The following is a 133003-nucleotide window of genomic DNA, read 5'->3' as shown; positions in this document are numbered from 1 at the left end:
TGAGTTAGGGAGGAATCGTGTCTCACATGGATGTCGGAGTCACAGTACCACATGGGACTATTTCTGAAGGTGGTTAAGTTTATGCACCAGTCCTTGCTCACAGCTGTGCTTATTGTTATTTATTATTTGTATTGCAGTAGTACTTAGGTGCCCCAATCTCAGACCAGGACTCCATTGTACTAGGCACTGTATACACACAAGCAAAAGGATGGTTCCAAGTCACAGGCTAGCTCTAATCCTCTTTATCAGAAACACTGACTGAGCTTGCGCACACAACAATTCACACTAGTGGCTTTTTCAGAATACATCAAAATGGGTGTCTGAAGATAAGAATAGCATTGGGCCCAATGACTGCATTACAGGCAGTTAATTACATAGTCTGATTCTGTTCCTGAGGTTATAAGAGCACAAGAGCTACTTCTGCTTTGCTTTCAGGTTGTATAGAGGGGTTTGTACCTTCAGGAGCACAACAGTGCAATAGAAATGTGAAAATGGTGACTATTTGATACTCAGAATTACGCAATGTAGCTTGCAGTGTATGTAAATTGCACAGTCCCTTCCTCAAAGATCTAACTGCATTCATGATGCAGCAGAGTGGGTGGAGCTTAGGAAAGGATTCAAAGGAGGGATGAAATGGTCAGACTGATGGGCTAAGAAGATGGTCTTTGCATCTGCTTTGTATTTTATAGGAGGGTGGGGTGATGAAGATGTCAGAGAAAGAAGCTGCAGATGTTAAGATGGGAAATAGCAACAATCAGCACAAGTGCATTTGCTGTCAGGGGAGATAAATATTTTGATCTTATAGTGGTAGATGTCTTTCTGCTGGAGTGATTCAATGAAGCATGCTGTGGCCCAAAGGTTATGGCAGTTGTCCTGGGACAAAACACATTGCATATGTTTAATAATTAATGTTAGAGTAATCCAAGAAGTACAGCAGTTTTTGTCTTGAAAATGTGTTGCAGTGGCCCAAATGGTGGTTTTTGTGTTTTACCACTCCACTAAGTATGGGGGTTTTGTTTGTTTTTTGAAACTCCAAATATTAACTGCTGCCCCAGGACACTACAAATCTTCAAAAGTAATAAAATACTTCTTTTTTTTAATAGAAATCTAAGAGTCTGTGACTGCTCAGATCTATAGTTTAGCTTGTCATGTGGTAGCAAAATTAAATCTGTTTATGCACCTAAGCAGAAATTAAAGAACCCAGCAAAAAGAGGCTCATTTCCCAGCCCTTCCTTTGTGTAACTTGTGAATAAGGGATTTCACTTTAGGAAGAACAAGCTTGTGTTTTAGACAATGGACTCAGAGGGTCTGGGTTCGATTCCTGGTGTTGCAACATACTGTATGATCTGGGGTCAATCAATCTCTCTGTACCACAGTTTATCTATAAAATTGAGATACCACCCTACTTCTCATGGGGGTTATGAGCATAACTTAATTGTTTGTGAGACACTCAGATACTATGGTGGCGTAGGCCATAAAAACATCAGTATAGTATCCAGAACAGATTGTGCTATTACCACTCACATATCAGCTAGTGTCAGTGAAGCTCAAAAGTAAAATTCATTCATTATTTTTCTCTGATTTCCCCCAATGTCCTAGAAAAATCATTTTGTTAGTTAATAGCTCTATTTTCCATCTCAAACAACCCTAACCAGCTAAGTGGTAGCTTGACTTCCTGCTCTTGATATCTAATAGTCAGTCTCTATAAACAGCTGCCATATTTTCATCACCAAAGCGCCTGAATTTCAATGATGAGGTGAAGCCATTCCTATTTTAGCACATGCCCATGCTCATCATTTTCTAATACTCACCTTTTGGGTTGAAATGTTCTGTGTTCTTATACTGTGCCTGTCACCATAGTATCTGAGTGCCATGCTCTGCCTAGGGCCCAAAGGGAGGCTTTTTTAGTAGAAAGTTCTTCTGGGTGGATTAAAAAATTAGTCCTCCAAATCCCTGTGCATGCTCTCTGGCATGCAGCTACTATTGGGCTGGTGCAACTATGGATGAAGTTTGAAACTCAGCATGGCAATGGTCCCTCCTGAAGGCTAGAGAGCACTTAATTTAACAAAGAGATGACCATTTAGAAAATCACAGGCCGAGCATGTTCAGTAGAAAACACTTAATTGTGCTGCATGTGTGTGGCTCCTGGAAAGCACAACTGTTGGTCAAGGAACTAGCTCCAGAATTTCTTTTCTTTAAAATAAACCAAGGGACTTAAATGCACAAAGTTGTGTCAATGCAACATTAAGGTTGCCCAGGGATAATCCCTAAAAACGGGAAGTGTAAACGTGGGCATGTTCCGTTGATAACATTTGTTGAGTAGAAGTAACTTGTCTTCTATGTGGGTATGCCCTGTGCACCAGAGCCTGAGAACTTTGCCTAGCCGTACCTGGAGGAGTGGCACTCACTCCCTGCAGCCATAGCCCCTCCCCTAGCCATACAGAGGTAGCACCGCCCTGGCCCCTTCAGTCCCTTCTCACCATCCATGGCCAGAGACAGAGTTCTGTGTGAAGTCTTCACCTCATGCTATGAGGCACTTGTCTCAGCGAGAGACACAGCAGTGCTCCATCTGCAAGTCATTCACCAAGAGGACTCAGGTGACAGGAGACTTGAGGTAGAAGCAGCACCTTCTAGAGCAGGCCACGAGGTTCGCTTCAGCATCGAGGCCCTCATCTGATCACCAGTCACCTTTGGATCTGGCAGGTGATGCTGCTCTGCACTCAGGCTCTGGTGTCCCCAGAAGAAAAACTCTCCTCTGCTATGATGAGGAGGAGGTCCCATTCCAGGGCCTGGGGATACTCCTCTACTAGGAGGAGTGTTGACCAGCACCGTACTGCCTCTGGCCTGCGGGATGGAGCAAGTCCATCCAACTGCACCCCGCTACTACACTGAGAGCAGCGAGGGCCCATACTGTCAACTTCGGTTCTGGCCATGGGTCTTCAATTGAGTCCAGTACTGACAATATGGACATTAGTGCTGACCGTCTCCATGGTGACAACATACCAGGCAGCACCAGACCTGCTTTGCCTTAGTCCCAGACTCTCCGCTTGTTCAGGAGTTCTCCAGTGCTATGGCTCCTACTAGCTTGTCCTCTGTTGTGTCTCTGGCACCTTCTGGCTGTGTCACAGAGCCTTCAGCTCCATTAGCATCGCAGCTTGCACAGCGTATGCCGCAGGTTATAGAATTGAGGGTGGGCCTAGCACTGAAGGTCCCCTCGATGCTGGTGCATCCTTCAGGGACCATCATTGTCTTGGCAGCAGATCCTACTATCCCATTCGCTACTAGACTTGGTACCAATGCCTGTCTTGGAATTGGGTGGGAGTGTGTCTCATTCAGTGCTACTGGTGTCAATTCTCCACTTCTCTTCAGTACTGATGCCACCTCCTTATTGGGCTTCAGATGAGCCTGATCAGTTGTTTACCCCATTGGGGCAGGCTCTCCCACTGTCACCACAGAACTTCTGTGATTCCTTGAGATTCAGGTTGGGGTCCTCATCCTCATCAGATGGGGACCAGAGATCACCCTCGGCTCATAATCAGTACCAAGATGGGCATCCGTCCCACAGCTGGGACAGGAGCTCTTGGCCTAGTATCTACTGGCCACCAATGCCTTATCCCGTATGCCCAGTGGCCTCCCTGGAATCCCTGCGATGCTCCTTAGTTCCTGATGTCCCACTCCTCGACCCGCTCCAGAGCAAAATTGCTAGTTCCAACAGTGGCTCCCATTCCCAGACTCTCTCTACTGCAAGAGACCACTGAGTCCATTCCCCTGGGACCTATGGGACTCTTCTGACTGGATGCTGTGGTACAAGAACAGGATCTATTGTTGGTACAGTAAACCACGTCCTTGTCCTCCCCGTGCCTGAGGACTTTAAGATGTATCAGGACCTCCTGGAGTATATGGCTGCTACCTTGGGTATTGAGGTGTAATTCCTCCAAGAGAATACACATAAGCTGCTGAATATTCTCCAACCGTCCTCTCCAGAGGAGTAGCCCCTGATAAATGAGGCTGTCCTGGAGCCTGAAAAGGCCCTCTGGAATATCCCACCTTCGTTGCCCCCTATGGAGAAGTGTTCAGAGAAACGGTACTTCATTCCCATGCAAGGATTTGATGTTTTCCACTCCCACCCAGCCCCTAACTCTCCAGTGGTGACTGCAGGAAATGACAGGACTCATCAGAGAGTATAAATCCACACCAAAAAACTGAGCATCCAAGATAATGGACATGATGGGGAGGAAGATTTATACTTCCTCTTGCCTGCAGATATTCATCATGAACCAGCAGGCACTGCTCGCTAAATATGACTTTGCTAATTGGGTGGCCATGTGTAAATTTGCATACAGGCTGCCAGACCCCGCCAGAGAAGGGTTTAATGTGTTCATTCCAGAAGGCTGTTTTGTGGCCAAGACCTTGTTGCAGGCAGCTCTAGACATAGCAGATGCCTCAGCCATGATTATGGCATTGGCTGCAATCATGAGGATGACCTCATGGTTGCAGAATTTGAGCACTGTGCCTGATGAGCAGCAGACCATTGAGGACATGCTGTTGGATGGCTGGGTTTTATTTTCAGAAAAGACTGATCAAAACGTGTCCTCATTTAAAGACTCCTGAGCTACTTTACATGTTTTGAGAGTATATGCTCTCACTGTAAAGAGATGCCACTATGGCAGTCAGCAGCCACAGCAGCAATACCACTTGTAGTGGGTTTTTTGGACAATGCTCCCTTCCTGTGCAGCAGTGGGATAACTCCAGAAAGAGTCACAGATCCTAAAAGAGAAGGTCCTCTGGTTCTGGATTTAACTAGCTGCCCTCCTGCCCCCGGCACCTAGCAAGCACCCATTCTGACTTGTGTGTTCAGGACAGCAATCCAGTGGTAACCTCTCCTTCTCAGTCCCCCGTTTGGGGGCAGGCTGACCTGCTTTTACAGTTTTTGGGACTCGATTTCAACAGACGACTGGATCCTAAGCATAGTCAGATCAGGTTATGCCATACAGTTTTCCCTCCCCGTTCTCCTACCCTATCCCTCTTCAGGGATCCTTGAACAGGTTCAGTCTTACATGGCTCTGGGGGCTGTAGAGGAGGTCCCTTTGCAGCATTTGAGGCAGGGGTTCTACTCCTAGTATTTCCTGGTCCCCAAGCCCAAGGGAGAGATGAGATCTATTCTTGACTCCATGATCTCAACAAATACATCAGATATGTGAGATTCAATATGGTCACCCTAGCTACTATCCTCTTCATCTTGAATTGCAATGACTGGTTTGCTGCAGGATGCATATTTCCATGTAGCAATCCTCCTAAGCCACAAAGATTCCTCAGGTTTGTCTTGGCGGGCCAGTATTGCCAGTACATCATGCTGCCTTTCAGCCTGTCTTCTAGTCCCTGGGTTTTTACTAATTATATGATTGCGATAACTGCATACATCACAAAAAAGGGAATTCATATCTTCCTGTATCTGGACGACTGGTTACTGAGTGGCAAAGCCAGAGAGGAAGTCCTCTCTCGTGTTCACCTCACACTATGCTTATTTGATCATCTAGGTCTCATCTGAAACAGCAGGAAGTCAATGTTGGTTCCAACTCAAAGAACTGAGTTCACTGGGGCCTGGATATGCTCTACAAGTTTGAGAGCATTTCTACCCACTGAGCAATTCCAGGTGATCTACCACCTATATCTGGAGCTGCAGTCTCGACACTCAACCACAGTCCAAGTATGCCTGAGGTTGTTAGGCCACATGGGCACGTATCCATAGGTAATTCAATATGCCAGCCTGCAACTCCATCCTCTTCAGATGTGGCTGAATTTGGTCTGTCGTCCAAATTGATATCCTTTGGACACGCTGGTCTGACTTCCCCTACTGATTCTGGGCTCCTTATGGTGGAGGGCAATTCAGGATGGTATGTTCCAGGTCATCTCTTTCGCATGGCCTCCCTTAACCAGGACTATAGTCACTGATGCATCCTTAATAGGTTGGGGAGCACAGGATAACTTCCTGTGTCATGACAGCATACGAAGTAGCCAGGTTACGCCTCCTCAAGAGATATGAGCTCATTCCATAAGAACTCCAGGAATTGTCAACGGCATTTCTAAATGATATTCCTATATTGGAGAGACACGGTGGGTGAGGTAATATCTTTTATTGGACCAACTTCTCTTGGTGAGAGAGACAAGCTGTCAAGCTTACACAGAACTCTTCTTCAGGTCTGGGAAACTAAGACCTGAAGAAGAACTCTCTGTAAGCTCAGAAGCTTCTCTCTCTCACCAACAGAAGTTGGTCCAATGAAAAACATTACCTCACCCACATGGCTACAGCAACACTGCATACACTCCTATATTGGACATTTGCAGGGCAACAACTTGGTCTTCTGTGAATATTTTTGCAAACCACTCTACCGGTTTGGCTGAATCCAGATCAAATGCAAATTTCGGAAAGGCAGTCTTTAAACAGAATCCGAGACACCTCCCATAAGTACGGCTTGCAAGTCACCCACATGGAATACATGACTGCATCTACTTGAAGAAGAAGAAGAAACAGTTAACAACCTGTAATTGTTGTTGTTCAAGATGTGATGCAGACATGTATTCCACTACCCACCCTCCATCCCCTCTGCATTGGAGTCTGCACCTCTGACATTCGGGGCGAAGGAAAGGAGGGGTCAGGGCAGAGCATTCCTTATACAGGTCAGGGTTGCAGGACATGAGCATCACCCCTACGGATACCGCTAGACAAAGTTCTCTGGCTCCAGTGTGCAGAGTGCACACACTGATGTGGAATATACATCAGCATCTTCTCTCAAAGAACAAGCATTACAGGTAGGTAACTAGTTTTAAGCTTGGCTGCATTGTCCCTTTGGATTGTTCCCTTCAATGATGCCAGAACCGGGGAGACTCGGGGGTCATGGGTCCCCCACTTTTTAACATGGGCATAGTTTGGGAGGACAGGGGGTGGCAATGACCCCCCCAACTGCAAGCCTGGGTCGGCACCACTCCATACCCTGAAAGATATGCCTATGTTAAAAAGTGTGGGGTATGTGTATCCAAAATGTAATGGATGTGCTACGGGGCCCAGCTGGGGGTATAATAGGAACATTAACTCTTCAGGGTTAAAAGCTGAGATTTTAATAGAACAGCTTTAATTGTACTATCATTTTTAATAAGTATATAGCTGGGAATTGAATAAATGGTTGTGCGGGTTGCAGACAGTGTACCAGTAGCCTGAGGAACAATTTCTTACATGAATTGCCCAATTAGCTTAGAAACAAAAACTATATTTTAAAATAAAATGCTTTATTTGGCCAAAATTTTGCAATTGTCATAACCCAAGAAGATTAAATTAAATGGTAATGGCTGGATCCAGGAGCTTACTGAGATGCTATGAAAAGATGGCATAGCTCTCAGAAAGGATGCAGTTTAAGGTCACAATCGTGCAAACACACGAGCTTAGCTTTAAGCAATGACTTCAGTAGGACTACTAGTGCTTAAAGTTAAGATGGGGACCTAAATGGGGACCTACCTGTCTGGTTGGTTGTGTAGATAGTAAACTATCCAGGGCTTGGTGCTGTGTGTGTCTATGCTTGAACGTTTTCCCAAACAAGCATGGCTTTCCTTTAAATAAACAAGTAAAGACTGAAGTTCTTTTCAGAATGTGAAACGCTGTGATACCAGTTCACCTCCCAGTGCCCTACTTGCCCCAGACCTGCACTGTGCTGTTTCTTAGAGCTGTATCCAGTCCCTTTGCTTTAGCTGATGCTAAAATGAGCATGTCTGCATGCGTGCAGTCTGTTCCAGTCACATGATGGAAGAGGAATGCACTTCCCTTTTGATTATTTTTTTTGACCCAGATCTCTTCCAAATATGGTATCAGCTTAAACAAGTTTGTCATCTTAAACTCAGGCTTTTGCAGAAGAAATTCTGGCTTCCAGAAATGGGGGGGGAGGGGGGGGAAACCTTGTGCCCAGAACTCTTTCTAAAAATATAAAGACTAAAGTGACACAGTTGGACTCAAATGTGGCCCAAAATGCACATTTTTTTTAAAAAAATAAGTGTTTGCAAAACCTTAGACAAATAGATTTGAATTATTTTCTTTTTTAACTCCAGTGGAAACTATTGTTTTTAAACAAAGGGCCATTGCCCTGCAGTGATTGCAACTCAAACATTGCTTCGCTGAGAATTCTCATCTGAAACAGGCTTTAGTTGGGGTTGGTCCTGCTTTGAGCAGGGGGTTAGTGTAGATGGCCTCCTGAGGTCCCTTCCAACCCTCATCTTCTATGATTCTTCCCACGTTGCCACATGTGGTCCTAACTTCACGTGTAAGGAGAGAATGTCGCAAAGCTATTTTGGGACATGGGTTGGGGAGGGAAACATAAGGAATAAGCTTCCCCCAAACCCTCCTCTTACAAATTGAAATCCCCTCCCATGTTTGTCACTGATACTACGAACTGCATTGGGCAGAGATACCATATTGCAGGTACAGGCAGAACTGGATTCTTTTGGTTGGTGGGGAAAAGGATAGCATTTTACCTCCCATTTCCATACAGACAATTACTTTTATTAGTTTGCATAGTGCCTGCTGCTTTGGAAACAGAAAAAGAAGGTCCCTGCCCCAAGTATTTTACAATGTAAGTAAAGCCTAGACTGCAGATCTTGGAGGGTGTTTTCAGAAAATCAAATATCAGACACAAATTATCTTGTGTTTGTTTTGGGTTTTTCATTAACATAAAGTGCAAACTAGAAACCCAGATATTAGTGCTACCAGACTAATATTTATGCAGTATGGGCAGCAGGGTTGCCTTACTGATCACCTGGAATTAATTTGCCCCCAGCACAATACAGATCAGTCACACAGCATAGTATAGCCACAAATCCATTTCCATCTTGAAGGTCAAATGTTTAGATCTTGCTCAGTAAGTCTCTCAGTGATAGCTTTAACAATAGTCTGATTTAGGTTTCCTTCTTTACAGAGATGGTGCCTCTCAGGAAAGAATTAAACCCAGTATTGCAGAAAGTCACATAAATAATTAAACTAAATCAAGGATGAGAGTGGTTTTTAATTTAAGAAAAAAAATCTGTATGCCTCATGCTACTTCCTAATACTGGAGGTTAGGTATTCCACAAACCTTGGGTAACAAAGACAAGGAGGCAACTATTCCACCTCTGTCATTCCTTTGGATAAAACCTTGTTCTGTCTGAATTTAGAGGGCAACATGGGTCATAATATTGGCAAGATAATGTCTCACATTTGTATAGCAACCTTCATCCCAAAGGACCACAATATATTTTAGAAATGATATACTTCTGGGGTGAACCACATTAGCCAGCACACTACACAACACCAAAGGAGGGAAACATTTGGACAAGCATTGTTGGAAACTTATATAAAATTCCACAGGATCTTTAATGTCTAAGTAGACCTAATGAACCCTTTGTTTTTTCAGGTTTCATTTGAATCACACAGTGCATCTGTTAGTACTCAGTTTCAGGTAGATAGGATTCAGTCCTTTTGAGGTTTTATTATAATTTAAATCCAGGACCTTTAACCTGAATCAGTCGATGCATTGGACAATGCAGCATGTAGGCAGCATAGCCTCTGACCTTATTGCTGCCGCATCCATTAGCAGTTCACACTTTAAAGGGGCTGAGATGAGTGGGTAGAGTCTGGTTTATGAACAGCCTACCTGCTGGGAAGAGACATGGAGGGAACTGCACTTTCAGGCTTCACAGGATGTGACCATCAGAAGATATACAGTAGATTAAAATTTAATAGTTAATTTGCTGGTGGTGCTGCAAGTCTACATTGGCTCACGGTGCATATACCCAGCCACTTACGCATTATACATGTCAAAGCAATGGCTGCCTTCTCTGTTGCAAGTCTGCAGGGAAAGGGGAAAACAACAACAATCTTCCAATAAATTAATTTTAATACAGTCTTAGACCTTGATTTTTGCTCTCCTGGCTTGCAATGGGAGCATTATTGGACCTTTGAAAGAGAACATACCAAACTCTTCAACATCCCTTTTAAAGGCAGCAATGAAAACATTGCTTGGGAATAAAAGACAGCTTTTTCTATTGTTTAACCATTTACATTCCAGAAAGAAAATATTATTTTTATAGAGGATTGTGTTTTAAGATAAAATAGATCAGTAATTTAACTTATCTTTAACAGACAGGCAATTAATGGTTGAGAACAGTGTTGTCAATTTCTGCATAGATCAAAATACTAAAGACAGGAAAGGAAGGACGGTCCAGTGCTAGTTGAAAGTTGGGAGATGCTGTTTCGATTCTCTGGTCTGCCACAGATTTCCTGTGTGACCTTGGGCAAGTTACTTAGTCACTCTGTGCCTCAGTTCCCCAGCTGTAAAATGGGATAAATAGTACTTCCCTACCTCCCAGGGCTCTTACGAGAATAAATTAATTTTAGAATATTGCAAGGCACTCAGATACTATGAGGGCCACATATGTATCTAAAATAGATACTGTACAAACACTGGACTGGAAATACAGCATTAGAAACACTAGTTATCAGCTTCAGTAAGTTGCTTCAAGCACTGGCCAATACCAGAACCTTCAGAGGCGCTTTTTGGGGAAACTCACCATGTACTTGGTCAGCTGTCAGCAATGCTTTATCTCCATACATATGTTTCTGTATTTAACGAGTTAGGAAAATAAAACACTTAGGATTTATCTAGCAATTTTAATCTCCCAACTGTTTTACCACACTAGCTAATTAATCTTCACAACACTCCTACTGAGGGAGCCAAATATTCTCACTAATTAATAGAATAGGAAATTGAGACAGAGTAGTTCAGTGACTTGCCTTAGGCCACAGAGAAAGTCACTATCAGAGCTGGGAATAATACTCTGTGGTTCCTGGCCGCACCTCTCTTTTTAAATTAAAATCCTTTTTAATATTGGAATGTCCAGGCAAAAGTAATGTCACAGGTAAATTCTAGTTTGGTGACTCTTTTTCAGCTTCCAGTTTAAATTACACTAAGGCTTTCTCTACACTACAAAATTAAATTGACCTAAATTAGGTTGATGTACAGCCACCACAGTAATTACTGCAGTGGTTCACGTTGACACTACACCCCCTTGTCGATGGTGTGCATTCTCACCAGGAGCGCTTCCACCAACCTAACTGTGTGGGGCACTGACAACTGGAGCCCATCCCACCCTAGGGCTGACAGCTAGAGCTGTCAGCTCTGAATGGGGCTGTGGCAGAGGGGCTCTAGCTACAAGCCCTGTGCAGGGTTGACAGCCAACAGGTGATGTAAGAAACCAAATGTCTACACAGACATTGCACTGCCTTAACTACATCTACCTAAGCGCTACAACTCTCATGCAGATTGAGTTCTTAGGTCAGTGTAGAGGATGACTTACATTGGCGGGAGCAATGTTGTAGTGTAGACACTTACAGAGTTAGATCGACGTAAGCTGTCGTACGTCGACCTGAGAGTGTAGACCAAGCCTAGAAAACATGATGTGGACTCCAGTCAGGCCAGTATGTTGGCATCTTGACAGGAGACAATCCTGCCTTATTTCCCTGTGCAATGCCAAATGTTCAGTTCTTTTAAATCACTTTTCTTTAATTCATCATTGTTCACAAAACTTGGCTATATGCAAAATGCCACGGCTCTGATTTGGGATTCCTCAACCCTCGAGGCCAGGAACAGAGCACAGCCTCTGTGAGAGTCTGATCTCGCCAGGACAATCCTTTCCGGGGCAGTTTACCTTGGTAAAACCAAGTGAGAGAAAGTGAGAGAAGAAAAGAGATTAGAAAATGACTTAGGAAGTCAGTCAGAATAGGAACCCCACAAAATCGCATCCCAACTCTCCTCCCTGAACCTCCCCCCGCCCAGCACCTACTCTCCCATTGACCCCCAGCTCCTCCGTCCATCCACACCCCCACTGAATCTCTCTCTCTCTCTCTCTCTCTTCCCCCCCCACATCTACCTCCCCACTAGGTCCTCCCCCTGTCTCCAGTACTTCCCCCTCTAGCTACTATCCCAGGAACCCTGCCCCCCCCCAGGCCAACGCCCGCTCCTTCCCTCCCTCAGTCGGCCACCAGGCTCTCTCGCCCCCGCCGCTGCTCCGGTCGGGAGCGCGCCCCGCTCCCCGCGCATGCGCAGGCCGCAGCCCCTCCCCGCCCGCTGCCTGCAGCCGCCCGCCCGGCCCTGCCCGGTGACGGTCGCTGTGTACTGGGGAGAGTGAGGGAGGGAGGGAGCCGCGCGGAGCCGGCCTGTCGGGGTCTCTCCGACACCCCGAGCCGAGGTGTGGAGGCGTCGCGCTCTGGGTAGCCCCGCGGGTAGGTCCCGATCGGGCCCCAGAAGCAAGCGGCGGGCGGGCAAGATGGAGACTCTACCCGTGGGGGGATGGGAGCCCCTTCCCCGGGCCCGTCGGCAGCGCCTCCTTCGCAGCCGGGGCCGGAACGGGGCCCCCCCATCTCCTCCTTGCGTTCTGGGGGAGGGGAGGCGGAGCAGGGCCCCCCAGCTCTTCCCTCAGTGCCGGTGGGGGGAGGGAGGGAGCAGGGCCCCCCATCTCTTCCCTCAGTGCCGGCGGGGGGAGGGAGGGAGCAGGGCCCCCCATCTCCTCCGTGATTAGGGCCCCCATCTCCTCCCTCAATGCCGGCGGGGAGAGGGGGGGAAGGGAGCAGGGCCCCCCCATCTCTTCCCTCAGCGCTCAGCAGCGACATGGTTCATTCCACCCTCCCACATTTCCTTCCCCTGGGAGGTAGGGGCAGTGCCAGGCCTGGGCGAACCGCTCCCCCAGCTACTTTCTCCGTTCTCTGGGGGCGAAGTGACCGAGCTGGGAACCTCTCTAAACTCGTCCCTCTGTCAGTGCCCCTGCTGGGGCGGGGATAGAACTGGCCCGGCCACCTCGCCTCTCCTTCTACCAGTGCCCAGGGAGGCGGCAGCTGGGCAACCCTCAGCTCTCTCGGAGCTTGGGCTGTTAAACGCTGCACAATCAACCTCACCTGCAAATAGTGCAAGGAGGAGCATCCCAACTCAGATGCCCACAGGGTGGGAGCATCTGTGCAACCTGTTCCCCCTCTTGCTGTTGCCCCCTTCCCTGGCTTCTAAGCACAGGGAGAGCTGAGCAGCATGTTGTTTTAATACAGAGTCTTTGTAGTGCCATGAAGTGTTTATTCTCTTTAGTTCATACTCTTTTTTAATGCATATTTTAATACCTTCCATTTAATGCATAGTTCCATTAGTGCATGGAATTTTAATGCATATAAATAGTGCATATTTATTTTTTACTACATATTTATGAGGTCATATTGTCTAATATACATAAATAGTGCATATTTTCATTATCACATAATTTGAGTGTATCTAAATTGTCTGATAATTTCCTTTTGTGCATGTTTATTAGGTACATATTATTGTAATGCATGTAAATAATGCACATTTTCATTAGTGCATATAAATAGAACCAATTTATTTCTCTTAGTGTGTACTTATAACACTTTCAGTGCAGTTAACTAGTGAATATTTAAGTCCTGTTTGTTTATTTTGCAGAAGTGGCAAGAAGTTGCATTTTGAATGTGACCCTAGATTAGTTTAAAATGATTAGAAAAATAAATGAATATGTTACAACTGGTTCCTCAGCATGCAAGGGTTATTATTTATTTATTTATTTATTATTTTTTTATTTTCTTCAGATGGGTGTGTGTGTGTGTTTCTGTGTAAGGATCCAAAGTGTCCATTGAATTGTTAATCCGTTAAGTGTTAAATTGTCCGTCAAGTGGAGTTTAAACCTTTTTGTATCTAACACATGCTACTCTAGATAAATTACTACTTGGCTTGGCAATGCAAGGCCACTGCAACCTTTAATCCTAATGCATAGTGCTTGAGTGAGTAGCTCCATTACAGTCAGCGAGGCTTCTTTTGTAAGTGCCATTCAGCATAAGTAAGGGTAGCAGGAGCTGGCCCTGTGTCATTAAACCAAGGGTCACAATTCTGATGTATCTGTGGTAGCTTGTTTTGGTTCCGGAACCCCTGAACCATTTCATAGTTCACTTCTTAGTATAGAGAGAGTCTAATGGACAGCTTCTTTCCCATTCACAGTCATCCACACAACCTCTTCTCTCATTCATGGTCTCGTGACATCCTTTTGGTGTCTATAACAATTGTCTACATAGAAAGGTAATACTAGGAAATTATTTAATATTTTTTTTAGTTTTTTAAAATATAATTTAGCAAGTGCAAAATGAAAAGCCATACTATGTAACCAGTGTACTCTCTATGGGTCACCAAGAAATGGTTTTAGAAGTAAACTGTACTCTGCATGTATGCTTAGGTGTCATGATGGTGTGTGTTGTAGAAATGTTGATAGGTAGGACTTCAAAAACTACATGCAAAGTTTGCTGATTTTGGAGATTGGGATTTACTGGTAGATCATGCATAATGTAGATATTAAATCCCAGAGAGAGAGAGAGAGAGAGAGAGGGAGAAGTATTAAATGTATTTAGGAAGTTTCAACAAGCAAATCCTTGCCATGTAAATATCAGAAACAAACAAAAATTGTTACAACAGTTAGCTTTTCTTTAAAGAGCCATTAATACAGGAATTTAGTCATCAGATCTTTCTATTTAATAAGGTGTTACCATACGGGTGGGGGGAGAGGATCATTAGAAGATTTATAATATGTTGCTTTTGGAGATTTTATTAAATTGAATGAAAACTCTATATACACATATTTAGCAGACTAGATATATCTATCAAATTTAATATTAAAAAAATTGGGCAGGTGTGCTGTTTTTTTTGCAGGTGAATGTACTTTTATTGAATAAAAGGTAACCAAATATTTAATTATCTATTTGTCTTCTGTCCATTTTGCCAGCTACGTAATTGAGAGAGACCTAAAATTAAATATATTATTAAAGATATTAAAATTAACTAGAATACTCAAGTTAGGTTAATTTTTTTTTATAAACTTTATTTTTAAAGCTTTATTTACAAGTTGCAAAAGTAAGCACACAGTGTTAAAAAGCAAACAAGGTTTTAATTTCACAAGAGTTAATTAGTACAGACTGAGTTGATAAATATTAACTTATTTTTACGTATTTGTATTGCTCTTTTTAGTGAATATAGTTCATTTTATGGATGCTGTGCCCCTGGTGTATCTCTCATTGTCTCTATCCTTTGGTGGAAGCAGTAAAAACAATATAATAAGTGTGTTACGTCTATTGGAAGTTTGAAGGTAAAATGCGTGCTGCTCCTCCAGTAAAAATCTGCGGTACATTTGGGAGCCTGCATTCCACAACAGTGTAGCTTCAGACTCCGCACCGTACCAGTACTGTCCACACTATGGCCTTGTATATGCTAGACTTTACAAACACTCTGTGTGATTCTTTCACTGTTGCAGCTTCACTAGTGGTAGTGACTATTGAGAGTACTCATGCAAACAGAACATTGGTGACTGCTGACATTTTTATTATCACATCGTTCAGACTTGTTCTAATTAAGATTAGATGATAAGATTATATAATACTGGTGTCAAGGCTGCACTAGCTCTGTCGTTGTGATAGGCACCAGTGGAACTGGTAATTCAGTAGCAGGAGATTTCAGAAAATAAGGTTAGTTATGTTTAAACATTATTTCTAGCAAGGACACTACAACCATTTTCCAAACGTGCCATCTTTGTCAACACAAATTCAACCTTGATGTTCACAGTGTTAAGAACCATAATGTGGATGGGCTGCCTGTTGTCATAATTTTTAACTGTGTCAGGTAATCCTGTTTAGAACAGGTCTGAGCCCTGGTCTACACTTACCTGGAGATTCGGCGGCAGTCAACGTGAGTTACGCAAACTACGCAGAGTAGCTTGCGTAACTCACGTCGACTGCTCTGCTTCCCTTCTGCGCACTGTCTACACTGCGCTCGCTGTTCCCGTCGACGCAGCGTTACGCTACTTGATCGATTGAGCGGGTCTACACTGACCGCTCAATCGATCCAGGAAGATCGATCTGATGGCGGCGAATTTGCCACCCTCAGTATAGACATGGCCTTATTAACATGGTTAAAAACACCAGCTGTGAGTCAACACTATGACTTCCAATATTGTTACCGCTGGTGGAGCTAAATTAGTATTAACCTTAGGGGGAAATCTCCCCACTGTAGACAGGAAGCAGCTTTGTTCCCCACCTCCTGTGTTGGAAATAGTTGTCCCGTTAATGTAGATAAGGTGAGCCATGTTCAATACACATTGTAAGAAATAACTACCAACTGATTATTAGTGGTGATTCATGCTTTCTGCCTCTGGTGTTGAACATATTTTGGCATGTCCACAAAAGCAGCCAAATCAATGGTTAAGGAGGGAGCAGAGGGCAAGATGTTTGACAGCTGTTATCAAACACTGCATAAGTGCAGACATAACCTAAAGGGTTTGTCTGTAACATGGTTTGGCTAGCATTGTTCTTTTATAAAAAAAAAAAAAAGCCTCTCTGTCTTGATTGAACCGAGAAACTGATTTAAACATAGATGGTATTAGCACAGTTTCAGTCATCGTGTGAGATGAGCCATAGTGGTGAAAGAGAAGCTCCAGTAGCTCTAAGCTTAAAGCATCAGGTTATATTAACACAAAAACTATGTTTAAGGATTGTTAAGGTTTCATCAGGATGCACCCCCTCCATCCAAAACCTCTTGGCGTCTCCTTGGAGTGTCTAGCCCCTGTTCTATTGGACACTCACAGTATTCACAGATTTGCTGCTTCCAAAGAAGCAGTACTCCCCATGTAACAGAATTATATCTCTGTTCATGGCTCCTCTTATCACACAGTACTTAGATACATTTATAGTGGAAATAAGTAACATTTTATTTAACGAAGTATAGATATTCAAGTGATGGAAAGTATAAGTATTGGGAAAAAATGGTTATGTATAAAATAAAATCATATCAAGCAGGGATCCTTGTAAAACTCTTTGCACCCTCGTGTCCTCTGCCACTTGGCACTAAGAGGTTCTTGGGTCGCAGTTGATAACACTCCATAAGGCTTTCACTTCCTTCTTCTGCAGATACCAAAAAGCAATATGTACCCCAACTTTATCAAACTTGCATTCTAATGCAAAATCTAAGTGGCATCCTCAAATTTTTAAACAATCAATCTGTAAGCACCTGGCGGATAATAGGGTGATAAGGAATGGCCAGCATGGATTTGTCAAGAACAAATCATACCAAACCACCTAATTTCCTTTGACAGGGTTACTGGTCTAGTGGATGGGGGTAACGTATCTTTTTTAGTAAGGCTAATTCATTTCTTGATTTTAGTAAGGCTTTTGACACAGTCCCACATGACATTCTCGTGTCCCTAGCAAACTAGAGAAGTGTGATATAAATGAAATTACTATAAGGTGGGTGCACAACTTATCGAAAGACCATAATCAAAGATAGTTATCAGTTGTTTGCTGTCATGCTTTGAGGGTGTATCTAGTGAGGTTCCTCAAGAGTCAGTCCTGCGTGAGGTACTATTCAATGTTTTAATTAATTACTTGGATAATGGAACTGAGAGTATGCTTATAAAATTTGCAGAGAACACCAAGTTGGAAGGAGTTGCATGCACTTTGAAGGACAGGATTATAATTCAAAATGACCTTGACAAATTGAAGAATTGCTATGAATTCAACAAGATAAAATTCAGTAAAGACAAATGCAAAGTATGTCACATAGGAAGAAAAAAATCAAATGCATAACTACAAAATGGGGAATAACTGGCTAGGTGGTAGTACTGCTGAAAAAGATCTGGGAAGTATAGTGGATCACAAATTGAATATTAATCAGTAATCTGATGCATCTGTAAAAAAGGCTAATATCATTCTGTGGTATATTAACAGGAGTATTGTATGTAAGATAGAGGAGGTAATTGTCTCCCTCTACTCGGCACTGGTGAGGCATCAGCTGGAGTACTGCGTCCAATTCTGGATGCCACACTTTAGTAAAGATGTGGATAAATGGGAGAGAATCCAGAGGACAGCACAAAAATTATTTAAGGTTTAGAAAACCTGACCTATGATGAAAGATTTAAAAAACTGGGCATGTATAGTCTTGAGAAAAGAAGACTTGGGAGACATGATAGTATTCAGATATGTTAAGGATTGTTATAAAGAGAAGTGATCAGTTGTTCTCCATGTCCACTGATGGTAGGACAAGAAGTAGTGGGCTTAATCTGCAGCAGGGGGAAATTTGGATTAGCTATTAGGAGAATTTTCCTAACTAAAAGGATAGCTAAGCTCAGGAATAAGCTTCCAAGGAAAGTTGTGACATCTCCATCACTGGAAGTTTTTAAAAATGGATTGGACAAACACCTGTTAGGGATGGTCTAGGAGTTTTCCTTGGTCCTCCCACAGTGGAGTGGACTGGACATGATGATTTCTTGAGATCCCTTCCAGCCCTACATTTCTATGATTTTATGCTTTGTATTAACAGATCAGCACATCTGATTGTCATACATTCAGTGTTTTGGGGAAGTTAATCTGGTTTAACATTACTGAAGTTGCCATTAAGGGTTTTTTTTATCCTGGTGACAAACCAGCTGTATTTTGTAGGCTGGGACCTGCTAATGTCCTCATGATTCATAGGTGTCACCATCAGATATGCCTTGCAAGTTCTAGGGAAGAAGGTTCTACTCCTTGCCTCCTGTGTAGCACTGGTAAAGTTCCCATGCCCTGCTATAAAGGAGAGACCTAGGCCACCCACCCCTCTTTTCCGAAATCCTCTGGCCTGTTGTCTTCTTCCTTCTGCCACATCAATACCTATTAAAAAAAACCCAACAACAACAAGAAAATTACCACAAGACCCTTTTGTTTACAACTGGGTACAGTTTTTTTGACACCCCCCTTTGTCACCAACTAAAATCAAGAAAACCTTTCTGGTCTCGTGCCACAGCCCTTCTTGTGGAAGACAGGGCGTTTGCAGAAGATGGTCTGGGCAGTTGCTGAAGTACCAAACAAAAATCTAATCGGCTACTCAATTGTGCAAGTGCCATGCTTCTCCTCCCCATGGTGCACATGGACAGCTCTAAACCGTATCCGCACCTGACATGGAAGATGCACATATTTCCTTCATAGAGGGAAAGTGAGAAAATTGCCAAATTGTAACTGTGGCATGATGCAAACTGTCAGACGGATCATGGACGATTGCCCAATCCATGCTCATCCTGGAGGTGTCGCAGCCATTCACATGGCTACTACCTTTGCTCTGGACTGGATAAGAGACCTTAAGAGCCAGCTGAAGTCACACCATTGCTTTTACTGTTCTATCACCATACAAAAGAAGAAGTTTAAGTGACACCAATACAAACCCTTAAAAGCAGGGGAAATGAGTAGCTAAAGTAATCTATTTTCACTACCATAATACGCATCTCCTTAACTGTTCTTGTGGCTTGTTTATACACAGAAGTTGCACTTTCAGTTGAACAGGAGTTTTAAAAACTTTATTTTGTAAAAATCTTTTTAAAATGGCACAAATACAAAGAAAGAATGTGAACTTTAATATTACTTGAATTTTTATAGTATGATGAAAAATTGATTGATACAGAGAGAATAAGCATTCCAGAAACATCCCTGTTAGCTGTTTTTAACTGGATTGTCTCACCTTTTTTCAGAACCCCGCCCTTTGGCGAGAACTCTGAAACATTCTGTGATCTATGCTTTGCTCCTCTTGTGTCAATTCTGACAACATCAATTATACACAGGTAACATTTGTCTCTAGAGAATTTTATCACTTGTGAGAAGTGCAAATATTAAAGATGAAATATTGTTCGCTTAATATGCAAAGATGAAGTTGCAGCATTTTACAATGTTAGTGGTATATATTCACTGGTGAGAACTCCCTGCTGTAGTTCTGGAATGGCTGGGGAGTTGGATGTCGGAAACCATGGCAGGATTCTCTGTTGTTCTCCGTGTAGACAGGGAATAGTAGCACCTGAATAGGAGTAAAGTGTTTGGTAGGAATTTGGAGTGGTGGTCGTTGATATTTGCCTGATAATGCTCTCTCTGATTGCCTCTCTTGTGCATCATTCTGTCTGTTCTGTCTGATTCCTTGGGTGACATTGCTCTTGCTCATCTGAACCCAGCTTTCTCTGTGACAGGGCCATTGATGCAGACAGGAGAGCTCTGAGCTCCTCCTTAAGGGTAGAACCTATGTGCCAATGTTTAAATCAGACATTGAAGGAAATAATGTTGATTATTCTGATGAATGTTCTCAGATGTTATAGCAATATATAATTGTAAGCATGGTGCACTTACTTGCTGTTTGTTATAACCAGTTTGATGTTACAATAATACAACTCAGTGACACAAAAGGAATATTTGCAGAACCCTCATGCATGCATTAAGTGTCATGAGAAGTCTCAGGCAATTCTACAACGTAAACTATATTGAAAAGTCCAAAGAAAAGTGAGATGTTGCCTTGTTAAAATCAGAAGATTTTTGACTGCTTATTACAGACACTACTTACCTCTGTTATTACCACACCAAAAAATCATCCCCTTCCCGACCTGTCTTACATTTTTTGTCCTTTTCTAAACACAGGATTACTAGATATTCTAACTTTGAAACTGAAATTGTAATGCAATCTTAACTATGGTTTCATGACTGCTCCACCATATGTTGCCCAAAAAATTATAGCGCACAGAGAATCTCTGCTATAACAACTATTTAATATATGGATATGCTGAACTACATTATTACTGCATCTAAATTTCAATACTGCCTATGTAAAATCATGTGCACATATTTACACGGGCACTGCATATGCACTGTGATAGGGTTTATACACCCATGCACCTGAGAAGTAAGGAAAGGGTTAATACAGGCATTAGGAAGCAGGAAGTGCCCCAGCTGGAGCTGATTAGTACTGCTATGAAAGCTGTGCCCTCTGAAGGGGGAGAGAGGAGGCGGGGAGAGATGTTGGCCCTAGGAAGAGACTCAGCTTTTGTATTGTTCTGAACTCTTTCTGCCAGTAAATAGACCTGCAAGCAACTGTGTGATACCATTTAAGTTTGGCTACACTAAGCTATTTATTATATTTCTCTTTTTCCTATATTTAACATAAAGGACTACTGACCTAGTATACAGTGGAGATATTTACCATGCTGAGAACTGGGTGGTCTCTTTGGCATGCTTGTAAGGCACTTCATGGCCACGTACATGTATTCCAAATAGTTTGTGTATTCCAGATAATGTTTGGATTAGATTTGCCTCCAGCAGGGTTAAACGCTGTTTTAGGGGATGTCTACACTACCATTTATGTCAGTATAACTTATGTCGCTCAGAAGTGTGAAAAAAGAGCTTCTCCTGCTGACATAGCTACCGACACTTGTTGAGGGTGATTTAATTTTGTCGATGGGAGAGCTTTCTACTGTCGGCATAGAGCAGTTGCATGAGAGATCTTACAAGTGGCACAGCTGCACCTGTACAGCTGTGCTGCTGTAAACGCTCTAGTGTTAAATAGCTTAATAGGCCTTAATCTGAATAGTTTCTGCCTTTATAAATTTAGTGCTAAAATGCTTCAAATTGTCCTGCTATTGTCCTAGAGCGCACAGGTGACTTTTTCAAATCTCTCAGGCTTCACTGCTCTTGGGATTTGTGATGGAATCTGCATGCTAGGAATCTAGAAGGCATTAAAATAGAAAAGGGGTAGAATAGTGCTAGGGTGGAAGTGAGGCAAAAGTAAAGATTCAAAATACAAGTAAGCTTGGCTAATGTAAATACACTGAATAGTTTGTGCTTAAATCAGTGATGTCCAATAGATTCAATTCGAAATAGGTCAATTTTCAGTTGTAGACATGGCCTTAAAGGGGTGGTACCATCTGGGCAACAGACAACCCATTTGGAACATCATACACAGGTGCATACCTTTTTGTACATGAATTGGGATTAGAGTGCACTGAAGTGATGTGCAAACAAAAGGATTGATACACTTTTGGAGATTTTACCGTATGATGCTATTCAGAGGGTGTCACTGTGATACTACTTGAGTCTGTTGGTTTGATTTATTTTTTTAGAACAGTAGTTAAAAAAAAGCAAATCTCTTGAAACATAAGGGTCACTCCTTTTAATGTGTGAATTATTAACATGATATGTAAGAAGTTGTTACAGTCCATCATAAAGGTACAGGATGCTAAAACCCCTTAATTTGCAGATTATTGACATAACTGGCCACAATTGCTTTGCAGTATGGATGGAGATTTGTGCAAAAAAGTATGAATCCATAAGACATGTTTTTCTTTAGTCTCCTTATACCTTTAAAAACCAAAAAATCAATTGTTAAAAGTTAACCATTGTCACTCTGGCTGAAGCCCTGCATGTTATGTTTTTGCCTGGATCAAATGTTTGTGGCTGTTTTATAAACTGCTGAAAAATGGGATTTATCATGGAAAAAAAATTCATTTATTTAACAATTACTTTTTTGTGATGTTCAGCCAGATACATAGCTGTTCAGATACTGCTCAGAATTTTTTTTCAGCTCTTTTTCAGTTGCATTTTGAACGTATTAAATATGACGATTGTTAAAACATGTTAAAATTAAATGCAGTATACAATAAATAAGAACATAAGAATGGCCATACTGGGTCCATCTAGCCCAGTATCCTGTCTTCTGACAGTGGCCAATGCCAAGGGCTTCAGAGGGAATGAATAGAACAGGTAATCATCAAGTGATCCACCCCGCTGGCCATTTCCGGCCCCTGGCAAACAGCAATACCTGCCTGCCCTGGCTTATAGCCATTGATGGACTGAATGAATAGCCAGTGGTGCACAGATACAAGGCCTTAGGTTGTGTGACCACACAGGTATTTTTCACTTTGATTTCTAGGTTTAGATCTCTGGATGGTAGGTGCTAGGTAAATTTTTTGAGACCTATTGATATCACATAATCTGTCATCACAAATTACACTCTTAAATCCACAATGAGACTGAAGTTTGCATTACTGGTGCCCATTCTGTACCTGCTGTGTTAGTAAATACAGAGGTTTTGGTGTTGCTAAATGCTATATATATGTGTGTGTGTGTGTATATATATGTATGTTAATATGGGTATTGGAATGTGTTTGTCTGGTAGTGTTGGGGAGATTAAAAAAACTGTTCTGTTCCAGTCACAGGTTAAGCCTCAGTTGGGGCACAGTGCATTCATTTTGGGATATCATGTTTTAAAAAAGATGAGTTAAACTGAAGAAAGGTCAGATGAAAACAGCACACACAATAAAAGTTTTGGAAAAATAAGACTGTGAAGCATGTTCAGTCTAGAGAATGAGGAGATATGCTTACTGTCTACATATACCTAAAGGGATGTATTAAAAATGATAGGAATCAATTATCCTCATCAGTCATCAAGGACAGAACAAGAAGTGATGGGCTACAGCAGAGAATATTTTAGGAAAAACTCTTCTCATCAGTACATGCACAGTTTAGCAATGGGAGAAACTGCCAAAGATTATTATGGAATTGGCATGTCTTGAGATGGTTAGAGCTAGACTTGGCATTCATCTAAAAATATCACTAGGCACTCATCTAGAACCTTGTCTATACAGGGAAATTAGGGGGAAAAAAATGTCCTACTGTCAAAGTCAATGCTACTCTGTAATATTACAGGGGTCTGTGCTAATGGAGTCCTATGCAGGATCTGAACTTCTGGTCATACTATAATTTCAAAACAATCCACTGGAATCTCATAAACAAAATGTGCCAGATCATCAGCTATGGCTTAGAAACTACACAACATAGTCTGTGTGCTAATATGACTGTTGCACTCCACTGATACTGTGACTGCTATGTGCTGGTGTGCTTCCCAGGCCTATGTTAAAACAGCTTAAAGGGTACGCTGGCTGCCAACAGCCCCAAAGGGCTTAAGCTGCAGCTAGCTGATCGTCAGTGAAGCCTAAAGGTGTTCCAGCCATGTCCCTTATGTCAGCAGTTGGGGCAGAGACAGATAATGGTATAGGAGCTGTTACTTCGGCTCTTCTACAGTAAGTTTATCCTCTCTTGGCTGATTATTCCAGCTCTTATCTTATCAGATTTTGCTAGTGTGATGCAAAGCAGATCTGGTCCTATGTCTTTGGGTAAGAAAATGTTATTTCACATATTTGCAGACTTGTTTTGAACTAGAATGTTTAAAAAGAGTTTTCCATGATCATGAACAGCTCTTTAATGGTTATGGAGAATATTTTCCCTTTGCTGCACACAGATAACTCTCATTAATGTCAGTGCAAGTTCCATGCATCTTACAATAATGTATCTGAGGTCTGGTAACAAATTACAAATTTTAAAATTCAAGTCACTATTTTAAGATGTTAAAATCAATGTATCGACACACAAGTTTCAAGAAAGACGTGGTTGGCAGGGTGACTTTTGTACACTTGTCTCTGGGAGTTTTGTGAGCCTTCCCGTATCGTGTGCTTTGTTTGTTTCAGTTCTTAATTTGTGTGTGTGAATTTGGTGTTTTTTGGAAGTGACACAGGCCTGATCTACACTGGCGACTTAGGTCGAATTAAACTCCCTTAATTCGATTTAATTACACCCTCGTCTACACTGGCACCACTGTTAATTCGAATTAAGGTGCCTGTGAAATCGACTTAATAAGACCACCTCTGCAAGTGCCGTAGCACCTAATTCGAATTTGTTAAATCGATTTACTGTCAGTATAGATGCAACGGGACTTAAATCAAATTAATTGACCTCCAGAATGTATCCCACAATGCCCGATTTTGACCGCTCTGGACAGTCGCGCTGTGCTGCTCTGTGGTCACACTAGCAGGAAAAGTCCCCTCCCCTCAAGTCCCGGGAAGATTTGAATTTTAATTTCCTGTGTTTGCCTCCAGCATGGAGAAAGCTTTGCCACTGTTCTCCGCATGGCTACTGCAAAGTCCAAACATGCTCCAGCATGGAGTCGACCAGAGGTCTTAGACCTCATTGGGCTGTGGGGCGAGGAGTCCGTTCTGGCTCAGCTCAGAGAATTTATGGGAAGATATCAAAGGGCATGCTGGAGAAGGGACACCAGAGGGACGCTCAGCAGTGCTGAGTGAAGATCAAGGAGCTGCGCCAGTCGTATCAGAAAGCCAGGGAAGCTAACAGCTGTTCTGGCTCCTCTCCCAAAACATATAGGTTCTATGATGAGGTGCATGCAATTCTCGGTGGCGATCCCACCACGGTGTCTCCCTGCAGCATCGATAGCTCCGCTAGTTCACAGTCCGTGATCAATGAGGAAGACTCCGTGGACGAGGAGGAAGCTGTGGAGAGCAGGCTGCAGAAGAGCGGGGTGTCCATTCTCCCAGAAAGTCAGGACTTATTCCTGACCCCCGAGCAGTCCACCAACACACAGGACAGCACAAATGATCCCGGGGAAGGCACATCTGGTGAGTTTTCTTTCTTATTAATATTTCTATCCTTGTACATCGGGTGGGGGCAGGGGAGCATGGAGGGGGATCTCAGGCGTTTCATTGACTGTACTGGGTAGTAACCCAGGTATCAGTTTATTTATGTGATGAGAAATGTTACAATTATTATCAGTTGATATTACAGGGAAAATTTAATGTTTGTAATCTGTTATCCCTCGCCTTGAAAAACTTTTCAGGGGAGGGTTGCCTTGTTCCTCCCTCCATGGTAGGATTCTTCTCTGCAACCAAGGTAGCCAGCATCATGGCTTCATGTGTTTTAAGCATAGTCCCCCCACACACCCTCCATCGCTGTCCACAGTCGCTCTCTGTAAGGGTTTGAAATACAAGCAGAGATTCCCGCCCCCTTCCCCCTCACACACACACCATCCGCAGTTCCTCTCTGCAGTGGTTTGAAATACAAGCAGAGAGAGGAAATCATTTGCTACATTGTATAATGGGATCATTATCTAAATTATAACATTTGTATCATGTTCTTCACTATGCTAAATGTGGCTACCTTGTTATTTTTCCTTCATTCTGTAGACACCTGGGCAGTGGACCAACCCTTAAGAAATGCTGCGGACAGACTGTCTCAGATTAGAAAAAGGAAAAAAAAAAAAAAAAAAAAAGTAGAGATGACATGTTTTTGGAGCTCATGAATGCCTCAGCAGCTGCAGAGAAAGAGCAAAGAGCGAGGTGGCTGACTTTGTCCCAGAACATGGACAGGGTCACGGAGAGTCACATACAAATGCAGGAGCATGATCGCAGTACCATGCAGGAGATGCTGCGACTCCTGTGGGACCACTCAGACATGCTCCGGTGTTTTGTGGAGCTTCAGGAGGAGCAGAGGCAGGACAGTCCTGCTGCAGCCCCTCCATAATGCTCCACAACCGAGGGCTATGCCGCCCTCCCCCTCCCCTACCCTCAATAGGTCTCAGAGAAGATTGTCCAGGATGCAGTACGTGCTCTTCTCCACCCCGGTGGAGGCGAGTAGAAAGCTGTGGCGGCCATGCTGACTGCTGGCCAGCAAGCTACCACCCTACCCCTGGAGACAGTGAATGAACCCTCCCCGCCCCTTCCCCCATGACTTGAATGTTAAAAAATAAAGTTTTGCATCATTCCAAAATGTTTCTTTATTAAAACATATCTTGTTCAGGAGGAATTTTCGGGCACAGATATCGAAGGGAGGTGTGGGGGGGGATCATCAAAGGCAAACAACATACAGGAACAGAAATCACTCCTGCAACTCATTGCAGAACCTGATTTTCAAAGCTTCTCTAATGCAAAGCGCTCCGCGGTTAGCTCTCAGCATAGTGTTGGCATCTGGCTGCTCCTAACTGGCGGCCAGTCTTTCTGTCTCCACAGCCCAACCCTGGGGGAACCTTTCCCCCTTTGCTTCACACACATTATGAAAAACACAGCAAGCAGATATCACAGAAGGGAGGTTCTTCTCACTCATGTCCAGCCTAGTGAGGACACTCCTCCATCTACCCTTTAAATGCCCAAAGGCACCTTCTACAACCATTCTGCAACTGCTTAACCTCTTATTAAAACACTCCTTGTCACTGTCAAGGTGACCAGTGTACGGCTTTATTAGCCAAGGGAGCAAGGGGTAAGCAGGATCCCCCAGGATCACTATGGGCATTTCCACACCCCCGATGTGAATTTTTTGGTCAGGGAAGAAAGTGCCCACCTGCATCTTAGAGAACAGCCCCAAGTTATGAAATACACGAGTGTCATGCGCCTTCCCAGACCACCCCACACTGATGTCTGTGAAACGACCCCTGTGATCCACAAGCCCCTGCAAGACCATTGAAAAGTACCCCTTGCGGTTTATGTACTTGGTCGCTAGATGTGCAGGCGCTAAGATGGGGATGTGCATCCCATCAATGGCCTCCTCCCCGCAGTTTGGGAAGCCCATCGAGGCAAACCCCTTCACTATGTCCTGCACATTTCCCAAAGTCACTATCCTTCATAGCAGAAGTCTATTTATGGCACTGCACACTTGGTGCACGGCTATGCCCACTGTAGATTTACCGACTCCAAATTGATTCCCAACCGAGCGGTAACAGTCGGGGGTTGCCAGCTTCCAGAGAGTGATGGCCACTCTCTTCTCCACCGTCATAGCTTGTCTCAAGCGAGTGTTCATGCGCTTCAGGGATGGTGCCAGCTCAGAGCACAGTTCGAGGAAAGTTGCCTTTCGCATCCGAAAGTCTTGCAGCCACCGATCATCATCCCACAGCTGCATAATGATGTGGTTCCAGCAGTCTGTGCTTATTTCTCTGCACCAGAACTTGCGCTCCACGAACTGCAGGTGACACGTTACAGCTTGCAGCAATCTTGAATTGTTGTGCTCAATGGCGTGTAGCAGGGCAGCCTCAATGGCGTCGGTGTTGTATCTGCTTCGCCTTCTTGCTCTGTTTCTAAAGTATTCCATGATAAGTCGCGATGTATTTGTCACGCTCACAATTAGAGTGCAAAGTTGAGCTGGCTCCATGTCTCTGCAGCAATGGCGATCGCGGGGAGTGAAAAAACGGCGTGAAAATCCTTCTCCTGTTTGTTTGGGGGGGGAGGGGCGGACAAGGTGGGGGAAGCAGCGTTGCATCCTGGGACGAAGACACTCGTCCCAAAAGCCACCGTGGCTAGTTGCACTGTGGGATAGCTACCCACATTGCACTGCTTTCTAATTCGAATTAAGGCTGGCCAGTGTGAGCACAAGAGACAAGCGCAAACAACATAGTGTGTATTCTCTGCTGCGATTTCTAAAAATCACCTGCTGAAAGTCGAATTAAACAAAGTCGACTTCCTGCGGAAGTGTAGACATAGCCTAATAGCTGTGCCAAACATAGTGAGGACTTGTGCTGTGCAAGCTTTATTTATTTCTCAAGTGCCGATATTTTTCTTGATGCTGTGAAAGGTAGCTTAAGGTGTACTTGAATGGAATAATTCGAGTGCTTGTTCATGTCGATTCCATTGTAGGTGCATGTGCGCCCCCATGCACAGTTACCGGAATTTTTTTCCCCTTAGCAGTATCCTTAGGGACGGCTTCGGTGCCCTCTGGAGCCCTGTGCACATGCTGTGGTACATATGGCACCACTGGCCCTATGCCCCCTCAGTTCCTTCTTTCCACCACTGACGGTTACTGGAACCCGGTTCTTTGCTTGCTACTGCTCTTAGCGTTTAGTGTTAAGTGTTCTTAAGTAGTCGTTGATTGAGTAGTTAGTGTGTTTTGTTAGTGAACAGTTGTAAATAGTTTAGTAGTTTAGGTTTAGTCCCCTTAGGAATCTCTGCCCGGCAACGGCCTGATCTCCAGGCTTTAAACCCTGTAAGTCTTGTGGCAAGCCCTTCCCGCTTAGTGACCCACACAACAGTTGCCTGAAGTATTTGGGGGAGTTGCACAGGAAAGAGAAGTGCCGGATCTGTAAGGCATTCAGACCAACGACTCGGAGTAGGAAATCTGTCTGAAGGCCTTACTGATGAAGGCTGCCTTAAAGCCAGCCTCGGAGCCATCTTGCTCCCTCTTGGTGCTGAGCACCGCATTGGTGCAGAGTGCCCCTCTGGCACTGGAACCTCCACGGCACCAATCTTCTGCTTTGCTGTCGAAGAAGAAGCAGAAGAAACAATGCTCAGAGAGGGGTTGCTCCAATGCATCTAAGAAGACCAAGGACGTGGGGTTGAGCACGGGACCATTACAGATCCAGCAGACCAAGCAGACTCTGCAGGAGTCTTCTCTGAGGGAGCCTCCTCTGACTCTGGGGGTGGAAGAGGGCCTCTGCAGCTTGTGATGCCGTTGACGCCAGGGGCATTTCAAGCAGTGAAAGACTTGGTGGCCCTGCCCTTGCCTCCGCCTGTGCCTTGTTTGGAGCAGATGAAAAGGAAGGCACCTGTGTCGAAGGGGAAGCCCCCGATGGGACCCCCCCTGATGGCTGCACCACTCTCCGTAGAGCCCACATGACTCTCCATGAGCCTGGTTGCCAAGGAGAAGGTCTCTACCTCCGGGCACCGATCCCCGAGGGTGCGTTCCCTGTTACTGGGAAGATCTCTGGAGGCATGCTTCACATGCTTCAGAGAAGGAACGGAGGTGGCATGCTGGATGTGCAGAGCCCTGGCATTTTACATCGAGAGGACAAAACGGTTCCATAAGTCCATGCAGCTGTTCATGGTAGTAGCCGACAGGATGAAGGGCTTACATGTCTCTTCCTAGCGGATCTCCTCTTGGATAACCTCCTGCATTAGGTTCTGCTACGAGCAGGCGAAGGTTCCTCCTCTGCAAAGTGTCACAGCTCATTCGACTAGAACGCAGGCCTCTTCTGCGGCATTCCTGACACAAGTGCCTATTCAGGACATATGCAAAGCCGCTTAGGGTCATCAGTGCACACCTTTACGTCACACTATGCCATGGTTCAGCAGGCAAGGGACGACGCCAGCTTCGGCAGAGCGGTGCTGCAGACAGCTCATCTGTGAACTCCGAACCTGCCTCCAAGGTACTGCTTGTGAGTTACCTACAATGGAATTGACATGAGCAAGCACTTGAAGAAGAAAAGATGGTTATACCTTGTAACTGTTGTTCTTCCAGATGTGTGGCTTATGTCCATTCCATGACCCGCCCTCCCGTCCCCGCTGTCGGAGTTGACAGCAAGAAGGAACTGAGTGGGTGTAGGGCTGGGGGCACCTTATGTACTGTGGCATGTTCACAGGACTCCAGGGGTCACTGAAGCTGGACCTATGGATACTGCTAAGGGGAAAAAAATTCTGTTAACCGTGTATGGGGGCGTGCATGCGCCTACAACGAAATATACATAAGTAACACATCTCGAAGAACAACAGTTACAAGGTGAGTCACTGTCTTTTACTTGTAGGTGTTAGCCTGATTTTCTGAGATGCTGAGCATCCACTGCTTCCAGTGACTTCTGGTTGTGAAGAAAACCTTTGAAGTGTGATCCAACTCTGTTTGAAAGGGAACCAATTTAAATCATGACTCAGAGATGTGAGCTGACCATATTCATTTTAGCAGGGTGTTAGCTCCAGCTAATACGTGTTGAATAAATTTATGCTCCACCATCCTTCAAACCCCCTGGATGAACTGAGAGTGAGCTTTTTCCTCTATTGCTTTCGCCTTGCTGTCCCAGACTATGCTACCTTCTTTGATAGTGGTAATGGAGAGGGAGAAGGGAGAGAGTGTCTCTGCTACTCCATTTGCTGACAGCCTTTGTTTTGGGGTAGTTCTTTCTAGTGAATAGCTGCTGTTTGTATCTTTCCTAATCTGCAGCAGAAATAAATTGGATTCTTTTCAGATTTTATGTTTTTCACAAAGTTCTGGATAACAGCAATGAAACTGCTTGTTAATTACACACTACAGCAGTAATGGAAAACTTAGCTGCAATAGCAGAGGGATTGGGAGCCATCTGCTGAATTGGGAAGATAACACTGTATTGCTTCACATTTGATAGGTTATTGATGCAACCAAGTGGCTAGAATTTTTCCCCCCAAACGAAAGCTTAGATATATCCGGGAAGCTTCCAAATCACTGTGAGTGAGAGGATGTTTCAAGAACAGATCATATACATTTTATTGTTGATTTCTTTAATGCACTTCTTGCATCATTTTGTGTGTTTGAAAGGTATTTTTTTAAATGTCATGCTACCTTTGATTCTTTTAATCTGTTGATAGACATCTTGTTTAGTAAGTGGTCTGCATTCAAGCCAGTTCAGGCTAATTTTAGAGAACCTATATAGCTTTTGGAAAAAAGAATGTTTCTGTTGAATGGTGTCATGTTGTATATTTATACATATTTATCTTTTATTTTTGATAGAAAAATGATGCATCCTGTTGCCAGCAGTAATACAGCTTTCTGTGGGACTGGCAAGAGTTCTTGTCTTGACGAAGACAATGTGAGATCCACTGATCAGTTTGACTTATATTCTACACAGCAAAGCAAATATAGCCACACAGTCAGCCACAAACCAATTGCATGCCAGAGACAAGACGCGTTAAATGAAACACACTTGCAGGCCACAAGTGGCAGGAATATAGAGACAAAAGATGAACTAAAGAAAAAGAAAAACCTCAACCGATCTGGTAAACGTGGAAGGCCATCGGGGACCACAAAATCAGCGGGGTACCGAACCAGCACAGGTCGACCTCTTGGGACCACCAAAGCAGCTGGATTTAAAACAAGTCCAGGCAGACCCTTGGGTACAACTAAAGCTGCAGGATACAAAGTCAGCCCAGGCAGACCTCCAGGTAGCATTAAAGCTCTATCACGGCTTGCAAATCTAAGTTATACTTGTGGCAGTGCAGCTTTTCCCTATCCTATGGTGCATAATAGAGGAGTACATGCTGCTGATGAAACCAGTAGCAAAGTCAAACAACTCAGTGAGTGAAAGAAAGGAATTAGATAGCATTTCCTCATTACTCCTTTTAAAACTGAGTCTTGGCATGTTTCTCACATTGTTATGTAATATTTCCATAAATTTGGCTTTCCAAATTTTATTTTTTGTTCATATGATGCCATATGTCCAAGTGCAATCCACTAATTTTTAATGTAACATAAAAGGGCATAGGTATGGCTTTGTGGTTTTTTTTACATAGATTTGTAAGTAAACTCTTAAATTATGCCCTTGTGTGTTTCCTTAAAGTATCATGAGCTTCATGATTACTGTCTGACAAATTTAATTGTGTGATTATGCACCAAGCAATTGAAATAAGCAGGAAAACACTATCTGGCTGTTGGTTATGAAGTAAGCCTAGGCCATAATAAAGATCTTGTTCAGAAGAATTTATAACTGATGAAACAAAACAAAACAAACAATTCAGGACTATTTTACCAATAAGAACTCTGTGATAGTTTTGCAATGCCTCTGGGTTTTTTTATAGGTGGGAATAGAGAGCAAACTAAATTTTCCACTTTTGCTGGAGCTTATACAGACCTCAAATGTTCATAGATGTTTTGAAACTTTAAAACTATTTTTTTTAAAGTTCTAGTTTCAGGCAGTTTTTATTTGCCATATTGTAGTATTGTCAGTTTTCACTGATGTTCCAAAAATATTTTTTGAAAATATGTAATAATACTTAGGATTTATGCAGCGCTTTATATCTTAAAAGCGCCTTACAAAACATGAGCTAATTTGCCTTTATGTGATGGCAGATCTTCTAGTTATGCTACCTACAGAATTCTGCTGTATACTTTTAAAAATGCCTGAGAGTGCATATACCAAATTGCAAATAATTCATTAAAAAAAACCTGATATATTTTATAAACAACTACGAAATAAGTACTGTTCATTGTAGTAACAAATTTAATAGACAGTAATTAAACAGTATGTTCTTAAATCTGTAAATAACTACATAAGCTGCTTTTTGCCTTCACAGTATGTGATTAGGTGACAGCAGTTAAGTTTTAAAGTACTAATTTGTATATTTATAGATTAAATTTTTTTAAATAAACACTGTTGCCAACCTTTCAGATTTAGTTTTTCCAGATATTCCAGGAATACAGTTATCCCATTGTTTAATATTTATACTACTGTATATTTAAGTTATGGAAGCTTATATATCTACCAAAGGACAACATTTTCATGATTCATAATAGCAAACTGTATAGCTGGTTCAAACAGGATGCAGTTTACTGAATTGCTAGACCCCAGATAGAAAACAGTTTATAGAAATTCATCTATGCATGCAAGTTGAAAAAGTATGTTCTTGGTTAATTATAAATACTTTTTTCTGACTCAAACTGAGACCTTTCATACATTTAACAGAGTTCCATTTTCAACTGGGTGTGTTTGGTTTAAAAGTGTGTGCGTGCATGCGTGCGTGTGCATATAAATGCACACACCTACCTATACTTGGAAAATAACATTCCTCAATATTGCATATTGTTATATTTATTCTAAATATCTCTTGCTGGAGTTAAAGCTTTTAATTCTGGAAGAAAGTTTACATAAAAAATTGTTTAAAATATAGTTTAAGATTATACAGAATTTGTAGCTTCAAATATTGGTGAGGGTTATATAATGTTTGCAGATTTTTGGGAACAGAAATCTTTCAGGTTAATTAGAGCTTTTGTTTAAAATGAACAGTACCAGTACTTTTGTTGTAAGATAAATTCTGGCTTGCTGTCATTTTGATGAGAACTCTGATTTCAATAACGACAACTTAAGAAACAGATGTCATGTTTCATACCTTTCTTATCAGGAAAAAAGCAGCAAGCCTTCAGGTGTTCCAGTGATGCCTAACACATAATGAGCTGGACCTTATGCTGTACTTTACAATAGGTGTGTTGAATTGTGTTTGGGGGACTATGTATGCACTGGCAACTAAGACAATGAACCTCAACAATACTGGATGTCTCCTTAGTCAATGTGTAAACTAATGGCAGCTAAACTGCTACTAAAATATAGTTTCTCCATCCTGAAGCTATAAAGTCAAGTTACACTTTCTGTTCCTCAACAACCTGAAAAATATGAAACTCTTAGTAATTTTTCTCAGAATGGTGTAACTTCTGATACAAACAAAATGCTAACATGAGCTAATTCACCCTCAGGATATGTGTGTTATTGGCCGTTTTATCAGATGATTTTTCAACAAAAGGCTGCTTTAAGCCCTTTACTGAACTCTTCCTGGAAAGCAGTCGTCTTCAGCTGAATGTAATAACTACAGGAGTGTCACGCCTCGCTGGCAAGGAACACATTGCATGTCACCAATGTACCTTCGAGTAATGCCACTTCTTACCTCCTGTTTAACCTGTTCACCCCGTTTCATTTCTCACTTGTGCATCTACTCAATGGTGCTGTGCCGTGTGTCAGGAGATAATGCAGATGTATTATTGTTCTACTAGAATAATGAATTTTGTATTCAAGTATGCTGATGAAATAATGAAATCATCTAAACAATTTATGTTCGTTACAGTGTTTATTAATATCAAATGAAATATAATCCCAGTAAAAAGGATGAACATTGTAAATTGTGAAAGGATGAACTAAAGTAGAAAAATGTGTTCACAGCATCTGTAAAGGGCCACTCGGCACCCTGGAATTGGCAATGAGACCAGAAAGTGCACTGCTGGGCACTTCCTCATTCTGGTTTATTTTATACATAAATGCAGTTTACTGGTGCCATGCTGTGGGGAAAGAGAGAGAAGTCAAAGTGAAATTGAATGGAATCTTCAAATGTTTTTGCTTTGCCTATTATATATAACCTACAGAATATATTGTGCTTTTTTTGTAACACTGTCTGTTGTCATGACAAACACCGAAACAGCATGTTAATGCCTATACTTTGATATTATCAATAGGAAACCTGGCCCTTTCCAACGTAGTATAAAAACATTATTTGTAAGATAAATTACTAATTTTATATTATGTACCATAATTCTGCTTTTCATAAGTTAGGGTTACTGTTATGTATTAACCCTGTTCAGAAAAGTGACCTACATATCAAATTTGTGTTTTTAATGATTTTTTTAAATAACACATTTCTAATGTCTTATTTATACATAAATGAAACCTAAGTAATAGGGAGCTAACTCAAGCCGCTGTTTAAAATACATACAGTAACTGCTATTCAATTTCCAACTAAATTTATATAAACTTTAGAACCCAATAATTTTGCTACTATTTTTGAAGTCTTGCATTGGACATTTTCAAAATGCTAGCAGCACGTGTCAGGGGAAAAAATCTGATATCAGAAAGGGGGTAACTTTTAATACTAAAATGGCATTTTTAAATATCCACTGCTAGCTCTGTCATTAAAACAAAATTCTTTATACACTGTATTTGCTCTTAATTAATCAAACAAAACTTCATATATCAAGACCCATTAAACATCTTTGCTCTGAAATAATACACTTTCATTTTGTCTAAAAGATTTCTTTAGATTCAGTCAGAACAAAACTTAACCTAGTCAGTGAAGAGTGACACATTTGGGGAAAGAATTACCTTTATCTGCAGTACATAAACTAATTGAGATCAGAACTTTTTTTCCGTTTTTGAAGAGCTTTAAAAGACAAAGTAATTCAAGGTTATTTGTCTGAAGGTTTCATTAGTTGTGACTGCTGTTCTTTGTACTATGTGTACAGTAAAGTGTAATGCTATTCCTACAGAAAATTAAAAATACAAAGCAGTTGATCATGATCATAAAAATGTTGAGATGCAAACTTCATTTCTGATCATAAAAGAAGTTTGTTCCTTTTATTATTATGATACATATATTTTAACATTGCTTAAATATGTTTTTAATCTCTAGTAGACATTAGAGCCTTTTCCTAGCGATTGTTTTTCCCATGTAGGTAAATCTATGTTTTGAAATCTTTGAAAAGTATAATGGTATGATAAATTGTTAGGAAGTTTTTGCTTATCACGTAATAATTTGGACCACTTTGATTCCTTAATCTTTCACAGTTTGCTTTTCCCACAGGTTATTTTGGAGGAGACAATTACCCATTAAATAACAAATATCAGCACCCTGTCCTCTGCTGTAAAAAGCCTGTTTAGATACTGTTTGTTTTTATGTCCATGCACTTGAACTACTCATGTGCAGTTGTATATGGGAATGGAGTAGTGTACATGATCTGTATTTACATCACCATATGGATGTATATTTATTAATAAAGTCAATACATTAAAACCAAATACTTTATTCTTGTTTTACACCATTCTGAAACTTGGTTTTTCTCTTTCTAAAGAAGATGGAGTGACAGCGTTGTGAGCTACTTTTCAATAAGGTCTTATATTAATTAGTCTCTTGTGCAAATGTAGGGATGCTACTTTTCTTTCTGCTTTACTTTATTCATGTTTTAAAGTGACCTAAATTTGATACTGCACATGTTATGCCATTTATTGTATGGATTCTACTTTAAATTCATTCTAATTATCCTTTTGTCCCTTATTATATATTTTCAGCTCTTTGAAAAAAGAGAGAGGGGAAAGACCTCTAACTACATCAGATTTCTTTCCCATCTCCTCATCCCAAAGTGCAGGGATGCTACCATATGGCTTAATTTTTTCCCTCTGTAGGGGATTTGCCAAACTGATGTTTATATTTGTTAGTGATAAATTGTCAAGTATGTGATTTATCAGTGTTCTTTATATGCAAATGCCAGAAGATTTGTGGCCTAATTAAAAATGCTATTTGTATTGCAAGATACAGAAAATACAGAAATATAAAATGTGGCCAAGGTAGTTTTCATAACTGTTAAATTGTCCTTATGCTGATGCTTAAATATGACAGTGATTATTAGATTTGTTTATACTATTGTTATAACAACACTATGCAAACTTCTCTTGTACTTTTTGTTTTTCCCTTTCTCCACTCTCCCTTTCTCCACTCAACAAACATGTGAATGACAGTTTGTTATTGTAGGGTTGCTAATGAATTTGGCTGCATATAACAGTTTGTTTTTTGTGTGATGCTTATTAGTTTTGGATTTCTAAAACTAGATTTAAAACTCTCACAAAACCCCAAAACCATAGCACTGAAATATTTGCCTATTGTTTTAAACAAATAATACATTACATTGTCTTTATAGATACAAAGAAAGGGGAAGGAATAGTAAGTGGTGCATTTACCAACTTTCATAGACTTTAAATTGCATTGAAAAATTCATTTGAAAGTCAAATATAAGGCAGAAGACAATTAAATATTTGTAGCCAGGTGAAACCTGTTAGTCTCATGAATGGCTATAAAATTAGAGAGACAAAGCCATCTTTTATCAGTGTAAGATGGAGTATTCCGACCTTCTACCCGTCATTAATATGGCAGTTTTTGTAAGAGTGGTGTGTTCATTCCTGTGTCCTGGGTACATTCCACTGTGGGTAATTACATTGTTAGGGAAACCCTCTAGAAAAATATTAAAAACCTGTGTTGCTCCTATGGTTTCAGTAATTATGGGGTAAGAAGGACTATACTTACCCAAACGGCAGCACTTTGGGAAGAGGGGAGTGTAGGCAGTCTGAATACTCTGCAATAAGTACACTAATAAATACACTGCAATAAGACTGCTAAATGTGGATAGGGATGGATCATTTTAGAAACAATAGCTTGTTATTCTGCAAAGGAGTATAGTGACTCTTACTCAGAAAAGCCATCCAGTGCCAGTTCTGATTGACTTAAACTGGTCTAAGTGCCCTTGTTTTCAAGGCAACTGGATATATTTAGAACACAGAGAGTCAGACTCCAGGCAGTCTACCATATCTTATTGTATAGATAAGTTCTCAGATGTAATTCTTAGGGGAAAATGGGTTACTCTGTTAGTTTTCCATCAGACCTTAAGTATAGAATACAAAGTCATTCATAAATTATACGACAATACTGGCTTTTTAGCTGTGCTGGGAGCTACTTTATTACTGACATGGCTATTGTAGTCTCTCTGCCACATAATGAATTGAACAATAAGAACTGCAAAGCAATCTGCTCCCTCAATATGCAGGCAGTATATTATGCCAGGTGCAGAATTGCTGATGACAGAACCACATTATGATTTATTCATGCTGAAAGACTCCAGGATTGTCAGTTTTTTGACACTGCTCACAGCAATGTTGGGATGGCTGTTAAGCAAGTAGGGCATCTTGGGAGAGTTTTCTATGTGGTGACTATCCTTTTGTTTTAAGAAAGGCATCATTTCCTTACTTGGGGAGATACCAAACTTTTCATTGGGGCAGGGCTATTTTTATGCTTTTGTGCAGTATGTAGCTCATTGAACCCCTGATGCCTGACATGGACCACTAGGTAGTACTATAATACAAATAATTAAAGAAAGTTTATGGAAATCATAAATGTTAAGCATGGTGAGATGGTGGCTAGTCAGAGCAGCCTTTCATTTGAGACCAAAATTAAAAGTGTTCCAAAATCTAGTATTAAAGCTGTATTGTTAGAAATAAACACTTGGCTGGCTTGCTTTGTTGCTTTGCTTGCTATTTTTACTAGGATCTCTGCCTGTGGTTGAATATTGTTTTACTTTTGAGAGACTGGCATGGTCTAAGCAAATAGGACTGGCAGCCAGGCCTAAATTTGGCTTTGGCCCAAATTCTCTTCCTGGTCTTGGGACAACTCCGCCTAATTTTCCCATCTATAGAAGTGAAGTAAAATTTCTTGCCTACCTTGTAGGGATGCTGGAAGGACTAATTAATTATTTTAAGGCACTTGGAAGATGAAAAGAATTGTAGAGCTGCTAAGTGTTATGTCAAAACAGTTAGAATGACCTGAGTCAGATACTTATGGTATATGCTGTTTACCTTGCGTACCACAAAAGCCTGTTCTAATTATTGAATAAAACTTTATCACGGTGAAAATGAGTTTTCTTATTTAGTCCTTTGTGATATGCATAGTAAACAATGTGTAGGCTGGTGTTCTCTGTTTCAAGTATTTTCTATTTTAATATAAAGTTTAGATAATTACACACAAATCGACATTAAAACAACAGTATTAAAACTGTAAAGTCAAGCACTCATAAATTAGGAAGTGCCAGATTTAAGAGTGCCTATGTAATAAGACTGTCATCATGCATATGCATGAGGGGCCGAATTAAAGTTGCACGCAATTTTAATTGTGGCATTTCCTAACTTTTGAGTGCTTGACTTTGCAACCCTAATATGGTTATTTTAATGTAGATTTGTATGTGTGTAATTTTCTAAGTTTTTTTAAAGAGCAAACTGGAAGGAAAAAAACAAACAAACCGAAAACAAATTTCATTACTTGACAATGTATTGGCAGGATTGGAACTAGAGCTGGTCGGAAACACAAGTTTCCTTTCCATGGAAATTGAGATTTCAAAATTTCATTTCATCCTGATTCAGGACTAAAAGTTGAAATCTGAAAGTTGAATTTTTTGCAAAATGTTGTGAAATATTTCATTTTGACCTTACTTTTTTTACTATTACATTGTAATAAATTAAATTATAATAAATCCAATCCCAGTTCTCCTCCATTTCTTTATCAGAGCTGTCTCCTTTTTCCCCCCGCCCAACTGATTCTCAGTCTGTCTCCTCCTCATCCAATCTGTTGTCCTTCCCTGCTTCCAGTCAGTTTCCTTTTCCAGGCAGCCCAGATCTCCCCAGTACCAATTGCCCCCACCCCCTCGCAACCTGCAGTCTCAGTCTTTCTGCTATTCCTTGTCCCAATCTAGTCTTCTCCGCACCCCCCATGGTTCTTGTTCCTTTTGCATTCAAATCAGTCACCTTCCTTTTTCTTGCTTCCCAAGCCAAGCAAAGATGAGGTGGTGGGTTGAGAGCATAGGAGAGGCAGTCTCCCTACTGGGTGAGCAGCAATGCCAGGCAAGGAGGGAGGGAACACCACCTGCACCTCGACTCACCTCTGAGCTACCTAGCCTGTCTGGTGTGGGGGGTGGAAGCGCAACCAAAAATTGTAACTCAAGCTGAGCCCTCCCCACCCTTTGAGTTACAATTTTTGGTTGCACCTTACCTCCAACCCAGACAGGCTGGGTGGCCCACAGATGAGGCGGGGGTGGAAGTTACATTCCCTCCCTGAGCCCTGATGCATGGGGCTGGCCTGAGCTACTTGGTGTCGTTGCTCAGCTCCCCTGAAAGTTCTTAGGCATCCCTCCCAGGGGACATGCCCCCCAGTTTGAAAACCTCTAGAAGCTGTTGCTAAATAAAAGGCAGAAACCTGGGGGGCATATGACTCCATGTGCCCCCCCCCCCCCCCCCCCCACACACACACATATCGCCACTGTCTATCTCAGATGGGGGTACGTGGTAGACTACATTATTTGGAAAGGGATATGCAGCCTAAAAAGTTAGAAAACCTCTGCTATCGAGCATATGCAAACTGGTTTGTTAAAGCTTGTAACTTGAACAGATTTCGGCAGATTTCCACAGGGAACTGCAAAAGGCTTATCCTTGCACTAAGGCTACCTCACGGACAAATTTCAAGTACCTGCTCCAAAGCATGAGGGTGCCAAAGCTTTTCAAAGAAAAGGTTGCCAGAATTCTTTAACATGAGCAAGACCATGTAGTTTTTCCTAGCCTTGTTCTTGGAAATGGTTGAACAATTTGGCTGAAATGTAATAATAATAACCAATTTACAAACTTTTTAGTTCAAGTGGTTAAAGCGTGGCAGAGTTACAAGCAATTGAAAACAGGGTCTTATGATTGGAATTGTTAGGCAACTTTAATAATAGTCTTCCCTAAAATATATGCAGAGACTGGGACAATACATTTATTCTGACTTGTGTAGGATATATGCTGAGTACCTACAACTCTTGGGAATATTTTGTTTGGTTCACAAAACAGATTATTATCCCATTCTCTTACGTAATGTGTGTACATTCACACATATGCACAACTCCTCTGCCTTCTGTTGTGATGGAAAAGGATCCCATTGGGATGAAAATAACAACATTTCAGCAACACATCTAAATTGTTACTTTGAGTGGTAGTAATATAAACAACTGGGGTTAGAGATGTGATACCAAGCAAAGCAGTGGTTATTGGAAGAATCTGGTCCCTGAGGGTTGAGAGGTCAGAGCTGGAATCCACATTGAACCAGGTATGAGGACAGAAATAGCTGTCAGGCTGGAAATCACACTTTCCTTATCCAAAATTCACCAAGGTGATAAAGAATAAGTAAGAAATATGGTTTCCTGAATAATCTACTCCAGGTTGGATTCTTTACATGCGTCTCTCTTTCAGGAAGGATTAAAGGATGGGAAGAGGAAAAATTCCCAAATTCAGAGACTACCTGTGTTAAACAAAACTAGGTAAGAGATGGTTGGTAAAATGTCTGATAGCTATAGGAGTAGATAAAGACAAGGTGTCATTTCTATTTAATAAAACCACACACAATCTTTTGCTTGCTTTGATATGATGAACATAGTACATTTTCATAATCTGTATTCCTTTTCCTTATTTTTGCATGTAGTCTTGTTAAAAATTAATAAACTTGTTTCTTTTTCCCACCTTGTGTATGCTGCTGATAATTTTAAGGAACAGTGGATATAGTAGGGAAGGAAGGTGACTGCAACAAAATATTACTTTGTCATTGGAGGACTCAGGTAGCTAATCCTTAGATTTCAGCTTTACATTCAACCCAAAACTCTCTGGCAAGAATACTACCTCTCTTCCCCCTCACCACCCCAAAAAAGGAAAATTACCAAATTTCTCTTTGCTGTTTGTGGGTCTGCTAATGGAGCAGTGCCATGCTCAATTTGCAGCATGTGCTTGTCTATGCCTCCTTTATAGATTTGTTATAAAGCAGGCTGTAGCTAGCTGGCTCACTGTCCTTGTACTACCTGTGGCTGGCTTGGTGTGCTTGAATCGTTCACTCTGTCTGAGCAAATAAGTCTGTGCTAGTGCTTCACTGAAGCCAGCATTTTAGCTTTGGAAGGACAAGTCCCACCAGGGCTTGAGTTCCCATAGTTCAAGGGGGAGGCTTGATATGCTGGGAAGTTGGTAAATGATATTTTCTGCTACTTGTACTCATCACTGTTGGGAGTCAAGCACTGTGATATTGTGCTATAATGAAATACATTTTAAAAATAAACTACATGTTGTGTGTTCATGTACTGTATAAGCTTCCATACAATCAAAACATCCTGTCATAGTCACAGGGCCATCCTTCTCTCATTGCAGAAATGTGTACCTGATCCAATTTGTCAATAGTAAAACCCCTGTTGATTTCTATGGCAGCATCAGCTGACCTACTCTTGGTAAGTTTTTTTTAGCACTCTCATTAGTGTAGCATTTGTTCTGGAACACGGTCATAAACAACTGTCAGTGGAATTCATCCTAATTGTGTGTAAAGATTGCACAAATAAACTAATGGAACTGCCTTGTTTGTATGCTTGTGTGGAAGTTAGTGGAGGGATTTTGGCCTGGATCAAAAGGCATACAACAGAGAAGTTTTCAATAAGAAATGGATTTAACAATTATTTTTGTGTGTATATTGCTATGACGATAGAATGGCCTAGTGCTAAGTCAGAACACAGGACTAGCATGTAGGAACTGAATTTTAGTCCTTTTTTTGCCAATTTTGGCAAATTGTTTAATATCTGGTAGCTTTTCTATCTATAAAATGGGGATAAGATTATCTACATCGGGAATTTAGTGAGGATTTAGTTTAATGTTTGAAGACTAAAATTATTATGGATGATAACTCAAACATGTTAATCAGGTTGTCTCCTCTGTAAAGACTGTACTGCTTCCTTTTGTTTCTGCCATGAAGTCATAGTCCTGTATTTATTCTATCAGCCTCTGGTGATGGAAATGCATCTTACAAATAGTATATATGTGGAGTAGTCAATGTATTTTTTGACAGCTGTGCTTGTAGGCAAATATAAGGTATTAGCCCTCTTTAGAAAACAATTACCAAAAAGCCCATAGAGTTATTTACTGACGATGTGAAATAGACTAAATTAAACCATCCCTGAGTTATTTTGTCACATCCCCCACCCCTAGGTTAGGTGAAAATTCAAGCTAAACAGTGGCTTTGTATTTTTAACTAACTAGTCACCTAACCTGGCTCATAAGAGAAGGATGCTTACACTAGTGCAAAATGCCTGAGTAGCAGACTTCCCGCGTTGTGTACCCTGAGGGCGCCTCTTGCTGTGGGCTGGGGCAAGTCATTTAATCGGTCTGGGCCTCTCTTTCTCCATCTGCACGATGGCAGTAACTCGCCCCGCCCTACAGGGGCGCCTGTGCTGTGAGGCTTGCTCATGTCACGCTTGCAAAGTGGGCTGATGACAAGCACGCGCCTTGATCCCCTGCTAAACGTGCAGCAGCACCAACCGCTCCCCGCCGGCCCAGCGCCGCCCGCGCACCCCGCGGCCGTCGGCGAGCTCGGCTCCCTGGAACCAGGGGGCTGCAGCTCGAGCAGTTGGAAGGCGGGGGCAGTCTGCCATCTGCCGGCGGGAATCGTGCTGAGGGGAGGCGCTGGAGCTGGCAAAGGGTCGAGGCCGGGACTGCAGGCGCAGGGGGGGTAGGCAGCAGGGAGCCTGTGTGACCCGCCAGCCTCTGCCCCGAAGCTCCGAGCCGGGCTCAGCCCCCTTCGCTCTGGTAACTGTGGGACGCGGGCGGCGTTGTAGCGGCCCGCTGTGTGGGACCAGCTGCATCTGCCCCCCAAGCCCGTAGGACTCGGCGAACTATGTCTGGGGCCGGCCCCGCACCGGCAGCAGTGGGAGACCCAAAGACCGTTGTGGTGCGGCTGGGAGGTGGGGCCATAAGTAGGCGATAGGTCGGGGCCGCCCCTCCTGGCCCGTCATGCCGCGGAGGGGAGAGGGGGGGCGGACAGGCTGCGCCGGGAGCGCACAGCGCCCCTCCTGGAGGGAGGCCGCCGTTGGGTGACTGGTGTCTCGGTTGAAGCCCAGTGCAGACATATGGCTCCTTCCTCCTTTTCTCGCACCCAAGATGGCGGTCGAAGCCGTGCTGCCCAGACCCAAGATGGCGACTTCAGATCCGGGTCTGCGGCTTGTACCCCGGTAGCGGAAGCGATTTAGGACCCGGCCGGAAGCGGTGGTTGTCCGTGGAGACGCTGCTCAGCTGATTTTTGTCTCCCGGTCGTGCGAGGATGCGGCTTCTCTCCTCCCCCAGGTCGGGGCTCCAGCGGCTGCTCTGGCTGACCTGGCTGAGCGGGAGCCTCCTCGCAGGTGAGGGGGAGGGGTCACCTGGCGCGCCGGCCCGAGGTAATCAGGGTGATCCGCCCGCTCTGCGCCCTCTTCTTCCCCTTCGCAGAAGCGATTCAACCGGAGCGGCCCGAGGAGCTGTCTACTAGCTTCCGGGGCCGCGCCGCCGCCCGATGGGGGGTGCGTCCGTTTGTCCGCCCGCCATTCCTGATGCTGCCTCGGGTTTTAGGTCTGTCGGTGCTGGTACTAGCCGTCCCCCGCTGCTCTGTGCCGAGGAGGGGCCTTAGGCTGGCTCCCTTCTTGCCTACTCCTCTAAGCTGCCCCAGGTCCCCTTTGAGTCAGGGCCGGGGAGAGGCTGTTCACCTTCCGGCTGTAGGAGATCGTCTGCGGGCGGCTCTCCCCTGCTGTCAGGCAGGGCCCCCTAAATGTCAAAAGTAACAGAACCGTGACGAGCCCGAGACAGTGGCCGCAGTCGTTGTCAATGTGTTCTCCTCGTGACCCTCACTGAGCAGTTACAAAATAAACCTAGCCTGAAAGAAGCTGAAGCTCCAGCTGAATGCAGGTGCTAAATGTTGTTACTTTTACAGGAGCAGGAGCAGAGGAGAATGCTGCCTCACCGTCTGAAACTGCTCTTCCTCTTGGCACGGAAGGGGGTTCTGCCCATGGAAGCAGTGGACAGCCTCGGGAGCCAGTGCAGTACAGGACTGCAGAAATTGCTGATGCGATGCTGGGTAGTGTGATTTCTGCTGATCAGTCTGTGGTGCTTTCAGTAATTCCAGGAGAAGCAAAGGACAGACACATGTCTGAATTTGGTGTTGGCACCTGTGATGCAACAGCAGAAGATGCTGAATGTAGCATGGGGACTAGCCTTGCTTCTCACTTAACACAGCCTGTTACACATGTTCAAGAACCAGTAGGGGACTCTACTGTAGTGCTAGAGACTGTACATCCTTCACCAGCTGAGGAGTCTAATAGCACAGACAGCATGAAAACTCCCAAAGTGAACTGTGAGGAAAGAAATATTACCGGGATCAGAAACTTCATGCTACTAATCCTAAATGTTTCACAAGTAAGTAGGAAATCATTCTGTATGCTACTTTGTGTTTATCTTGATACCTGAGTTGGTGTTATACAAATAGTTTTTACCCAAATGCTACATGTATAATCCTTCCAGTATTTGCCCTAAGGAGGTTTGTGGCACAAAAAGGATAACTTAAAACAAATGTTTTGTGTGCTGGGCGGGGAGGGGGGAGAGTTAGCATTTAGGGCAATGCACTTTCGTATTGTTTTGAAATACTGAAATAGCAAGATATTCAATTCTACTATGTGTTACCATGCCTATGTTGGTCTCTCTGTACCCATCGTGACTTGTGCCAGCTTCCCTGCAGCACTTGTTTTCCTTAGATCAGTTTCCTTCCCTCAGGAATGTTTTCCAGCACTTGTTCCCACTAAAAGTACCTAATTCTAACTTAGGTGGTTTTACTTAAAAACAGGTGTCTTAGAACAGAGGGTTGAAAATTAAAAAAAGTTAAACATAAACAGATTTTGGATAAATACTATTATGAATTACAGCATAACTGAGACAACACCTTAAAAGTCCTTCAACTGACCCATGGCTTAAAAAGCTACTTGTCTCATCAAGGCATACTTGTTCCCAGGAGGTTACAGCAATTGTCTCTCCCCTTTGTTAGTGCCCAACTTTGTCTTAAAGACTAGTTTAAGTATTTGAGATATTGCATCACCAGACCAAATATATAGTTTACTATATCTATATAATATACTATATAGTCTAATATATCTACTATAGGGTAGTAGAATCAGTTTAAGTCTGGTTCATATAACAGAACTTTCCTTCTCTTCCCCCAAATACTGGGGAGATAAAGGGAGTCTGAAAGGATCATGGATTTGGGCACAGTTTATTTGAATAAATTTAGCTTATCAGGTCCTTGCTTGTTTGCTTCCAACCCATCCCTTCCTATGATTCCCCAGCTTGATCAGCTTTCTGGCTTATGACTAAGTATCTTCTTTTTCATGTCCTTGTTCATCTCCCACTTTCTCTTCTGGCTCCTTCACTTGCCGTGTTTAGGAACAGCTCCACTTCTTCATTAACCCTCAAATTAACTGCTTGGCCTTGTTAAGGTTTGGAATTCCCTTCCTAGAGAAGAAATGAAGTGGTGGATCCTCTACCTTTCTGCTAAGGCTCCTTCAGAGCTGTCAGCCCCACTTCCTGACGAACAGGATTCAGCTTGTATATCACACACTTGCAGCCAAGGAGTAGGGCCTGTGAGGGAAGGGAGGGAGGAAAGTAAAAAAGGGCATTTTTTTTTTTTTACAGTAATAATCCCCAAATTATTACTTGTCTATCAAGAAGATTCTTACATTTGAAAAATGTAGTTATGGTTAAAACCTGTCTAACCACATTTTATTTGTTGTGCTTGCTGTTGAAATACTGCTAAAAACTGACTTCTGACTGAAATGCCAACTCAGATTTGCTTATGATGGTACTACAGTGTTTTCCTGAAATTAACCTGTTACCAGAGTATTATGCAAAGATAGGTAACAGAACCCTTTAAAACATTTAATTGGCCCTTTTAAAATCAGCATGTTTTCTTTCACAGGACCTGATGGAGTTTTTAAACCCAAATGGCAGTGACTGTACCCTAGTCTTGTTTTATACACCCTGGTGTCGCTTCTCTGCCAATCTGGCCCCTCATTTTAATTCTTTGCCTCGAGCATTTCCAACTCTTCACTTCCTGGCACTGGATGCATCTCAGCATAGCAGGTAACTTGCAATTAATACACTTCATCTTATAAAGCTTCATGTGCTACTATATTAGCACTTTGTTTCTGATTCTGACAAGTCTTATGCTTTTAAAATGTATTGATGGAGTAATATGTACTTCCTGAGTAAACTAGAGTTCTCTGTCCCTCTGATTCCTTTACTTCCTTTAACTTTTCTCTGAGCAATTTTCTCCTCACTCTTATTTTAATAATGAATTTAATATTTTCTTAAATGTTCAACTGAACATCTTGCTCTACAAGATGAGGGATTAATACCACTAACTAGAATTTGACCTAGTGTCGATTGATGTCAGGCTCTGCTAATTAATTTAAATCTTGACATGCAAATTCATGTCTGGGTTTCTTTTGAGCAGAGACTGTAAAACGTGCCACATCCTGTTCTCGGGCTGCCTCACAATGCATCCTCAAAGGACAGGGATAAGATCCTTGTGTCCTAAGTCAGGATTGAAACACTGGTCTACACAATGAAAGTTAATGTACTGACCCACTGCAGAATTTTGTATTGCCTAAATTCACTAGTGAAACACTCCCTAATGCCATAAGAAAATAGTTGTGCCCTTGTTCTTGAGTTAAATTAAGTATTACCTTAGTAAAGATGACTTTTCCTTCTTATATTGTGACTTCCTCATTTGTTTCAATGGATTTACCTTAATATCTTATCTACTTACTTCCTTCAGTTTATCAACCAGATTTGGAACTGTGGCCGTTCCTAATATTCTTCTCTTCCAAGGAGCCAAACCCATGGCCAGATTTAATCATACAGACCGAACCCTGGAGATGCTGAAAGCTTTCATTTTTAATCAAACTGGTATGTAGGCTAAACTTGATAAAGAGCTATCAAGATCAGGGTCAGGTATGGTCTCAAATTGACCTCTCCCTTTTTTTAAGAGGGTATATTAGGGCCTCCTAGAGCCTTCTTGCTGCCAGGAAGAAAGCCTTAGGAAGTTCCGATTCAACCACCATAGCAGGGAGTGGAATTTCAGAACAAGGTAGTAGCAAACAGCCTGGCTATCTAGAGCTGTTTTGGTAGAGGGCCTTTTAGGTTGGCTGGAGAGTATAAGTAGGAGGATCAAGCACTTCTCCTCTCCCAGAGTTCTGAACTAATTGCTGCTAATGCTGGACCAATATTAGCACTACCCTTATCACCCACATTTCAGGAGGAGAAGGGATCAGACTCCTATGTCCCATCGCTGTAGGACAGGCAACAGATGGGGTGCATGGCAGCTTCAGTTCTTATGTTGATGGGGAGATAGGAGGAGCACAGAGAGCCCTGGATTGTTTTCCTGTTTCTGGGACCTAGCTGTCCAGGCTCTGATCTCCATGGGCTGAGTCTACCCAGCTCCCTTCTCTCTTCCTAGCACATAATTATCCTTCTGAGAGTGGAAGAAAACATCCATTAAACTGTCACAGTTTAGTGCAAGAGATTGTGAAATCGTTACTAAAGCAGGATGTAGACTGTTTTGCCTTTACTAGTATTGTAGATTCCTTGACTAGAACTTTTACCAAAGACTACATTGGGAAAGAGAAGAATACAACTTTTCTAATGACACAGTACTAAGGAAATATGTATTAAGATATTTTGATAGTTTTTCATTTTCAAACTGACTTTTAGCATAGGCCACTGAAAACAGATCTATGCTAATCTACTGTCTAAAACTCGTGTGGGCAGCTGCCTGAAGTTTAGTAAAATCCATGGGAATATATGAACCAGAGTTGTGTTAAATCCTGTAGCAAAAACTGCTTAATTTGGAGATGAGAATACAGTTCTCACAATGCATTAATCATCCATCGATTTTAAAAAAGGCTCTTGCTATCCATTTTATCACTGGATTCTTCTTTCAGGAATAGAAGCTAAGAATGATGTGGTGGTGACTGAGGAAGACCGAGCAGGCCCTCTACCTAGTGTCCTGACAAAAGGAATAGATTGGTTACTTTTATTTTCTTTATTGTTTCTGGCTAGTTTTATTATGTACGGTACCATTCGGACTGAGAGCATTCGTTGGCTAATACCAGGACAAGAGCAGGAGCATCAGGAATAAATCAAGATAATGACATGAGAACACACTTCATGTCTACCGATAAAGCAGGAATTTACATGAACTGAAATTGCATAAACTTGTGCAGTGAGTTAGCTGGTTGTAATTTATAACCTTATTAGTTAAAAATCAGTTTTGTTCATTAACTACTAAATGTGTAAAGTCATAAATTTCTGGTAATTAAGTAAACAAATACAAAAAGATTCAGTAGAAGGGTTTTTGTTACTATTTATTTATTTAGGAAGTATTAATAAGTTTACAAATCCTTGCTATGTAAATATCAGAAAACAATTATGAAGATTATTTTTTAATAAACTTGATGTGACTCCCTTTTTAGGAATAACAATGTTAATTTGTTGCAAAATATTACTTTGAACTTGTAGTAATCAGTTGTACTACATAGTGGGTCCTTGAAATGTTTGCAGATGATCTTTATAGGGAAAGAGTTCTACAGCCAGTGGTACTGCTTTGGCAGCAGTAATATACAACCACTTCCTTTTTTTTTTTTTTTTTGAATTGAGGCCTTTTAATATGTTTTTTCTTTTCATGATCCATGGCTGTACAAATTAAAACTATGTACATGGATAGATGCTGTGTGCGCATTGTGGAAAACTACCAGAAATGACTAGTAATAGGTGTAGACCTACATGGAAGGTGTCCATGTTTTGGCTTCTCCATTTCTGCAATAATAAAGGGCTAAAGGATATTATGTCCTTCATTAAAGATGTCCAGCATTTTAAACAGAGGCCACCAAACCAATTCAAATTGGTGTTTTTCACCAAGACAAGACACAGTAACACAAAGTGAAAAGATGTTTTTAAATAGGGGTTTGAAATTGTTTAGTAATATATTTCTCTAATATATTAATAACAGTAATTATTTCCCCTATCTGATTCTTTAATGGCACCTGCTGGAAGAAAAACCACTTGCAAAAGATTTTGGTACTGATGCTTGGGATTTGAGTGAAGCATGTGTGTGGGTGTTTTGCACTTGCTGGTTACATTTAGCAACAATGAAATTCTTCATTTTGCAGCTGCAGAGAGGGTGACCATGTATCTATCACATTTGGTCCTGAGGCTGGATGTTGTTTGATATCATTGGTTTACCATGCTCTGTGACAGATCTGCCTTTTCTTTCTGGATTATGTAGAAAGGGCATCTTACTGAGTATTAATTCTTCCTTGCTGCCCTACACAGTTAAACTTCACTTAATATTTTTCTAGAGCAAGGTTTTAATGTAGCTATTGAGGTCAGAATTTACTTCCTTTCCTCTAGGTACTGATTTCTGGCAGGACTAAAAATGGCCATTCAGGACTCAAAGTAACTTTAAGTACTGAACTCCCAAAATCATCAGGATGAGTCATGGGACTTGTTTGTATTTACATAAATCTTTGTTCATTGTTGTTTTGAAAGCCTCAGTTGATGAGTATGTAAATAGTGATAAACTTACTCCAGTTATGACATTTAGTACTCATAAGCTAACTTCATTAATTTTGAGGCTCTAGAATAAGATAGTTTTAGCTTGTCACGTTCTCTGACTTCTTGTCTGTATGGGCATTGCCATTTTGTACAGCAGACATTGCCATAAAACCTGAAATGAATATGTAGAGTGCAAACTAAGCCAGGAGAAAATAATGAACAGAAATCAGTAATGGTGCCTATAATGGAAAGTTCCATTTTTCTAGCAGGAGTTGGTAGGTATTTCCTTTCAGTTATGAGGAGGTCCATCACTATTACTTTTGAAAACGTTTAAAAAGAAGCTGAAATGCTGAAACTTAGATATTTTCAAGCAAAAAATCACTGAGTTATCAATAGAAGAATCATAATTTTGGGTAGTAACTCCAGCAGGGTTCTTTCCTCCTGCCCCTCTCCTCTTTTACTAGTGAGACATACAGGGTCAGATTCTCAGCTGGTGTAAATTTGTGTAGCTCTGTTGACTTCGATGGAGCAATGCTGATTTACATCAGCTGAGGATCTGGTCCACTTTTAATTTCCCTTTTGACTTGAAGTATTCCTGGGTTAACAGAGATCAGTACAATACTCTTGAAATTATTCCATTTCTGCAAAAGATTAAAGGTAAGATTTTCCTTAAGAACCTACAGAATTTTATACTACCTTGGACTGTATTTACCCTCCTGCTTGTTAGCCCCGTGATACGTATTTAAAACAGCCTCTGAAGTTTTACCTATGAATGTGCACTTAGCTGAGTAACGTAAAAGTTCAGAATGTGGATTTCATTCTGTAGCTCCCCTTCCCTTTCCCCTCAGCAACCTTTCTACTCTGAAAAGTGATTTGTAAAAAAGACACAGGGTCCGTGCACTTATTTCAGTCTTTCCATATCAAAGGGGATATGTTTTTGCATCATTTTTTTTAAAGTAGAGCCATATTTTCTACGGCCCTACTTTTCCCAGAATTGAAACTCTGTATAGTAAATCGACCCTTTACAGAACATAAGCCCCATTTAAAAAATCGTAAAGGCGGCTTTATTTTTTAAACTTTTCCCGGCTCAGTTTGAAACGTAGCCTTTGCAGCCCTAAGAGCCTGAACAGGATGAAACCAGCTTCCCTAGCCAAACCGAACTGAATGCAAACAGGAGCAACCACCCGCCTGAAGACCAAGCTCCCAGCACTCCTGTGTTTTGATACCCGAAGCCAGGATCAGCAGGTGAGGAGTGGACTGGAGATCTGCGGCACCTGCCCCCGCTCCTGCCCCTGCCCAACGAAGGGTCGGATGGGCCAGCCACGCCGGGGGAGAGCCTGGGGTTTTGCAGTAGTGATGCATGGACCACAGTTGCCTGCCGCTGGGGGGCGGGAAGTACCATTCGCCTAGCGCGGGGGGGGGGGCGGGAAGTACCATTCGCCCAGCGCGGGGGAGCCCCGTGCAGATGAGGGGTTAAATATCATTCTCGGAGGGGTAGTTCGGGGTGCGCAGGAGCCCCTCACAGGGGTTTCCTAGTCCTGTCCCGGAGGGGCCGGGCGCAGACCGCAGAGAGAGGTGTGCCGAGGATGACTGCCCCGGCGGCGCAGGCACTTGCGTAGGCCCCTCTACTGGCCCTTCGCGCCGCGAGGGGGCGGGGCCGCGGCGATGCCAGGCGGCGGGGTCGGGCTGCGGCTGGCGCTGTGCGGGGCGCGGCTGGCAGCGGCGGTGCGGGGCGGCTGGGGAGCCGGCAGCAGGAGCCTCTCCGCCATGGTGAGAGAGAAGCAGGCGGCCGCCGCCCTGGGGGACCTCCCGGGAGGAGGCTGGGGGAGCGGGAGGGCACGGCCCTGAGGTAACGAGACAAGGGGGCAGCGCTCCAGGGCCCGCGGCTGGGCGTGGGGAGCCCGGGCAGCTCTCCAGGGTTGGGAGGGAGCGTGGGCGGGGGGCAGGGGCAGAGAGAGCTCCCCAGAGGACAGGAGGTGTGGGCAGAGGAGGGTCCCCTAGGAGCAGGATCTCAGCACCAAGCCATGCTCCGCTGTCCGCAGACCCCGCTCCAGATATCACTGGTGCTGGATGCTTTATAGGAGGATCATCCCTCTTCTTCCCTCCGGGCCATGAAATAGTTCACTTCCTGGGCACTCACCTCACCATCATTAGGGTTCAGAGTCAACGCCTGCCGAGAGAAATATGGCCGTTCGCATCTGTCAGAGCTCTTGTGTCCTGCTGTCTGTAGAGTGGGGCGCACACCTCTACGTAGTTGTGTTTTGGAGGGTTTTCTTTGCTTTTCTAAGGTTTTGACGCATAATTTAAAAAAAAACCAAAAAAAAAAAAAAACCTTGAAGATTTAAATTGTGGAGCACCAGATGAAGCTACGATGAAAAAAATGTTTTCCGGTCACAGCACTGTAAACTGGCTCCATTTGTTCCCTTCTAAAGGGCCAGGTTAGGTGGGTAGGAATGGGAGGTGACTTTCTGGGGGTTAGGTGTGTATCAGTCCTGAAAGCATGCAAGAATGATTCCCTCAGAGAAATAGGGCAAAGGGTGAACAACAGCGTTGGCAAAATGTTGCATAATCTTTTTTGAGCCATTCTAATATTTACTGTTTGTATATCAACAATAATGTGGCAGGTGCTATTCACACGGGAACAAATAACAAATTGGTTTTAAAAGTGCTCCCAATTTTTGGTGATTAGTTTAACTAAATAGTCAAGGGGAAATGGTGGGAGGGAAGGGACGTAAATGACCAAAATAAGGACACTAAAAATTATTATTCTAATTCTTATGTGTGTGGTTACCATCAAAAAACTTTTCCTGTTGGACTGATCTGACACAAATTCACTATATGACCTTGAGCAAGTCACTTGACCTGTCTGAACTTTAGGTTACCCATTTACAAAGTGAGAGTAGTAATACGTACCTAATGTCTAGGGATGCACAGAATGTCAGTAATATTTGCAGCCCTGCCCTTGAAGGCTCTAAAGAAGTGAAAATTATCTTGTGCAGGTTATCTGTGATTTTCCTCGCTAAAGTTGAGATGGCTTCAGCTTTCAGGCTGTGCCCAGTTTATCCATCTTAACCTTGATAGCTTCAGATGCTCTATACATCCATCCCAGCCACCCATCTCCCACTTTCCTCTGAAAGCAGAGTCCTTTAAAAGCCATTGCCTGAAAAAAATGTACCAAGTATCCATTAGGCAGAGTAGTAAATCTGCTAAGCCAAAGGGATACCAAAGTTGGGATGCTTCATGGGAGTATTGGCAATTCTCTGGGAATTAGCCTTGGGTTAGTAAGATTAGTTCTTTATCTAGTAGATATGATTATTTATATCCCCTGCATTTCAGTCTCTATAGAGCACAAGCAGTCTGATTTTTATATCAATAGTAATCATATATCTAAAATTACATGGTAGCTGCCCCCTTTGTGCCCAGAATGTATTTTAATAGGTGACTCTTTGATACAGGAGAAGGGATGCTTTGGCATCAGACTCCTCTCTCTTTCCTAGGCTGCTTTCATATAAATCTGTTATTTATTAACTAGCTTAGGGCCCATCATATGACAGGACGTAATCAGTAAATCATGGGTCAGTTTTGTATGCTAAGTCTTATATTTACATTTCAGTGTCCATCCTCTGTTTGTTTTTGTTGTACCTTTCCACCTCTTCAGTGGGTTTTCACTGTGCTTCATTGTGTGTTACCATAGATTGTTTCTGGATCCTTGCACCTTCTTAACTTGTCTTAAAATAAACCAGCATGTGCTCAGTATACTGTTCTTTATTAAACTTTTTAAGTCAGTGGCAGGTACATATGTGTATATGAAATTAGAACTTGGCTTTTATGACTATTATTTCTAAGCAAGATTTCTTCAGTGTCAAAAGAGCTGGTGCACACTGAGGACTAGGCCTGTGGTAAATTAAATAAATCTATTTTTTAAAATCTGATTATCAAATCAGAAGTGAGTGGATGGACTCTCTGTCACTCTAGTGGGGTTTGAATACCTCCTGGCTTAATCATGCTAAATTTCAGCCCAGAGACTATTTGTACATGCTTTAAAACAACACTTAAAGGGAAATTCTAATCAATATATGTTGCTATAGCAACACTAATATATACAAGTTTGTGAAACATTAATTTTATATTTAAGCAAGGCAAATATTTTATAAGGAAGACTAGATAGGCTAAATTGAAATGTTAGTTGGATATTTAAAACTTGTCTGTTAGAATGGGTGAATCCAGTTGAAAACAATTGTTTAATCAGTTGCGTTAACAGCATCTGTGCAGAGTGGTCTTTTTATCCTCACTGTTGGTGAATGTGTTATATTTTGCTTGGAGTTAATTACTAGGTGGTACAGTAATATGTATATTTCATCTTTAAATAATGCATGTGTATTTATCATTACTTTCTGTGCAAATATCATTCAATAATAAAGAACAATTTAAAAACCTTTCTTCTGCTTAATTAGAATTAATTGAATTAATTTCTAATTTGACATGCAGCACCATCTAGTGGTGAAAAGGTAACTTTATATTTATAATAAAGATGTGTACAAAGATACAGCACTTTATACACACACACACACACCCCAGACTACATTTTTCAAAAAATGTTGGTTTCACAGATTAGCATTGCCAGAGTGTATAAGTGTGAGAACATAGCAGGTGGAATATACATGGTCTGGCACTTCTAGAGTGAAGTAAGCACACACTTTAAAACTACCAAAATAAAAACTATTTACAAAGGCAGATATATTGAGTGGAACTCCCATCTTAGATTCTATTTTGCAGTTTTTGGTAGAAAATTGTTAAGATAATTGTCAGTAAGATTTCACAAATGAGGGTGGTTGATTATCAATATATGCAAAGACAAAAGGCAACTGAGAATTTCTATTCTGCCTGTTGTGCCATTAAATTTGGGAAGGATCTGTGATGAGGGAGTGACAATTGGATAATCCACCTTTGGATGAAATGCCTGGATTTTAGCTAAGATAAAACATAGTTTCAATTTAATATCATATACATTCTATCAGGGGGGAGGGATTGTGTTCTATTTTCAGGGAGAAGTTTTGTAAACTTTTAGGATCTTATTCTACCCCAAAGGTCTGATTCTGACCTTATATCAGTTTTAGGTCTTGATTCAGCAAGGTATTTAAGCATGTGCTTAAACATTAAGTGTGTGCATAGTTTCATTGACTTCAGTAGGGGAGTACTCATTTGCTTTAAGTTAGATAAATGCTTAAGTACCTAGCTGAACCTGGGCTTTTTAGTGGGAACTCTATTTAATTGAGTTAATCCTGATTTATAATGGTGTGAGAGCAGACCAGGCCTTGGATCCTTACACAGAACTCCTCAGTGCTGTTGAGTTCCTTGTGCAGATTGTGTGTAGCACATGTCTTTAATGCCTGATTGATTTTCTTTTCAATGCCAGAGAGAAACTTTTATAAATTGTTACTGTTTAAGTTCAGTAGCTATCTTGCTTTTTGTTTTTTAATTTTTTTTCTTTCTTCTTAAAAAGTACAGGGTACAATAATTATACATAATATACAGTGATTTCTGGCATAATTTGTGCTTTTCTAATTTAAAATTGGTCACACTTAGTATTTTTCAGGTGATTTGTCCTTTTAAATTTCAAATAATTACTGTAATTAAATTTAAGCTTAATAGTTAAATGAGGAAAAATGGCAAAAATGGATTGTCAGCAAATATTTCAAGGTTTACAGTATATAGATAATTCAGATAGGCCTAGTATAAATTAAAGTAATAATGCTACTGGACAAAGGTATTCTTGATTCCATATTTCATCCCAGTGAAAGAGTAAAAATCTCTTATGTACAAGCAAATCATTGAAGTTAATTTACTAAAACAGTTATGTTTCTTGGCTCAGTTAACTGACAAGTTATGTTGCTCTGTTAAATTATAAAGCGTAATAAAACATATAGTAAATTTTCCACCTCTGGTGTCCTGAAGGATTATATTTTTGAAATATATGCTGAAATGATGATTTATATAATTTTCTTGTTGTTGTGTAAGGAAAAGAAAGGACATACATTCCAGAACTGAGATTAATGTTTTTCTTTATAGTCTTCACAGTCTCACTGGTTGACAACAGAGGAAAGGAACCAAGTTTTACTTGACCTCAAAGCTTCAGGATGGTCTGAGCTGGGTGAAAGAGATGCCATCTACAAAGAGTTCAATTTCAAAACTTTTAATCAGGTAACTGTTGCTTTATACTATTTCTAATACAAAAGGAAATGTAATTCTTAGTTTGTATTGTGTCCCTAGTGAAGAGATGTTCATATCCACAAACCTGGGAGCATTTGAGACCAAATGCTGTTTGCTTTCCTCATGTCAGTAGTCTTATTGAAGTTATTGGGCCAGATTATGATCTCAGGTGTAACTCGATTGACTTTATTGGTATTATTCCATGGTAGGGCAAGCAGAATTTGACTTTGAAATCTTTGTCACTACTAGCACACCTAACTTAAAGATAAAATATTTGGCTGTTGTATAGCGTACCTTTCATATGAGTGACTCGTTCGTGCCCAGGGTAGCCACCTGAAAATGCCAAGGTCAGGGCAGGCTGCAAAAGGAGAGCAGATTCTCCCAGCACTGGTAGGTGACACTGAAGTCAGACTTCCCAACCAGCCACAAACAGTGCTTCTGATTCCCCAAACCGATTATCAAGAAGCCAAAATAAAAATATACACAGCCCCCTTTACTGCATTTCAGTCTCTGGCTGCCAATCAGCCACTACGTCTAGTAAAGAGACCAGTTATTTAAAACTCTATGCTCTTTACCAAACAGGTTTCTCCTGACCCCAAAGGGTCAGCGACAGTACCAGATCAATATAAGTTTGGATCTTACCCAAAATACCACGCTGCCAGCTAATCCTTTAGTAACTAAAACTAAAGGTTTATTATAAAAAGAAAGAAACAAACTATAAAAAGTGTTAAAGGATTAAAGCAATCACATACATACAAATAATTGGAAAGTCCATATATATCAGGTTTCTAGTAGAATTGTGGTGTTTGCAGGCTTGTATAGTCCCTCTGGTGTACATTCAGTACCTGGATGGGTCTCAGTCCTTTGTTTCACAGCTTCGGTTCAGTTGTAGATGAGTTGATCCAGAGGTAGACTGAAGACAAATGGATGGGGTGCAGCTGCCTTTTATGTCCTTTCGCCTTTGCCATGCTGCTTGTGAAAATTTACAGGAATAAGATGGAGTCCAGGGTCACATGAGTGACTGGTGACTCATCAAGTATATCCCTGGCTTCTCCCCCTGGGCCCATTGTACCGGTGAATTTCCTTAATGGGCCATTAAGCAGGCTAGTGCTGCAGCCATCCTGTCTGGGGTGTCGCCCAGAAACACAGTACAATATGAAATACAGATAAAAACATATCCATAACTTCCATTGCACACATAACACATGAACATAAATGTTATCATCTTACTTAGCACATTATAGCCTTTCTAACGGTATCTGACATGGCACATCTCCCATGAATTACTATGATTCTGACATACTGATGTTAAAAAATATAATAAATGCCCCTCCCAATCCAGCCAGCGTGACACCCCCAACGCGAGATCGGTGTAGAAGGGAGTAATCAGAGCTCCTGAATACACCTCAAGGGCCCCCCTAATCCAGCCAGCATCACAATAAGTCTATCAAGAACTTTATGAAGGTGAGTAAGAATGAAATCACAAATATTTACATCAAATCAAACTTGGAAAAAATATGGAGAGAAGTGTGATACAGGAAGGGAGAATTCTGGTACTATCTTGAATGAATTTCAAAAGATACTCTGTGAGGCTAGCTTTGGTGCAGCAGAATGTAGGTTTAAACCCTGTTGGGCTTTTATGTTAAGTCAAAACCGGGGGCCAGACTGTGTCATCCATATTTAAGAATTTTTAAATTTGAAATCAGTGATGAAACCTGCTTTGAAAATCGGTGGCACCATGTGGTCAATTATTATTTAATATATTTCTTAAGATAAGATTGTCAACTAGATTCTTGCTGCCATATCACATTTCAGAAAAAAAAGTTGATTTCTGATTAATCAAGTGAGACACTTATAAAAAGAGGCAAGTTACAAGAGGAATAATTAGGTGTATTAAATGGCCATGCTACATAAGACAAGAATTAATCCCAACATACCCTGCCCATTCTAGTGCCCAACTTGGTTTTTTGGGGGGGAAATGCAAGAGTTTCAGTTATTTTATTTTATTTTCTCATTGCTTTTTTTTAAAAAACTGGCCTTTTTGATATTTATTGCACCTTTTGTATAAGTGACGTATTTTTATTCTAGCTTGGATCTTCTTGTATAAATTTAGGGTCATATTATCAAAAGGTTAAAGTTTAGCCTAATCTCATATGGTGCTGCAATTGTGCACACATTTGTGTGCAAGTCTCTGCCCTATGCTTTTGAAAATTTGCCCCTATACCGGTATGTGTTTGTTTAGGTCTGTTACTGCTCTTCCCTTCATTTCTATTACTTGCGTGCAGTCAATCTAACAATCCTCTGTTCTGGTCAAAATAGTAGTAGATTGTGTTATACTAAAGACTAGATGTGAAAGATCAGCTGTCTTTACAGGATTAGGCAGATAACCTATGTGTGGAATGGGAACAAATGAATATAATTCCCAGTTTTTACTTTATTTTTGAAAGGGCTATGCTCTTCCAGGGAGGAAGGGTAAGCTTACATTTTTTTTTTTAAAAGATGCCATATTCCTCTGAAGATACTGCTTTCCCTCCTGCCCCCTTGCCCCATCCACACTACACTAGTGGTGTGCCTCAGGTTCCACTGGACTTGCAGTGTAATATGTGTGTCTACATTTGTAGACTGAAGCATGTGAGTGCTGCATAATGTGCTGTTTATTCTCATAGCTATAGTATAGGCCAGACCAAGGTCTTTAGGAGACCCTGTGTGGTGAAATGTGAAAATGACAGTTTGCAATGCTTGTCCTTTTTAATATTTCAGATACTTAGTTGTCATGGTGAGGAAAGCGCAGCCATTAGGGAGAACTTAGAATAAAATGTGCATGAGGTGGGGGAGAAAAGAGCAGCGTTGCTACAATACAGAGCAAGAGCAGGTATCTGAGGGTGCATGCATGGAGCCCTGAGTACACTTTTCCTGGATTACACTTTAAACCTGGGAGTTAATAATAGAATAAAACAAACAATTTCAAATGAAACAAATTATGAGGCAGTGAAGGAGGGGAAAACCAGGAGGGGGAGTTCACATGAGACCAGGATCGGAAGAGGGTCAGAGAACTGGAGAGCCAAAGAAAGAGGGATGGCTGCTCCTCTGTGTCAAAGTAGTAGTACTGTAGGTGCTGAGGTTACAACCTTTATGCTGGGGGTACTCTTGAAATGATGTCCCTGCCACAGTACAATTGGAGAGCTTGTTGGCTCAGCACAACTGGAAACGTTTTCTTAAATTTAGCATAAATTAGCCTTTGTATATTGTAAATAAGTGAAATAAATCATTTCTGCCGTTCATCTTTAGGCAATGAAATGAACCTGAAGACTTATCTACTGAAGAGACTAGAGTAAACCTGGTCCTGTAATAGAAGTCTGGAAAACTCAGCAGCTTAGATCAGTGAACACGTCAGTAGGAATTAAATAGTTGATTTTTTTTAAGACCTTATCCTTGAAATGGTACAGGGTAAAAGTGAATCAGCTATTCATAAAGTTGCAAGTCAGAAAGGGAGAGAGAGAGATGAAGAGGATGCTAGAGTGGGAAGTCAAAATATATTTAATTGTACACCAGAAGATATAGTAAACCTAAAGCTAATAGCCTTGGTTTTTTTTCTGGGTGTAAGTCCGGCAAATATATCATCCTAAACATGGCACTTTTTTGAAATGTGTACTCCAGTTGGGTGGAAGATATTGGTGGATGCTCGGTGTGGCTCCAGTCCTGCTTGACTCTTACAAGTGTGAGATGAAAAAGGCTACGTAAGAGCTATTATTACTAGGGTTAGAAATTGGCTTAAGAATCCAAAACTTCTGCCACCTTCAGCTGTGTGTAGCACTGAGGAAACTACTGGGGGCCAAACTGTCTGCTCTGCTTTCATTGTGGTCCTGGGGGCTACATGCATCTGTATGAAGGCAGAATTTTGCCCATAAGCATTTAGATAATTGGGGCAGCTGTGGGGATGCAACACTCATTTGAAATTTCAGGTTGATGAAATTTCAAGTTGGTGACTTCTTAGTCTTAGGGAGTTGCGTAAGGTGGGATTTGGCTAGAGAATACATGAATGCTTGCAGCTGGAGTTAAAGATCAAATGTTTGTCTCTTGGGAAGGTGGCACTGAAGATGAATTAGAACTGTACAAATTCTGTTTATCAATGCTTATATTTACATATGTCCCCACACAACATTTACTTATTTATTGGGATGTCTCAAATGCATATTACAGATCAGGGAAACAGAAATGGAGCTAGCAACCTGCTTTGTAGAGTTTTGCAGTCAATATGCTGTCCTTTAATAAGCATGGACTTTTAGGTGTAACTTTTTATTTAATGTAATAAATCTTCTGTTTACAGAACTTAGTGTGAATATTTAGTAAAAGTCAGACAGCCAAGAAATACAATTTCCTCTGTGATCTTCATCCTGCCCTTTTTCAGATGACATAAAATCAGGTGTGTAAAAAAAAGCTGAGTAGTTGAGCTGACATGAAAGGTATTTCAGATTTATGTTTTGCAGATGATATGAGGATGATTAATGTATTCATTGCTTTCTTTATTGCTTCTCACAGATAATGTGCATGATGCATGGAAAATTCTGTGGCTTTAAAATCTGTGCCAGGTTTACAAAGACTATGTATGTCAACAGATGTTGAGAATATAAACAGAGTTTTTATTATAAAGTCGCACAAATGCATTTATTATAAAGTCGCACAAATGGTTTATGTGTATAATTTTCAGTATGAGGGAGAATGAAATGAAACTTCTGTGAAATGAGAGAGTTATTTAGATTCCTGAAGCTTTCAGGCTGAGATTAACTTGGTTAAAAGCTATCAGAAATGACGCTTCTGGCTTGGAAAATTATATTATAACAGGACTTCACTTGAAACCGCTGGTGGTGTTTGTTTTTTGTGAAGATAAATTTTATAAAAATGGGCTTTTGAGAGTGATTTTCAGAAAATGAGTTGGAAAACAATTTGAAATGTTCCTAAAATAAGTCAGTGAATGTACTTCCTGTTGTCAGTCCTTTTCTCTGCTGTAATTGCCATTGCATGCTAGTCCTGATTTGAAAAAATATTGATTGTACATAATGTCCTACATCCAACCCTGCCCTGAAAGAAAAGCATCTGGTGTCCATTGCAGCTTGTTCCCCATCCCTCATTTGGGCAGCTTCTGTGACTGAAATGTTAATTTCCATTTCCTCCTCATAGTCATATTATCATTATTGCTGTTGACTCCTTTTCTTACCCAGATCACCAAAGAGCCCCTGCCAAATACAGACAAGCAAGTTTGTCCTTCAGCCTCCCTGAACATGATGTATTTTTTCTTTCAGTCTACAGAAGCTCTGAATAGATGCTCTAAGTGCTATGTAATAGTTAAAATACAATAATTATTAATAAAGATGCAAACAAATGACCTGCCCAGCCAAGATCGTACACCCTACAATAGCTGTGCTCTAAGCTGATGGTCCTACTCAACCACCGTCATCCCTCAACTAATCTTTGGTTGTAGCAGTTGCCCAACGCTGTGGCCATCAGTCAGCTGCAGGTGTGCAGCATTGGTACTAGAACTTGTGACCTTTGGCGTCAGAAACAGGTTTCTACCTGCTGAATTAAATGACCGGTTCCACTAAGTTGGCTGGTAGAGGGAACTGAGACTCCAGTGAGAATTGAGACACCATTGTGCTAGGTTTTGCACAATCGCATACGTAGACATGGTACTTCCCCCGAAGAGCTTACACTCCAAGGTCTCACTCCTGCAATTGGATTCCCAAGGACAAATCCTTGCATCCCTGCAGAGTCCTCTTGATTTTAGCAGGGCTCCTTCTGAGCTGAAGGAAATGACTGCAGGACTGAGGCCAAAGAAAATCATGGTAACTGATCACTTCAAACTGGTCCACAGTGAATCCCAGAATCATGTAATGTCTCTGGAAGAAGACTAGCCATCATACGTGCTCCCATTTTCACTGGAGACAGCCATCAGTACAGCCAGATATTGATGCATCTCGCCATGTTCACAGATATATTTTTTACAATTACGTCTTCTCTTTTGACTGATAAGACAACTGACATAGGGCTGGTGTCATTGTCTGTTTTCTCACTGAATCATTCCGCTATTCTACCTGTTCTCTATTTGTGTGAGCTGGCAGGCTACAGATGTTTGAGACTATTGCTTTTTAAAATGGGGCTGTGGAGAATTGCGGAGAAAGAGAGAGAGCAGAAGAATAAGACAAAAGTAATCTGGGCATTCAAGCCACTTTGTATTACAAAAAAGAAACATGTTTTAAAGCCTCTTAATTTCTTGTCAGATGTGACAAATACTGAAACAAAATGCTTATTGCTTACTGATAAAGCAACCTATCAATTTCCATTTGCTAAAGCAAAAATCTGAGTCAATGTGAAATACTGTCACTACTTCAGGAGCCTGAGTAGTAATGTTTGCTAATAATTTTTTTCTTCATTTACTGAAATCTCTGGCAACAAGAAAAAGATGAAATGTTTGTAGTCTAGAGAAAATAGAATCGTCACCAAACTTTTCAAAACCTCATGGTCCCTGGCCTGTATCTGGTCTGTTATAATTGGGTCTGCAAATTTACCTTAATTGTGAGCTCATCATAAGATGTCACAATCACCTGTAATAACCAAGGTCTATAGGAAAAGATGCGAAAAGGAGAGACTGTACTAGTCCAGACAAAAAAGCCTGCTGCTATAACTGAAGGACTCTGTTAAGATCATCTTGGTAAACAAGAAGATTGTGGAACCAGAAATCTGAATCAAAATTGGTGTGTGAGAAACTAGGCCAAATTGTTTGACAAAATGGTGAGGGAATGGACTATTCTGTCCACCATTCCCTTTGTGGGTCTTTAAAGAAACAGATGTTGGGATAAAAATTGGTTACAGGAGTGAGGTTCACCATCATGGCTGCCACTCCCACCATCTCCTGGGACCCCGGTGCTTCATCATCCTGATCCTGAGAGATGTCCTGACCAGACCAGGCCAGAGAGAGGAACACAGATGACATGTCCACCTTTACTGGCTCCAGCTGAATCCCAAACACCATCTGGGATGAAACAAGATAAGACTTCAACAACAATGTCAGCCATTCTTAACTAATGTCTTCTCTTTTCCCCGGAAGGAGTTTTTACCATCTTTGGTAACATCTAAGAGACTGTCAAGCCAGGGTAGTTTTCCTTCTAAAAACTTTCCAGCTAAAAAGAAAGGCAACAAGGGATGTTGTTAAAATTAAAACCTTATTTAATACTTTACTTTAACTGTTTTTCCTTCTTTATCTTTAATAAAAGGATAAAATAATTTTAAATGGTGTTTATGCCATGGTACTAAGCGGGCTGAGACCTCTGTATACCAAACTCTAAGCTTTGTTTAACACTGTTCAATGTTGGACAATGACTGGGATATGTTAACATCTTTGAGCCCCTGTATTGCATCTAAATTAATAAAACATGTCCTACATGACTAAATTCTTGAAGGATCCCTGTCCACTAAAGTGCAGAAGGACAGGTCACTTCCATCTGAAAATGTTTTGCCTACTGCTTTTACAAGGAACACCTACAATTATTGCTATTGAAGGAGAAAGAGGAAAAGCTGTTTCTGGTTTGTTCACACAGACACCTGCGGTTGAGCCATGCTAGCTGACCCGGGCTTGAGGGGCTCAGGCTGCAGGGCTGTTTCATAGCTGTGTAGACTTCTTGGCTTGGGCTGGAGCCTTGGCTCCAGGACCCTGCGTGATGGGAGGTCTCAGACCTTGGGCTGGAGTCTGAGCCCATAAGTTTACACTGCAGTGAAACATGGTCCAGCCATGCGTGTCTAGTTGCTGTGTTGACATACCCTTTGGGTTTAGCCCTTTGGGTTCAGATAAGTTCATACTTATCCTGTATAGTAAGTCAGTTTCCTCTGTTTGTGTGGGTCCATTGAACAGCACCAGGGGAGAGAGAAACATTTAGAATAATAGGGAAATGTGGTGGTAAAACCACAAAAATTGGCGGGAATACAAAGGACCGGTAACTACAAACTTTTTTGTAAAATTGATAGATTTTGTCTTATTTCCATCACACTGTTTCTAGATAAGTGAAGTGTATGTGCTTGTGTACAAGAGCTCAGTGAATGAAACTTAAGTGACACAAGAACCTATTTAAGTAAAAGATAAAACTCTGACTGGAGAAGACAGCTGGCAAGGGCTCATGGATCCTGAGAATCGTAGCAAATCTTGTCTGAGTGTTTGTTTAAAGGAGACTTGTACAGCTTCTAAGGAGTTATTTCTTAGGCAATTAAATCACTGTAGCTCCTGCATTAAATTGTTATACCTCCCAACTCTCCTCCTGTAGACCAGTAATAACACCCAAAAACTCAGAAAGCATCCACTGCAACAGGAGTTTCTTTCTGTTTTGTATGACCTCTCTGTATTTCCAGCTACTTTGCTTTAACTATGATAAGGCATATTTGTTTTTGTCCTCTATAATTGATAGTCCCTGTTATATCATGCGATGTGTGGTCTTTATTTATTTTAATCTTACTTGGTGACAATCCCTTGGCACGAGTCCTTTCTATAGGTACCTTCAGCTTGATTAATGACCATGAAGAACTTCACAAATTTACTAAATCCCATGGAATTGGGGTACTGAGAACACGTTCTTAATGAATTAATGCTCTCTTAGTTGCTGTAATCAATTAATTTAGTTTAACACACTGTGCAATAAAACTGAATACTCCTGAACTTAATCTGTGTTGATACTTCCTTTTTTCTGTTTCTCGGCACATCACTTTGTCTTCTCTATTGATCACAGGTTGGAAAATTTGTTTTTATGTGCATAGCCAGCGTATTTCATAACTGTTTTATGTACTTAATATTTTGGCTGAAATATGTCTGTGCCATTTATGTATTGAAAATATAATATCCTTTAACCTACAATCTGCAGAGGTAACATGAATTTTATGTAAAATATTCAATTGTGGACCACATCTCCAGCTTTTTATATGTCACAGTGGTCTTATTTCCCCACTCCCCCTCCATTGTCAGATAGTGAGGTCATTTTCAGTCCTCTGAGAAATTTTATTCCCAGCCAGATGCGGCCCATATATTAAAAGTAGCACCTGTGGCTAATATCACAGCAGCTTACCATAAATTTACATGGTAACTAGGATTATGTCTGTCAAGACTGTTAAAAAATGTCTAGATTTAATTTGATTTCCAGTACTGAAGGAGCTCTCCGACATTTTGCTTCATAACTATATTTTAAAAGTTAAAATCACTCCATTGTTAAGTTTTATAGCACTCCCACTGCCCATTAAGTTGATTTGTTAAATAGAGGTCAGAGTAAAGCAACTTGGCTACATTAGGATCGGAAACCAACCCATTTGTGACAAATTTAGTCCTCGCGTGTGAATCTTCTCAAAGCCTCAGCACTGATTGGTTTCAGGTGTAGCTTATGTCAGTTGTGTTTAACCTCAAAGAATGAGCAACATGAGTCCATTGTCAGTTTTGCTTATCAAAAGACAAACTCATTTTCATTTATTTGGTGGTGAACTATTTTTAATGTGACTGTTGACTGTTTGCCCCTCTTTTAGACTTTTGCATTAGATTGCCTCTTGAATGAAAAGAATAGGTTTTATATCCACCTAGGTAGGTGCTGTTTTTCATATAGTACTTCCTAAACTGCTTCATTTCCCATTATCCTTTGAGTCCTCTTCCATATGCTATGATTTATACACCTGCAAAATTATGAAAGTATTTCTTTTGGTAGGTATGTTGTTCACTAATGTCTTTGCTTTTATGAATACAATAACTGATTTACTATAAATCAAAATTATTTGAGTGGGTTTACAGAGTAAAGACAATCTTTGTTTTTTAAAATAAGGGTTGAATATTGAATTTTTGGCCTATTTGCCTATTTGATATTTTTGCTTATTAGAAACTGATAGTAAAATTTTCAGGCTTCATGAAGATTAATTCAGGCCAAAATTGTGAGAGTGAGCTGGCTCAACTGTCTCAAAACATAGTTTAGTAAAAATATATTTTTATGTGATCACACCTTCTTTATGGTTATACTTGTGATTGTCTTAGTAGATAACCCTCTTGCCTCTGAGTCAGAAGGTTATAGGGTCAATTTCCAGCTGTGGGACCTGGACACATTCCCCTACTCACATCCTAGTGTGGCACTGGGTCTGAAAAGCTGGCGTGCTGAACTTTTGGATGAAAATTAAATGGAGGCTCTCTTGAGATCATTCATCTAAAAGTTTAAAATTCTCCTGCCCTGGTTTTAAAAAGACAAAAAAGACAACAATGGTGTATTGGTCTGTATTGCCTCTTTCCAATAATACTATCAGTTAACTGGCAGAAGTAGTTTTCTTATTGATGAGAAATGCTGAATGACTATACAGAATCTGGTGTCAGTGGTCAGTCAGGAGCTACCAGACGCAAATTAACTTCTTGGTGCTGGGAGTTGGAAATACTTTTTATTTATTTATTTATTTACTTATTTGTCATGGCCATTGTGCTTGGCACTGTGCAAAACACAAAGTGAAGGATGTCTCTGTTTCAGTGTTCAGTCTAAAATTTTTAACTTGCCATCATTGTTTTCCTACTTGTAAATAACTGAATTATGATATTACATTGGCAACTTATCTTTACTTTCACCCCCACCCTCTCACAATTTAGCCTTGCTGTACCTATATGAGCTATTTCCTTATTGCAAGGTTTGCGCGCACCTTCACTGGGCGAAAGCGATGCCTGCCTCAATTGGTCACTTCTCTGACAAATACTTTCTGTCATGCTGCCCCTTGTGAGTGGAGAAAGCTTAGTAAGAATCTATCCAGCCACCTCTTTATCTTCCAAGTCCCTCTTCAAAACTCACCTCTGCTGTAATTCATACAGAAAACTGTAATCTGATAATGACTAGGCAGGTGACGAGTTGTGATCACTGCTAGTGAATAGCTAAGAACTGTGCACATCCCACTTATCTGTCTACTCTGCCCTCTACCTCTTTTGGGGGCAGGGGCTATTTGTACAATGGAGCCAAACCTGTTTGTGGCCTGCAGGCAGTATTGCAATATTATTGTTCATACCACAGTATTAATAAATATTGACAATACTATATTAATTAATATTTTGATGAATCGTGACATTAAAGATTCAGAACATACCTTTATTTTTCACTTTTTTGAAGTACGAAGAGGTTTTTATGTTTGTAAAATCTGTTTCTGAGGTACACATAATTCAGCTTTTTTTAAAGCAGAATATGTATCAGGAGCAGCAGTCCTGACAGCCACAGCTAACAGGTGATATGTGGAAATTCAAGACTTTGATTCTCAAGCTGCTCTAGAAACAGAATTTGACATCAATTTGGAATTCTTTAAAATGTAACTGTGACTTAGAACATCAAGAAAATATGATTTCTAAACTTTTTCCTTATCTCTCTTTCCTTCTGTCCATTCTAGGGTAAAAAATAAAATACAAATAAGGAAATAATTGTGTATATCCAAGCAGAAGAGACTCCTTTACAATTAGCGTGCATGCACTGTATACTCTTGGAGCAGTTAAACCTGAGTTATCTATTCTAAAGAGAACCAGGAAGCTGTCCTGACCTTTGGTTCACTCTGCAGTTGGCTCTTATACCAATACTTCTCTTAAAAGATTAGTGTAGATTTATGATGACTTAATTAAATTATTATAGCATTTATCTAATACTATTTCATCTGTTAATCTGGAAGTATTGTTTCTCATGGTTGAATTTGAACTGGTTAAAGATTTTTGTAAATATACTTTTCACTTCTAACAAGTATTCATTTAGATTGAAAAAGAAAATGGAAGTGCCACAGTATTGCATTTGAAATAAGGGAAGAAAGACACCAAATGCAGGCACGTTGACTTTGATTTTAACTAAAATTTGGAACCCTCCCATATTTGTTCACTCAATGGTGGCAAATACTGTAACAGTATTGTTTCAGTTGGGGAAATAGTAAGATTTACATCCCCTCTGTTCTCAAGAATATTTTCATTCAGAATCACTTTTACTTTTTCAGTTAAAGAAACCTGCTCTCTTACAGCTTTGTAATTATCAACATAGGGGAAGTGAGAAGATACTAATTTCAGTGGAAATGGCAAGTTTTCTCTCCAGTTTGATAGTATTGAGCCTTTTGCATCCTCTTGCTTTTGAAATAGTGAGCGTGACCTTATTAATAACTGTAAATTGCATTCTACACTAGTGGCTTCCCCCCCAAAGCATAAAGAAAAGGCTTGTTTTGGGATATTATACTCTGCAATTATAATTAAAAATGGACTCTGCCTGGTAAAAGGTAAAAAGTAAAATAAAAAAATTACAATGAACCTATTTAAAAATTAACCATTACTTGCCAAAAGCACATCAGACCTACTTAGCGGACATCCGTTAATCCAGCGGTTAGCTGTTTCAGGCTTTAATGCACACTGTTTTACACGTTAACGGTTTTGAAGTTCCAGGCCAAGGTTGACCTTTCACATCTGCTCTTTTCACAGTAGGAATCTCCACTTACTGCTTCCTGTCAAAATGGATTAGAGTGACAAAGTGCAGAACTTGAGCTGGCTGCAATTTAGTTTTTGATCAGAATTATTTCTTTCACAAACAATCACATTTGCTAAAATGTTACATCTGCTCTGAAAAACCACTGGCAGACCCACAGTTTGTCAGTGTGATGTGAGTATAATTTTTCATTTGTCTTTCATAAACCAACTCTAAATATATTTTGGGAACATCCTCCTCCCCTCCTTCATTTGCTATATCCTTCCTTTAATTTTTGTTGGGTTGAGATGAAAACTTGCTTATGTCTTGAACTAACATGAAGCTGGCTGAATCCTTTGAGGGATTTGTATGAAATTGTTTTGGTGAAGAACAGATTGTTCAGTTAGGAGCCAGGGTTCTAATTTTGGGTCCTGTCCTGAGAGGTACTGAGTATGCTCAGCTTCTGATGGTTGATGTTACTTAGCATCATTTTCTCTTTTTTTGCTGAGAATTGTTCATGGAGGTGCTTCACAGGGAAACATTCTGGCACTGGGATTCTGAGGGGAGAGTAATAGTTCATTTCATGGACTGGATGATTTAATCTTCACTGGGTTGGTAACAGCAAGTAGTTATGTAAATGTGTGTTTTACATTGTTAGGGAAATGTCTATCACCTGGTAGAAGTGGGCATTTGGTGGCAATTATTAGTTTTACAAGCTTAGGTTGATAGTTACACACAGTTTCTAAAGTGTCGAATTTAATAAAAACAATAAAAGTGTACAGACATTAATCTTTCTTACAAAGGACCATATTTATCTCACGTTGGATGCATCTGGATTAACATTGGTTTTTAAAAAATTAATTGCATGACTATAATCAGTATTCACCATTCGTGGACTGCACCCATTTCCAGGATGTATTGATTTCACAAGGGGGGGGGGTGTGTGTGTGTGTGTGTGTGTGTGTGTGTGTGTGTGTGTGTGTGTGTGTGTGTGTTCTGCAAAAGCAAAGGAACATTTGTGGGTTTAAAAAAAACCCTGGAATTTCCCCAAAATATTACACATACTGTCTGGCTCTTGGTCATAAATTTGGAGTACACCAAAAGATTTTCAAGAGAGCTTAAAATATTGATTGTAGGTCATATATCATTATACAAAATATTGCTAACAAAATTAATCCATTTTTTTAATAATGTGTTCTTAATTTGTCACTTTTTTGTTCATTTCTAGCCCCATTTCACCAGTTGTTCCAAATACCAAGAACAGCAAATGAAATAAAATTAAATGCAATTTATACTGATTACATAATTTTTGCATAAGGAAAATTGGGAATATCATGTAAGAGATGGTAACTGTCTAAATAAATCAGGTTTTTTTTCAGTCTTATTTTTCTTTTTCTGCCTTCCCATAATCTCTAGGAAGATGGTCCTTCTCTCCATACTCACCTTTCAAAGAATGCATCATCACTAGATTTGAAATAAATACATGAAAAACACTTCATTTTTATTCACATATTACAATTGGATACAAATTATGAGTTTAACAGTCCTGACTCACAAAACTCCTATTGGAATCATTGGGTTACTATATAATCTCCTCTTTTCCTGAAATTTTATTGTAACTTGCTGAAGGCTTGAGGGAGAACTTGTCTAAACATGGCAGTATACCATGGCTAGAGTGCTTTCAACCACACACAGTGGACCAATGACCTCCCTGATTGGACCTACAGTTCTCATTTCTCACCTCCATCGTTTTATAATTTCAGATCCTTATTCTGCTTTAATGTGTTTGAGTTATTGACATTATGGTACGTCTGTGCCACAAAAAAAATAAAGGTGATAAGAAAATCCCTGATAATGATATGGTTATAGGGCCAACTGCTTCCTCTCTTCATCCATCCTAATAATAATAATACTTAGCTTTTTCATAGCGCTTTTCATCAGTAGATCTCAAAGTGCTTCACAATCTTTAAGGCATTTATCCTCACACTCTTGTGAATTTGGGAAGTATTATAAAGCTATGGCTTTCTTATTGTTCAGTGATGTCCTTTTAGGATCAGAGATGGAAAAGACTTTTATAAAAGATCATCAGACTTAGGATATGATTTCTCCTTTATGCTCAGCAGAGAGTATATTGGATATGAATTTACAGGCACATGATCTTGGAAAGAGACCAGGAAGAACCTTGTATCATTATTACTAATATCATCAACTTCACGAATGTGGTATGGACTGTATTTTCATGCTCAAAGAATGAAATCCTCTGTGTTCTTTGGCAAGTGAAAAAAAAATAGTTGGGAAGTAAGCTGAATTTTGTTCTTCATTCCTGATGTGACATAATTAGATAACTAGTGAATTTCCGTTGCATCCCTCTATTTGTTTAGGCCGGACCTACACCAAAAATTCTATCAACTTCTGTCGACATAGTTAACTTCATCTGGGCAGGTGGTGTTTGTATACCAATAGAAAGGCCCCTTCTGTCTGTGTAGGCTGTGCCTATAACTATGGGGGGCTATTCCAGTATAGTATCTGTAGTGCAGACATACCCTTGGGCACTAATTCAGGAAAGCATTCCTATTCAAGAAAGCCCTTACGCATGTGTTTTAAGTCCTATTGAAGGCAATGGGCTTTTACAAAGTGCTTATATAGCTATATGTTTTGCTATAGCAATATATGCTCAAACATTTTTAACATCTGAGTGGTAGAATGTTGTACTGTATAAAGCATCAAGGTGAGTAAAGTGAGGTAATGGAGCATTCAGGTATATAAATTCAAAAGGTTGGAACAGGGCCCGAAGTGGATTTTATTACTAGTTTATTTGTATAGTGTTGTTTGAGGGTTTTATTACCGTATATCCAGTGTTTTGATTTGCTAGACCAAGCATTTATTTTCACAAGTCAAATTATCATTGTCCTTTCAGTTGCACAGCGAAGAGAGTTTATTATTTTAAGTGACTGATTACTTTAACAGGTGCTCAGTTAATGAGGGCTTCACTATATTATTTAATTTTTTTTTTGGTTGGGTGCAAAAAGCCCGTTTTTTATTTATTAAAGAAGTCTAGTTTCTTTTAAGTAGGAATTACATTCAGTGTAGACCTCTCAGTAAAACCTTTTGTTTTTCATTTTTGAGCACAACGCACATTAAACAAATATGCTTGGGAAGAGGAAGGTGGAAGTTAGCTGCCTATTCTGGTTGGTGAGATTTTAATTCAGCTATGGTGCTTTTTGATGATTTTTTTTCTCTATTAAGCAACTGATATAAAATATCAGCAACAAAGAAAAATGTAGCTTGATACAAATTTTCTACAAATCTGGGTAATATTTTAAAATCTAACGACTTCATTTTTGAAGAAATAATATTACAGTTATAAGTAGCTCTTGCCCTAAGTGTTAAATACGCAACCAAAGAAATCCTACCCATTCCAAATGTTTCTAAGTGAAATTATACATAACAACTAATGCCTTTTGAAATGCTTTGTGAGCTTGTATGCTTTTAGCATACTGAAGTTTGTTTCTCATACTGGTAGTATGGAATTTAATTAACAATAAGTTAGTAAAGGATTAAATCATAACTTTTTCCTTCATTTTGCTTTCCCTGCTTTGGATACCATGGCCTTTGAAATGCAATATACAGCATTACCTAGACACCAAGTTGTGGTGCAAAGTTGAAATTAATTTTTGGGAATTTTGTATAGAGCCACTAGTAAAAACCAGCAAGGTTGAAATGGTAATATTTGGCATTACATTTGCCAATTCAGAAAGAATCTGATTAATTTATACGAGGATATTTCAATAGACTTGAAAGTAAATGGCACAATAAAGGAGATTCTCATTGCTGCAAGCTAGTGTGGGTTAGTCGCTCTATGTCAAACTGAGATTTTGTAACCCCACTCTTCTCAGTTTAGGAATCTTACTTATTTTGCACTAGTGTTTATAGGCAAAGATAATTATATATTTGCCTGTGTAAGCAAACTGATACACTTTGTAATAAAGCGTATCAGACCATTGAGTTGGCAGGGACAACGTGGCTTGTGAGGTAAAGCACTTTCCAACGGAGCATGAAAAGCTTTGAAATTTTTCGGCAACAGCAGAAAATAGTTTTTGATGCCACTCTCAAACAACTGTTTGTCTTCAATCCAAGTTTATAAAAACGTATAGGCATTTTATTCAGTAGTAAAATCTTTTAATTGAATCACAGGGAATAGTGCCTGCTGTCTGCACATGATTTCCAGTTGCAATCTGTCACCATTGCAGTGTAAAATGGGAAGAGGGAAAGATGATGATCTCCAAGTATCATTGTGGTTGTTTTGGGAGGCTAAGGATGAGGACAGGGGTGATAGACCTGATACCCTGCTTCCCATTAGGAGATTATTTGTGACATCAGTTACAAGAAAAATACATTTATTCATTGGGCAAAATTCAGCAGTGATTTAAATGGGGTGTAAGTTGGTCAGAAAAGCCAAATGTGTGGCTAGCAATAAGTAGTGCAAGTTGCACATATTTAAATTTCAGTGAGTGTGCAAAAAAATGTAACTTGCACACTGAGGGAATAGCAGGAAAGGAGTGTAAGAAGCAAACTGATTGAGAGAAGGATTTAAGGAAGAAAGTGTGTTTTATCTGCACCCTTCTCTTAATTTCTTTTTCTGCAACAATCCCCTATGCCTCCTTGGCACAAAAATGATACCTATTTGCATATCCACTGAATGCTAAATTACACTTGCACCTGTTTTTTGATAAACTTCCACCACCGTTTAGATTGCTGCTGAACTTGGCACATAATGTCTTTGAGTCTGATTTATTTTGTAGAGTTATATCTTTTGTAGAATTGTATCTTTCATAACATCAAAAATACGTAGCTTTGAACATTGCATCTGGTCCAGATTGTACAGAATGAACCTAATCTTTTCTTCACTGTGATTTTTATTTTTTTTCTGAGGACAGAATTATTTGAATTGCCTGCCATCTTCTGCAGCTCTTGACTCTATACTGGTACCTGTGTGTGAAAAGTTCCCAGTGTAAGAAAAAACATGCCCCTTAGCTGTAGTTCTGTTTTGTGACATTTTTTCTTCATGTTTTTAAAATGAGTAAATCATATGACAATAAACAGAAATACCCTCAGTGAAGAGAGAGGGGGAAACTGTTGTTTATCTGGTCAGGTGGTTTAGATTAGCAGCGATGCAGGTCTGTATAATGTTACTTTAAATCATAGTGTCCCAACAGGATATAAATTATGAAGATTGTTACAGTATGTTTCATCCAATGTAAGATCAACAAATTGGAATAATTTTTTATAGGAAAATCACAGTGCTTTGGCAGGGTTATTGTTGAAGAATTTAATTTAACTTCAGATTTGCTCACATTATTTCTTAATATATAAAACACTATTTGCATGATGTATGAAGTATAAACATTTGTAGAATCAAAGTCAAGAATGCCTTTTCCAAGATTACATAGAGTGGCAAACTACTTAGAATAGATCAGTGTTTGTGCTTTTGCTGTCAAAATGTTTGATATAGAGCTGGCTAGCTAGTTTCTTCACCGACATAATTGTAAACAAGTGTTGCAAGCCAGAGACAGCCTCCTTTGTAGAAAAAAGTGTAAAGGTTTTCACATACTTTAAAAGCTTTGAAAGCTTTAACATATAACTTGGGTATAGCATTTCCAGCTCTAATATTACTATATAATTTTATTTTAGGGAGCAAAGCAAACAGGCTTCAGTTTTGTATAAATGGGGCGTGATGATCAAAGATGGAAAACTTCAGCAGCCAGTCCTAATTTGATTTATAATATGGTATTCTGAATTAGGAAGAGTATAGACCAGTAATTGAGGTTACAAGTCCATATTTCTTTAGATGTTCCAGTAAAAATTCTGTGTCCATGCATGGCTACATGTTATTAGTGCTGTAGCTCTATCATTTCCCTCCGTTAGTACTTTTCAGAGTTAGGGGCACAATCCTCTAAAGTGCTGAAAAGCATCTGTGAGACAAGAAGAATTTAGGTTCAACATATTGTAGGTTCAGGCCCTAAGATGTCCATAGCATTCACTAAAACTAAATGATCAGGTAGTGTTGGCAGTAGAGAAACATAAATTCACCTTGTTTACTAGGAAGTGTCGAGGTTCTGGCCTCAGTGATGCACGCATTAGTCACCTCCAATATGTATTACTATAACTCCCTGGGCCTGGGCCTCTCCCTGGGCCTGAACATGGAAGCAGTGCAGAACGTGCTAGCCTACCTCCATGATGAAGATGCTGTGTGTCCATCACCCCTGCACTATGGTCCTTCCTCTGGCTCCAGTCTATTTCTGTTGCCAGTTCAAAGATGTAGTCCTGATAGTCAAATAGGTCAGGGCAACTGCTTCTCTATCCAGGAAAGCTCAGGAGAAGGTGTTTGAGATAGGAAAATAAAGTTCTTTACGTCAAGGGAGTTCAGTTGTGGAACTTGCTCTCTGAAGGAGTCAGACTACACCAGAATGTGATTATATTTAGGGCATGCTTTATCTACATTCTTTTCTGAGAGAGCTTTTCCACCATTCTTGTAATGATATTAAAAAACATTTTTATGTGATGATTAATCTAAAACCCAGCCAGAGACAAGGAAAGGCAATTCCATGAAGACTGCTGCATAGTGCCTTGTAGCTCTAATTTACCTAGGGAACATTTAGCTATTATGGAGATGGGCACAATAGAGAATCTTAAGATGGATAAATAGATTTGATAACAAACACCTCACCAAATGTCTCTTCTTTTTCTTTTTTTAACATTGAATTTTTAGGTTTTTAAAAATTGAATTAACTTTTTTAGGAAATGGCATAACTGTGTAACAAGATGTCTGCATTTTAACCAGGAAAAATCTTCCTTAATTGTAGTCAATAGAATTTTTAAAAACTCAGATTTCACTTGGAGCACAATAGAAAATGTCATGAAACTAACTTAAACAAAACTAAGTGACTCACTGTAAACAAGCATACCTTTAATTTAGTTCAGCATTAAGCAACTTCTTTCTGCCTGCTTGACCCATAGATAGATGTGAGCTGGTTACAGGTATTAGTAAAGTGGGTTGCATGCATGGAAGTTCCACAATTTGGAGCTGAGGCCTAAAGATGTGTAATTGTCTTTGTTGTTATATAACATAGGGAGTCAAATGGCATAAAGAACAAAGACAAATGCAATGTATAGTGTGCAGTGATAGTGTTTAATGGTATGAAGTGAAAGCAAACATGCTAAGTACTGTATAAATTATAAATGCATTATTATGACTTGTATTATCCATTACTTATGTGTATCCCACTAATAAAGAATATTAAATGTTTTTGTTATTAAATAGTAATGCTGCTAAGAAAGGTAGTCCTTACACCACATAGGGTCAAGGTTAATACTGCCTCCAGCATTATAATGACAGATTGGAAATAAAAACCTTAATGTATTTGTGATTAGCATATGTTTCCCTTGGCTGAAAGATTTAGGAGGCCCAGGGTTCATAACCTTTGCATTTAAAAACAAATAAATAAAATGCTTGTTAAATTGCTGGGTCTCATAGCTATTTTTCTTGAGGAGCCCCATCTTTTGAGTAAAGTATTGTCCGACTGCTGTGTTCTGCTGATACATTATGGTACTCTATCATTGGGAACTCACCAAGCGGTGATATATTAGCACAACACATCAGCCTGCATTGCTTTGATGTATTAATCATCAAGATAATGTTGGCAAGCGTTGTGTAAAAGCTGTATGTTTAAAAAGTGTTAAGATTAATTGAGTCCTTGCTTAAGACATGTGAAAAGAAGAATAATAGCAGATTAGAAGAGGGACTCTGTAAGCCTCCCAAAGCTGTTAAATACTCTATAGTGCAAAGAGGTAGATGGAATTTCATCTTTCCATTCACTCCTGAAAGCAAAGCATATAGCACAGTTTTTACCTTTCTCAGGAAAAGCAAGTTGCATTAAGCCATGTTTTGTGATAGCATGTTCTGTCATTTTAAAAAGCACAATCAGGCCAGTCCCAGGGCACAGTTTGAGCAAGAAGTGTCAACTGAGCTTGCTTAAAACACTTTCTCTCTATGATTTCTTCTTTCAGGAGTAGCTTTAGCAAGAAAATATTTTCCCAAAAGAGAAATGTCAGGACTGACAGCATCTAGAAAATGACTTTGTCTTAGAAATTGCAGCTGAGTTACTGCTGCAACTTCAGTAGATTTTTAGTTATTCCTTTCATGACTCATAGAAGATAGAAATGGAAAAGACCCGTTGGATCATCTAGTCCTTCTCCCTGCTAGTGCAGGACTGTTCCATATAGTAACATTTCTAGTGTTGTTTCCACTCTAAGTGTTGCTTCCATTATTTCCATGAGATCTTTCCACCGCTTAAGAAATGTGTGATGAAATGTGTAGAAACCTGTATTTCTAAACTTTATTTTAATAAAATTATCTAAATATAAACTAAATTTAAAAGTAAAAAATCTATATAAGATATTCATATGGCTCCTGTTACCATAGTACCAGAGTACCTTGCAATTTTTAATGTATTTATCTTCAAAACACCTCTCGTGAGGTAGAGAAGTACTATTTTATCCCCATCCTATGGAAGGGGAACCAAGGCACTGAAAGACTATTTGTCTCATCTGGTATGGTATATTCTTTATTAGGAATTGCTGCTTTTAAAACACAGTGCACAGATTTTAGAAAATGCTGCTGAGGTTCTGTGTGGTGGATGATATATATATATATATTTTCAAATTAAGGTCTTAAAATGCTGTCAGCAGTGGTTAGAGCTGCTACAAACAATCTACTAAAGTCAGGGCCATGTAGGGATTTATCATCATAAATAAAACACTTCTCCACCTTGCAACAAGAAATGTTTTGGCTCTCTGGTAAACTGTACCCACCAACAAAAAGTGACAATACTGTCATGTGACTCATGCTTGACAATGATCTTGCACTGCAGACTGCTTAATAATTTTCATTATTTTTAATTAAAGTTGAAGAAGTGCAGACTCCAGCTGAAAATAAGGTTGGTTATGTTGCCGGAATCAGGTAATTACTTTAATTGATCACAAGATAGTTTCCTTGATCACCAATTAGACCAAATTACCGATCATGTTTCAAGACGTGAAGACATGTCCAAACTGATTGTATAATAGTGTTTTCATATCTAATCAAACCTAAATATCTTTTCCTCCAGAGCCAATTGTATTTTGTAAAAGGAAGGTTATGGGCCTACAAACATAAAGGTGATTCATAAACAATAGCGTTCTAATTCATTTAATTAGCAAAGGAAATATTTAGGGGCTTAATGGAGATTGCAGAGGTGAAATTACTCAGCAGAGCTGCGACTCATTTTGTTAGTGGGAAATATGTGTTCTTTTGTGCATAATTAAAATAAGCTATAATCAAAATAGAAGAAATAGTTTATTTTAATAACATGTAGCAGAGAAGATTGCTTTGGATAAAGTAGGGTTATCTGTATGTATGTACATATGCCTAAGTGTATATGTAATCACATATAATTATGACATATGTATAAAATCATGATTACGGGATCCTTTTAGCTCTGAAACATCCTATAGCCCCTGCTGTGGTAGTTATGTCCCACTGGAACGCTTTTACTGTCTGTTCCCAGGGTTGAACTCATAGGAAAGGACAGCAGGACAGTCTCCGTGTAGGGCCCAGCACTTAGAAATTAATTCTTCCTTGTAATTGATGAAAACCTGAGTTTGGCTGCTTTTGGGATAAAGTGCAACTATAAAATGACTTTCCATTTTTAGCTGCGGGGAGGGCGGAGTGGGAGACCATCAAGGACTGCTAATTGGTGGAGATTTCTGGTCAAGAGGATGGGGGGAAAGGTACGGGGAATGGTCTGATAAAGTTTAATTGTCATGATGCTTGGTCACTGACTAATTTGTTCTTTAATTTTTTTTCCACTTGAGCTTAGAGTGAGTGGTGATGGTTATACAATATAATAAATATATGCATGGAAAGATATAATGTGTGTGTACATATGTGCGCTCACGTGTGTGTCTGTATATAGATATAGATATTGGCAGTGCATATATGGACTTGTTCAGATTTTTGATGAATTCCCTCCAGTTTTCCCTGCCCTGCCTGACAATATGAAGGCAGTCGAGTTGCAGATGCCTTTCTGACTGCAGCATTGGATTTTAAACTACCCTTTTGGGGGCAATCTATGTATAATTTGGTATGCTTGTCTAAATGATGTTAAGGCGATGGGTATTTAAAAAAATCTTCAAATAAAAATATAAATCTTAGAACTTTTAATAAAGCTATGTATGCCAACTTATCCCTAATGTCTAGTGCTGAGTTTACTGCTTTCTGCTTCGAAGCATTTTGTTGCAATGCTTGAAATTTCTGAAAGGTAATTGTTCACTCCAAGTAAAATTAAACCAAACTAGAGCTTCAAGAAAAGTTAGTGTTCCCAATTTTTTCGAACGTTCTTGGGTCAAAGAAAAAAGCTTTTTAATTGCTGACAGTTTGGTAGTTTCCAAATGACAAACCTGACTGGAATAATTTGCTCTGATTGTAACGTTTGCATTCATCTGACTGGCAAAGTGACTTACAAAGTCATACTTCATCCAGGCACTGATTCTTTTTCTTAAAATGTTTATAATTTGTGAGAAGAAAAAAAGACTGAAACTATTATCAACCATTATGTTATTTATTGACCACATGTTTGTTTGAAATGGCCATTGCTTGATGGAACATGGACCGATACAGCCTAGTCTATAAATTAGTGCTAAAAATGACCTAAACAGGTGGGTCTATGTTAAGATATTAAGTTATGGCAAGTATTTTAATATGAACCAGATTATGTATGTGGATAGGGTTATTTGCTTTGCAATGCTAATTTAGGTCCTGATTCCCTTGGATGGACCCCTACGCCTGTGCAGAGCCCATTGACTTCCCTGTGGCTCTGGGCAGGCATATAGGGATCTACCTACATCGGTCCTATTGTCCTTGATTTGCATGAAGAATCTGATTTTGTTTTTTAATGAAGTGATTTTCTGCTAATATTTTTGGCAAGGGCCTCTCACAACATTTTCTCCTCGAGCCTGTGATTAAATCCCATATCATGGGGGAATGTGGAGAGAAGAGGGGTGGGGGACTGGGAAGTCTGTATTCCCTCATTTAAACCAAAACATTTTCCCCATAAAGGAGAGAGGTGACCCTGTGTGGTCCTCCCACCTCTTCCCCCCAAAAAAAACCCCAAACCCCCAAAACTCTTGCGTTCAGGGAATGTCATTGGAAATGAACTCTATTCCTGAAAAATAACACGGAGTATATTGATAGTATAGCACAGTGTTTAACTTGTGTAATCTGAAATGGATGGTGGAGAAGAGGTGGGGTGAAGATATAGAGGTATCTCCTTTGGGTTAGTATTTAAAAATATCTGATTCCTCTTGCACACCACACGTAAAATAATTGTTCTTCATCAGTATCTTTGGATAAGTTATTTTGGACAGAATGATTGACCAGTATCCAAAGAGGGACCGAACTCGATCAGCAGCAGGAGAATTACCACAACCCCTTTAGGTTGGTGATAAATTTTTAACAAGGGATTCATAGCAGTCTCCTCCAGCATGTCACAGCTATGATGTGGTGAATTATAGACATTAGTGGCTATTTTTCCTTCTAGGTATTCTTGAATTTCCACAGCTCTTAAAAATAATGAACACAAACAAAGGCATCACTCTTCCTGCCCCCATATTTGTGCCAGCCCACCCGTGGCGGTGGCCTCAGAATGCACACAGCATTGGAATCCATGCCTAGCATGGTGCGAGTGCTTTACTCCTATGGTGTGCGAATACAAGGTTGTAATGTGTGAAATGCTGCTGTGCATTGGGATAGATTGGCTTGAGCTAGCAGCACACGCTATATCTTCTGCAGTGACCCTGTAATGGCTGACTATTTTCTACGCAAATAAATGATTCATTATAAAGACTCGGAGGTTACTGAGGGCTCTGATTTTATTTTTATCTGAATTGGGAAGGCCCCTCCCCCACCACAGTCTCAAACTGTATGATTGTGAAGTTTTATTTGTCTTTTTAGCTGCCAACCCAGTTTATTAACACTGTTAATTAACTTCTATTTGACCACCAATTTCCACCCTTAAACTAAGGCCAGCTCTACACTAAAGATTTCTGCTGGCATAGCTGTATTGGTCAGGGGTGTGAAGAAATGTGATTCCTGACCCAAAATAGCTGTTCTGGCAGAAGCCGCTAGGTGTAGATGCAGCTGTACTTCACTTTTACCAGTGTAGCTTGTTTTGCTGGTGTGGGGTGGCTTTAGCATCTGATACAAAGCACGGTCTTGCCAATATAGCTGCATCCAAAGGAGTGCTTTGCTGCTATCATATACCGGTATTCCTATACCACTAAATCACTCCTAATGTTCCTAATCCTACTGATTCTAATTCAGAATCCTAATGATTCTAAAACATTGCTAATAGCTTTTGTTTCCTGGGTCTTAAACCTGTAACCTTCAGGGCTCACTTTTGGGAGTCTCCCTCCCTTTCTGGGGTATGCTCAGTCGGTCCGCTCTTCTCTTCTGCCATGCCAGCACACAGATTCCCCAGCAGGAGCAGTGGATTAAAACTTCCTGGGCTGCCGTTGTTCAGGAAATGACACCTGGGCAGTTCAGAATTTGTGGGGAGAGGCATGATCGGAGGAAGAGATGAGATTTGTGCCAGATTTTAAATCCTGAGCATGTCCCCTGAACCGTGCTAATTTTATAGCTTGTAGGCTCAGATGTTATTCACATTAAATAAAAGCTTTACATTTTTCAAAAATTCCATTTAGCCTTTGCTGACAAGGGTAGCTTTTGGCCTACGCTGGCTGGAGGGGACCATGACTTGGAGCAGCATCCCACTGGTTAGAGGGGGTTGTAACCATTGCAGGAAGAAGCGAGCTAATCCAATATCCATGAGCTCTGGAAGTCCATCACTGGAGCATGTACTACAGAAAGCTGCTTTAGTAAGGGAGAGATGGAGATAGGAATGGGGAGCAATCCAGGGAAGGTGGAGTGTTCCAAAAGGTGATGCACTCCGTGTACTTAAAGCGGTAGGGTACAAAAAATAATCATCTTTAGGCCCTGGTACACAAGGGCCATCCCTGTCATTACGCATCACTGGGGTTTTGGAATATATCCTCGTAGAGCCGCAACACTAACCTTAATGCACCTTTCTAACAGATGAAGAAATATTTATCTGTATTCTTTCTGTACTAGGCTTTTGGATTTATGACACGAGTTGCTCTGCAAGCAGAAAAGATGAATCATCATCCCGAATGGTTTAATGTGTACAACAAGGTAATAAATTGAACACATTTTAGGTACCTTTATGAACAATTTACTAGACCAGATCAGCATACAGAACATCCCTTTCTGTCACTCCTTTTTTACATTAGGAAGCTTCTATATATCAGAAGAGGTAGTGACTTTACCTATGTCCTTTTTAGATTTTAAAAGAATACTTGCAAAGAAGATCCAGTCCTACTGAGGGGCAGAATATATTAGCGTTTTGTACTTTTGTGTGTGTTTCTTTTACCTTAGACTAGGCTAATTTTCTTCCTGTTGTCATTATGGCAATGTGTTTAACATTTGACACACTGTCCAAGTGTTTAAACCTCAAATTGTTCCTACCTTTTAAAGTTTTATATTAAATAGTGAAGAGATTGTCTAGTCAGTGGTTAGAGAGTGAGGACTCTATAATTCTTCTCCCAGATCTCTCACCACTGGCTGTGTGACTTGGACACATCATGTAACCTTTCTGGCCAAGATTTCCTAAAATTGGAGCCTAAAGTTAGGCCCCATAATCCATATTTAGGCCATCTAAATAAATGCTCTGATTTTTTAAAGCTACTGAACACCCATCAGCGCCTGTTAAGGCCTGTGGAAGGTAATGGGAGCTCAGAAATTTGGAAAATCAAGCCACTTGCTTTGGTGACTAAAGATGAGCCTAGGAAGCTAACTTAGACTCATATTTTGAAAACGTTGACTCTTGTATCTCAGTGTAGCAGCCTGTAAGTTAGTTGTAAAATTTACCCAATTTGTAGTGGTCTAATGAGACTAAATGTTAGTAAGGTGCATTGAGACCCTCCTATGAAAGGCACTACCATTTGAGCAAAATTATTACTATCATTTTATTTTCTACTAGTTCTCATTTTGTTATATTAGCTATTTTTTCTTTAGTTACTGGTAAATATATACCATGCCTACTTAAAATTAAAAAAGGGACAAGCAGAATGATGATGTGTACACACACACAGTCTTGTTTCTTTCTGACTGGCACAAAGTACCATGTGAATTGGTTAAGATGGGATTAATTGGCACTGGAATGGCCTAATTCTTTTTTAAACAATAAAGCAAAATTAAGTACATTCTAATTATCCCATTTAACGAGACACATTAAGTGATGGTTGGACAAAGTGCTTATCTTCCACTCTGGAAGACCTTGACATTCCAGGGTGTTTAGATTTTCTTTTTTGCAAATTCCTGCTAAACAAGAACAGTTAACAATGTAACACGACTTTTCATCTGGGTGAGTTTAAACAAACTCATGCAGGCAGCTGGATCATAATGACATGTACACCAGGCTGTTTATTTTTTCCTTTCAAAACTAATCTGCAAGGAGCTCACCAGTTTCTTCACCTTTAGGATATTGATTTTTTAATGTAACACTCCAGTCACTGGGGCTTGGTCTACATTTACTGCAGATTTTGGCGGCAGTCGACAGGAGATACGCAAGCTATATGCAGAAGTAGCTTGTGCATCTCCCATAGACTTCCTAACATCTATCTACCACGGTGACCCCACTGCGCTGAGCCGATGGGAAATGCCCTCCTGTCAATGCAGTACTACTCTTCTTGCCAGGGTGGATTACCGGCATTGACTTCTGGGTTCGATTGAGTGAGTCTTCACTGCCACTCAATCAAACCCGCAAAATCGATCCTGCGCTGCTGGTGGTGCCGCCGGCACTGTAGACCTACCCTTAATTTGGTGTTTGTAACTTGGTTGGTGGCCTGAATTCTTCATGAAACCAATATGTGGCATTTAAATGTAAAGAATGAGGAATTTAATTGGATGCCAGCTCTTGGATGAAACCCAAGAATATGAAGCCTAAATCACTTTTTTACTCTGCCTATGTCTACACTTGCCACCAAGTTCAGTGGCAGTCGATGGGAGATATGCAAGCTACGTAGAGTCGCTTGTGTATCTCCCATCGACTTTCTAACTCCGACTTACCATGGTGTCTGCAGTTCGCTGCGCTGACAGGAAATACGCTCCCATTGATGCAGCATTACTCCACCTAGTGGAGGTGGATTAATAGTATCGATTTCCAGATCGATTGAGCAGGTGTCCACTTCCGCCCAATCGATCCGGATAAATCGATCTGATGGAGGCGAATTTGCCACCGTCAGTCTAGACATAGTCTCTGTGTTTCTCTTTGGTTAGTCTCCAGTTTCTGCTGAGCTGGCTCACCTTGCAGCTGATTTGTATGATGTCTTACAATTTGGAAAAATAGTAAAATTCCAACTCTGTGTGCAGGCAGGATCTTTTTTAAACTAATTCGTTAAAGATCACTTTCCCTCAAAAAACATTTCAAATTGAATTCTGATCAGTTTTCATTGAAAAGATTGGAATGTGAATTGTAATCTACTACCTTTCCTTTTGTTTACAGGTTCAGATAACTCTTATTTCCCATGATTGTGGAGGACTGACCAAAAGAGATGTGAAGCTGGCTCAGTTTATTGACAAGGCTGCTGCTTCTGTGTAATAACGGAATATTGAAAATAGCATTGTCTTCAGACTGCTTTATATTTGAACTTGATCACTCATTCAGTGATGTGTTCTAAATTCTAAAATGCTGCTAGCCTTTGTAGTGTCAAATTATTTGTAAGAAGACTAGTTTAGCAGCAGCATTAAAAGAACAAAACAAAAACAAAACTCATCAACCTTAGTCTGAGAAAACTGGCAAATCCCTATACTTATCATTACTGGTTACACATACAATACAAAGCAACAAAGGTTGACCAATCCTTCCTTAGAAATTAAAATAGTATTTTCACATTAAAAACCCAAACCAGAAATGTGATTGACCATTATTCCGTAATGGATAAAAGCCAGAATGACTGCTGGAACCCTTCCTGAGTCATAAGTATTCTCCAAGCCCATAGCCTAGTAACTCTGCAGCTCCACAAGGGAGTAATAGCACTGCCAAGTGAGCGTGCCTTGTTCTTGATCCCAGGCCAGCAGGACATTTGGTAGATTTCTTTTTCTCTATGCTCTAGTATGCAGATACCAAGAGTGGTGAGGTGCTTTTCAATCCCGTCAGCCTTCCAATAGCAGGACATTTAGGGCTTGATCCTGCAAGCTGCAAGCACCCTGGCCCTTATCTGTCAAAGCACTTAAGCACATGTTGAACTTTAAGCACATGAATAGTCCTACTGAAGTCACTGGAAATACTCATGTACTCGGCTGACGTACTTAAATATTTTGATGGATTGGGACCAGAGTACTCAGTATTGAGCCCTTATTTTGTAATAGCATTCTCATTTTGTTAAAGCCCATCTGTAGGAAAGGTGAGTGTAGACTAAGCCAGGCTACCGTCACACCAGTAAGTGCTGACAGCAGTAAAGAAAGCAACGTTACCAGGGTTCTCTTGATCTAGTGGGCTAATCTATTTTCTTATAGTTAGAATAATTTTTTTGTAAATCTCATTCCAAGAGCTATAGACCCTCCCAGCTAGGTTTAAAATCCATTTCTGACAACATCCCAAGGTTATAAAGTGTGGTCCTTTGACCTTACTCAGACAAAATTCTCACAGCAGTGGGAGTTCTGCTCAAGTAAGGATGGCAAGAACAGGCCCCTCTCTCCAGTACTGTTACTAAGTACCCAACATACACAATCAAGCCTTTCTAGTAATTATGTTGGTGCTTAGCTACCTGGATGATTGGCACATTATAAATGCCTAGATGCATAGATTGAATGAAACCAGAAGCCCAGTTACTAACTACCAAGAAACTAGATCTATATTGAATCACGTCATTGCCAAAGCACATCTCCGATGTATGTGTTGGGTTTGTGCTCTCTCCATGCTTTTTGGATGCAATGCAGTAGCTTCCGTGCAAATATTCCCATCAATAAATTTGTAAAAAATGAAGCACAAAATAGTTAACAAATGCAGTGTCATGCGCTTTGAGACAACAGTTGTTGATTTGTAAGATTTTTGAAGCTAGAAGATTTTTAAGTGAGCATCCGTAGGCTACCAAGTTGAAACTAAAGGGAACCAGTCTAGATTTTATGCTCTCAAAAGCCCATCCCTTAAAATCTGTCTGTATGCATACAAAACTAAGGATTTCTTTCACATGATTTTAAAGTGATCACTGCAGCAGGAATTACTTAAAAAATAACTGGTGTCTTGTGTTACCCACAGATAGATAAATCTGGTTCTGAATGTTTGATGATGCCTCTCTAATAATCTCTGAAAACTATTTTTGTTTTTCAGAAATGATATATTATGCAGAAGCTTTGGATAAGAACAATAAAATCAAATTCCTCCTCTGTAATTTTGTTTTTGTATAATTATTATATACATGCACATATGTGACAAAGCTGTTTGGCATTAGCATAATTTATATCTAGTTACTGGGAGGTCTTGGGTTTAAAATATTAATATTTATTTACATTCTCTTAGAAAAAAATCCCCACAAATTCATTTAGAGCTCAGAGCAGTATTGTCTAGTGATGTCAGGCTGTACAATGTTGTTATTTTTTAGATCTGCTGCCTGGTGATAGAGACCAAGCAAAATAGTAAAAAAAGGTGAGCATCGCATTGAAAATGTTCTTACTTCAGCATAGCTTTGTGGGATAACATTTGTTTAGCTGCCACCTGCTGTTGCTCTCCTGGTTATTGCAAAGAGCTGTGAAGTGCCTTTTGCAAGTATTGCTGTATAAACTTGGTTATCTTGTAATGAAAATAGCAGTGAAAAACTGCTGCTGGTCCATTCAAAGACTGTTGACTTCAGAGACAGAATCTAAGGATAAAATCCTGGCTCGTTCGAAATTCATGGGAGTTTTGCCATTAACTTCGATGGGGGCCAGGATTTCACCTTAGCCTCAGAGGCAATTTCCTTTCGTCCAGTTCCTCTTTAATTTTTTGCTAAACTGCTATTGGCTGCTTCTCTTCCCTGCACGCCATGATACCTGCGGCTCCTCAGCACAAAAAACAATGATGTTCTCCTGGGCTTTGCTTTGACTTGCAGACACCAGATCCTTCTTTCATTACAGAAGTCCCATTTTTAGGTTTTGACAGAATTCTTAACATTTTTGAATTGCGTCCAAATTGTGTTGAACCTCCATCGCACCTCCCCCCTTAGCTTTTGTAATAAACTAGCTGCTTTCTGTGAAGCAAGTGGCAGTGGAATGTTGGCTCTCTACTAACTATGCTGAAAAACCTCTGGCTTCCCCTTCTATATCTGGGAAAGATTAAGGAAGCATAAATCAGCCATCTAGCGCTAGTTCACATTTTGTGCACGTATCTGTCTCTCACAAAATATGTTCCTGTATGTATGTATATACACGATTGTTATATGTTGAGAGAATGTGCAGCGATATGGAGAAGTTGGGAGAATAATCACTTCACTCAATATTGACCCGTCAGTTGGAGCTTAGCGACTGTGTAGCAGTGTATAGCAACTCTGACCAAGGAAGTGAATGGTGCCATGTCCAATTGAAACAGTATGGAAAATTTATATAGGAAGAATTTAATTATAGATGTTGCATTTTGGTCAGGACACTTGGGCTAATGCTCCTCTTGTGAAAAATACCAGAGGGCATTTGATGGCCAAAAGTGGCCAGAACCTCAGTTTTCAGTCTTGTCTGAAAGACAGCATCTCTAGAGCCATAATGCTCCATCATATCAGGCTGGTACATTAGGTCAAAACTCCCTATTGAATCACAAAAACCACTTCTGTAGTGTCCTAATTTTTTTTTAGTAGCTTTCATATTCAAGTACTGACCAGCACCTGCTCTGCTTAGCCTTCAGAATCACAGCCCATTGCAGCATGGTGCCCCTTTCTCTTACACGGGTAATGTTTCTCTGCTCATTGCAAAGGTCAGCTCATGGCCAGCAACCACTAGGTTATATTTTCATTGGAGTTTTTTTGTTTCCAGGTTGATTTGTCACGCTGATGAGTATTTTGATAATCTGTCACTAAACAACTGTTTCCTTGCAGGTAACTTCCCTGCATCTGGATTAATCTAGACCTATTCTCATTTGCCAATAAGATCTCCAGTTTCACAGGGTGGTCTAAAACAAGTTTGGTAAATTCCCCAAAAAGCAGGAGTCCTCAGTGAACTGTTCAGCAAACAGTGCAAAAACCACATTGGGTATTGGTTCTGGATGAGTTAGTTAACGTAGTGATTATAATCACTGACAGGAGTGCTGGCTTCTGCTATCAGAGATGCTAGCCCACACAGTGCTAATATCACCAAGGCTACCAAATGGTCCCCATTTCCCACTTGTGTGTTTACTCCTGCTTTGAATAAAATTGCAGTCATGATTATAATCAAGGAGAACTGTCACAGATAAAAACATTCTCACTGCAGAATATGCATGAAAAGAAAAATAACCTTTTCCTAAAAATTCCTGTAAAACACCAGGGGCACAATAGAAAAAAAAAAAATTAAAGCCTTAGCAAATGTAAGTAGATGTAGTGAAAGGGATACAATCACTGGATTTTGCCATATGAAGCAGGAAGATTGGAAGTAAACCCATTCACCATTGAAGCGTCTCTGCCTACTAAAAAACTTTCATTCTTGAGTAATGAGGAATTATCCAGTATGTCTGCATCAGGATTACCAACATCCTCCTCACTTCATATTCTTCTTCACTACTCAGTTGTAGAGATAGAAAGACTTGGGGATGGTTGCTGAAGAGAAAGGTGGCGCTTACTTTTGGTCTTTCTTTTTAATTAAACCTCAATTTTTGTGGGAATAGCATAGAAACGTGGTAGGCAAATAACAGAATTTCCATACCCATTCCCAACAGCTGACTCCTCCAATTCTCAGTGATTTTACTTACAGCAGGGAAGAATAAAGGTATTTTAATTAAATATTGTATTACCGTTTCATTTTCCAAATCTGATCTGTGAAACATTTTCTGTTGTGATGTGATGCCCAAATCACTATACCTCTACTAAGAGACGGATTAGACTGTATACAGAATACGTTCAGAATATAGATTCATAGGTTTTAAGGCTAGAAGGGACCATTCTGATCAACTAGTCTGACCTCCTGTATAACACAGGCCAGGGAATTTTCCTCAAGTGATTCTTTCATCAAGCCCATAACTTCTGGTGGAGCTAGACTATATCTCTTAGAAAGTCACTCAGTCTTGATTTGGAGAATTTAAAGTGACAGAATCCATTACATCCATAGGTAAACTGTTCCAGTGATGATTAACCCTCACAGTGAAAAATGTGCACCTTATTTCTAGTCTGAATTTGTTCAGCATCGGCTTCCAGCCATTGGAGCTTATTATGCCTTTGTCTGCTAAATTTAAAACCCTCTATTGTAGGAAGAGGGGTTGAATGTGACCTCGGAAGTGAGTAATGGTAGAAGAGACCACTCAGACCATTACCTTCTGGTGCTGCAGGAAGAGCTGCAGAAACAAATTTGAGATTAGTATCCCCCTTCTTGCCCTTCTGCCTTTTTTTTTAGAAAATATAAAGGAGCAGGGAAAACAGATGGCCCTATTAAATCTTAAACATATACAATTAAAAATGTTATTTCCCAACACACTTCTAATGTTTTCAGATTGAGGCTGCTTCCCTCCTTTAAGATATGAAGCTATGAAAAATTGAGCTAACCGAGCCATTTGATTGGTGGGATGTTCTGGGGCACCTTTAGATTACATGGCCCTGATTCAGCAAGATGCTCAAGCACAGGTTTAATTTTAAGCTTCCGTTGAATTATTCGTGCTTAAATTTAGGCCTGCTCTCAACAACTTTTGCTGAACTGGGGCCTTCGGTATATACAAAGAGATCTTCGTTTGCTATTTGCCTCATTCCTGAATAATAAAAAATCCTTCTCCAACAAATAGTGGCTGTAAGGCTTGTAGAGAGAACCTGGCTGGCATCCAGCAGTAAAAAATGTCTGTCTTCCCCTACTTTGCACATCAGAAAGCATTAAATACTAAAAAGGAATGTCATTTCACCTCATTGTACAAATGGCTGCAGTTTTAAGAAGGATGTTGCCAGGCTGAAATATATATTAAAACAGAACAAACAGCAAAATTGCTTGCCTGACTTGCTCATGTTGTTTTACATTATTAAAGCATAAAGAATTTTAAAAACCTCATTTTCTTTCCCTTTTATATGCTGACTCTTTGCTTTTCCCTGGGGTGAAACAGGATTAGTTAATTTCACTTTTGTTTCTAATCAGTTTCATGGCCTGGTCCCTCCTGCAGTAGTGTGGGGAGGTGATGATCAAATTGGAAACGTGGTAGGGAAATGCAGGGCTGGATTAAGGCAATCCAGGGCCATATGACTCCACCCTTGTAGCCCTGCCCCTACACCAGGGTAGTGGCAGGATGACCCCCTCCTCTGCATATAAGCTGGGGCAGCAGCGCCCCTTCTTTCCTCTTAGGGGCAGCAGCCAGGTTCCCCCTCCCAGAGAGGAAGTGGTGGCAGCAGCATCCACTCCAACCACACATCCCAGCTGATGGGGTGTATCTGCTTGGAATGGTTGACTGAATTCACTGCGCTTCTCTCCTCCTGCCTTATACACAATCCTCTGCTGGGGTGGTATTGCCTGGGTCTCCCAGAGCATCACGTTTTGGGATTAACATTCCACTGAGCTGCATGGGGAAGTTCACACCTTTCAGGCCATCAGCAGATTCAGGCAGACATCACTGCAATGTTTACATGTGGGTGACATTCATCAAACTTTACTTCACATCCATGAGGACTAGAAAAGTATTAATGAAAGCTGAGGTTCTGATGTAATAATCACATGGTTTCTAGAGCCAGACTCTAGGCACAGGGCTGTAATGCCTATGGCTTAATCTGGCCCTAGAGACATATCTTTAACATCAACAAAAATGTACATTGAATTCAAAACATTTTGATTCATATTAGATTTGTATGTACATTTAAACAATCCCCCTCCCATTGTGTGCCTAAGTGCTTGGCCAAGTTAATCCGATGTTCTATTATTTTCACAATAATGAACGTTTATTGCCTTCTTGTGTTACTGACTATTTAAAAGAGCTTTCATTTGTCCATTACTTTGATTCAAGTGCTGACATGTATCATTCTTACACCTGGAAGTGACCTCATAAAGTGGTGATGTCAAATAGAGAATTCCATTCTTTTCTATCCAGAGTATTTCCGTTCGGAGTGCTTAGCCTTGTGCATTCTGAGTTACTTAAGGGAATACATAATAACCACCTAGATCTCTTAAACTAAATCATCTGAAAGTTTGAGTATGGAGCCTACAGAATCTTTTCATCAGAGACGACTTGTGTCCAACTTGGTTGTTGAAAATTTTAAGTCCTCATCTGATGTTCAAGTGAAACATGCTCTGTTCTGGCAATTCAGGTAAGTACTTGACAAAGTCCTTTTAAATATTAATTTAAATTTTTATCTACAAAGCAGTTATGATGAGTCAGATTCATCCTCCATGTAACTCTGATGTCACTGGAGCTTCCAAGTGATGTGTTTGGCTATTATTTATTTATATATTAAATTGAAGGCAAAGGATTTTTGCTTTCTGTTTGACTACACCTCAATGATGATTTCAGTAAGAATTTAATGAGAGAGACTATTCTTGAACACGCATTTAAATTAAATACCAAACAATTTTTGCTCTAGGGCCTTTAAATTGATTGCTAATAAGACAGGGCATCTGCTGATCTGGATATCCTGGAAAAAAGATTGGGAATTGCTTTGTTGTCTTGGAACTCTCTGAAAAATACTGGGAGCTTCTCAAAGACTGATTTAAAATTAAAAAAAAAAAATTGCAACTGAACATGCAAATCTATTTTTTAACTGATTGCAGATTTCAGGATGAGTAACCATCCCAGAGGCAATGGGCTGTATTCTTTGCTAATCAATTTTAGAGGATGCCTAAAGCGGAAGGGGAGAAATCCAGCCTGTGCCTGACCTTGTTCTCCTTGAAGTCATTGGGAAGCAGAATCAGCCTGTTGTTTGCCAGACTCCTGATAGTCCTAAAATTTACCCCCCCTGTTTTTTTGTCCCTTTAATTATTTGATAGGAGACGGGACACTGAATTTTGTGCATATATACGCAGATTACTGCAGAATTCCCTGTTCAACTCAATCATGATAAGCATCATCTCACTCAATGCAGTGTTCTTGGCTATGGAGACTGATTATGGTATTAGATTTAATTCTAATGACTATTTGGAGGTAAGGAGTTGGGCAATAAAATGGGTGGTAAGTTCTCCTTTCATTTCCCTAGTGTCTGCTGAAGATGCAGTCAGTTTTTTAAGTGTTTTTGTTTTCTATCCATGAATAACTGAGAAGAAAGTGGGACAAAAATGGGAGCCTGTGTTGCAGAAACCAGTGTAAACCGACGTAACTCCGTTGACACCAGTTTGCATCAGTTGTGGAGCTGGCCCAATGTGCACTGTAAGAAGGATGGCAGAAAGATTAACTCTAAAGCAACATCACAGAGATGCTCTAACTGATGCCATCTGAAACTGGGCCCCTCTTCACCATTCTATTCTATTCTATTACAACAGGCAGTGTTGTGTCTGCTTTGTACTGTTGGAGTGACACCAAGTGGGATTACTTAGGGAGTAGGCTCTGCCCCCAAATATTTAAATAAAAAAGTCAATTTTATTTTATTTTCTAAAATAAATAAATGCAGTGGTGGAAGCCCAGCCCCCAACGACTAACCCTACAATAACACAGTGGTGGGTGTGGCTATGCCCTGGTGAGTAACCTTAGTGTGGTTCTACAATAGGAGTGGGGACAAAGCAAGAAAATGCAGATCAGTGCCAACCTTCCCCACCATTTATTATTACTGAATTATTTTTAAAAATATTGCGACTGGGTCCTTTTTGTTGGTGCCGGTATTTTCTTTTAACCTTAAAAAGTTAACACCGTTAACTGTAACTCATATTTTCAATATTTGGTTTTCATACTGAAAAATTCTTTTCTCACACAGATCTTGATTTTCTTGTCTTACACAAGTCAGCTGCAGTACACAAATCTCTGAGTCTATATTCCAGTAATGGGGAAACCAAAAGACAAGCCTGGCTAACGTCAAGAAGTCCATTCACAGCTTGGAAAGTTTTAGAAAACTCCAGGTCCAGAAATAGACCCTACTTAGGGGAAAGGAGGAAGCATGATAGAACAGGAAATGAGGCAATCGGGAGACTTGGGCAAAACACAACTTCCCAAGGGCTCAGTTTCCCCATGGAAGGGATAATACAACCCTCAATAGCAGATAAAAATTGTTTTATGGCTAGTGGCATATTTGACATTTGCTTGACTCAATTAAATAATCATTTTTATCCTTTTTCTTGATTAGTTTGCACTCTTGATGACAACTCCATGTCACACTCCATGAGTATGTTTTCGAGTTTGATTAGCTCACCCGGCCCACTGCATGTGGCAGTCAGTGGGTGAGACCTATTTTGAACTATCCATTTTCATAGTGTATTAGGAATTGTTCTCATTTCAAGTTAATATTGCTCTGGGTCCTGTTAGCCAGCCCAATTGTTTAGACAAGCAAGAACTGTCCTAAGAGTTAACTCAGGAGAGAAGGGAGTATGATGGTCTACAAATACGTTAGAGTTGGGTGCCGTTATAAAATGGGTATTTACTGCCCTGTGGTATTTATAGTATTCCCTGCATTTGGAATGGTAAATTTAACTGTGGTAAATGCCCAGTTTCTAGTGTGCTCAGAGTATTTGAAGAGTGAACACTCCATGGATGGATAGGAACTCTTCAGGGTGGTACATAGCAGTACAATTAGGAATGTTAGGGTGAAATTTAAACTTAGGAAAAACTCCCTAACAGTGAGATGCATTCAGATTTCCCAAGAAAGTGGAACCATGTTATTTTAGAACATTTAAATGAGACTGGATGAAACACTAACAGATGCATTGGAAGGAGTGCGTAGCCTTGCGAGGGCAGGAAAGACTAAACGGCTTAACTTTGGCTACATCTTCATTGACGGCGGCAAATGACCCGCTCAGTCGATCCAGAAATCGACATATTAAGACTACCTTCTCAAGTGGCATAGTGCTGTGTCGACGGGAACACGGTTCCCATCAGCGCAGTGCAGTGAAGACGGTGCGCAGAACAGAACCACAGAAGTTGATGGGAGTTACGCAAGTTTTTTGCGTAACTTGCGTAACTCCTGTTGACTGCTGCCAAATCTCGGAGGTAAGTGTAGACAAGCCCTTTATCTGCATCCCTGTGTATCTAAGAGTAGGATAGAGCTGTTGATGAATCTAATTCAGGGTATAACAGGAACAACTGAAGGCTATTTTCTTCTGTAAACAAAGCCTGCCCCTGCGATAGCATGTTCTAGACCCATATTGTTTTCTTTTCAGCTGGCAGATCTGATTATTATGTCCATCTACACCGCAGAGTTCTTGCTGAAGTTTTATGTGGATCCCTTGAATTACTGGAGGAGTGGCTATAACCTGTTTGATGTTATCATTCTTCTCATTGCTTACCTCCCGTATACCATTGACAAAAATGACATCAAATACTACAGGACGTGGCGCATAGTTAAAGGTTTTCAGGCCCTCAAGATTCTGAAGCTTATCTCCTACAGCAGAGGCATGAGGGTAAATTGATTATCTGTAATTACAGGGGAAACACACTTCAGATTTTTATATCCAGGCCATTACAACTGCACTTTCCTTTCTTTCGACTTAAGGTTTTTGTTTTCCAACTTTTTTGTTGTGGATCGTTGGATCACATTCACCAAAAATAATTGACGAGAGTACAGCATAGGAGTTCAGTCATGCAGAAAACCTGACTTCAGTTACTTATCTAGGTTGCTTTTTAATCCTAACTTCTGAAATGGAGCTGAACATGAATTATACTGGCCAACTCTTGCAGTTAAACTGTGTTCAGCACCAATTAAGCTGCAGCCACTGCTGGTACCTGTTGTCAAAACCAGGTAATTTTCTTAGTGTAGACAAGCCTGGGCTGGCAGGCAATGCGGAGGGAACATGTTCAGCGAGTGGCAGATGTTACTCCACAGGGAGTCCAAACCAGGACTGCGGGGGATTTGTAATTATCCCCCAATCTCTTAAATTTAGTGGGGTTTTCAGCAGAGACTTTGCAGCCTTCTGACAGCATGCCAGAGAAAGACAAACTGATGTAAGAGCGACAAAATCGCACCAGTTTAAGTCAATCGATGAAACTTCATGTGTTGAGTAGGTCTTGGTCTACCATCAAAAAGTATACCGGCATAGCTGTGTCAGTCGGGGGTGTGAAAAAACAATACCCTTGACCCATATAGCTATGCCAGCAAAAACCCCCAGTGTAGGCACTGCTATGGCGATAGAAGCGTGCTTCTGTAAGCATAATTAACATCATTTGGGAAGGTGATGTTCTTACACTGACTGAAAAACTCCTTCTGTCGGTGCATGATGCATCTACTTTACGCTGGCATAGGCGCTGTAGTGTGGAGATAGTTTAGGTCTCGGTGATATGCTAGTCCAATGCCTGTGACGTTGTAGTGGAAATAAATCTGGACTGTGGCACCCCTAAATGAATCAGACAGGTGCAGGAAGCAGTTGTGGCTGCTGATAAAGGGGACAGCATGTGCTTGTATAAACTTCCCAGGTTAGGAGGCACTGCTTAGATTCGCTGCTGAGGGAGTGAGATAGATTGGGGTTCTCAGACTTCTTCTGCTGGGACCCCCTTTGAAAATATTTCAGGCTGTGACGACCCCCTTCATGCCATGCCAACCCTTACTGCTGCTGCTGGCGGCGGCGCTGCCTTCAGAGCTGGGTGCTTGGCCAGCAGCCGCTGCTCTCGTGACCCCCCTACAACAGTCTTGTTGACCCCCTTTTGGGTCGGGATCCCCAGCTTGAGAAACACTGGTATGAACTGGGACTGTCAGGAAAACTGCAGTCAAGCCTGAACAGACAACCCTTATTAGCGAGCCACCTGTCTAAAAAGCCCACTCCAAAGTAGCTCCCTGAGAACTAAGTACAATTCAGCCCTAACTTTATTAGAAACATCACCTATGTAGTGCAAGCAATTTTTACTGGTCCCTTGAGTGATCATGGGTTTCACTGAATTTTTTGGTAATATAACTAACCCCTTTAGTGACTGCAGTTTGTGCTGTAGCATAGAAATAGCTGCAACCTTTGCAGTGTCTCTGTATGCTACCAGTGTGTGCTGAGCCTTCTGGAGTGACGTTGGTTGTTACTTGAGTATGGGGGGAGGGCTGAAGAAATTTAATATTTTTGAGTTTTCAAAAGTCCACAGCATGAACATTTTTTGCTTTCTGCTTCTCCCATGTTCAGTGAGATTTCCCTTGTCTTTTTCATTTTACCACAGTGCTGTGAATGGGTGGGGGGGAAGCTATTAAAAATAAGTCACACATGCTGTTTTTAGTCCATGTGTGTTTTTCTCTCAAGCACACCATCTCTTACTTAGTTTTCTCCGGACAACTCTGGAGGTTTATTTTTAGGAGGGAGTTAATGTGGATAGTGACTGTTCAGGCAGCATTTCTGCATGTAATTAATTGGTTGGGTAGCCCACCAGAAGTGGGACATTTATGGGCATACGGCTCTTATAATGTTCACTTCCGAGCCTTCATTCCTCTAGTTTGGATCATAAACTTCCATGATTGCTTGACTTTTATATGTTAATTATTCAGTGTAGCTGGAAGAGGGGACAAATTTGAGGTATGTAAATAATAAAGTGTGTTGGGTGTTGCTATTTATCCTTTCTGATAACACCAGAACAAGGGGACTCACAGCAAAACGAGCAGCCATTTACATTTTATTAAATGATTTTTTTCCAAGCACAGTGCATGATTAACTGGTGGAACTCATTGCCACTGGATAGTAATGAGACCAAGGTCTTACCAAGGGTTTAAAAAATAATATATAAATAAAATAATTTAAGGTAAAATTGGGCATCTAACTCGCACTAGACACCTATTTGCAACTTTGGGAGCCTAAATACCTTTGCAAATCTTGCCCTTAGGAGCCTAATATTTATTGAAAGTCAATGGGACTTAGGTTCCAATATCTTGTAAGTACTTTTTCAAAATTGTACTCTGAGGCATTTCCGTGACTATCCGGGATATACGATAAAAATGGATAAGGGGTGAAAATCCTCATTCTTCAGGGCATAAACCTCCCACTTCCTATGCCAAGGCAATTAGAAATATCCTTTATGAGCAAGTTATCCTGTAATTGTCCATCATGATGTTTCGTGCATCCTCCTCTGAAGTATTTGCTACTGACTGTTACTGGAGACAGGTCACTCAATGGACAATTGCTCTGATCCAGCCTGGTGTGTTCATAGCGACTGCCGGTCTTTGCTAAAAGACATTCTGTGTAAAATTTGCTACAGTCTGCCCCAGTGAGCTTTGCTGAAGGTGTGGGAGTCTATTTGTCCCTATATGTGTATTATAATTTATTAATTGAAGTCTGTATTAGCCCTTAACAGGGAAACTGTATTTAATGCTGAAAACTCAAACATGTACCACATTCTTGGCATGCTTCCCTTTATTAATTAAAAAACTCTTTAAAACACTCTGCCTTCCACCTTAGGGCAATAAATTTCCACCTCGAGGAAATAATTTCCTTGTTGTATTCCATACAGAGCAGTTCTGTTAGCTGTGATCCCAGTCTTCGGGTAGGCTCCATTCATCTTTATTTCAATTTGAAAATAAACTTTTAAAATGCCAGGTTGTTCCAAAACTCAACTTTTCTGCTTTTTTAAAAATGTATTTGGGATTAATTTCAACACAGTTTAGGAAGACCATGAGACAAAGCTGCTTCTTAATAGCAGAAGCACATAGGAACTGCTATGGATTGCTGAAGGTGTACAGAAACATCAGGACGTGCCATAGAAACTGAAAATTATATGATGCTTTTATACAAGGCTAGACGGCAGTCACCAATGGCATTTTATGGCTCTCTTGTTACGTCTAGTTATGAGTGATTGTTGTTCTCTAGGATCGTGTGCACCACCCACATTTGCTGAACACTATGACATAACTTGATAAAAATGTCACATAGTTTTTGGGTAAATGGCTTTTGTTCCCACTCCCAGAAACAGATACAAGAATAAAATTAGGCGCTGAGTGCAAACAGGGTGGCTAAGTTTCCATAGACAAAAGATGAAGGTCACCAGTGTGGGTTACCTAAGGAGCACTGTCTGTACCCAGATCTCTGAAATGTGTCACACTTTGTCTGTTGTTAGGAGCACTCTGCGAAGTGTTCCTTCCTGCAAGAAAAGGCATACGGCTTCTGTGCTCTGTCGTCACTGGATGTTAACATGATTGCACACACTTAAATACACACACACTCTGACATTCCATCCAGTAGAGGGCAGTGGTGTTTACATGCATGTGGGAAGAATGCTAGAGTGTTGCATAAATTATAGCTGGGGCTGATAGCCCTGCCTATTATTCTGGTGGCCCAACACTTCCCATTCTAAGACATCAGTTTTTCATTTGCTTATAACTTTGCCAAGCTTTACCCATGCAGGCTGAAATTTCGCATGCTGGGTGACGGCCAGCCTCAGGCTACATTTTTTGGTAAACTTCAGCCAAAATGGTGCAGCCATTTCCAAGAACAAGGGTAGGGAACATAAATTGTTTTGCTCGTACTAAAAAATTCTGGCAACTTCTTCTTTGAAAAACTCTAGTGCTCCTATGCTTTGGAGCAGCGGCTGTATATTGAGTGCAGTGGTGGCCTTTATGACAGAGATGAGTCTTTTGCTGTGCCTGTGAAATTCTGCCCAAAGTATAAGACTTTCTTTGCACATGCTCAGTAGAGACTTGGTAGATTTTGGCAGCTAAAATCTCTGACTCTTCACTGAGCATGCTCCATTCCTTCATAGGTTCTATGTGTGACCAGACTCTGCATACCCCATCCCAGCGGAGTGACTGAGCATGCTCCAGCTCAAGGCTATAGGAACTCAGAAGGACTTTCCCCATAATGGTTGCTCCCACCTGCTCCAGACCTGGGTGGGTCCAGTCATTGGAATTGAGATCAGGGAGCCTGTTTCTTCTGTGTTCTCAGTTATCCCTCCCCATCCCTCTCTTGCTGTCACACAGGCAGCAAGGAAGACAGGACAAAAGCAGGACTTGGGGGAGGGAAAGGAGTAGATTGGACCGAGGCGTCTGGTAAGACTGGGATGGTGGAGGAGAGAAACTGGGACTGGGAACTGACTGGACAAGAAGCCTGGATGGTGAGCTGGTGTGGGAGGGGGGGTCTGGGGCTGGTTGAGCAGGAAGGTTGGGACTGGAGGCTTGAGGGGGAAGGGAGGCTGGAACTGGATGGGCAAAGAGACTGGAACTGGGAGCCAGTGAAGGAAAGGGAGTGTGGGACTGGGAGTCAGTTGGCTGAGGAAGGAACATTAAGATTGATGAGGAGGTGGGGTGGGAGACTGGGACTGGCTGGTCAAGGAGACTAGAAACCAGTGGAGCAAAGTGTTTAATTACACCATAACATACTATTTTTTCCACAGGACCCCTGCCTCAATCAGTGAATAGGATGGACGGTGCTCTCTTATGGAGCAGCTATTCAATATCCATCCTGTGCACTGAGTGAGGTACGGGCCCTATGGAAAAAATAGTATGTGGTCAAGTAATTAAGACTGTCATAATGCATACACACAAGGGGAGTGAATTAAGGTTATGCAGGCAATCTGAAATTTGGCTTTTCCTAATTTCTGAGTGCTTGCGTTTGCGACCTTAATACAGTTCTTTCTTTGTGATACAGATATATCTTCAAGCATTTTATGTTGCAGTTTGCTTGCAAGTATCTTATAGCTGAATGTTGTGTTACTTTTCTCAGATAAAAACCCAGGTTTTAACTTTGTTAGGCTTTAAATGAATTATTCTCTTCCTCCGTTTCATACTCAGGAAAAAGTAAAACTGGCTTTACGTAGTGTATGGTGAGCAGCGTTCAGGGCTTCGTAGATGATGACCAGCACTTCAGTTTGCATCCAGGAGTATTAGTGACTAGTGCAGAGCCAGCAATGCAGAGCATTCTATTGTTTGCTCCTCCCTGTTAGAAGGCGAGTAGCGACATTCTGCACTAACTGAGGCTTGAGAGAGGCCGCAGCAGGTTGGCAGGGCTCTGTCAGCAAATCTGAGAGCCCTACGTGAAGCAGCTGATGTCCTGCTGACTCATTGTGACAGGTGCAGTTTGCGAACTCACTGAGGGGAGAACAGAGGTGGGAACGGCTCCTAGAGGTTGGGAACTAGGGCGCTAGAATGGTGGAAATCCTGGAGGGAAACTTTAGGAAAAGCCAAGGTCAGGGAAGTAGCTCTGACTGAGGTTTATGATTTGTCCTTCTCTTTGAGTAACCCATAAAGCCAGACTGCACAAAAGACGTGGGTTTGGCCCTTAGCTCCAGGTCCGGGTAGTCTGTTGAGAATGAGATAGGAACTCAGCCCATTGACCGGGACCCTCCAAGGTAGCATCCCGAGGAGAGCATTGCAGCTGTACAACGTGGAAGTGATGCAGGCAAGGTGAAGCGAGGAAAGGATGCAATCTCCCTGCGAGCTGAAGATGAAAGCAGGCATTTCTGGCCACAATCGCAACTTCAGGCCAGGAGCAGAGCCAACACCTATAGGATCTCAATGCACCTTGACAAGTACAGAGAGATGCCCTCAATTCGGGGTGCAGTCAGCCTCTGGTATCCCTTGAGTCTGAATCTGAACTGAGCTTTTCCCCAGGTTAGACTCTCTGACCGCCAGGGGCTGGCACCTTGGCTAAAGTTGACGTTCACTCATTGCTCACACTGGGCATCAGCAATAGTACCGCTGAAGTGCTGTTGAAAACCATTTAACTTCGGGTGTAAGTAGCAGCATGTAGTGGTCAGCGTCATTTCAGAAAACATGTCTGTGCCCTCGTCTACAATGGGTACATTTTTGTGGCCTCTTCCACAGTAGCCATTTCTCCCTAAAATATCCCACGGTTGCCATCACCCGTGTGAGCCCTAGAGTTGATAAGGTTGATGAGGTAAGAGTAGATAAGGTAGATAAGATAGATGTACAGATTGACACTGTGTTTAAAACACAAGCAGCTGATCTACGCTATCTCCCACCATTGCTACCATTGGTGAAGCTACAGTCAAAAGTTTTAGGGAAAAAGGCTAGTGTAGGCTAGATATAAAAAAGGCTTCAGCATCTTGTCACATCTGCCCTGGATGGAAGCTAGCGGCATGAAACTCAATCCATATAAGATGGAGGTGATACCTAGTGCCAGAAGGAACAGCTGGAGGAATTAGCCCGGGGTGTTACTGCTTCCTAAGTTACTGATGTGAGTAGATATTTCTTAGGGTAGACAAGGTTTAGGAAAGCATGGAACGATCCACCTGATTGCAGGGGAAATCCTTAATCCAGCATAATAAAATTAACCACTTGGCAACCAGAAGGGATTGGAAAGAGCATCTTATGTTCGCTTTGCACAAATCTGTTAAGCAGGAAGTGCCATCTTAATAGATCAACTGGGAAGATTACAGAGTTTTAACGTGAGATGCTGTCAACAGCCCGAGACATTGTTTAAAAAAAGGAAATGATAAATTTCCAGTGTACTGTCTGAGGTACCCTGGCATTAGCACATTTATCATAATCAGGGAAAGTCATCCAATCTGTCCCTTAGCCAGCGTCTGGAGAAATATAACATTGATGCAAGAGGCTGTGTGTAGTTTTCTGCAATTTAGAGTTAATAGAAATGTTTGCAGTTTGGCTGAGATCCATTACCAATGGTCTGACTTAAGATCTATTCCAAAATCAGTATCCCATCAATTCCTGAGTATCTTGTGTATACATTGATGTAATCCGTAGAACTTTATAAGGATTTGCTCTGTCTGTAGCTGTTCTTGTGTCATGAACCCTTGCTTTACAGTGATTTCTTAATGTGCGCAATACATAGGCGTTATCATAGTGGAAAAGACCGTTGGCTCATCTGACAACCTCTCTCTGATCAAGCAGTATTGGATTTATCTAGTAAACTATACAGTGATGAGCAGGGTGGAAATTTCTTCCTGACCCTAGTTCATGAGCAGACTCTATACTGAAGCATGACGACTAATGTTCAACTAATTTAATACAAAAGTTCTTATTACAAAGTGCCTAATCTTTTATGAATGAAATCGATTGCTCTGTTACTACTGTGCAGCAATGAGCCAACAGGGTGATTAAAATAGGTTGGGAAAATTGTTTTACATGTGCTCCTTTTGAATTGATTGAGTGTTCTTGATTGTTTTACAAGACACTACAAAGCTCCTTAACTTTTCATCTTTACTCTTATTTATACATTTGCCCTACTTAATAGTAGAATAAACAAAATGAATGGTAAATGCATTGTGGACTGTTCGGCTATTGGCTAGAAGACATGGAGGGTTGCAGTTCAGAAGGCGGGATGGTGAGATCTTGACCTCCTAGCAGCTGGACTCTTGAGATAATGAATCATACTCAACACTTCTGTAGTGCCTTTCGTTCCAAGACCACGAAGCTCTTAAACATGGATGAATGAATGAAGATTTACAACAGCCTGTTGTAAAGCGTGATGGGGAGTCGGTGCCTGAGCTGGGAATAAAACCCCTAATTCCAGAATCCCTGTTCCAGGCTCTTGCCTGTAGGCAATACTTCCTTACGGCTGACAAGTAGAAAGGACTCCCCTGAAGTTCAAGGAGAAGAACTATCTCTGTGATGGCCATACATGATCAGGACCTTTGTGTTTTCAATGTCTCATTTTATAGAGGCAAGCCACTGCCCCGCACACAGCACCCTCAACCCGTGCTGGGGAATTAGCTGAGAACAGGCTCAAAGGGAAGAGTGCCACCTACTGAATCACAAGCGCCACTTCCTGTGCCAGGTCATTTTAATTAAACAAGTGTTTTCTTTCCGTTAGAGCTGAGTGTCTCCACTCTAAACTGCGCACGCTTGTTTTCCTGTATTGCAGAGTTTGATGACAGCCTTAGGCCAGACTGTGAAGACTGTGATCTATGTCCTTGTCCTGCTGTTCCTGTTAATGTTTATCTTTGCCATTTTGGGCTATGGTTTGTATGGAGACCCTGAAACCGGCGACCGTAAAAACTGGGGCAACCTAGCATCTGCCTTTTTCACCCTCTTCAGTTTAGTAACGGTAATTTCTGTTGTTCTTCCCGTTTTATATCTGCCCGCTAGAGAAAGTGTTGTAACCACGACCTCTGGTTTTGGGTGGGATGATGTTGGGATGCCATTTAACTAAACTGTGATTGTTCTCAGCATTAAAGATGGTGGGAGCTGTTCCCCGGGTTTAATTTAATTTCAGATGGTTGTGAAAGTTCAGCTTGATGGATAGATTCATTTTTCTGGCATGAAAAATTCACAGGGGGAAACTTGTTGAGTTGACAGCAATGGGATATTTGGTAGGATTGCTTTCATGTGGCATCTGAGGCTCTAAGCAACTGGGGGAAAACTGAGTTCAGTTTAAAAAAGAGAGTGAGAGATTTAATATGGTTTGTGAGTCGTGCTGTGGTTTGGAACTAATCGATCAGAGATTCAATGCGTTTGCAGGTTGATGGCTGGACAGATTTACAGAATGAAACAGACGAGCGTGGCTTTAGTTCCAGCAAAGCCTTCACAATAGTGTTCATCTTGCTGGGATTCTTTGTGTTTTTCAATATGTCTATTGGAGTTGTGATTATAAATATCCAGGTAAGTTGGGTTTTCTTTATTCTTTGTGTGTCTATAACGACAGGGTCATTGGTCTGAAAACTCGTGTGTTCACTGTTTGAAGGCTGGCCTTTTGACACTGTGGGAGACCAAAGTCCTCTGTCCCCTGCACAGGAACAAAATACCTTCCCCTCAAAGCCCTGCTGTTTGTTTCAGACCCGAAGGGAGCATTTTCAGTGGAGAAAGGTAGTCACTGTTCCCATGTAGGATCAGTGCAAGGCGTACGTACAACAGGCAGCTGTACGGCATCCCGGCCCTTGGCTGCGTCATGCAGAGCCAATCAGAAACTCTCCATCCTCACTCAGCTGCTAAAACTTCCCTGTGCTTCCACCCTTGCAGCCGGTCCCTCCCGTTTGTGAGGGTAAAGGAAGCGTGCCTGGAAACACTCCCCCCCACTACACCGAGGCCCCTCAGAACCTAGGGGAAATTGGTGTCCATTTAATCCCGAAGCATCTGGTAGAGGCTGCTGCTGGAAACAGGATACTGAGCTAGGTGGACCGCTTCTCCAATTTTATGTTCCTGTGGCATCCCGGGCAAAACAGCTAGCCAGGGTGCAACTGTGAGGTGGAAATCGGCTGGACTGACTCTACCAGACTCAGCAGGTGATGAACAGCTTTGTTGCTGTGAGATTGGGCTGGATTTAAATAAGTGATTTAAAGGCGAAGGTGTCTCTGACCAGTCTCCTGAGTCATCCAGTTATGTCTCCAGCCCATTTAAGAGACACTCTTTTGGTATTTATAGGACTCCACTCAGAATTATGAACGGGAGCTTAAAGCAGAAAAGCATGCTGCTCTTCAGGCCAATAAGCAGGCCATATTGCAGAGACAACAGGAAGAAGTAAACATGCTAATGCACCAGCAGGTAGATGCACTGAACTGAGTTTATCTGAAGGTTATTGAACAGCATAAGTATTATAAACATCTGTAAGATATACATGGAGTTGAGCTGTGCAAGAGAGCACGGAGCAGGGGTGGCCGAACTTACTGACCACCCCCAACACCCACCTCCCCACAGGGCAGAAGCTCTGAGCTCCCCACCCCAGTCTGAATGGGGGTGGGAGGCCATAGGGGGACTTTGCAAGCTGCACTTTAACTGTAAAAGAGACACACGCAGCTCATGAGCCAGTTTTGCCACCCCTGGTCTAGAGATATTATCAATACAGGACGTTGTATTCATTTGGCTCACAGAAGCAATTTTCTAAGCTTTTTCACCTTCTGAAATAAGCCAAGCCATAGACCTTCCTCTGTGTCCTTTTATAAGTTTGTGTCTCTGTGTGTGTGTGTGTGTATTTCATTTTGAATCTTCTGGTTAAGAAGAAAATTTCAGAGTGGAAAACTCCCCTAAATATTTAAAATAATAATTTCTGAAATTGATCCCCATTGCTTGTTTTTTCTGAAATATTTCCACATTGTTCCAATATTGTTAAAAGTAGCTCAGTTTGTATTATCATGGCACCTCCGTCTGCGCATACATTCTACAATAGCCATATATTTCTTCTGATTTGTTGTTAAATTCTATAGGCAGTATTTTGAAATCCACTAAAGTCAGGTCAGGCGCATCTTTCAAAGTTGGCTTAGTCTGTGTCTACACTGTCCCACAGATTGGACTACAGGGAATGTGAATAGTAATGTGCACCGAAGTTCTGCTCTGGACACCATGGATGTGAACTAGAAGGTTCCTAGTTTGCATTAATGTAGTCCTGTTTGAAGAGGACAACGTTTCCTCAAACTAGGAACCTTTTAGTTTGTGCTCACGGTGGCCACCCGGGGAAGGTAGAATGCAACACGTCGGTGCACACTGCGATTCACATTCCCGTAGTGGGAACTGTGGGGCAGTGTAGACAAAACCTTTCTCAAAATCAGTTTCTTTAAGCGGGAATATCATTTTCTGTGTTTAACTCTCGTAAAATGTATCTAAAGTCTGTTTTTACGAACTTGAAATTCATGTAATGGCTGATTTTGATTTTTTTTTACTCTGACCGTTTTTGACAGTGGACTTTTATGAAGCTGATCAGATATCATTGTAAATACTGCTGCTTCAATGTAGATGATTGGAATAAGCTGACTGCCTTTCCCACGCCACCCCTTCTGCTCGTTCCATTCTCAGTATTAGCAGATACAATGTAAAAATAAGCAGCTCAGTCTAGCTCAGTTGCTGGTGCTTTTGCCTTATGGGCTATAAAGTCATTGATTCAAGTTCCATAGAGAGTGACTGATGTAAGGTTAATGATTTCAGTTGCATCCGGTATCCATTGCTGATACGAGGTGGGATGGGCTGTATCCTGTTAGAGGAACAATCTCTTTGGATGAGACCCTGAACTGCCATCCCCTCTGCCAGATCTGGTAGTTGTCCATCTGCCAAATAAAGGTCCTGTGACACTTCTGAAAAGAGAGTAACTTTGGCATGCTGGCCAGTGTTCTCCCTGGGTGTGTCTGCACGGCAGCTGAGAGCGTCCCTCCCAGGCCAGGTGGACAGATTGGCGCTAGCTCCGTTTGAGTCAGCACACTAAAAATAGCTGTGTGCTCCTTGCTGCACTGGCAGAGGCTTGGGCCAGCTGGCTTGTGAGGCTTGCTCCAAGATGCAGGGTAGACGTACCCTCAGTGTTTTAAAAACAAAAACCATGGGGCCAGGTTCTCAGCCCTTCTTCCAGTTTTGCACACCCACTGTTAATGTTCATGAAACCAGGCAGTCCTCATGAACCCTGCTGTGGCTAGAGCGACTGGCTGCGTGCGCAAAACTGGCCATGCAAAACTGCAGGCCAGGGTTGAAAGCGCTGGGTAAGTTATTGCTGAGGATTCAGGCTCCATCTGCCTCCACGGTCTCTGCACTGCTATCATCTTTCATGAAGTTCCTTCAAATACCTGGAGAATGAAAGTTGCTACATAAAAACCTGTTCTAGTTTAACAATGCGTTTTCCTGGGATATTTTTTCGCACTAGAAAACCAGTGAATATAAAACCTTCAGTGAACTGGTGGAGGAATTCAAAAAGACATTACATCATTCTGATCCTATGGTCTTAGAAGATTTCTGTGCCAGCATCCCATTTATTGATCTTTATTTGACATCCCTCAATCTTCAGGATAATACAATTTACAGGTAGGTAACCTAGGTGTAAACAAAGAGAGGCCAAGATGTTAGAAAACTTAAAACTGCACATTTGTTTCTTCGGAGTAAATACTGGCCATCTCCTTGGCATTTTTACTGGAGAGTCTGTGACTAATTAGTCTCCTTGAGTGAAAGAGCTGCAGGCCTCTGAATGGACTGGGAGGATTCAGTTAAAGACGCTTGGTCTAACTGAAGCGGATCGGCCGTGTTTACAGGCCACACCATACAGAAGGCTTGCTAGGCTCTTGCTAAAGTCCAACAGGCTTGGGTATCCCATGGATGGGTAGAGCTGTGTTAGGGAATGACACCGTAATAGTGTTGACTTTCCCCTCACATTTGCAGATCTCTTGCTCTAGGTTCTGAGGTCTGCGGATGATGGTGCTTCTCTAGTCTGTGCAAATAGTATTCAGAGTGCTGATGGTTTTTTTCTGGTACTAAGTTATTACAACCTTCTGAGGCTGGCACGATGCTTTGCCGTGCTGGGAATCTGAGTTTGGTCCTAACCTTGGCCCTTCATTTCGAGACTGGGAGCTCCCAAAGGCACTCAGGTAACAAAGCCATGGCTGTACAGTCAGGTGGTAAGGTCTTTGGCTACCCATATATGCCACCTGGGGCCTGAAATTCAGGACCTTGCGCTCCAAAACTACTCGAGCTAAAGGAGAATCGTTATGAGCTGTGAGGATCATTCCGTAGCAGTCTATGAGCCAGCCACTGCAGCGCAAAGTGATCCCTAACAAACACTGGAGCAGATCTGACATGCCATTCAGTAGAGGGCAACGGTACCTGGACACACTGGCCAATACATTTACAGGCTCCTCCAGCCCAGGAGGGGAACACCGCATGTCACTGCAACCTCCTGTGGGGGAGTCATGCGATGAGGATGATGATGAGATCGTGAGGTAACTGATGTCCGGTACGACTCTTTCACTGCTGGGAGAGCTATGTGGTCCTATGAAAGGAGTAGGAAGTAGGAATACTCAGTACCTGGCAAGCGCGGAGGGCTCTATTCAGGAGGATGAAAAGAGAATGCCCACTTGAAATAATGCTAAACCCCAGAAGAAGCCTGCAGAAAATGTGACTGCATAATGGGACCGGATTTGGCATCTGTTACTACAGCAAGATTTGGAGATCAACTAAAAAAATCTTTCTTCAAACAACCAACCCCCCTTAAACAACTGATTACCCAAATGGTCTGAGAGCCATGTTGAGTCTCCTTTGTGTTGTGTAAATCAACATACACACATGGGGACAGCACGGCTGACTGTAGGAGTCTGTGCTGCTGTGTTTCTTTTCCCACCGCACTGCAGGAGGTTATCTCTACAGCTGGACAACATTGTCATCATGAAACCCAAATCCAGGTGAAACTTGCCTGATTTTAGATTTCATGAAAAACATGCGTTTCAGGCCAGGTTTGTTGAAACATTGACTGATTTCTCTCTCAAGAAAACCTCTTGTAGATTGTTAGGTTTTGTAAGTTGTTTTGAATCATCTTATAGAAAGCCATAGAGATTTTTATCCCCGGTATAGAATTCTTTAGGTTAGATTCTAGAAAGGATCTCTTTCTCTATAAAAATCTGACTATTCACCATGGTATTTAAGCACCTCACAGTCTTTAGTGTATTTTTGACTGGAGACATTTCAACGTAACATTTTTTTTCACTGGAATTTGATGATTTGTTGAAATCAAGCCGTTCTGTAGGACCCTGTCAATTTTGTTTCCACTGATTTCCGGCCAGCTTGCCCACCTGGTTCCATAGCAGCTCATCTGATGGACTGCTGCAGAGTCTGGGTTTCCAGCCCACTGGGCTGCCTTACAATCAGAGCTCCCAGCAGAGAACGGTAATTCCATTTCATGGAGAATTTGAAAGTTTGAGGTTTTGTTCCAAACCGGAACCAAACCAAATTTCAAAATTCTCCACAAAACGGAATGATCATTACTGCCCATTATTTATCCTCACAACACCCCTGGACGTAAGGCAGGGCTATTATCCCCATTTACAGATGGGGAACTGATCCCAGAGGGATGAAATGACTTGCCCTTGGTCACGCAGGATGTCTGGGGTGGAGCAGGGAATGGAACCCCAGGCCTCCCATGTCCCAAGTCAGCATCACAAGCACTGTATCATGCTTCCTCCCATATTAAAATGTTCAGGGCTTTTCCTTCTGTGGAGGTCAGCAAACTTTTCTGCCAAGCTGGGCTCAGTGTTGCACCCACTGACCCTGTTAGTTTTATGCCGTCAGACAGAATTTGTGAGAGACTCTGTGGTGTCTTTCAGCCCTAAATCAGGCCAAAATTTTGCTTTGAGTTTTGAGATATGTTAGAACTCAAAACACAGACAGTGAAGATGAAGGAGCATGGGAATTGTCATGTCGGATTAAAGCAATGCTCCATCTCATCCAGTATCCTGTCTCTGATGGTGGCCAATTCGGTAATGGACCTTTATGGAATTTACTCAAGGAGGAAGTTTCTTTCTAACCCTAAGCAGTTAGAGTATACCATCACCATGTAACTAAACCAAAATAAGCTTCCAGCTATCCCCAGTGAATTGAAACTACTGAGTTTTGCATGATTCTGGTTAACCTTGATGCGTTGCTGGTATATTGCCAGGTTTTGGTATTTATTTTGTTTAAAAGTCCTAGATCAGGGATCCTGTAATTTTTTCACTCTGTGGACTAATTTATAAGAGACAGACCTTTTGAGGGATTCATGTCCTTAATCAGCACTGAACTGCTGACCCATTTCCATTCTGTGCACTGCACGAACAGATCAGCGTTCCAAGAAAACGAACATTTTGATATATGCATTGAATACCTTCTTGAGCTAGTCACACTGCGAGACCTGTCTGCTGCTGCAAATATTTGATCTTAAAGCAAAAAGATATTTACAATTACTTACAGAAAATTTGCACAGAAGAGAGACTAGTTTTTTGCAAAATATCTAATATTGTTCATCACTCTTTTTATCTTGTTAAATGAACAGTGAGAGGTCAGAATAATGGAGACTATACTTCTCCATATATGTTTTTCACTGGCCTCTTCACATTTTCCATCACATTTGAATGCACTGAAATGATAATTGGATATTTTAGCCATGCTCTTGTCTTCTCCCTGTAGGTTACAAGAACTCTATTATGAACTTGTTGGCATATTGAACACCATGTTGGAAGACTTGGGAGAAAAATCCATGCTGCCCCCAGAGAAAGATACAAAGAGTTAAATGTTCTAGTATAGAAAATGTGATGCTTTGCTGTTGTAAATAGCATTGTTTAAAAATAAAGCATAAAAATACATAAATAAAAATAACTCAGAGGAGATTTACTTCTCCCTTTGATAACTTATGTGTCTCCTTATAATAATTCTGCACACTAATGCAGTACTTTTGACAGAGGCAGTGTGAACTAATGGATAGAGCGCTTGCCTGGAATTCAGACGACCTGGGATTTACTCTCAACTCTGTGACCAGCCTGCTGGGTGACGTAGGGCAAATCCCCATCTGTAAAATGAGGAGAATGATACTGACCTCCTTTACAAAGCGCTTTGAGATCTAGTGATGAAAAGCAATATATAAGAACTGGGTATTATTATTGTTTAAGAACCTCAACATGCCTTATAGATATTGATTGATTTAGGTATTATTCTGCATTACCATTTTACAGCTGAAACTGTCAAGCAGAGAGATTTAAGGCCCTGATATTTCTGGAAAGTTTGTGGCAAACCTGGGATTAGACTCCCATTCTCTTGACTCCCAGTCCAGTGCTTTAACTGCCAGATCATCCTTCCTGCCTTTATAATCCAAAGTATTCCTGAGCTAACATAGGGACTATGCTAAACAAGAGGCAGATGAAACATACTAAAGCAATCGTCCATAATATCTCTAAATGTAGCAGTTCATTTTAGTGATGGGATTCCAGTTAGAACCTTGGCAGAACCAGCTTGGGTTTGGCCCTCTGGAGTGTTTTAGGAAAACACACCCACTTCGCTCCTAGTGAACCATTGCATTAGCTTTTGAATATCCGACGAGAGAAACAATAACCGGTTTATAGCAGCAGCTGGTTCTCAAGGCAGTGCACTTTGTATGTATGTAGGTAAGTGTAAGCTGATGGACTGAGAAGTTGGCCTGGGGTTGTGATAACATTTTTTCTTAAGATCTCACACTTTTGCAAAGCCACGGGTGCAGCTCCACTGTGGCAGTGACTCGTGTTGATCACTGTTGGCATTTTAGCACCATGTCAGATTGACAGGGTTAGATGACGTAGTAGCAAAAATGCCGGCCCTACACTAGCTACCATAGACATAGCCATTACAACTTGCTCCAGGCTGCACAGTAAACCAGTGGCTAAGCCAGGGACAGATCTCAGAGGTTCCAGCTTCTACTGTTTGTGCTCTTACTGCTAGACACGCTTCAGCATGAAGGGTTGTTAACCTGGAGTCAGTTGCGTTTCCCTTGATCTGTCCAGTCTCACATGCCCACAGTGAAGGCAGCTCCCTGGCCCTAAATGTACAGTTTAATTTTCCCAATTTATTTTGGGAAGAAGGCAGCAGGCTGCACAGGAGAAACTTGATTAGTCAAACTGCTTTAGTGATGCCAAATAAGTCTGAATAAACAACGGTTCAGAAATCAGTAGCCTAAGAAATCAGTGTCTGTGTTAGACAAGTTCATTCGAGACAGAAACGGTGTTTGGGGTGTTGCATAATGAGGATTCTACCCTCTTTGTATTTTATTATTATTTTATTATATTTTACTATACTCTAATCTTGTCTGAACACAGCTTAATACCTCAGCGTAGGAAATGGTAAAGTCATTTGGCTGCTCCGTTAATGTACCTTTGTGGGAAAGAGTTAGTGACTGCATCTCTGCTGCTCTGTTAATGCAGGAAATGGGTTTGGGTAATGCAGCATGTACTCTCCTGCAGTCTGTCCTATAGGCACCATGCGTTGAGTTGTTCTCTGGTGAATTCTGAAGGGCAGGCATGATGTTTTTCATGCTCTATTAATAATGTTTTCTATGTCAGGGTTCTAATTATTCTGAAGATCATAAGCTTCCTTGGGTGTGTCTGTCCATTCTCGAAAAGAACCTTAAGACTGTCAGAAAAACTAACTGAACACCCATAACATGATATTATGCATGTGCTGGAGTCTATCCTATGTCCAACCAGGCACGCGTTGCACCCACAAAAGGAAATGACCACACAGGTAAGTGCAAAAGAGATCTGGAGGAGATGGCTAATTGTTGTAACATGGTTTCTCAGCACCACAGGAGGCAATGCTGCACTTGGAAAAGATTCAGGAGAAACTCATTACAGCAATCCCAAATCTTGTCCATCTCTATGTAGAAGAGGTATCCAATGTTAAGTCAATAACATACTTGATCTTTGCCAGATTGCTGAGAAGCAGCAAGAAAACACACACACTGTTGACTGGAAAAGTCTTCTGCTGTTGAAGTATTTTGAGAACTAGAGTTTCATGGATTGAATCTACCACAAAAAAAAAAAAAAAGTATAGTGTTTGGTGCTGAGTTTCTGAATCATGTATAATTTTTATATTACGGCTGTGAAGTACTTTATGATTATATGTAGTGAATAGATGTATAATATTACTGGAAGAACCACTTGAAAAATGGCCTTTTTAATAGCAAGTGGCTATTCTGATCACTCAATGGCTTTCAGCAGTAAAATAAATTAGAAACAGATGTGTACAGTATCTAATTCTAGGGTTTAGAGCTTGCGAAAAAACTGTGCCCATAAAGCAAAATTATTGACACTTTCTCACAGAGAAAGGCGGAATGATTTTTTTTTAAATAGAGATCTTTCTCCAGCTGCATGCTGCACATTTATTTCTTGAGTACAATGTACCAGACTTGTTATTGTGTGTCTCCCTGTTCCTCCCAAACATCTCCACTGCTAGGGTCTAGATGTTCATCTGCCTAACTGTCACCAAAGCTGTCATCCTCCTCTTTGTATCTGTGTAGAGTGTCTGTGTGTATGCACACATTGTTGCTTATCTATCAGCCTACTAGATGTCCTTTATGTTGGTTATTAAGCCACACAACCAATCTCCCTTCTGTCCCTCAGAATGAGATTCTGATTTACTGATGATATTATTTAGACCAGATTGGACCATAATACGAGAGACACTCAAGTTCAAAGTGAGCCTTGCATCTTTGTTGCTACTGCCCTAGTTTAGCTCTTCAGAATCAGCCAACTTCAGAAGCTCAAAGATGCTCTGATACATTTTAATTGCCACCTCTACCATTTTCCTTCATGAAGATGTTTATGGCTGCTAACAGAAGCCCCTTGTAAAAGGACTAGAAAGGAAACAATGACACAAGTTCCTACTAAATTTGTTTTCATGTTCTCATTTGTAATAATTTCGCATTTTATGAGGAACACTTCCTAAAACTTCCGCAACATGATGGAAACATATGTGGCTCTATAAGACATTATGTGACCATTTTCATGGAGAGACTAGATCAAAACCTCCTTTTTCTCTGACAGTTATATGGGCTCCATTTCAGTAAGCTGGATAAATGGGAAAGAATATTATCAAGAATTCTTTTAAGCATGCTGACACTATTCAGACTTCCATAAATATCATGGCTTTAAATGCCTGGATGTGAAAAAATCCCACATATTCCCATATATACACCCCACATATACCATAGTAAGTGTGTAAAATAAAATAACTAATGTGATTTGGTGGTGGTGGAGGGCGAGAGAGAACTACTGGAATAGCATTAACTAACTTGGGCCCTGATCCAGAAATGCGCTGTGCATGAGTAAATTCCCATTGACTTCAATGGGGCTCTGTGGGCACAAGGGATCTTTCTGTGAGCACTGAGCTGCAGGTTAGGATCTAAGGTGAAATTCATCCCTGTGCACCAGTTAAGTCTGTGTACAATGCAAAGCTGAGCTGAATTTCCAATTAAATTGACAATTTCAGGTGTAAATTTGGGGGTGGCAGTGGGGAAACCCACTCATCTAGCTATGTCAGTTGTATTCCTTGCGGTTAGATTCATGCAAGAGGACCCATACTCTTGTGTAGCGTCCAACTGAAGTTAGTGGGGCTTTATGTGAAAGAAAAGGGTCCATCCACATGGAACAGTTGTAGGGTTAGGCCATTCGGGTGTCCATTAAGGACACACAGATCAGACCTGTCCAGGCAGAGAAAATTGGGTGAAGCAAAAACGTCATCCTGGCTTGAGATTTGATTCCAAGTGTACTTCGGCTCCTGTATTCACCACTCATACGTGGTGAAATGGAAGGAGGCAAGTACGGATTCTAGAAATGATTTCTTTTCATATTAATATTAACAATGACTTGGAGCTAAATGAGGTTTGTTTACTTGAATTAATCCACAGCCCTCTACAAAGGGTGTAATATACAGGGATCAATGAAACCGAGGCAGCGAGGGACAATGGGATCTGTTCCAGCATCCAATAACATCTTTGGAAAGACTCCACTGACTTTAATGAGCATTGGATCAGGCCCAGTGTTTATCCACCAGATTGTCTGTGGTCCTGGCTTTAATTATTTTAACTGAAAATGTACAGCATTTGTGAGCACACAAACCATAATATGAAAAAAAACCGCAGGTCCAGGAAGGTCTTACAACATGCTAGAGCATCTTGCATGCAGATCCACCGGAAAGGCCCACGCCTGGCTACCTGTGACAAGCAGTGGTGGGAATTTGGCCTGTATGATTGGATGCTTTGTTGCAAATATTTCTGCAGTCGCATTTAAAAGAACACCCCAAAATTAGGGAAAGGGCAAAATGCTTAATTCAGGAATCACAAATCTGTCCAGATGTGTCCCATACAACTGAAAATTGGATGAGCCTGTGGGTAAATCTCCTTGTGCTGCAGAGGAATATCCAAGAGAATGGATTTTATTTGGATGGCAATGAACTGTCGTAACACGGAGTTTTCAGAGTTCTAAAGGTACATATGGCTTTACTTGTATACCAAAGATCATGCGGTTTTGAAAAGTCTCTATGGTTATAGCTACACTGCAATTAAACACCCACGGCTGGCCCTCAAGGGGAAAGGGGAGGATCCCAGAGCACGGGCTCTAGCCCAAATGTCTCCACTGCAATTTTACAGCCCTGCACCTCGTGAACCCATGTCATGGCCATCGCAGGAATTAACTGCAATGTAGACATACCTTCTCTCTCTCTCAGTGCCTTAATGTCTGAGCACCTGTAATATCTGACTTTGAGATACAGGTGATCCCAGGTTATGGAATGAGTGATGGGTTGTGTACTCTGGGAGGAAGGATTGTCTAGTGAGTAAGTGCTAACCGGGGACTTTGGAGACCTGGGTGCAATTCCCTGCTCTGTCCTAGGCTTCCTGGACATCCTGGATTCCTGTGTATCTCAGTTCCTCTCTGCAAAAAGGGGTAACAGTGCTTCACAGAGGTGGGGTGTGTTAACGCTTGTGATACCCTCAGCTACGTTACAGGCCTGTTGGCTTTGTCAGCATGATAGACGAGCATCATAAAATATGGAAAAACTATCAAATATTCTGCTGGCACCACCTGTGACTTGATAATGAAAACAGATACCTCAGAGATGAGCTAGTTGTTGGCAAATTATCTGTCTTTATCACTTATCAGCTGCCTTCCAAAGTAGGTGCAGTGAGACAAGTATTTGCCCTGGCAGCCAGTCAATCATCTGGTAAGGGAGGCTGGCCTGCTGGTTTCCACCAGTTATGTTCTCGTGTGCATGAATCTGCCTCATTATGTGTCTGAGTATGTTGTGCGTCTGGTTTAGAGGGTATATGGGCTTGTGCACTCCAGATCGAGAAAAAATATATAACCTCTTGGGATATACACTTGATGTAGCAAATGTTGAGCTGGCCTAAAAGCAAAAAGGTGTTTTTATGCAAGGCAATGCTACAGTAGGGGGGAGCTAGAGGGGTATTTTTTTACTGGGCTGACTGGGGTGAGGGTTTCCGGTTGCCTGATTCTTAGAACGAGGTAGTTGTTGGGGAGGGTGCTCTGTGAGCCTATATCTGTGCCATCCCTGCTTCCTAGAGCAGAGTGCTGGACTGCCCCTGATGCAAGTTGCTTGGTAGGGGAGAAGTCTTGCCTTAACTGTGTGTGACTTTCTCTGGGGAGGACCCAGCTCTCTCAGTGCCTCCCTGCCTGATTTGCCCATGCACAGACCCCCTTACACGTGCAAGTGAAGTCATTGCATGCACAGTGTCGCCTGGGCACAGTTAGACCCTGAGGGTTGAAAACTAGGGTCTGTATTTTCAGGCTGCTGGGTGACTTTGAGTCACCTGATTCAGCTAAAAACGATACCAGTCTAGACCTTTGCCCCAGCCTTGACCCAAGCTGGCAGCGAGGTGCCGATAATTAGTTTTCTCCCATGTTATTTTTCACGCACCTTTGCCCTTCTAGTTATGGCCGCGAGTGAAACCAGAAATGCCGACGCACAATGAGAGAGGGGCTTCATATTTTGGGCCAAATCCTGGCCCTTGCTGGGGCTGATTCAGGCTGCTCTGATGGTGGAAAGCAGCCAGAAGGCCAGTGCATCTGGCTCCTTGAGGATTCCCTTGGGGAAATTTGTGGGTGGTGTAAAGACAGCCCTGTGGCTTCCTAAACTGCTCCACTCCTGATCCTGAGTGTAGGGCGTGAGTCTGGGAGAAAGGGCACCTGGATGGGGTCCCTACACCCAGTTGATCTCTGACTGCTAAAATGGCCCGTAGGGGCAACCAGTAGATGCTACAAAGTAAAGCTACCTTTGCCGCCTCCACCTCCCTGAGCTGTGCTGTGTGCAGCTCAGACACAGTCCAGGTTCAGAGCCCTGGTCTTTCTTTCTCTGGTCAGTAACAGTAGCCAGTTGTGTTTCTGAATAGTTCTGCTTTAGACAAGGGGGAGGGGAGAGTAAAAGTATGACGAAAATGTTCCAAGGAGGTAAGAATGGGGGAGGGTGAGAGAGTGGCTACAAAAAGGAACTGGATTGTGCCTGGTTTTTCCTCTTTGTGCTGTTTGGAATTTATTTTTACAGTGCAGCAAATGGCAGCTGCTCAGAAATTCCAGCTGTGAACATATGATCAATCCTTTTACGGGTGAAAAGAAAGGGGCGTTTTGTCACACAAGAGGTAACCAGACTCACAGTTGTGCTTTTGGTTCTTTCCTAAGCTCTGCACACGTCATTAGGTAACTCCACAATACAGAGCTATTTATGGGGCTTTTTAAAGTAGTCTTTAGTACATGACCTACTTAACCACTTCTTGGGCATATAACAACCAGAACACCCACACTGTGATGATCGGTGTGGCTTAATAGATCTGATTCTGCTTCCCTACCCATGTGAATGAGGATTGTAGGACTGAGACTAGGTATATAATAAACCATATTCAAAAAAAAAAAAAAGGCCAGGTATTGTATATATTGGAGGAGGGTAAAGTCACCCTCTCTAATCTCTCATTTTATTGTTATGCTGGAAAGGGTTAATGACTGCCAGCAAGCATGTCTTTGATCTATAGATCAATCACAGACATGGTTAAAGTTGATGGGTGTACTCTTCACTGAAGCTAAATGGAATGAGCAATTAAATGCCACTTTGAGTAGTGAGAACTGAAACAATAGAAGCCAGTGCCCAATGCATTGGCCAGCATGGCAAGGCCTGAGCACAAGCTAAACCATGTGGGCAGAAGGGTTTTCCTGGATATTTATAGCTGCAACCAATCAATACTTCAGTCCTATACTGTGTGTGTGAAAGAGGCAGAAAGTGAGGAGAAAGCCTGCAGTGAGCAAGAGAAGTAGTGATGGGAGGAAACAAAGAGACAGAGCTTTTTTAGGCACAGGATTGACCAGAAAGGCAATAGATTTCTTGGATTTCTGAATAAGGGAACTGCCTGGCGTTTGTTTCCATTGAGTTCAGGGTAAGAGGATTTTGTGTACATTCTGTAAATAAACAGGATTGAACCAAGGAAATACTTGACTCCTATAATCAATTTAATCTCCTGATGGTAACAACCTGGCAAGAACCTGAATATTGACTTGCTGCTTTGGTCGGAAGGGGCTACAATATCCGCCTCTTTTAAAAACTATCTTCCTACCCATAATCCTTGGAAGGTCAACTAATATCATCTGTACGTGGTCTGAGCTCGTATTCCTGCAGTGCAGACAAAATACTGGCCTGGAAGTTGACGGTTTCACTCTTCTTGTGGAACCATCTCCTGAACAGCCAAAGGGAAAGGATGCCTACATGTCAAACAGAATTATTTGTCTTAGAAGAGGGGCCCCAAATGAAACCCTGATCCAAGTGTTCAAAATGGGACCCAAATGTGGGTCTGTCTCTCGCCTTAACCCACCATGACTTTGTCACTCAGCTTTGAGCTACAGAAACTTATGCAGTGCTGTTAAATGTACACAGAAAAACGGGATATGCTCCTGAGAGAGGTCTTCAACCGTTATCTAAATGTTAGCGGTGTAAATTATTCAACATGGAGGCTTGATTTTTCTCTGCCTTAGATTGGTGTAAATTGGGAATATCTCTGTAGGAGTCAGACTGGTTTTACAGCACTGTAAAACCAGTCTAAGTGGAAGGAGAGGTTGGCCCCTTGTTCGTCAGGGTATGCATGTCCTTGGAATCTGACACTTAGCATTTATGCAGAGTATTACATCTTCAAAGCACAGTATAGATATTGATTGATTCCAGCTTCACTCTGTGAAGCAGGTAAGCAAGTCCGTTTTGCAAATAAAGGCACAGAATTATGACTTGCCAAAGGCTACACAATAAGTCTGTGGTAAAGCCTGGATAAAAATGAGTTCCCGTGCTCTGTCCACTAGCCCATACTGACTTGCTAAATATAAAATATGTCTTATGACTATTAAAATCATCTGTGAATCTATAAACCCAGTTACATTAAACTCCGATTAAACGAAAGCTATTTATGTCTCAAACTCTCACTGAAGGTCAAAAGAGAATGTAACTAACCAATACTGTTTGTGTTCAAAGTCTCTTAAACCACACATCTGACCATCTTGAGAGTGAAATATAAAGTACTCACTTAGATATGGCCCTTCTCCAGACAGTCATTTCAGGCTTTCACTCCCTGTCTGTACCTCGGACATTTAGAAAAACATCATAGAATTTAAACAGTGATGGAAAAATAATTTTAATCACTTCTGTTTACATAGCATCGGGAGCTTGTACAGTTCTGCATGGCTAATATTAATTCTTTAAACTAGCATGTTACAATTATTGCCCTGTCCTTGTGAACATAAGATGAATTCTGGCGCACCCAGGACTATTTAGCCAAGCAGTGCATTGTCAGATCATTTAGGAGAGAGAAAGGAGCTAGCACAATAGCTGGGTCCCTTTGCTGGATGAGTGTTATATATACCTGACTTTTACATTAGCATAACACATCCTGCACCCTGCTTGCTTCATTAACGTAAGTTATTAAAAACTAAGGCCTAGATTTTCAAAACTGACTCATGATTTTGAGGCCTTCGATTTTTGGGTGCCTAGCTTGACCTCTGAGCTCCCGCCCTGTGAAAATCAGCCCCTTCTGGAGTGTCTCAAGAAGGACACCTGAAATCATTAGTCAGTTTTGCAAATCTTGGCCTCAGCGTCTAGGAGCTTGATGCTCCTTTTGCTCGTACTCATGTAAATCCAACTTTACTTGACCAAGCCAATGGAGCTACCCTGGTGTGAAGCTGGGGTGCATGGGAGGAGAATCCCTAGGCCCTAGGTAATAAACAATTATTCTATGAAAACATCGTGATTATTTTTTTTTAACTAGAGGAGGAAATGAAGATGAACGTTCACAACTGGCACATTCAGCAGGTATTAACGTGCACCACAGTTGTCCGGCCACCTGCTACAAGCATCCGATTCCTTGCACACCTCGATCAGAAGACGCAAACACAGTTTTACTAGTCTATTGCCCAGCAGGATCTTGTACCTATAAAACTGCTCTTAATTACTTCCTAAGTTACTAAGCGAGGTGATGTTGATTTGTCATAAAATCCAATCGGGTTTTTCATCTTTTCACACAGCCCCCCGACCCTCCCCCAAACTCTTCTTTTATATATTGTTACTGTGTGCATATGCATATACTAACACACACACAACTAAAAACGCAGCATGGGCCCAATTTTCAGAGAGCCCTCAACCTGCCCTCCATAACAGTGTCTGCCATTTGCAGGGCCATGTTTGTCCATGTGCCGTTTTTCCCACCTAGACTTCTGCATGCACAGAAATTCCGTTTCGCTTCTGTGCACATAAATTGGACAGTGAGATGCCTGCAAAAAAATAACACGACCCCTAAGGCACAGTGACCCCTTGGGGCCGGCTGTTTAAAAGAACTCCACTCCCATTTAGGCACCTAACTGCAGCATCCAGATTTTCAAGGACTCAGCAGCCAGCAGTCTCACACTGTCTCAGTGTTGCTTACAATGTTGCTGATCCTGTGTATCTCCGCTTCGGTAGGGGAATCTGAAGCAGTGTACTGTGGCTGCTAGAGTTTATAAGAATAGAGGGAAAATGACAGGTGATACCTGCTGAATAGCCAGCATCTGGTCCTGAAGCATCTTGGGATTTCCTCGGACGTCTCCAATCAACTCACCACGTCTAGCCCTGCTTAGCCGCTGAGATCCACTGAAATCACAGCACAAGGCGGTACAAATCACAACGCTAACATTACAATGACCACAAGCACTCATTGGACCTGTCTACTCTGCAAGTTCAACCTGCCACAGATGATAATGAAAAAAAGGACTAAACTCATGTTAATGTTAGAGGGTGATCAATTTTATTATTGCCATGGTTGGATGTAACTGCAGTAGGTATGTTATTAATCTAATCTTATACAATGACATGCACACACACAAACTGCAGTGACAGAAAGATAGCATTTAAAGAAGAAAGCTTACTCATGACAAGAAAGATCATGAGAACATTTTTCTAAAGAGACACCAAATCCATTGCCAAAATTAGCCATAGCAAAGCCCCGTTAGACCATCTGGTCCATCCTCCCTTCCATTACAGGCTGTTATCTTTAGATTGATGACATTTAGAACTAACAAGTGCTACAGGCTTGTTAATAAATGCTTTATCATGTAAACATTCGGAGACACTGAACCATTTTTTTTTTTGGAAAGAGCTACTGATAGCTTCAGCTACAAGCAATATTAAAAGCGAAGCTGCAGGCTCAGCAGGGATTTACAAGGTTGGATGGAGCATCCCGCTGGAAGGAGATAAAAAAGGACAATAATGGTTCCCAGCAGAACAAATGCAGGATGTATGTTAATAGGGTTGAACAGACTGGTTAAAAGGTAAAGCGGCTGATTCATCTTTCACTTACGCCCGTGTAAATCAGGAGCAATGCCGCTGGATGCGAGGACGTTGTTGTATAAACCTGGCGTGAGAGGCGAAGCAGAGCCATAGTGCTGGAACCTGAGCCAAAGGCTTGCAGCTGTGAGTGATTGAGTGAATGGCCTTTCCCTTTGCTACAGCGAGGATGAGAACACAATTTCCACAGCCGCTATTTCCCAGTGCTGGGGGGGGCAGGGAGTGGCCTTCTTCTGGGCGCTCTGCACAGTACAGCAGGGTGAGACACCTCTACCTTTTCGGAAAGCTGGGGTTATGTACCTCTGGGTTGTCTCACCTGATGATGCTCTTGTGAGCACAAGGGAAAGGTTTCATTAAAAACAAACAAAGCCAAATGGTTTCATAGCCCAAATCAGTAACAGAAGCTGGACCAAATTCAGCCCAGAGAGGCATCCAGGAGTTTCATTTGCCTGTCTTCGTGGGACAGAATTTGCACCATAGGCCTAATTTTTAAAACCAGTTTTATTACGCTCAGAATAAGCAGTGGTATTCAGACCTGTCTCCATTAGCAGCCAAAGAAAGAATAGCTTATCACTCTAGAGATAGCTAATCTGAATGTGAAGAAATTTGGACCCTCTTCCTAGACACATTTAGATAAAAAGCAATGGGGCTTTTCAAAGAATGCCAGACCTCAATTCCATCTAACACCGTCCTCCTTTTCTCTTCCCTCCCTGGTCCCCACCTTCCCTTCTTTTCTATGTAGGTCTTTTCCTGTTTGATTTCTGTAAACACTCCCCAGCCCCCCAGGTTTTGCATTGTCTGGTTTTGCAGCTTTGACAAGCTGTAAAATTGCATAATTCTGTCGGTGATCCCATGAAGCGTGAAGTACTTGGACACACAGCCAAGCTGTAAGTCATTCACCTTCTTGTACTTTTCACTATTTTATTTCTTGTTAATCGCAATGCCCTCATCCCTCCCTCAAGCCTTCCATTTTACACCCCGAATTTGGCACCAGTAAATAATTTCAGGTGCAATTTTGTGGGCATGCTTAAGCTGCTAGTGCCAATGATGCAGGCCCTGTAGATATTTAACAAGCTCATTGCACCTGCGATCAGCTATTTAGATTGATGCATGCCATTGCTTGTGGGTGCAAAATGGGCAAGCAAAGCGAGACCCCAACAAAAATTGATCCTACGCGTCTGTGCTTAGGTGGTACAAAGAAATAAATGGTAAAACAAAACATGGGGAAATATGTTTCTTTTATACTCTGCTGCCAAGGTCTGGCTTCAGGATTCTGTGTTTCCGTTTTGGAACTTGTTGGGTTCTTAACCACGATTAAAAAAAAAAAAAAAAAACGGGTGGGGGTGGGGAAAGAATTTTGCCTATATTTAGGTATGTGTTAGCGATGTTATCAGCTGTTATGGAAGAGAAAGCCAGCCTTTGACAGGTGAGTGCAAGAAGAACTGATTTTCAGCTGTTTTAAGTGGTGGTGGGAAGGAAATCTGTTTGCAGATATCCCATATTTCTCTCCATTCTGTTTGAGATGGACGTTTATTAAGTGTTACAAGAATACAACAATGTTATGAGGACAAACCAGAATTCTTTGAGACTGCAATTCTGAAAGAGGTCTTTGTGGTTCACCTTTTCACTGGGTTCAGGGTTTCAGATAAAAAATCATCCTACTGGGAAAGAATTAGGGGGTGCTGGGAATGAGCAGTGGATCCAGAATAAAATTTTGGGGAGTGAGGGGGAAGCCTCTCTAGTGGTAAGGCTCAGCAGGCCTTCTGCTGGAGCCCAGGTACCTTCCCACTCCCTGGGAATTGACATATCCCTGCAGGGCTAGTTCAGAGTTCACTCCAACCTGCCTTCTCCATGCATCATCATGGAAAAATCATCCTGCCCCAACAGGGGATTGGGTGAAATGCAAGTGTGACATTTATTGCTCCTGTGGCATGTGTTATGGAGTAGGAGACATTCTGTGGTAACAAAGAGCTCTCTCTCCTGCACAGCAAGAATCTTCCACTCCCAATTTTCCTAGTTTCCTCTACAAATACACGGATCAGTTGGGGGAATACCCACCCACCAGCTCTTTTGGGGCCCAATATCCTCAGCTGTTATGGCAGAGAAAGCTGGGGCAAGTTGGACTGGAGAAAATTTCCCAGAGAGTTTTGGGTTGTGTAGCCAGAGTGATGGGCGTTGCAGGAGATTTCAGAGTCATTAGAACCTGCCCTTCAGCCCAGGAGGCAGAGGGGATGTGCTGGGGTCACGGGATGAGTCCTACAAATAAGTGCAAAGTTGAGAATTGCTTTAAGAGATTTTTATTTCCTGCAGGGCAAGTCTGAAAAACATTAGAAGGAGAGAGAGAGAGCTGCTGCTGCAGCACATGTTCCTGGCTACAGCCTTCAGAGATGATGCCAAAGTCGCCAGATCTGGCGGAAGGGAGGGAGCCCTGGCAGTGGCGGTTGACTCTGAGTTACAGGTGAATCCTTGAGTGCATGTGAGATAGGAGTCAGCAGCCTGTCTGAAACCCAGAGGGAAATAAGCAGAGGTGGCAGAAAATGAACTAGCTGGGTAAAACCAAGAGGCTGGATAGTGAGAAAGCTAGTCTCACAAGGGTGAAGTTAGTTAATCTCTTCCCAGCAATGGTGATCCACAGGCAGTAAAATCAGCTGCACAATTAATGAGCGACAGTTGGTGGAATGGGTGAATCGTAACATGTACAGTGAACCATTAAACCCAGCTGGGAGCTTTGTTAGAGGCAGAGCTGCAGCTTGCAAAGAAGGTGTTTGGCTGACTGATCCTCCTCCCGATCACCCACTCTGTGGGTAACCCACTCTTGGGGTAACAGCCTTGTCTGGGGAACAGTCATGCCACGCTGAGCCCACGTACGTTTTCACTGTGCTATTCTTCTGCAGGGATAATTGCTCACGTAAGGGAATCTGCTGGTGTGAGATGATGATGATCATCACCATTTGTATGACCATTTGAGTGCCTGGAGGCTGCAGGCCCATTGTGCTGTGTGCTGCATCAAAGGATGGCCCCCCCTCTCCAAAGATCTGACAACTGAAATGTACGACAAGGAACAATCGGCGGGTACAGCAAGGTGGCAGTGAGACCATTATGATCAGCCTGAAGAAAAGTGGTCACTGCACACCCGTGTTGGGAGGCATCATGGCAGAGCTGGGTTTTAAGGAGGGTTGAAGTAGCTTTGTGGATTTTCATGGGCAGCTCTTCCCATGCATAAGGTGGCAGGGCAGACAGAGTGAGGGTGTTTCTGCAGGTAAGAATGTGGCTCTTCCTTAATAATACTAATGAATCATATTTAGCACTCTTCATCTGATGATCTCCAAAGCTGGGGAAGTATCATTATCCCCAGCTGGCAACCACACAGTGTCTCTCTCTCCTCACTTAAGTGACTTGCTCAATATCAAGTAAGTAACAGAGCTGGGTATAGAACCTTGGTCCCTGTCTTCCAGAACCTCTGGCCCACCCCTCTTTAACCCATGTGTTGTTCCAGCAGCAGGGCACCACAGAGTGTGGATTTGTTTTGTTCCTGGTGAACATGTGGGGCGGGTTCTATCTAATGTAGTTAACCTAAGAAACCTACCACATTCGTATCTCAATGCCGGCTGGGGCCAGACTAGAGTCAGACTCATAGTCCTTCTTTTCCAGCATCCTTTCTCCGATGGTGGCCAGCAGCAGGTGCTTCACAGGAAGATGCAAGAGCAGCAGATTTTGGATGTCTTTGCAGCTCCAGCCTCTGATATATCTTTTAAACCTCTACTCCTACGGAGAGAGGTTGGAGCAATATGGTGTCTTCATTTGGTGGGGAGGTGTCGTCCAGGGGGAAGCAGCAACAACGTAGTCCCTGCCGCAGAGAGTGTATCTTTTTGTTCTGTGTTTGTGCAGCACCTGCTTCGTGATGACGCATCCTGGTATAACCTTCCTTGACATGATAAGATCTTCATTTTTATCAAGAGGAATTCTGATTACCTGCATATTCAGTTAACCCCTTTTTATTCTGTGATCTTGCTATTTCGTTTAAAGCCTTCCTAGAATTACACGTAGATATTACATGTGTGAAAAATGGGCGTGCATTTTACACAAGGACCATAGTCACTGCACTCTTTAATAAACTTTTTATACGAGAAATAGATGTGTCTGGTTTACACCCAACAATCTGGATACTCCAGGAGACGCTGATTGCTAAAAACAGTGACCTTGATTCAATAAAGTGCTTGAGCAGACACTTAATTTTAAGCATGTATTTAATGCTGACATCAAAGGTAAATCGACACATGCTTTGCTGACTAAGGAGGAATTTAAGTATGTATTTACAGTTAAGCATGTGCTTAAATGCTTTGTTGAACTGCTGCCAACATTTCAACTCCCCCTTTAATCCCCTAATATATTTTTAATCCTAACTGCCACGTAGTAGATTAAAACAAATTATCTTTTTATTCTTTCCTAATGGTGTCCTTTACCCCGTCAGTTAACAAACACAACTGCGTCTCCTGAATCTCCACAATCTTCACAATTTAAAAATGGAAATTAATGTAAACATCACACTTTTAACGCTGTTAGAAGTTGACTGCTCTAATTAGTTTTTTTTTGTTGCTTTATTATATCTTGATTTGGGAGCAGACAATATTACTAGATTATTTTTTAATCAAGCCAATGTTCTATAATATTATACATGTTGATTCACTGGAAACATTTTCTTTCATCATGTTTTTTCTTTTAACAGGTGTCTGTTTAATAGAGCTTCAGTGTGTTTTGGTTTAGCTTCCATGTTTTGCTTAATGCAAAGGAAATGTAAATCTTTAAAAGGTTCTTTTAACAAGTAATTGTCCAAATAGTCTCTAATATGTGTCCTTTCACGCCGTGGTCATGCCCAGTAGGAGGTAGCAGTGTATGAAAGAACATATTGACAAATCGGATAATTGGTCTGAAATCAACAAGATGAAATTCAACAAAGATGAGTGCAAAGCATTACACTTAGGAAGGAAAAATCAAATGCACAGTTACAAAATGGGGAATAACTGGCGAGGTGGTAGTACTGCTGAGACGGATCTGGGGTGTATTAACAGGAGTGTTGTGTGTAAGACATGGGAGGTAATTTTCCTGCTCTACTCTATTGAGGCATGGTGGGGCCTCAGCTGGAGTATTGTGTCAAGTTCTGGATGCCACACTTTAGGAAAGATGCGGACAAACTGGAGACAGTCCGGAGGAGAGCAACAAAAATGATAGAAGATTTGGAAACCCTGACCTATGAGGAAAGGTTTAAAATACTGGGCATGTCTTGGGAAAAGAAGAACGAGAAGGGACTTGATAAGAGTCTTCAGATATGGTAAGGACTGTTATAAAGAGAATAGGGATCAATTGTTCTCCATGTCCACTGACCATAGCACATGAAGTAAAGGGCTTAATCTGCAGCAAGAGACATTTAAGTTACATAACAGGAAAAAGCTTTCTAACTAGAAGAACATTTAAGCACTGGAACAGGCTTCCAACAGTGAATCCCCATCATTGGAGGTTTTTAAGAACAGGTTAGATAAACACCTGTCAGGAATGATCTAGGTTTACTTGATCCTGCCTCAGCATGGGGGGAATGAATTAAATGACCTCTTGAGGTCCCTTCCAGCCCTATCTTTCTATGATTCTACAGAGGAAAAAGTCAAGGGAACCTACTGGATTACTGGGCACCTCTCTTTCTCTTCTATCAAATCAGTGGATACCCTTAAATGACGCATCGTAACTCTCAGCCTGTCCTTCCTTGGTACAGACTACCCTCAACTCACACTGAAGTCAGTGGGAATTAAAAGTGCTCTGTACCTTATATTATCAGGCCAAAGACAGGTCCTGAAACTCCACGTTCAATAATTCTTGTGGACAGGGTTCAAATACTCTTCTCTTATTTGTTTGGGCTTTGTGGAGGAGAACTAAAATATACATGAATCAGAATCTGAGAGGAGTTTAATGAAAGTGGAAACTAAAGGTAGAAGAGATGGGCTTAAGTGGCAATGTTGGATCCCGGACGAAACTTATACCAAGTTAAATGGTTCTGAGCTATTGGTGAAATCTTGGTCCCATTGACTTGAATAGGGCCAGGATTTCTTTCACACTGAGGTTTTAGTACTGGACTATTTCTAAAATGGGCAGGACTGAGGCACTCATTGAACAGAACCAGTTTAGTTTTACCTGCTCTTCCATTCCCAGTGTTGCAGCTAGGTTTGTTCATGAAGCTCAGCCGCCCGTTCCTCTTGGGAGACAGACAGATTGGGATGCTCACTGGAAAATGCAGGTAGTCATGGAGCAGTTATTGAGTTGAAGGCCAAAAAAACATGCCCAAACTACCAAATCCTGAGGTCTTTATTGAGTCCTGACTCAGGCATCTGACCCCCTTGACGTCCCGAGGAGTTTTGATTGACTAAAAACTAAGTAAGGGCCTCAGGAACTGGCCCTTAGTGCTTGTTTTCTTTGCATATGGCAGAATCCAAGTTCAAGTTACTCTGTGCCTTGGAAAAAGAAAGCAAGTCTCCAGCAGAGTCTGGTACCTGGAGGACTTCAGGCGATGGTGTGCACTCCTGATTTATGGCATACTTGTTAAAATCACTTGTTCTTGTCAAAACAAAACAGATCGAAGAGAGTTTGGTAGAAGGTCCCCTTCTAGCTGGCACTTCATTGTGACTTCTTACTCTTTCTTAGGTACTGGGGGTTTACAGTTATATAAAACTTAATGAATCAGTATACTTTAGATTTCCTTCCTAATACATATGGGTTCCATTAACTGCACTGTTTGCTTATTCAAGCATTTTCATTAAATTGCTTTACTATATTTTCCCGCAATTGAAAGAGAACATGGTGGAGTTTATGCCATCTGCCACCAGCAGTTTAGCAAGGCTTTTTTCTTTGTTCAAAACTTTTCTTTTTTAGTATAAATGACCCTTTCCCCTATTATTGCACTGCATGCCATGCAATTGTTTCATTCGCTTCTATTAACAGCAGATCTATATAGAAGAGAATTGTGCGTGGACTTAGTTTGCATGCAAGGCTGTTTTTGCATCATATTTTGTAAACAGTCTTTTACAAGTGCAAATTGTGCTCTACTCCCCCTCTGCTTCCATTCACAGATTCCTCCTTGCTCCAGCTTGTGAACAATGTTTTCTGTATTACGGGACCTAGGAACGCCTGCCTCCTGACTGTAGGATTACAACCCCCTTGGCAAAGCCACAGTTCAGGGCTGCAGACTCAAACCGGGACAGCTTGAGTGAGGCAGAGTTAAAAAAAAAAAAAATAGTAAAAAGAGTTGAGTGGGATTTTACTTGTCTTGTTGAAACACAGCAAAATCCTTCATCCTCTATAATAGCCCCTTCTCATTCTACAGGGCCTTTCTGCTGAGCCGCTCCAAGCGCTTTGCAGAGACATTTTGAGCTGAGATTTTGCAAGAGTCCTGTGGCTTAGGTATTCATCACACAGCTCCAGCTTCCATCTCTGACCCGGCCTCCCTTTTACATTTATTATTCATTATTATTTTTATTATTATTGACACCTAACATGTTCTTTACGGTGCCGTGTTAGGCCCAACCAAAGGTGGGGCTCCATTGTGCTAGGTGCTGTACAAACTCAGAGTAGCAGACAGTCCCCGCCCCCAAAAACTTACAATCTAAACAGACAAAAGGAACACAGGGTAAGGGAAGGGGCATTTCCCACCCCCCTGCTTTCTACTCCACCTATGATGCCAGTGTTGTATTAGATCCTCTCTTGTCAGTCTCACCCTTCATTTAGATCCAGATTCAGCCACCTGGTGACTAGCACCACAGTTCACGAATAGATTCCAGGGAGACTGAGCCCAGACTATGATGCTACTCAACATGAGCAAGGAGGTAGCATCTGGCCTTTTGTCTGGGTTTCCTGTGAAATCCTGGCACAACCAGGGGTGATGTAACCTAATGAATGATGCTACATTATCCCCATTTCACAGAGGGGAAAACAAACGCTTACGGAAAAGTCCTATAGAATTTAATAGGGCTGAAATTAATAGGTTATTAAGGACATTTTGTAGGTGCCTATAGAAACTACTTAAAAACCACCTATGGACTGTAATAATGAATGATATTCTACAGGGTTTTATCACAATTCTACTGCAGAGACATATTTTCTGTTTCTGTCTATAGAGCTGTTCCATAAGGGGGGAGCACAGAGACAGTCAAGTAAGTCTGTGCCAGAGTCAGGAAGCCGGTTCCTTGTCTCCCAGACCTGTGCACTAGCCAGAGCTTTCCCCGAGGGAGATCTGGAGCCCTGCACCAAACCTGGGTAAACTTCAAGGGGAAAATGAACTGTCTTGCCCTCGAACCATGGCTCCCCAGTGGCGCTCCGCTCCACCACTGCTTCAGCAGTGTCAGCAGCCTCTGTTTCCCCTCCGTGGAGGGGTCTGGCCAGTGTATCTGTGGATGCACCAGCTCCACCCACACCCTTCCTTGGCCAGCCTTCTTGACCACCTTCCTCACCCACTGCACGCTGGCAGTGAACCACCGGGAAGCACTGCAAGGTATGTAGAGGAAAGTGGGGTCCTCTGCTAAGACTCTCCACTGCTGGGACCCCTCCACACAGCACCCTTTCCTCAGGGTTTGGCCCCCATAGCAGTGAGCCACTTTAAAAGCCCCCTTAATGTCAATGCAGAGCCCAGGCTGAACTAACTTCTTTCTGAAGCAGGGAGACTGGCAGCTCTGTGGCTGTCGTCCTTGCCCTCTCTTCTCCAAGTGAGAGAGGGAATAAATGGAGGCTGCTAGTTGTGCAAAATGTTCCCCCAAAACATGCCTGCTCCTGCTGCTCCCAAATGTAAAAATGTAGTGGGGGGCAGGCCCGGGAGAAGTCCCTTCCAATTCACTATATATAGACTCCGATCGCTTACCAAATGCTAAAAGGAAAATGATTTGCTTTGAATAGTCTCCAGAAAGGCTCAGATACAATGGCTTGTGGAGCAAAATTGAATCAGTTGAAAGTGCAGACGCCAGCTCAGTCTAATCCCTCCCAGCTGCTTTGCTTTGCTTTTTTTCCAACAAGCAGCCTCTAAAAGCCTTCTCCCTAATCCTGCACATTGAAATCCAATCTTGTTTTTTTTTTTTTAAATCAAGTTTCAAGCCTGGGGCTTGGGGGAAGAAGGAGGGAGGGCTCCAAATTCTCCTCTCTTCCCCCCCCAGTAAACAAAGCCTTGAATTCAAGGAAAGCCTTCGGAATACAATTCACTTGGCTTGAGCCAAGCACACAAATCTGGTGTCTTTAAAACCCCTTTAACAGACAGTAGATAGCTTTGAGGGTCTCACTAAATGGCTGTCTGGTTGCTGCCTTTTTGTTGCTGTTGATTGGAGAGCCCTAATAGACTTTGTCTCTGGGGTTTTTTGTGTGTGTGTGTCTGCTTTTATCAGTAAATTTAGGTTGGGCAATTACTTAGTACAATGACCAAGACAAACATTTTCTAACACACGTTTGTGATTGTGAACCTAAAGAGAAGCACATATACAAGCTCTGCTATCTTGGGGAATACCAAGAGGAATTTATGACACTTTCCTAAGAGTTTCCTGAATGATTGGCCCCTTTGCCCACTCTCCACCCTTGATTTGCAAGTTACAAGGACTCAGCAAACATTCTTTGGTCTCTTTGTTCCTTGTCCTCTCTGCTGTATGTTGTGAATGAACCGGGAAGGTAATGTGATGTTTATCTGAGTTGCTTTGTCAGTTATTCTTGGCCTCTTGCTAATTTGTTGATCCAAAGGCTTCGAAGATCTAGACCAACTCTTCTGATATTTTTCTTTCTGGGATTATGAAAAATAGACAGAATAATAGAGAGGGTCCCAATCTAGAACCCCAGATCTCAGCTTCAGTATAATGGGGTGACCCAAACCCCGGGATCTGAACACTCCCAGACTTGGGGGTTCAAAATCCAGAGCTGGGTCTTGATTTTCCAGAATTTCAGAGCATTCAGGTTTACCCTATTAGAGTTCAAGGTGCAAACCCTGATTTGAACCCCACTCAGAAGCCAGAGTTTTAGCTGAGAAAACAGATGGCTATGAGTCAGAAAAGTGCAGCGTCTACACCGCAAGCCAGTAACTCACTTAGATTCAGTTGCAGGAAGCCTTAGTATTGCCTGGTTGTGGAAGGATTTTGGAGAACCAGAGAAAAGAAGAGGCCAACAGAGTTAAGAAGGAGAATGGAAAATGTATATAACATTTCTTTTGGATACTCAGTCTATTATCTCTTGTATCTTGAAAGATACTGTGACAAAGGACACATCTACATAGTTTTCGCAATTACCCCGCATAAGAAAAGATACATTATTTGTGAAATAACCCCCACAACATTAAAAATCATGCATTTCAAAGTACGCTTAAAGCAAGTTTGTTTGGAGTTGATGTTTGTTACTGCCTTGGGATTCACTGATTTAAATGAAGTTTTAAAGACATCACAGCCAACCACACATCTCAATCAAGGTAACTTAATGGCTTTAAGTGAGGCTGGGAAAAACAAGGAAAAAGAAAGCTATTACTTACTTTCCCTTTAACAATGAAACACGATGCAAACCTCAAATATTTTGGACGTGCAGAGTGGTGTCAATGTTTTTTTTTTAACCTCCCTTAGTTCATAAAGCTTATTTTTAATTACTTTATTTCAGAGTAAGAATATCAGGTCTTGACGTTCCTCTCTCGGTTGGAGATCTCTGGTAAGATCTTTGCAGGAATTAAATAGTCATGTCACTTAGAGATGAAACCTGAGTTTCATCTCCCCTTACTCCCAATGGGGAGGGGAAAGGATGTTGATTCTAGACACTCCCCTGCTCCATCAGGGTAAAAGGTTGATACAGCTATTCAGGTCCTGCAGAGTCCTCTAGCAAAGGGAGAGAGTCAGGACCTGATATTTCTAATATAATAAAGCATGTAAAAAATTATTTTAGGGGAAAAAACTGAAATTTGATGCATCCCCCTCTTTATAAACAATAAAGGGGCTATAAAGGGCCCAAGCATAATTTCATTAATTTTGCATCTCACCCTTAGTATTCTTGGACAGGTCTTACAATGGCCTCAGAAGAATGTGCAGCCTTATGTACTGCAATAACCAAGCATCACAGGGAGCAGCAAACATATAGCTGTTTCCCTGACTGAAAGTCATTGCTTTGTTGTTGTCAGTCAGAGCCTTGATACAAGATCTTGTCCATGCATGAGTTTGCACCAGTTTAACTAAAGATGTGTTTGAAAATTGAGTTAGTTAAACTGGAGAAAGCAATTCAGACCTGATTTATAGTGATCTAGCTTAATTTGGCTTCTTGCCACATTGATGTGTCAGTTTTATGTAGATTGAGAGGGTTGCCCCAGTTTAATTAAGCTAATTAGAAATATTTAAATCAGGGCTGATCTAGACACACTTGCACTGAAATCAGTTTTATTCTTCGCACCTTTAGGTATTTCCTATTAAACAACAAAAGAGGGTGAATTAAATCTGAAACTTGACTTCAGAGCAGTAACGACTATGTTCCTCTGACAGGTACACACGATCACCAAAGACACAGTCGCTGAGGAGTGGAAATAGATGGCTTTAGTCCACATGTTTTATAATGACAATTACATCGTGACAGGTCAGCGCTTGTTCACCTCTGTTCATTCAATATGCTGTAAACCTTTTTCATGTCATGTTCTCTGCCTGATGTTGAAATAATGGATACAAACGTATGGGTCTCAAGAAAGGTTTCACACGGGAACTTTTCGAGAACATTAATATCTTGTACCTTTAAAACAGCTTCCATCAGAGGATCTAAAAATACTTTACACACATGAAGCCT

At 41.3% G+C, this 133003-nt stretch overlaps 4 protein-coding genes and 1 pseudogene across 11 annotated transcripts; 4 read left to right on the top strand and 1 right to left on the bottom strand.

Moving 5' to 3' along the window:
* The first annotated feature begins 12160 nt into the window (after positions 1-12160).
* On the top strand, positions 12161-34025 carry CUNH5orf24 (chromosome unknown C5orf24 homolog). 3 transcript variants are annotated; one of them, XM_067566768.1, is made up of 4 exons: positions 12193-12298; positions 19597-19686; positions 31178-31608; positions 33562-34025. In XM_067566768.1, the coding sequence occupies exons 3-4, from the start codon at positions 31182-31184 to the stop codon at positions 33600-33602; spliced, it is 468 nt and encodes a 155-aa protein (XP_067422869.1). In that variant the 5' UTR covers positions 12193-12298; positions 19597-19686; positions 31178-31181; the 3' UTR covers positions 33603-34025. The 3 variants fall into 3 exon arrangements, with proteins under 3 accessions (XP_067422868.1, XP_067422869.1, XP_067422867.1); XM_067566766.1 differs by lacking the exon at positions 33562-34025 and having other exon boundaries at positions 31178-33119; XM_067566767.1 differs by lacking the exons at positions 19597-19686; positions 33562-34025 and having other exon boundaries at positions 12161-12298; positions 31178-33119.
* LOC137165583 (uncharacterized) lies at positions 26987-27862 on the bottom strand (annotated as a pseudogene).
* A 9801-nt stretch (positions 34026-43826) lies between the features above and the next one.
* On the top strand, positions 43827-49107 carry TXNDC15 (thioredoxin domain containing 15). Of its 2 annotated transcripts, none has more exons than XM_067566401.1 (5): positions 43827-43963; positions 44527-45008; positions 46558-46721; positions 47419-47549; positions 48584-49107. In XM_067566401.1, exons 1-5 carry the CDS (start codon positions 43885-43887, stop codon positions 48778-48780), a joined length of 1053 nt encoding a protein of 350 aa, XP_067422502.1. In that variant the 5' UTR covers positions 43827-43884; the 3' UTR covers positions 48781-49107. The 2 variants fall into 2 exon arrangements, with proteins under 2 accessions (XP_067422502.1, XP_067422501.1); XM_067566400.1 differs by having other exon boundaries at positions 43849-43999.
* A 2628-nt stretch (positions 49108-51735) lies between these two features.
* PCBD2 (pterin-4 alpha-carbinolamine dehydratase 2) lies at positions 51736-86428 on the top strand. Of its 5 annotated transcripts, none has more exons than XM_067566519.1 (5): positions 51962-52044; positions 56265-56396; positions 77828-77859; positions 82089-82169; positions 84541-86428. In XM_067566519.1, exons 4-5 carry the CDS (start codon positions 82101-82103, stop codon positions 84634-84636), a joined length of 165 nt encoding a protein of 54 aa, XP_067422620.1. In that variant the 5' UTR covers positions 51962-52044; positions 56265-56396; positions 77828-77859; positions 82089-82100; the 3' UTR covers positions 84637-86428. The 5 variants fall into 5 exon arrangements, with proteins under 5 accessions (XP_067422616.1, XP_067422620.1, XP_067422619.1 ...); XM_067566518.1 differs by lacking the exon at positions 77828-77859 and adding an exon at positions 60733-60828; XM_067566516.1 differs by having other exon boundaries at positions 51963-52044; positions 77828-77882.
* Positions 86429-91349: 4921 nt separating this feature from the next.
* Positions 91350-110157, top strand: CATSPER3 (cation channel sperm associated 3). The gene is made up of 8 exons (XM_067567463.1): positions 91350-91462; positions 92139-92292; positions 94452-94691; positions 103026-103208; positions 103622-103762; positions 104522-104641; positions 106719-106876; positions 110000-110157. The coding sequence occupies exons 1-8, from the start codon at positions 91350-91352 to the stop codon at positions 110100-110102; spliced, it is 1212 nt and encodes a 403-aa protein (XP_067423564.1). The 3' UTR covers positions 110103-110157.
* The last annotated feature ends 22846 nt before the right edge of the window (positions 110158-133003 follow it).

This window comes from Emydura macquarii, unplaced genomic scaffold, assembly GCF_026122565.2.
Source record: "Emydura macquarii macquarii isolate MOO-44397 ecotype Brisbane River unplaced genomic scaffold, CSIRO-AGI_Emac_v2 contig_2768, whole genome shotgun sequence".
In the NCBI taxonomy this organism is placed as follows: Eukaryota; Metazoa; Chordata; order Testudines; family Chelidae; genus Emydura; species Emydura macquarii.
This window is presented reverse-complemented; position numbering and strand designations above follow the sequence as displayed.

Bases quoted from the DNA above. Each gene is read 5' to 3' on its own strand.
- CATSPER3 (XM_067567463.1), top strand. From the start codon at position 91,350: ATGGAGCCTACAGAATCTTTTCATCAGAGACGACTTGTGTCCAACTTG. The intron at 91,463-92,138 runs GTAAGTACTTGA...ATTATTTGATAG, and splicing joins GCTCTGTTCTGGCAATTCAG to GAGACGGGACACTGAATTTT. The intron at 92,293-94,451 runs GTAAGGAGTTGG...TTTTCTTTTCAG, and splicing joins ATTCTAATGACTATTTGGAG to CTGGCAGATCTGATTATTAT.
- CUNH5orf24 (XM_067566767.1), top strand. From the start codon at position 31,182: ATGATGCATCCTGTTGCCAGCAGTAATACAGCTTTCTGTGGGACTGGC.
- PCBD2 (XM_067566515.1), top strand. From the start codon at position 51,861: ATGCCAGGCGGCGGGGTCGGGCTGCGGCTGGCGCTGTGCGGGGCGCGG. The intron at 51,966-56,264 runs GTGAGAGAGAAG...TTTTCTTTATAG, and splicing joins GCAGGAGCCTCTCCGCCATG to TCTTCACAGTCTCACTGGTT. The intron at 56,397-82,088 runs GTAACTGTTGCT...TTTCTGTACTAG, and splicing joins ATTTCAAAACTTTTAATCAG to GCTTTTGGATTTATGACACG.
- TXNDC15 (XM_067566400.1), top strand. From the start codon at position 43,885: ATGCGGCTTCTCTCCTCCCCCAGGTCGGGGCTCCAGCGGCTGCTCTGG. The intron at 45,009-46,557 runs GTAAGTAGGAAA...TTTCTTTCACAG, and splicing joins TAATCCTAAATGTTTCACAA to GACCTGATGGAGTTTTTAAA. The intron at 46,722-47,418 runs GTAACTTGCAAT...TACTTCCTTCAG, and splicing joins GATGCATCTCAGCATAGCAG to TTTATCAACCAGATTTGGAA.